The sequence below is a fragment of the Panulirus ornatus genome, chromosome 19 (genome assembly GCF_036320965.1).
Source record: "Panulirus ornatus isolate Po-2019 chromosome 19, ASM3632096v1, whole genome shotgun sequence".
Lineage (NCBI taxonomy): Eukaryota > Metazoa > Arthropoda > Malacostraca > Decapoda > Palinuridae > Panulirus > Panulirus ornatus.
The window spans coordinates 26,112,552-26,253,084 of NC_092242.1; the positions used below are offsets into that span (position 1 = coordinate 26,112,552).

At 41.6% G+C, this 140,533-nt stretch overlaps 1 protein-coding gene across 6 annotated transcripts; it reads right to left on the reverse strand.

Moving 5' to 3' along the window:
* Positions 1-4,861: 4,861 nt before the first annotated feature.
* Positions 4,862-109,412, reverse strand: LOC139755464 (uncharacterized). Of its 6 annotated transcripts, none has more exons than XM_071673793.1 (6): positions 109,204-109,405; positions 99,848-99,958; positions 97,429-99,333; positions 36,230-36,389; positions 35,493-35,755; positions 4,862-5,239 (listed from the first exon to the last, which is right to left on the reverse strand). In XM_071673793.1, exons 3-6 carry the CDS (start codon positions 99,322-99,324, stop codon positions 5,087-5,089), a joined length of 2,472 nt encoding a protein of 823 aa, XP_071529894.1. In that variant the 5' UTR covers positions 99,325-99,333; positions 99,848-99,958; positions 109,204-109,405; the 3' UTR covers positions 4,862-5,086. The 6 variants fall into 6 exon arrangements, with proteins under 6 accessions (XP_071529894.1, XP_071529895.1, XP_071529898.1 ...); XM_071673794.1 differs by having other exon boundaries at positions 109,132-109,405; XM_071673797.1 differs by lacking the exon at positions 99,848-99,958 and having other exon boundaries at positions 109,285-109,412.
* Between the last annotated feature and the right edge of the window lie 31,121 nt (positions 109,413-140,533).

The following is a 140,533-nucleotide window of genomic DNA, read 5'->3' on the forward strand; positions in this document are numbered from 1 at the left end:
ATGTAAAGGTTTTCAGAAAAGAGAGAATGTTGGGGAGAAGAGAGTGGTAAAGAATAAGTGAGCTTGGAAAGGAGACTTGTGTGAGGAAGTACCAGGAGAGATTGAGTGCACAATGGAAAAAGGTGAGAGCAAATGACGCAAGGGGAGTGGGTGAGGAATGGTATGTATTTAGGGAAGCAGTGATGGCTTGCACAAAATAAGCCAGTGGCATGAGAAAGGTTGGAGGTGGGCATATTAGAAAGGGTAGTGAGTGGTGGGTTGAAGAAGTAAGATTGTTAGTGAAAGAGAAGAGACAGGCATTTGGATGATTTTTTCAAGGAAATAGTGCAAATGACTGGGAGCTGTATAAAAGAAAGAGGGAAGAGGTCAAGAGAAAGGTGCAAGAGGTGAAAAAGAGGGCAAATGAGAGTTGGGGTGAGAGTATCAAATTTTAGGGAGAATAAAAAGATGTTTTTGAAGGAGGTAAATAAAGTGAGTAAAACAAGAAAATAATTGGAAACACTGGTGAAGGGGGCATATGGGAAGGTAATAACAAGTACTGGTGAAGTGAGAGGGAGGTGGAATGAGTATTTTGAAGGTTTGTTGAATGTGTTAGATGATAGAGTGGCTGATATAGGGTGTCTTGGTCAAGGTGGTGTGTGAAGTGAGAGGGTTAGGGAGAATGATTTGGTAAACAGATAAGAGGTAGTGAAAGCTTTGCAGAAGATGAAAGCCGGTCAGGTGGCGGGTTTTGATGGTACTGCTGTGGAATTTATTAAAAAAGGGGTGACTGTGTTATTCACTGGTTGGTGAGGATATTCAGTATATGTATGGTTCATAGTGAAGTGCCTGAGGATTGGCAGAATGCATACATAGTGCCATTGTACAATGGCAAAGGGGATAAAAGTCAGTGTTCATATTACAGAGGTATAAGTTTGTTGAGTATTCCTGGGAAATTATATGGGAGGGTTTTGATTGAGAGGGTGAAGGCATGTACAGAGCATCAGACTGGGGAGGAGCAGTGTGGTTTCAGAAGTGGTAGAGGATGTGTGGATCAGGTGTTTGCTTTGAAAAATAAAGGTTAGTAACACCCCCCTATATCAGTGCTCCAGAGGGATGAAGGTGATAAATAAAAAATTTTGGAACCTGAAAGTATTCAAATAACAGGAGAGAGATTGATGGAAGGAGGTGAAATGGTACGTCAATGGCTTCCTGCTTCATGTGTAAGGATCTGGACTGTGGGTACTACATTAAACAAGTGAGTTCAACTTTATATAAAAGCAAAGGAGACATTTCTGCAAAGGGTGTAAAAAAACTAAAAAAAAAGTAACTTAAAGAAGTATCTTATATCCCTGGGGATAGGGGAGAAAGAATACTTCCCACACATTCCTCATGTGTCGTAGAAGGCGACTAAAGGGGGCGGGAGCAGGGGGATAGAAACCTCCCCTCCTTGTATTCTAACTTTCTAAAAGGGGAAACAGACGAAGGAGTCACGCGAGGAGTGCTCATCCTCCTCAAAGGCTCAGATTGGGGTGTCTAAATGTGCGTGAATGTAACTAAAATGAGAAAAAAGGAGAGATAGGTAGTATGTTCGATGAAAGGAACCTGGATGTTTTGGCTCTGAGTAAAATGAAACTCAAGGGTAAAGGGGAAGAGTACTTTGGGAATGTTTTGGGAGTACAGTCAGGGGCTAGTGAGAGGACAAGAGCAAGGGAAAGAGTAGCACTACTCCTGAAACAGGAGTTGTTGTAGTATGTGACAGAGTGTAAGAAAGTAAACTCTAGATTGATATGGGTAAAACTGAAAGTGGATAGAGAGAGATGGGTGATTATTGGTGCCTAAGCACCTGGTCATGAGAAGAAAGATCACGAGAGGCAAGTGTTTTGGGAGCAGCTGAGTGAGTGTGTTAGTAGTTCTGATGCACAAGACGAGGTTATAGTGATGGGTGATTTGAATGCAGAGGTGAGTAATGTGACAGTTGAGGGAACAATTGGTGTACATGGGGTGTTCAGTGTTGTAAATGGAAATGGTGAAGAGCTTGCAGATTTGTGTGCTGAAAAAGGACTGGTGATTGGGAATACCTGGTTTAAGAATCATAAGTATATGTATGTAAGTAGAAGAGATGGCCAGAGAACATTATTGGATTACGTGTTAATTGATAGGCGCGTGAAAGAGAGACTTTTGGATGTTAATGTGCAGAGAGGTGCAACTGGAGGGATGTCTGATCATTATCTTGTGGAGGCGAAGGTGAAGATTTGTAGAGGTTTTCAGAAAAGAAGAGAGAAAGTTGGGGTGAAGAAGACTTGTGTGAGGAAGAGTGCAGAATGGAAAGAGGTGAGAGCGAAGGACGTAAGGGGAATGGGGGAAGAATGAGTTTAGGGAAGCAGTGATGGCTTGTGCAAAAGATGCTTGTGGCATTAGAAGCATGGGAGGAGGGCAGAGTAGAAAGGGTAGTGAGTGGTGGGATGAAGAAGTAAGATTATAAGTGAAAGAGAAGAGCGAGGCATTTGCAAGAGTTTTTCAGGGAAATAGTGCAAATGACTGGGAGATGTATAAAAAAGAGGCAGGAGGTCATGAGAAAGGTCCAAGAGGTGAAAAGGAGGGCAAATGAGAGTTGGGGCAAGAGAGTATCGTTAAATTTTAGAGAGAATAAAAAGATGTTTTGAAAGGAGGTAAATAAAATGCGTAAGACAAGAGAACAAATGGGAACATCGGTGAAGGGGCTAATGGGGAGGTAATAACAAGCAGTGGTGATGTGAGAAGGAGATGGAGTGAGTATTTTGAAGGTTTGTTGAATGTGTTATAATGTGTTAAATGACAGATTGGCAGATATAGGGTGTTTTGGTCAAGGTGGAGTGCGAAGTGAAAGGGTTAGGGAGAATGATTTGGTAAACAGAGAATAGGTAGTAAAAGCTTTGCGGAAGATGAAAGCCGGCAAGGCAGCTGGTTCAGATGGTACTGCAGTGGAATTTATTAAAAAAGGGGGTGACTGTGTTGCAGACTGGTTGGTAAGGATATTCAATGTATGTATGACTCATGGTGAGGTGCCTGAGGATTGGCGGAATGCATGCAGCATGCAGGCAAATGGGATAAAGGTGAGTGCTCAAATTACAGAGGTATAAGTTTGTTGAGTATTCCTGGGAAATTATATGGGAGGGTATTGATTGAGAGGGTGAAAGCATGTACAGAGCATCAGATTTGGGAAGAGCAGTGTGGTTTCAGAAGTGGTATAGGATGCGTGGATCAGGTGTCTGCTTTGAAGAATATATGAGAAATACTTAGAAAAGCAAATGGATTTGTATGTGTAGCATTTATGGATCTGGAGAAGACATATCATAGAGTTGATAGAGATGCTCTGTGGAAGGTATTAAGAATATATAGTGTGGGAGGCAAGTTGCTAGAAGCAGTGAAAAGTTTTTATCGAGGATGTAAGGCATGTGTATGAGTAGGAAGAGAGGAAAGTGATTGGTTCTCAGCGAATGTCAGTTTGCGGCAGGGGTGTGTGATGTCTCTATGGTTGTTTAATTTGTTTATGGATGGGATTGTTTGGGAGGTGAATGAAAGTGTTTTGGAGAGAGGGGCAAGTTTGCAGTCTGTTGTGGATGAGACAGCTTGGAAAGTGAGTCAGTTGTTGTTCGTTGATGATACAGCGCTGGTGGCTGATTCGGGTAAGAAACTGCATAAGATGGTGACTGAGTCTGGTAAAGTGTGTGAAAGAAGAAAGCTGAGAGTAAATGTGAATTACAGCAAGGTTATTAGGTACAGTGGGGTTGAGGGACAAATCAATTGGGAGGTAAGTTTGAATGGAGAAAAACTGGAGGAAGTTAAGTGTTTCAGATATCTGGGAGTGGATTTGGCAGCAGATGGAACCATGGAGGCGGAAGTGAGTCACAGGGTGGGGGAGGGGACGAAAGTTCTGAGAGCGTTGAAAAATGTGTAGAAGGTGAGAACATTATCTTGGAAAGCAAAAATGGGTATGTTTGAAGGAATAGTGGTTCCAACAATGTCATATTGTTGCGAGGTGTGGGCTATAGATAGAGTTGTGTGGAGGAGGGTGGATGTGTTGGAAATGAGATGTTTGAGGATAATATGTGGTGTGAGGTGGTTTGATCGAGTAAGTAATGAAAGGGCAAGAGAGATGTGTGGTAATAAAAAGAGTGTGGTTGAGAGAGCAGAAGAAGGTATTTTGAAATGGTTTGGTCACATGGAGAGAATGAGTGAGGAAAGATTGAGAAAGAGGATATATGTGCCATAGGTGGAGGGAACGAGGAGAAGTGGGAGACCAAATTGGAGGTGGAAGGATGGAGTGAAAAAGATTTTGAGTGATCGGGGCCTGAACATGCAGGCGGGTGAAACGCATGCAAGAAATAGAGAGAATTAGAACGATGTGGTAAACTGGGGTACATGTGCTGTCAATGGATTGAACCAGGGCATGTGAAACGTCTCAGGTAAACCATGGAAAGTTTTGTGGGGCCTGGATGTGGAAAGGGAGCTGTGGTTTCAGTGCATCATACATGACACCTACAGACTGAATGAGAACGAATGTGGCCTGTGTTGTCTTTTCCTAGTGCTATCTCGTGCGCATGCGGGGGAAGGGGGTTGTCATTTCATGTGTGGCAGGGTGGCGACGGGAATGAATAAAGGCAGCAAGTATGAATTATGTACATGTGTATATATGTATATGTCTTTGTATGTATATATATGTGTACGTTGAAATGTATAGGTCTGTATATGTGATGTCTGGACTTGTATGTACATACATGTGTACGTGGGTGGGTTTCCTTGCACTAGTTTGCTAACGCGGGAGACAGCGACAAAGTATAAATAATAAATATAAAATCTTAAGGAAAAAACTATGAATACCAAAATAAAATTCTGAAAGTCCAAGGATAACATTTTGTCTTTTGATATAACTATTTTCAGCATTTTGATATTCCAAGATAAATTTCACTATATTTCAGGTAAAAAACAATATGTTTATTAGCTAAAAAAAATATCTTAAAGCTAGTTTGTTAATGAAAATCTGTACAATACAGAGTGGAAGTATGATATCAATGGTAAAGGGGAAGATTAATATGATACTGGCATAATTTTGTTTTCTGTTGGATCAATGAATAAAAGCTCTACCGTCCCAACCATAAATTCGCTTGAACCTTGTATAAAACTGTTCTATGTCCCACTGCTCTGCTTCCACTGATGCTTGTGACATGGAGAGCTCTTGGTCAGGAAGTCCAGTATAAAATTTATGAAGCGCTTTAACCTGCAACATATTACAAAACAAATGTATCACTTACATAATAATACTCTCACTTCAGAGATATAGTAAATCTTATAGATAGATTCAATTTGGTTCATTAACCTTAAGAGGATGAGTTTTTTTCTTTTTCTTGTTGACTTTTGTAAAATACTAAATGGAAAGATTATCACTGAGGCTATATAAAAAACTTCTAAGAAAGACTACTACTTTTCACTAACAACAGGCAAATACTATACCACAGTACTCAATTTTTTTAAAAGAAGCCAGAACTGAATTTGCTCTATTGATTCTTACTGACCTGAAATGGAAAAACTTCTTTATCAAGTAAACTTCTAGTTAAGTATGGAAAGTATTGGTTTATGACACGTGTTTATCAGAAGGACTGCAGAAGACCAAAAAAGTACAACTGATAAATGTTCACTTACCTCAGATTCACAGTATGTATAGGGATACCATAAATCATTTCCTCATACAGATTACTTAAACCTAAAATCCATGCTTCAGCTCTTTAAAGTAGGAAAATTTTCTTACTTTCTTACTTCCCACGCATTCCTCACGCGTCATAGAAGGCGACTAAAGGGGACGGGAGCGGGGGCCAGAGACCCTCCCCTCCTTGTATTTTAACTTTCTAAAAGGGGAAACAGAAGAAGGAGTCATGCGGGGAGTGCTCATCCTCCTCGAAGGCTCAGATTGGGGTGTCTAAATGTGTGTGGATGTAACCAAGATGAGAAAAAAGGAGAGATTGGTAGTATGTTTGAGGAAAGGAACCTGGATGTTTTGGCTCTGAGTGAAACGAAGCTCAAGGGTAAAGGGGAAGAGTGGTTTGGGAATGTCTTGGGAGTAAAGTCAGGGGTTAGTGAGAGGTCAAGAGCAAGGGAAGGAGTAGCACTACTCCTGAAACAGGAGTGGTGGGAGTATGTGATAGAGTGTAAGAAAGTAAATTCTAGATTGATATGGGTAAAACTGAAAGTTGATGGAGAGAGATGGGTGATTATTGGTGCATATGCACCTGGGCATGAGAAGAACGATCATGAGAGGCAAGTGTTTTGGGAGCAGCTGAATGAGTGTGTTAGTGGTTTTGATGCACAAGACCAGGTTATAGTGATGGGTGATTTGAATGCAAAGGTGAGTAATGTGGCAGTTGAGGGAATAATTGGTATACATGGGGTGTTCAGTGTTGTAAATGGAAATGGTGAAGAGCTTTTAGATTTATGTGCTGAAAAAGGACTGGTGATTGGGAATACCTGGTTTAAAAAGCGACATATACATAAGTATACGTATGTAAGTAAGAGAGATGGCCAGAGAGCATTATTGGATTATGTGTTAATTGATAGGCGCGCGAAAGAGAGACTTTTGGATGTTAATGTGCTGAGAGGTGCAACTGGAGGGATGTCTGATCATTATCTTGTGGAGGCGAAGGTGAAGATTTGTAGGGGTTTTCAGAAAAGAAGAGAGAATGTTGGGGTGAAGAGAGTGGTGAGAGTAAGTGAGCTTGGGAAGGAGACTTGTGTGAGGAAGTACCAGGAGAGACTGAGTAGAGAATGGAAAAAGGTGAAAACAAAGGAGGTAAGGGGAGTGGAGGAGGAATGGGATGTATTTAGGGAAGCAGTGGAGGCTTGCGCAAAAGATGCTTGTGGCATGAGAAGCGTGGGAGGTGGGTTGATTAGAAAGGGTGGTGAGTGGTGGGATGAAGAAGTAAGATTATTAGTGTAAGAGAAGAGAGAGGCATTTGGACAATTTTTGCAGAGAAAAAATGCAAATGAGTGGGAGATGTATAAAAGAAAGAGGCAGGAGGTCAAGAGAAAGGTGCAAGAGGTGAAAAAGAGGGCAAATGAGAGTTGGGATGAGAAAGTATCATTAAATTTTAGGGAGAATAAAAAGATGTTTTGGAAGGAGGTAAATAAAGTGCGTAAAACAAGGGAGCAAATGGGGACTTCAGTGATGGGGGCTAATGGGGAGGTGATAACAAGAAGTGGTGATGTTAGAAGGAGATGGAGTGAGTATTTTGAAGGTTTGTTGAATGTGTTTGATGATAGAGTGGCAGATATAGGGTGTTTTGGTCGAAGTGGTGTGCAAAGTGAGAGGGTTAGGGAAAATGATTTGGTAAACAGAGAAGAGGTAGTAAAAGCTTTGCAGAAGATGAAAGCCGGCAAGGCAGCAGGTTTGGATGGTATTACAGTGGAATTTATTAAAAAAGGGGGTGACTGTATTGTTGAGTGGTTGGTAAGGTTATTTAATGTATGTATGATTCATGGTGAGGTGCCTGAGGATTGGTGGAATGCTTGCATAGTGCCATTGTACACAGGCAAAGGGGATAAGAGTGAGTGCTCAAATTACAGAGGTATAAGTTTGTTGAGTATTCCTGGTAAATTATATGGGAGGGTATTGATTGAGAGGGTGAAGGCATGTACAGAGCATCAGATTAGGGAAGAGCAGTGTGGTTTCAGAAGTGGTAGGGGATGTGTGGATCAGGTGTTTGCTTTGAAGAATGTATGTGAGAAATACTTAGAAAAGCAAATGGATTTGTATGTAGCATTCATGGATCTGGAGAAGGCATATGATAGAGTTGATAGAGATGCTCTGTGGAAGGTATTAAGAATATATGGTGTGGGAGGCAAGTTGTTAGAAGCAGTGAAAAGTTTTTATCGAGGATGTAAGGTATGTGTACGTGTAGGAAGAGAGGAAAGTGATTGGTTCTCAGTGAATGTAGATTTGCGGCAGGGGTGTGTGATGTCTCCATGGTTGTTTAATTTGTTTATGGATGGGATTGTTAAGGAGGTGAATGCAAGAGTTTTCTAAAGAGGGGCAAGTATGCAGTCTGGTGTGGATGAGAGAGCTTGGGAAGTGAGTCAGTTGTTGTTCGCTGATGATACAGCGCTTATGGCTGATTCATGTGAGAAACTGCAGAAGCTGGTGACTGAGTTTGGTACAGTGTGTCAAAGAAGAAAGTTGAGAGTAGATGTGAATAAGAGCAAGGTTATTAGGTAGAGTAGGGTTGAGGGTCAAGTCAATTGGGAGGTAAGTTTGAATGGAGAAAAACTGGAGGAAGTAAAGTGTTTTAGATATCTGGGAGTGGATCTGGCAGCGGATGGAACCATGGAAGCGAAAGTGAATCATAGGATGGGGGAGGGGGCGAAAATTCTGGGAGCCTTGAAGAATGTTTGGAAGTCGAGAACATTATCTCGGAAAGCAAAAATGGGTATGTTTGAAGGAATAGTGGTTCCAACAATGTTGTATGGCTGCGAGGCGTGGGCTATGGATAGAGTTGTGCGGAGGAGGGTGGATGTGCTGGAAGTGAGATGTTTGAGGACAATATGTGGTGTGAGGTGGTTTGATCGAGTAAGTAATGTAAGGGTAAGAGAGATGTGTGGAAACAAAAAAAAGAGTGTGGTTGAGAGAGCAGAAGAGGGTGTTTTGAAATGGTTTGGTCACATGGAGAGAATGAGTGAGGAAAGATTGACCAAGAGGATATATGTGTCAGAGGTGGAGGGAACGAGGAGAAGTGGGAGACCAAACTGGAGGTGGAAAGATGGAGTGTGAAAAAGATTTTGAGTGATCGGGGCCTGAACATGCAGGAGGGTGAAAGGCGTGCAAGGAATAGAGTGAATAGGAACGATGTGGTATACTGGGGTGGACGTGCTGTCAATGGATTGAACCAGGGTATGTGAAGTGTCTGGGGTAAACCATGGAAAGTTCTGTGGGGCCTGGATGTGGAAAGGGAGCTGTGGTTTCGGTGCATTATTACATGACAGCTAGAGACTGAGTGTGAACGAATGGGGCCTTTGTTGTCTTTTCCTAGCGCTACCTCGCACACATGAGGGGGGAGGGGGTTGTTATTCCATGCATGGCAATGTGGAGATGGAAATAAATAAAGGCAGACAGTATGAATTATGTACATATGTATATATGTATATGTCTGTGTGTGTATATATATGTGTACAATGAGATGTATAGGTATGTATATTTGCGTGTGTGGACGTGTATGTATATACATGAGTATGTGGGTGGGTTGGGCCATTCTTTTGTCGGTTTCCTTGCGCTACCTTGCTAACGCGGGAGACAGCGACAAAGCAAAATAAAGAAATAAATAAATAATAAATAATTTTTCATCAAATTCTTAAATTTTTGTGATTATCTTATGACTATCAATGTTAAACTAAAAGTTGTCAGTCCGTCAATCACCAAAGAATAGTGCATAACAGTTTTAATACTCCTCAAGGCACAGTTCTGGATATCACTGTAAACTTTTAATAAGTCCATGAGGTATCTTGAATTGGATAAATTTTTCAGCTCTAAATTTGTCTTTTCCAGGCATAGGCAGGGGACATGCTTCAACTGCTTGAATAAGTTTGTAATGAGGGTAACCTTTGGCATATGACAGAAAGTCATTTGCAAAAAGTAATTGACTGTACTCTGTGTCACATGATCAATGAAAGTCTTTCTCTACACTTCAATAAAATCATTTTGCAGACTTCCTTTAGAGCAGCTGATTCATCTGCAAAAATGGTCTTGTTTTACTTTCAGGGACCATGCCCTTAATTCTGTCACATTTGTCTCAAATTCTTTAAATAGTGGGACTGAAAGAAACATTGACCTAAGTGGTATCAACATTTCTAGACCTACATGGGAACAGAATACAGTAAAAGATTTACTTTACAGAGATTTGAGCTAAAATCCATACTCAGAATCAATTTATGTTTTAACATGTACTGCACGTACATACATCACTTCAGCTGGATGTGTATACAGTGCTGTAACTTTTAATAAAAGCACTTTTCGTTTCATTTGTAGAAGTGACTCTTCTGCATTCAAAACCTTATCACTGTTATATAACAGGCAGTTTTTGGATTCTAAGGGCAACATTCTCCAAAGTAGCTATTCTCTATGGAAAGTTCAAAGGAATGCTAACATTCCTAACAAAGTAATGATTAACACTCTAACACTGCTGTTCTCTGATGCTGCCTTTCCAGTGATCAAGTTGAGCTGGTGCACATTATAATGAGAAATGTATATTCATAATTTTCTTTAATTCATATCTGAATACCTTCTTTGATTCATCTGAGAAAAGTTGTACCAACATACATCTGTGCCATAAGCATGTATGGACAATTACATACTGTATCAATTCTTTCACTAAGGCAGCCCTCATATCCACTGTGCCTGACGTTCTCAAATATTCTAAAAAGCAAACTCCTAATGATTGTTATAAAGATTTAACTAGGACATAATGTTCTAAATATAATAACATACAACTCGCCCTAGTGGAAAATTGTGCAAATGTGCTATGAGCCCTTTAACTTACCCTACTCCGCTGCCAAACATATGCAGTATGTCAAGTACATATATGTGCAGTTATATAAAATACTGCATGAAATGCACACATGCATGATAAATACATTGTCCTTCACAGGAATTATTCAAACCCTCATCATTAGTGTGACAGACAGGAGCACTAACCACAGAGTACTGGATCCACAACCCCAATTCGTTACCTGTATTGTTATAGAGACTGTCTTCTTTAGACACACTAGGGTCTGGCCCCAAAACTCTAGTGAGGGGTGAGGAAGTGCTAAATGTCACCCTCGGACATTTGCAATGAGGGAACAGCCTCTACGCCATCAGGGTGGCCACAGAGCATGCCCAAAAGTTGGTCACCTCATGTGGTACACCCTCTAAATGCCAAGATTGCTGTGAGGGCTAACCAAGACAACACACCGGCACAGGCAATGGACACCGGACTGACGGGGCTCTTTGTGCGGAAACCATCTTCACGAGGAACGATACTGCAAAATACAGCAGATTTATAGAAAAAATAAGTTGCTGGCTGCTAGACAGGTCCTTAATGGTGACTGGAAGGTACCGCCAACTTTCGTTGGGCCAGAAACCCTCTTCCCCTTTTGGGGAGTCCTCTTCTCATGGCCCTCTGAGCCTAACAGATGGCCTATTACTGATACTGACCAAGTTAACGAACAACTAGCAGAGGTTATAACTGTAGGCGAGGTAGCAAACCATCTCAAAGCCACCACAATATTTGCCCCAAGTCCTGACAGAATGGAAATGAAACTCCAGAAGTCTATTCAGGCGTGAGTGCTGTGAAAGATGTTTAAACATTAGATCGCCACAACTATACTGCCTGAACCACTCAGGGCAAACAGAATGGTGCTGATACCCAAAGTTCCAAACCCAACCCACCCAAAGGACTACCGACTGATCACCATTTCATATGCTGTAGTCCAACTGCTACAGAAAATCATTAGCAGCCACATTTCCATCCTCATCCATATCAGTGGAGCTCAAAAGGCACTCGTCCCTGTGGATGTATGCCTCAAGAACCTCAAGATTCTAGACGTGATCATCAGCTGTGTGCAGGCACAGTCGCACCCTGTACACCTGGCATTCCTCAACATGGCAAAAGCACTTGATAGTGTTAATCATAGCACTATTAAGCGGTCCATGTCACGGGAGGGGATTCCAGCCCCAGTCAGAGTATACATTATGACGATGTATGACGGAGCCTTCACCTATATTGAAGGCAACAGTCAGTTGATATACAAGGAAGAGATGTAGCTTGGACGCCATTTGAGAGTAGTGTTTCTAACAGTGTGAGCACCAGGAACACACCTCAGTGTGCCTCATGCAATCTTTACTCTTTCTTTATTTTGAGAATTTTACATCTTGGCGCCTTATTTCTGCTAAATATCCTTCAAGACGGTTGTTTCTTACCTTTCTAAGTAGGGGAAAGCCCGAATTCTTGCAGGGAAATGTCAGAAAGAATGAATATGACTTGTGGGGTCAAGCAAAGTGTGACCCCCTTTCACCCTTTCTTTTTAACCATGAGACTGATGAGGGAATTGTGAGGGTTAGGAACTGGGTGAGGGGGTTGGATTTGGAGGCCAAAAGGTGTCAGTACCAGCGTTTGCTGATGACCTGGTTCTAGTGGCACAGATGGCAGTTGGTCTGCAGACAAGCATAAACATCATGGCAGAGACTCTCATGGGGGGTGTCCTTCAGGTGACTCTGGTAAGATGTCAGAACCTTAGCATGGAGATTGATGGCAAGCATAAGGCTCGGTATGTCAATAAGAACAAGACATTCCAAGTTTTGGACATTACTATCAGCTCCGTGGATGCTGAGGACAGTTATAAGTACCCAGGCATTCTTGTTGGTGTTGGAGATAGGCGATGATCCTACGGTTCCCTGCCAAAAGAGGTGCTATCTAACATCACCAAAGGCCCTCTAAAACCTCAGCAGAGGATTATAATCCTCAGTGACCATGTCATGCACCGCCTGGTGCTAGGTGAAGTCTATAAGATGTAGCTGACGCGCATGGACAGACAGGTGTGGATGGCGGTTTACCACAGGCTTTATCTGCCTTGGCAGCGGGTGATGGTGTGCTTGAGCTTCCTGACTTTATCTCGATCGTCCGGCTTAACAAACAAGCTAGATTAAAAAAAACTGCTTACTTTGTCTGACCCTGTAATGCAGACAATGGTAGGGGAACCTGTAATTAGAAAAATTATAGAGTTGGTTGGGCCCTGCATGCATTGCTGGTTGGCAGGTGAGCAATAAAAACGAATGCATACATGCATTGAGGTTGAATTTAGTCATCACCTCTGATGGAAAGGTTCTCGCTCCATCTACAGCCATACCTCAGATTAGCAGATGGGTTACCAGTGGGACTCGTCTTCTCACAGATGGTGACTATGTTAAGGTAATCCAGGTGAAGGTTGGGATGGATGTTACCTTCTGAAAGGGCTGTGAGAGGTTGAATCAACAACTCTGGCCTCTGTGACACATGTCACAAGCTCAGTATGCTTGGGCACATTGTGCAAATATGCCCACATACCAACAGGAGTAGGATCAAGCATCATGATAACAGCAATAACTTTGTGGCCAGCATACTGAGGCAAAAGGGATACGATGTGATTTTTTGAGCCTTGTATCCCCATTGCAGGGTCCTTTAGGAAACCAGATATTGTGGCTTCCAAAGGTTCAGCAACCATAATCATAGACACTCAGGTCTCCGGAGTTTGCTTTGAACTCTCAGCCGCAAATGAGTACAAGTGCAGCTATCATGGTACCCCGGAAGTCCTGCAAGGCATATGGAGTTTAACCGGGAAAGACTCTGTGTGGGTCATGTCAGTTACTGTGAACTGATGTCATGCATGGAGTCAGGAGAGTGCGAGTGCTTTCAGGGGGTTAGGGCTTTCATACTGGGACCTCAAAGTGTGCTATGTGAAGGCCCTAACCTGGACCCATTCCTTTTACAGGATGTGGTCTAAGAGCCTGTCCATAACATCTGGTGTTGGCCCTTGGGCTGGCATGGGTGGTGCCGCTTTGTGCGTTGGTGGAGGACAGGATCTGGTCAAGCCCCCAAGATTATCATGGCGGGTACCAGTTCCCAAGGCAGTTTGGCGAGGCAGGAAAGGTAGGCATCTAAGTTGGGTGAATCTGCTAATTCTGTCCATCAAACACTGGATGATGTTTGATGATGGGTGGAGGGTGTCCTACTGAGGCTTAGGGGTGAGGGTGTATTGAACCACTTTTCTGAGCTACCAATGTTCTCTCCTTACTTCTGGCTTTGGTATCTGCAGTCTGATCTGTTACCTTCCTCTTTCTGACTTACACATCTCTGATTGATAACTTCTTTCACTATCTACATGTAGTTAGTATCCCTTCTCTCTCTCAGTAGATAGTTCTTTGCTGCTGTAGACTAACAATTGGCCATCGGGGTGGGCTGAGTGGTTAGTACTCCGGTCTGTCACATAAGTGATGGGAGTTTGAATCCTCCCTGTGAAGGGAAGTAATTACAAGGGTGGTATTTCTGGAAGTGCTTGTGACAGACAAATATGATTACAATGGATCTTTGATGCTAGTCATCTATTATTTTGTAAGAGCTCAACAATCTAAGAAACTAATAAATAATGTGAGGGTGCAGATACTGTACACACCTCCTTGCACAAACTGACAGTAAACAACGTATAAAAAAATCTAGGCTCTAACATCTGGTAACAGTGCATGGGGTGCCACCGAAAATAACCATACATAGGTAATCAGGTGCTGAATCAACCTCAGGCAATGCTCACTTTCTGTGATCACCTAGCTATGCTGTACATAGTGTTTCTGGGACAGAGGTGCATTGTATGTTTTGGACCCCTAAATATTTCCAGCATAGGTAAAATTTCCTAAACTTTTTGGCATTTTTTCCTGATGCATGGGTGCTGGGGAATCATGCTAGTCTCAAACTGGAGCTTACAAGCTCTTTAGCTTCTGTTTTTTGTACTTTCAGAAGGCAAATTTTTTACAAATCTTACAGGTGATAAGATTTTCAATGCCTTCATTTTCAAAAGTTTTAGGCTAAAAAAAAAAAGATCAATAACAATTATGGCATACCACATGTGAACATTTCATCCATATACACGTTTTCTTTTATTCCTTTTTGGTCTTTTTAATATAAAAGTTTATGTAATGTGTGATGATTTCTGAGGACTATCCCCATCAATAGTTGACTGTATATTTCCCCTTTAGGCAGGGGTGGCCCTTTAAAAATTGTCGAAATACTTCCCAGCCAAAGTGAACAAAAAATAAAACAAAGTGATGTATTTGACCTGGTTGCACTGAATGGATTAAAATAAGCTCATTAATAAAAAGTTCTTCTAAAGCTTCTGCAGTTTAATTAGCTGGATTAGAAAACTTTGCAGAATTTTTCAACAGGCTTTTCTGGCAGTTGATGACCAAGAAAAATGACTATATTTGTTTTATCATAAACACTGGTAGTTTCATCACATTACTATCTATCTATATCTTAGATACCCATTCCCTTCAGATACTCCCTCAAGGGGGTAGCAACAGCAAAAGTCTCCAAGACTGGGGAATTCATGAAAGTTTTATTAGGGAAGAGGGAAAGGATGTGTAATTGTGCTTTCACCAAGAGTATGGAAGGGTGTTACAGAGCATGGATGGAATAGTTCAAGAATAGTGAGGGTGATGGGAATGATTGGTATAGTAAGATATGCATGGGTTTGTGTACATGTGCCTGTCAATATGAAGACTGTATGAGGTATGGATGAAATGGATGAAATTTGAGTGATTTGATGTGTTGGAGAAGGAGAAAAAGGTGGTTGTAGAGGGTGATATGAATGCTAAAGTGTGATGTGATGAAATTTGCAAGATAGTTAATGGATAGTGCCTGGAGTAAATGAGAATGGAAGTTATCTTGTGGATGTCTGTGGTGAGAGGAGTTTATTCCCTGCAAACATCTTTTTTCAGCACAAGATGACCCATAGATATATGCTGATAAGAAATGATGGAAAAGATGGACAAAAGTATCTAACTGACTATGTGGGAGTGGATGAAAGGTTGAGAAATGTTGTCTTGGATGCCAGAGCTGTGAGAGGATTCTCTGGGAATTCTGGCCATTTTGCAGTTCTTCTGGAGATGAGGATCAGGAAGAAGTGGGGTATGGCATATCGAATAATGGAGAGGTAAAAGTGTTGGCAAGTGAGAAGATGAATTAGAAAGAATGCAAAGAGCCAGCACTTCAGTGGATGTCAAGTTGCACTCCTCTGACTTAGGCAGCTGTCTTTTCTTTCTGACTCGCTAACATGTGGACTACTAGCATTCTGTCCACAATTGGACACTTAACTCACACAGCTCATTCTTCATACTTCTAGTTTTTCTTGTGGTAAACACTATGGCTAGTCCTGCCTTTTGGCAAAATGGTAGGAGAAGTAGATAGAAATAGTAGGTAGGGAGATTTAGGCTGGAGCATTAGGTAGAAGTAGTTGGTAGGAGCATTAGACAGTAGTAGTCAGTAGGAACATTAGGTAGGAGCCACAGCAAACACTATGCTAGAGTTGCCCTCTGTCAGTGGCCTGTTAAGGGTGAGGCACTAAAGACTAACAGGAAGCACTGGAGTTCTCTTATTATGGTGACTCTATTGCCATGGCCACCCCTTTGAGGGGGTTCCAATTGGAACAGGTATCAGAGATATAGAGAGATAGATAGATTGATAGAAGGGTGACAGAAAGTCGAGATGAAAGTAAAATAAATGAAGGAATACTGTCATGCATGAATGAGGTGTTTAAAATATTTAGAGAAAGCCTATTTAAGGATGCACAATCAGGAGATGGATACATGGTTGCGAGATATAAGAATTAAAGTGAAAATGCATGGAGGACCAATGAGATTAGAAATGCTGTGGAAGGGAAGATAAAGGCATATGGTAGATTGCTTGGAAGGAATGTACCAGTAAAAGTTCAGCAAAGGCTGAAGGAAGAACATAAGATGTGTAAGTGGAATGTTAAGAACCTGATAGAGGAAAGCAAAGAAAGAGTAGATGAAGATTTATTAAGAAAGTTGAGAAAAGTCAAAGGAAAATAAGAAATTGTACTGGAAGGGAGTGAAAGAGGAAAGAGGTGGATGAAAGAATGGAAGTGTAGATATGAGAAGTCTGGAAGGAGAGTTGCTCAATCAAAAGGAGGAAGCAAAAGAAAATGGAGAGAGTATTTTGAAGAACTGATAAATGTAGGAAAAGGTGAGGAAGCATTGTTATATGCATGGATATGGATGATGAAGGCAAAGGATACAAATGCAGGGGCCTATAGCAAGAAAGAAGGAAAAAGGGCAATAATAAGGATGAAGCTAGGAAAGTGGATGGTAATACAGCTGAAATATTGAAGTATGGAGGAAAAAGAGTGATACAGTGGATTCATTTGAAATGTAATTTAGCACAGAAGTGCAGGGTTGTGCCTGAGAACTGGGTGAAAACTACAATTGTTCCTTTGCTCAAAGGAAAAGGTGCTAAGGAAGTGTGTAGCAATCATAGAGGAATACGTCTATATTAAGTATAAGAGGAGAACTGTATGCAAGAGGGTTGATTAACAAAATGATGGATATGACTGATTGCAAAATAAACGAGAAGCAAGGGGATTTAGGAATGGTAGGGAATGTATGGATCAGATTATTGTGGTGAGAATGACTGCAGAAAAGTATCTAGTGCACATTAGCAAAGAAGCTGTATGCAGCTCCATTTCCTTCTCACTTCACCACTACTTGTTATTTACCTCCCCATTAGCCCCCTTTACCGATGTTCCTATTTGTTCTTGTCTTACACACTTTATTTACCTTCTTCCAAAACATTTTTTCCTTCTCTCTAAAATTTAATGATTCTCACCCCAACTCTCATTTGCTCTCTTTTTCACCTCTTGCACCTTTCTCTAGCCTTCCTGCCTCTTTCTTTTATACATCTCAGTCATTTGCACTACTTCCCTCCAAAAATTGTCCAAATGCCTCTCTCTCTTCTCTTTCACTAACAATGTTACTTTCTTCATCCCACCACTCATTACCCTTTCTAATCTGCTCACCACCCACCTTTCTCATGCCCCAAGCATTTTTTGCGCAAGCCATCAATACTTCCCTAAATACATTCCATTCCTCCCCTACTCACCTTACATCATTAGCTCTCACCTTTTCCCATTCTCCACTCAATCTCACCTGGTTCTTCCTCACACAAGTCTCCTTTCCAAGCTCACTTACTCTCATCACTCTCTTCACCCCAACATTCTCTCTTCTGATTAGTTCCCAGTGAATGTCAGTTTGCGGCAGAGGTGCGTGATGTCTCCATGGTTGCTTAATTTGTTTATGGATGGGGTTGTTAGGGAGGTAAATGCAAGAGTTTTGGAGTGAGGGACAAGTATGCAGTCTGTGGTGGATGAGAGGGCTTGGGAAGTGAGTCAGTTATTGTTTGCTGATGATACAGCGCTGGTGGCTGATTCGGGTGAGAGACTGCAGAAGTTGGTGATTGAGTTTGGTAGAGTTTATAAAAGAAGAAAGCTAAGAGTAAATGTGAATAAGAGCAAGGTTATTAGGTTCAGTAGGGTTGAGGGATGAGTCAATTGGGAGGTAAGTTTGAATGGAGAGAAACTGGAGGAAGTGAAGTGGAACCATGGAAGTGGAAATGAGTCACAGGGTGGGGGAGGGGGCGAAGGTTCTGGGAGCGTTGAAGAATGTGTGGAAGTGAGAACGTTATCTTGGAGATCAAAAATGGGTATGCTTAAAAGAATAGTGGTTCCAACAATGTTATATGTTTGCAAGGTATGGCCTATCGATAGGATTGTGCAGAGGAGGGTGGATGTGTCGGAAATGAAATGTTTGAGGACAACATGTGGTGTGAGTGGTTTGACTGAGTAAGAAATGAAAGGGTAAGAGAGATGTGGTAATAAAATGAGTGTGGTTGAAATGTGTTGAAATGGCTTTCTCACAAGGAGAGAATGAATGAGGAAAGATTGACAAAAAGGGTATATGTGTCAGAGGTAGAGGGAAATGAAAAGTGGGAGACCGAATTGGAGGTGGAAGGGTGGAGTAAAAAAAATTTTGAGCGATCAAACCACCTCACACCACATATTGTCCTAAAACATTACATTTCTAACACATCCACCCTTCTCTGCACAACCCTATCTATAGCCCATGCCTTGCAACCATACAACATTGTTGGAAACACTATTTCTTCAAACATACTCATTTTTGCTCTCCGAGATAATGTTCTCGCCTTCCACACATTCTTCAACACTCCCAGAACCTTCATCCCCTCCCCCACCCTGTGACTCACTTCTGCTTCCATGGTTCCATCTGCTATCAAATCCACTCCCAGATATCTAAAACACTTCACTTCCTCTAGTTTTTCTCCATTCAAACTTACCTCCCAATTTACTTGTCCCTCAACCATTCTGAACCTAATAACCTTGCTCTTATTCACATTTACTCTCAGCTTTCTTCTTTCACACACTTTACCAAACTCAGTCACAAACCTCTGCAGTTTCTCATCTGAATCAGCCACTAGTGTTGTATCATCAGCGAACAACAACTGACTCACTTCCCGAGCCCTCTCATCCACAACAGACTGCATACTTGCCCCTCTCTCCAAAACTCTTTCATTCACCTCCCTAACAACCCTATCCATAAACAAATTAAACAACCATGTAGACATCACGCACCCCTGCCACAAACAGACATTCACTGGGAACCAATCACTTTCCTCTCTTCCTACTCATATACATGCCTTACATCCTTGATAAAAACTTTTCACTGCTTCTAGCAATTTAACTACCTCACCATATACTCTTAATACCTTCCACAAAGCATCTCTATCACTCTATCATATGCCTTCTCCAGATCCATAAATGCTACATACAAACCCATTTGTTTTTCTAAGTATTTCTCACATACATTCTTCAAAGCAAACACCTGATCCACACATCCTCAACCACTTCTGAAACCACACTACTCTTCCCCAATCTGATGCTCTGTACATGCCTTCACCCTCTCAATCAATACCTTCCCATATAATTTCCCAGGAATACTGAACAAACTTATACCTCTGTAATATGAGCACTCACTCTTATCCCCTTTGCCTTTGTACAATGGCACTATGCATGCACTCCACCAATCCTCAAGTGCTTCACCATGAACCATACATACATTGATTATCCTTACCAACCAGTCAACAACAAGGTCACCCCCTTTTTTAATAAATTCCACTGCAATACCATCCAAACCTGCTGCCTTGCCAGCTTTCAACTTCCACAAAGCTTTCACTACCTCTTCTCTGCTTACCAAACCATTCTGCCTGACCCTCTCACTTCGCATACCACCTCCACCAAAACACACTATATCTGCCACTCTATCATCAAACACATTTAAGAAGCCTTCAAAATATTCATTCCATCTTCTCACTTCACCACTGCTTGTTATTACCTTCCCATTAGCCCCCTTCACCGATGTTCCCATTTGTTCTCTTGTCTTACACAATATACTTACCCTCTTCCAAAACATCTTTTAATTCTCCCTAAAATTTAATGACACTCTCTCATCCCAACTCCCATTTGCCCTCTTTTTCACCTCTTGCACCTTTCTCTTGACCTTCTGCCTCTTTCTCTTATACATCTCCAGTCATTTGCATTACTTCCCTGCAAAAATTGTCCAAATACCTGTCTCTTCTCTTTCATTAACAATCTTACTTCTTCATCCCACCACTCACTACCCTTTCTAATCTGCCAACCTCCCACCTTTCTCATGTGACATACATCTTTTGTGCAAGCCATCACTGCTTCTCTAAATACATCCAATTCCCTCCACTACCCGTACATCATTTGCTCTCACCTTTTTCCATTCTGCACTCAATCTCTCCTGGCACTTCCTTACACAAGTCTCCTATACAAACTCACTTACTCTCATCACTCTCTTAACCCAACATTTTCTCTTCATTTTGAAAACTTTTACAAATCTTCACCTTTGCCTCCACAAGATAATGATCAGACATCCCTCCAGTTGCCCCTCTCAGTACATTAACATCCAAAAGTCTCTCCTTCACGCGCCTATCAATTTTAACATAGTCCATTAACGTTCTCTGGCCATCTCTCCTACTTACATACATATACTTATGTATATCTCTCTTTCTAAACCAGGTATTCCCAATCACCAGTCCTTTTTCAGCACACAAATCTACAAGCCCTTCACTACTTCCATTTACAACACTGAACACCCCATGTACACCAAATACAGCCTCAACTCCCACATTACTCACTTTTGCATTCAAATCACCCATCACTATAACCCGGTCTCATGCATCAAAGCTGCTAACACACTCACTCAGCTGCTCCCAAAACACTTGCCTCTCATGATCTTTCTTCTCATGACCTGTGCATAGGCACCAAATAATCACCCATCTCTATCCATCCACTTTCAGTTTTACCCATATCAATCTAGAGTTTACTTTCTTACATCACATACTTCCACAACTCCTGTTTCAGGAGTAGTGCTACTCCTTCCTTTGCTCTTGTCCTCTCACCAACCCCTGATTTTACTCCCAAGGTACTCTCAAACCACTCTTCCCCTTATCCTTGAGCTTCATTTCACTGAGAGCCAAAACATCCAGGTTCCTTTCCTCAAACATACTACCTATCTCTCCTTTTTTCTTATCTTGGTTATATCCACATACATTTAGACAATCTGAGCCTTCGAGGAGGATGAGCACTCCACACATGACACCTTTTTCTGTTTCCCCTTTTAGAAAGTTAAAATACAAGAGAGGGGAGGGTTTCTAGCCCGCTGCTCCCGTCCCATTTAGTCGCCTTCTACGACACGCAGGGAATTCATGGGAAGTATTCTTTCTCCCCTGTCCCTAGAGATTATTTATTATACTTAATTGTTGTTTCCCGAGCAAGCAAAGTCGTGCAAGGAAACAAACGAAGAATGTTCAAACCCCTCATATACACATATGTATATACATAAAAACCTATATACAAACATACATTTCAATGTATACATACATATACATACACAGACATATACATATATATACATGTACATATTCATACTTGCAGTCTTCATCCAATTCCCCTTGCCATCCCGCCACACAGAAAACAGCATCCCTCCCCTTCCAGCAAGGCAGTGCTAGGGAAAGGCAAAAAGGTCACATTCGTGCACACTCAGTGTCTAGCTGTCATGTGTAATGCATTGAAACCACACCTCCCTTTCCACATCCAGGCCCCACAGACCTATCCATGGTTTACCCCAGATGCTTAACATGCCCTGGTTCAATCCACTGACAGCATGTAGATCCTGGTATACCACACCATTCCAATTCACTCTATTCCTTGCACACCTTTCATCCTCCTGTATGTTCAAGCTCTGATTGCTCAAAATCTTTTCCCCTCTATCCTTTCACCTCCAAATTGGTCTCCCACTTCTCCTTCCTTCCACCTCTGACACATATATATCCGCTTTGTCATTCTTTCCTCATTCATTCTCTCCATGTGTCCAAACCATTTCAATACACCTTCTTTAGCTCTCTCAACCGTACTCTTCTTATTACCTCACATCTCTATAACCCTTTCATTACTTACTCGATCATACCACCTCACATCACATATTGTCCTCAAACATATCATTTCCAACACATCCACACTCCTCTACACAACCCTATCTATAGGCTACGCCTCGGACCCATATAACACTGTTGGAACCACTATTCCTACAAACATACCCATTTATGCATTCCGAGATAATGTTCTCACCTTCCACACATTCTTTAACGCTCCCAGAACCTTTGCCCCCTCCCCCACCCTGTGACTCACTTCTGCTTCCATGGTTCCATCTGCTGCTAAGTCCATTCCCAGATATCCAAAAACACTTCACTTCCTCCAGTTTTTCTCCATTCAAATTTACCTCCCAGTTGACTTGTCCCTCAACCCTACTGAACCTAATAACCTTGCTCTTATTCACATTTACTCTCAACTTTCTCTTTTCACACATTTGGCAAACTCAGTCACCAACCTCTGCAGTTTTTCACCTGAATTAGCCACCAGCGCTATATCATCAGCAAACACCAACTGATTCACTTCCCAAGCCCTCTCATCCACAAAAGACTGCATACTTGCCCCTCTCTCCAAAACTCATTCATTGACTTCTTTAGCCACCCCACCCATAAACAAATTAAACAACTGTGGAGACATAATGCACCCCTGCTGCAAACCGACATTCACTGGGAACCAATCACTTTCCTCTCTTCCTACAGGTACACCTGCCTTACATCCTTGGGTAAAAACTTTTCACTGCTCCAAGCAACTTTCCTCCCACACCATATAATCTTAAAACTTTCCACAAAGCATCTCTATGAACCCTATTATATGCCTTCTCGAGATCCATAAATGCTACATACAAATCCATGTGCTTTTCTAAGTATTTCTCACATACATTCTTCAAAGCAAACACCTGATCCACAAATCCTCTACCACTTCTGAAAGCACACTGCTCTTCCCCAGTCTGATGCTCTCTACATGCCTTTACCCTGTCAGTCAATACCCTCCCATATATTTTCCCAGGAATACTCAACAGCCTAATGCCTCTATAATTTGAACACTCACCTCTATCCCCTTTGCCTTTGTACAGTGGCACTATGCATGCATTCCACCAATCCTAAAGCACTTCACCATGAATCATAGATACAATGAATATCCTTACCAAGTAATCAAAAACACGGTCACCCCCTTTTTTAATACATTCTACTGCAATACCATCCAAACCCGCCGCCTTGCTGGCTTTCACCTTCCACAAAGCTTCACTACCTCTTCTCTGTTTATCCAACCATTCTTCCTGACCCTCTCACTTTGCACACCACCCTGACCAGAAGACCCTATATCTGCCACTCTAAACAAATTCAACAAACCTACAAAAAACTCACTCCACCTCCTCCTCACTTCATCACAACTTGTTATTACCTCCCCATTTGCCCCCTTCACTGATGATCCCTTTTGTTCTCTTGTCTTACACACATTATCTACCTCCTTCCAAAACATCTTTTTATTCTCCTTAAAATTTAATGATACTCTCTCACCCAAACTCTCATTTGCCCTCTTTTTCACCTCTCACACCTTTCCCTTAACCTCCTGCCACTTTCTTTTATACATTTCCTAGTCATTTACACTACTTCCCTGCAAAATTCGTCCAAATTCCTCTCTCTTCTCTTTCACTAGCAACCTTACTTCTTCATCCCACCACTCACTACCCTTTCTAATCTGCCCCCCTCCCACCTTTCTCATGACACGTGCATCTTTTGCGCAAGCTATCACTGCTTTCCTAAATACATCCCAGTCCTACCCCAATCCCCTCACGTCATTTACTTTCACCTCTTGCTATTCTACACTGAATCTCTCCTGGTACTTCCTCAGACAAGTCTCCTTTCCAAGCTCACTTACTCTCATCACTCTCTTCACCCCAACATTCTCTCTTCTTTTCTGAAAACCTCTACAAATCTTCACCTTCTCCTCCACAAGATAATGGTCAGACATCCCTCCAGCTGCCCCTCTCAGAGAATTTACATCCAAAAGTCTCTCTTTTCCATGCCTATCAATTAACACGTAATCCAATAAAGCCCTTTGACCATCTCTCCTACTCACATATGAATACTTTTTAAACCAGGTATTCCCAATCACCAATCTTTTTCCAGCACACAAGTCCACAAGCTCTTCACCATTTCCATTTACAACACTGAACACCCCATGTACACCAATTATAACCTCAATTGCCACATTACTCACCTTTGCGTTAAAATTAACCCATCACTATAACCCAGTCTCGTGCATCAAAGCTACTAACACACTCTCAGCTGCTTCCAAAACACTTGCCTCTCATGTTCTTTCTCCTCATGACCAGGTGCATAAGCACCAATAATCAGCCATCTCTCTCCACCCACTTTCTATCTTATCCACATCAATCTAGAATTTGCTTTCTTACACTCCATCACATACTCCCACAACTCCTGCTTCAGAAGTGCTACTCCTTCCTTTCCTCTTGTTGTCTCACCAAACCGACTTTACTCCCAAGACATTCCCAAACCACTCTTCCCCTTTATCCTTGAGCTTTGTTTCACTCAGTACCAAAACATTCAGGTTCCTTTCCTCAAACATACTACCTATATCTCCTTTTTTCTCATCTTGGTTACATCCACACACATTCAAACACCCCACTCTGATCCTTCGATGAGGATGAGCACTTCCCGCTTGACTCCTTCTTCTATTTCCCCTTTTAGAAATGTAAATACAATATATACCCTCCCCTCCTTGTATTTCAACTTTCTGAAAGGGGAAACAGAAGAAGGAGTCATACATGGAGTGCTCATCCTCCTCAAAGGCTCAGATTGACATGTCTATATGTGTGTAGATGTAACCAAGATGAGAGAAAAGGAGAGATAAGTAGTATGTTTGAGGAAAGGAACCTGGATGTTTTGGCTCTGAGAGAAACAAAGCTCATGGGTAAAGGGGAAGAGTGGTTTGGGAATGTCTTGGGAGTAAAATCAGGGGTTGGTGAGAGGACAAGAGCAGAGGAAGGAGTAGCACTACTCCTGAAGCAGGAGTTGTGGTAGTATGTGACAGAGTGTAAGAAAGTTAACTCTAGACTGTTATGGGGATGGAGAGAGATGGGTGATTATTGGTGCCTATGCACCTGGTCAATAGAAGAAAGATCATGAGAGGCAAGTGTTTTGGGAGCAGCTGAGTGAGTGTGTTAACAGCTTTAATGCACGAGACTGGGTTATAGTGATGGGTGATTTGAGTGCAAAGGTGAGTAATGTGGGAGTTGAGGCTATAATTGGTGTACATGGGAAGTTCATTGTTGTAAATGGAAATGGTGAAGAGCTTGTAGTTTTGTGTGCTGAAAAAGGACTGGTGATTAGGAATCTTTTTCTTTCTTTTAAACTATTCGCCATTTCCCGCGTTAGTGAGGTAGCGTTAGGAACAGAGGACTGGGCCTTTTTTGGAATATCCTCACCTGGCCCCCTCTGTCCTTCTTTTGGAAAAAAAAAAAAAAAAAAAAAAAAAAAAAAAGAGAGGGGAGGATTTCCAGCCCCCCGCTCCCTCCCCTTTTAGTCGCCTTCTACGACACGCAGGGAATACGTGGGAAGTATTCTTAATCCCCTATCCCTAGGTGATTAGGAATACCTGGTTTATAAAGAGAGGTATACTACATAAGTATATGTATGTAAGTAGAAGAGATGGCCAGAGAGAATTACTGGATTACGTGTTAATTGAAAGGCGCATGAAAGAGAGACTTTTGGATGTTAATGTGCAGAGAGGGGCAACTGGAGGGATGTCTGATCATTATCTTCTGGAGGCAAAGGTGAAGATTTGTAGAGGTTTTCAAAAAAGAAGAAAGTTGGGTGAAGAGAGTGGTGAAAGTAAGTTAGCTTGGAAAGGAGACTTGTGTGAGGAAGTACCAGGAGAGACTGAGTGCAGAATGGAAAAAGGTGAGAGCAAATGATGTAAGGGTAGTGGGGGAAGAATGGAATGTGTTTAGGGAAGCAGTGATGGCTTGCACAAAAGATGCATGTGTCATGAGAAGTGTGGGAGGTGGGCAGATTAGAAAGGGTAGTGAGTGGTGGGATGAAGAAGTAAGATTGTTTGTGAAAGAGAAGAGAGAGGCGTTTCAACGATTTTTGCAGGGAAGCAGTGTGAATGACTGGGAGATGTATAAAAGAATGAGGCAGGAGGTCAAGAGAAAGCTGCAAGAGGTGAAAGAGTGGAAATGAGAGTTGGGGTGAGAGAGTATCATTAAATTTCAAGGAGGATAAAAAGATGTTTTGAAAGGAGGTAAATAAAGTGCATAAAACAAGACAACAAATGGAAACATCAGTGAAGGGGGCTAATGGGGACATAATAAGAGGTAATGGTGAAGTGAGAAGGAGATGGAATGAGTATTTTGAAGCTTTGTTGAATGTGTTTCATGATAGAGTGGCAGATATAGGGTGTTTTGGTGAAGGTGGTGTGCAAAGTGAGAGGGTCAGGGACAGTGGTTTGGTGAACAGAGAAGAGGCAGTGAAAGCAATGCGGAAGATGAAAGTTGGCAAGGCGGCAGGTTAGATGGTATTGCAGTGGAATTATCAAAAAAGGAGGTGACTGTGTTGTTGACTAGTTGTTAAGGATATTCAATATACGTGTGGTTCATGGCGAAGTGCCTCAGGATTGGCGGAATGCATTTATGATGCCATTGTACAAAGGCAAAGGGGATAAAGGTGAGTGTTCAAATTACAGAGGTATAAGTTTGTTGAGTATTCCTCGGAAATTATATGAGAGGGTAAAGGCATGTACAGAGCATCAGACTGGGGAAGAGCAGTGTGGTTTCAGAAGTGGTAGAGGATGTGTGGATCAGGTGCTTACTTTGAAGAATGTATGTATTTGAATAATGTATGGATTTGTATGTAGCATTTATGGATCTGGAGAGGGCATATGATAGAGTTGATAGAAATGCTTTGTGGAAGGTATTAAAAGTATATGGCGTGGGAGGTAAGTTGCTAGAAGCAGTGAAAGGTTTTTTCAAGGTTGTAAGGCATGTGTACAAGTAGGAAGAGAAGAAAGTGACTGGTTCCCAGCGAATGTCAGTTTTTGGAATGGGGTGCGTGATGTCTCCATGGTTGTTTAATTTGTTTATGGATGGGTTGTTAGGGAGGTGAATGCAAGAGTTTTGGAAAGAGGGGCAAGTATGAAGTCTGTTGGGGATGAGAGAGCTTGGGAAGTGAGTCAGTTGTTGTTCGCTGATGATACAGCGCTGGTGGCTGATTCATGTGAGAAACTGCAGAAGCTGGTGACTGAGTTTGGTAAAGTGTGTGAAAGAAGAAAGTTAAGAGTAAATGTGAATAAGAGCAAAGGTTATTAGGTACAGTAGGTTTGAGGGTCAAGTCAATTGTGAGGTAAGTTTGAATGGAGAAAAACTGGAGGAAGTAAAGTGTTTTAGATATCTGGGAGTGGATCTGGCAGCGGATGGAACCATGGAAGCGGAAGTGGATCATAGGGTGGGGGAGGGGGCGAAAATCCTGGGACCCTTGAAGAATGTGTGGAAGTCGAGAACATTATCTTGGAAAGCAAAAATGGGTATGTTTGAAGGAATAGTGGTTCCAACAATGTTGTATGGTTGCGAGGCGTGGGCTATGGATAGAGTTGTGTGCAGGAGGATGGATGTGCTGGAAATGAGATGTTTGAGGACAATGTGTGGTGTGAGGTGGTTTGATTGAGTAAGTAACGTAAGGGTAAGAGAGATGTGTGGAAATAAAAAGAGCGTGGTTGAGAGAGCAGATGAGGGTGTTTTGAAATGGTTTGGGCACATGGAGAGAATGAGTGAGGAAAGATTGACCAAGAGGATATATGTGTCGGAGGCGGAGGGAAAGAGGAGAAGAGGGAGACCAAATTGGAGGTGGAAAGATGGAGTGAAAAACATTTTGTGTGATCGGGGCTTGAACATGCAGGAGGGTGAAAGGAGGGCACGGAATAGAGTGAATTGGATCGATGTGGTATACCGCAGTTGACGTGCTGTCAATGGATTGAATCAGGGCATGTGAAGCGTCTGGGGTAAACCATGGAAAGCTGTGTAGGTATGTATATTTGCGTGTGTGGACGTATGTATATACATGTGTATGGGGGGGTTGGGCCATTTCTTTCGTCTGTTTCCTTGCGCTACCTCGCAAACGCGGGAGACAGCGACAAAGTATAATATAATATAATATAATATATAATATATAATATATATATATATATATATATATATATATATATATATATATATATATATAGTGCATAGTGCCATTGTACAAAGGCAAAGGGGATAAGAGTGAGTGCTCAAATTACAGAGGTATAAGTTTGTTGAGTATTCCTGGCAAATACTCAGCAAGTCGACCCCGGTATACCACATCATTCCAATTCACTCTATTCCTTACACGCCTTTCACCCTCCTGCATGTTCAGGCTCTGGTCACTCAAAATCTTTTTCACTCCATCTTTCCACCTCCAATTTGGTCTCCTACTTCTCCTCGTTCCCTCCACCTCTGACACATATATCCTCTTGGTCAATCTTCCTCACTCATTCTCTCCATGTGACCAAAACATTTCAAAACACCCTCTTCTGCTCTTTCAACCACACTCTTTTTATTTCCACACATCTCTCTTACCCTTTCATTACTTACTCAATCAAACCACCTCACACCACATACTGTCCTCAAACATCTCATTTCCACCACATCCACCCTCCTGCGCACTACTCTATCCATAGCCCATGCCTTGCAACCATACAACATTGTTGGAACCACTATTCCTTCAAACATACCCATTTTTGCTTTCCAAGATAATGTTCTCGACTTCTAAACATTCTTCAAGGCTCCCAGAATTTTTGCCCCCTACCCCACCCTATGATTCACTTCTACTTCCATGGTTCCATCCACTGCCAGATCCACTCCCAGATATCTAAAGCACTTTACTTCCTCCAGTTTTTCTCCATTCAAACTTACCTCCCAATTGACTTGACCCTTAACCCTACTGTTCCTAATAACCTTGCTCTTATTAACATTTACTCTTAACTTTCTTCTTTCACACACTTTACCGAACTCAGTCACCAGCTTCTGCAGTTTCTCACAGGAATCAGCCACCAGCGCTATATCATCAGCGAACAACAACTGACTCACTTCCCAAGCTCTCTCATCCACAACAGACTGCATACTTGCCCCTCTTTCCAAAACTCTTGCATTTACCTCCCTAACAACCCCATCCATAAACAAATTAAACAACCATGGAGACATCACACACCCCTGCCGCAAACCAACATTCAATGAGAACCAATCACTTTCCTCTCTTCCTACACGTACACATGCCTTACATCCTCGATAAAAACTTTTCACTGCTTCTAACAACTTGCCTCCCACACCATATATTCTTAATACCTTCCACAGAGCATCTTTATCAACTCTATCATATGCCTTCTCCAGATCCATAAATGCTACATACAAATCCATTTGCTTTTCTAAGTATTTCTCACATACATTCTTGAAAGCAAACACCTGATCCACACATCCTCTACCACTTCTGAAACCACACTGCCCTTCCCCAATCTGGCACTCTGTACATGCCTTCACCCTCTCAATCAATACCCTCCCATATAATTTACCAGGAATACTCAACAAACTTATACCTCTGTAATTTGAGCACTCACTCTTATCCCCTTTGCCTTTGTACAACGGCACTATGCAAGCATTCCTCCAGTCCTCAGGCACCTCACCATGAGTCATACATACATTAAATAACCTTACCAACCAGTCAACAATACAGTCACCCCCTTTTTTAACAAATTCTACTGCAATACCATCCAAACCTGCTGCCTTGCTGGCTTTCATCTTCTGCAAATCTTTTACTACCTCTTCTCTGTTTACCAAATCATTTTCCCTAACCCTCTCACTTTGCACACCACCTCGACCAAAACACCCTATATCTGCCACTCTATCATCAAACACATTCAACAAACCTTCAAAATACTCACTCCATCTCCTTTTCACATCACCACTACTTGTTATCACCTCCCCATTAGCCCCCTTCACTGAAGTTCCCATTTGGTCCCTTGTCTTATGCACTTTATTTACCTCCTTCCAAAACATCTTTTTATTCTCCCTAAAATTTAATGATACTCTCTCATCCAAACTCTCATTTGCCCTCTTTTTCACCTCTTGCACCATTCTCTTGACCTCTTGCCTCTTTCTTTTATACATCTCCCACTCATTTGCATTTTTTCCCTGCAAAAATCGTCCAAATACCTCTCTCTTCTCTTTCACTAATAATCTTACTTCTTCATCCCACCACTCACTACTCTTTCTAATCAACCCACCTCCCACACTTCTCATGCCACAAGCATCTTTTGTGCAAGCCATCACTGCTTCCCTAAATACATCCCATTCCTCCCCCACTCCCCTTACCTCCTTTGTTCTCACCTTTTTCCATTCTGTACTCAGTCTCTCCTGGTACTCCCTCACACAAGTCTCCTTCCCAAGCTCACTCACTCTCACCACTCTCTTCACCCCAACATTCTCTCTTCTTTTCTGATAACCCAAACAAATCTTCATCTTTGCCTCCACAAGATAATGATCAGACATCCTCCAGTTGCACCTCTCAGCACATTAACATCCAAAAGTCCCTCTTTCGCGCGCCTATCAATTAACACGTGATCCAATAACGCTCTCTGGCCATCTCTCCCACTTACATACATATACTTATGTATATCTTGCTTTTTAAACCAGGTATTCCCAATCACCAGTCCTTTTTCAGCACATAAATCTATAAGCTCTTCACCATTTCCATTTACAACACTGAACACCCCATGTATACCAATTATTCCCTCAACGGCCACATTACTCACCTTTGCATTCAAATCACCCATCACTATAACCCAGTCTTGTGCATCAAAACCACTAACACACTCATTCAGCTGCTCCCAAAACACTTGCCTCTCATGATCTTTCTCCTCATGCCCAGGTGCATATGCACCAATAATCACCCATCTCTCTCCATCAACTTTCAGTTTTACCCATATCAATCTAGAATTTACTTTCTTACACTCTATCACATACTCCCACCACTCCTGTTTCAGGAGTAGTGCTCCTCCTTCCCTTGCTCTTATCCTACCACTAACCCCTGACTTTACTCCCAAGGCATTCCCAAACCACTCTTTCCCTTTACCCTTGAGCTTCATTTCACTCAGATCCAAAACATCCAGGTTCCTTTCCTCAAACATACTACCTATCTCTCCTTTTTTCTCATCTTGATTACATCCACACACAGTTAGACACCCCAATCTGAGCCTTCGAGGAGGATGAGCACTCCCCGCGTGACTCCTTCTTCTCTTTCCCCTTTTAGAAAGTTAAAATACAAGGAGGGGAGAGTTTCTGGCCCCCCGCTCCCGTCCCCTTTAGTTGCCTTCTATGACATGTAAGGAATGCGTGGGAAGAGTATATGTGAATACGAGCAAGGTTATTACGTACAGTAGGGTTGAGGGTCAAGTCAATTGGGAGGTAAGTTTGAATGCAGAAAAACTGGAGAAAGTAAAGTGTTTTAGATATCTGGGAGTGGATCTGGCAGCAGATGGAACCATGGAAGCGGAAGTGAATCATAGGGTAGGGGAGGGGGCGAAAATCCTGGGAGCCTTAAAGAATGTGTGGAAGTCGAGAACATTATCTCCGAAAGCAAAAATGGCTATGCTTGAAGGAATAGTGGTTCCAACAATGTTGTATGGTTGTGAGGCGTGGGCTATGGATAGAGCTGTGTGCAGGAGGATGGATGTGCTGGAAATGAGATGTTTGAGGACAATATGTGGTGTGAGGTGGTTTCATCGAGTAAGTAATGTAAGGGTAAGAAAGATGTGTGGAAATAAAAAGAGCATGGTTGAGAGAGCAGAAGAGGGTGTTTTGATATGGTTTGGGCACATGGAGAGAATGAGTGAGGAAAGATTGACCAAAAGGATATATGTGTCAGAGGTGGAGGGAACAAGGAGAAGTGGGAGACCACATTGGAGGTGGAAAGATGGAGTGAAAAAGATTTTGAGTGATCGGGGCCTCAACATTCAGGAGGGTGAAAGGCGGACAAGGAATAGAGTGAATTGGATCGATGTGGTATGCCGGGGTCGACGTGCTGTCAATGGATTGAATCAGGGCATGTGAAGCGTCTGGGGTAAACCATGGAAAGTTGTGTGGGGCCTGGATGTGGAAAGGGAGCTGTGGTTTCGGGCATTATTGCATGACAGCTATAGACTGAGTGTGAACAAATGGAGCCTTTGTTGTCTTTTCCTAGCGCTACCTCGCACACATGAGGGGAGGAGGGGGATGTTATTTTATGTGTGGCGAGGTGGCGATGGAAATAAATAAAGGCAGACTGTGTGAATTGTGTGCATGTGTATATATGTATGTGTCTGTGTGTATATATGTGTACACTGAGATGTATGGGTATGTATATTTGCGTGTGTGGACGTATGTATATACATGTGTATGGGGGTGGGTTGGGCCATTTCTTTCGTCTGTTTCCTTGCGCTACCTCGCAAACGCGGGAGACAGCGAGAAAGCAAAAAAAAAAAAAAAAAAAAAAAGAATGGCCCAAACCCACCCACATACACATGTATATACATAAACGTCCACACACACACATATACATACCTATACATCTCAATATATACATATATATATATATACACACAAAGACATATACATATATACACATGTACGTAATTTATACTGTCTGCCCTTATTCATACACATGAAACGGCACCACCTTCCCCCCGCATGTACGTAAGGTAGCGCCAAGAAAAGACAAGAAAGGTCGCATTCGTTCACACTCAGTCTCTAGCTGTCATATATAATGCACAGAAACCACAGCTCCCTTTCCACATCCAGGCCCCACACAACTTTCCATGGTTTACCCCAGACACTTCACATGCCCTGGTTCAATCCATTTACAGCACGTCGACCCCAGTATACCACATCGATCCAATTCACTCTATTCCTTGCATGCCTTTCACCCTCCTGCATGTTCAGGCCCCAATCACTCAAAATCTTTTTCACTCCAACTTTCCACCTCCAATTTGGTCTCCCACTTCTCGTTCCCTCCACCTCTGACACATATATCCTCTTTGTCGATCTTTCCTCATTCATTCACTTTATGTGACCAAACTATTTCAAAACACCCTCTTCTGCTTTCTCAACCACACTCTTTTTATTACTACACATCTCTCTTACCCTTTCAGTACTTAGATCAAACCACCTCACACCACATATTGTCCCTAAACATCTCATTTCCAGCACAGTCACCCTCCTCTGCACAACTCTATCTATAGCCCACACCTCGCAACCATATAACATTGTTGGAACCACTATTCCTTCAAACATACCCATTCTTGCTTTCCAAGATAATGTTCTCTACTTCCACACATTCTTCAACGCGCCCAGAACTTTGCCCCCCTCCCCCATCCTATGATTCACTTCCGCTTCCATGGTTCCACCTGCTGCCAAATCCACTCCCAGATATCTAAAGCACTTTACTTCCTCCAGTTTTTCTCCATTCAGACTTACCTTCCAATTGACTTGTCCCTCAACCCTACTGTACCTAATAACCTTGCTCTTATTCACATTTACTCTAAGCTTTCTTCTTTCACACACTTTACCAAAATCAGTCACCAGCTTCTGCAGTTTCTCACCCGAATCAGCCACCAGTGCTGTATCATCAGCGAATAATAACTGACTCACTTCCTAAGCTCTCTCATCCACAACAGACTGCATACTTGCCCCTCTTTCCAAAACTCTTGCATTTACCTCCCTAACAAACCCATCCATAAACAAATTAAACAACCATGAAGACATCACGCACCCCTACCGCAAACCAACATTCACTGAGAACCAATCACTTTCCTCTCTTTCTACTCATATACATGCCTTACATCCTCGATAAAAACTTTTCACTGCTTCTAACAACTTGCCTCCCACACCATATATTCTTAATACCTTCCATAGAGCATCTCTATCAACTCTACCATATGCCTTTTCCAGATCCATAAATGCTACATACAAATCCATTTGCTTTTCTAAGTATTTCTCACATACATTCTTCAAAGCAAACACCTGATCCACACATCCTCTACCACTTCTGAAACCACACTGCTCTTCCCCAATCTGATGCTCTGTACATGCCTTCACCTTCTTAATCAATACCCTCCCATATAAATTACCAGGAATACTGAACAAACTTATACCTCTGTAATTTGAGCACACTTTTATCCCCTTTGCCTTTGTACAATGGCAATATGCAAGCATTCCTCCAGTCCTCAGGCACCTCACCATGAGTCATACATACATTACGTAACCTTACCAACCAGTCAACAATACAGTCACCCCCTTTTTTCATAAATTCCACTGCAATACCATCCCAACCCACTGCCTGCTAGCTTTCATCTTCTGCAAAGCTTTTACTACATGTTCTTTGTTTATGAAATCATTCTCCCTAACCCTCTCACTTTGCACACCACCTCGACCAAAACACCCCATATGTGCCACTCTATCATCAAACACATTCAACAAACCTTCAAAATACTCACTCCATCTCCTTCTCACATCACCACTACTTGTTATCACCTCCCCATTAGCCCCCTTCACTGATGTTCCCATTTGTTCCCTTGTCTTATGCACCTTATTTACCTCCTTCAAAAACATCTTTTTATTCTCCCAAAATTTAATGATACTCTCTCATCCCAACTCTCATTTGCCCTCTTTTTCATATCTTGCACCTTTCTCTTGACCTCCTGCCTCTTTCTTTTATACATCTCCTACTCATTTGCATTATTTCCCTGCAAAAATCGTCCAAATGCCTCTCTCTTGTCTTTCACTAAAAATCTTACTTCTTCATCCCACCACTCACTACCCTTTCTAATCTGCCTACCTCCCACGCTTCTCATGCCTCAAGCATCTTTTGCGCAAGCCATCACTGCTTCACTAAATACATCCCAATCCTCTCCTTTGTTCTCACCTTTTTCCATTCTGTTCTCAGTCTCTCCTGGTACTTCCTCACACAAGTCTCCTTCCCAAGCTCACTTACTCTCACTACTCTCTTCACCCCATCATTCTTCTTTTCTGAAAACCTCTATAAATCTTCAGTAAAAAAATTCCACAGTCAACAGTAAAAAATATAAGAAAACACTGTGACAGTATATTCATGGGTAGTGTATCACAGAAGATTGTGCTGAAGAATTGACCAGCCATCTTGTTAACTGGATCAGAGTCATTACAGGTACCTGTCTAATAATGGAAGAAAACATGCATGACACAGCTTCAAGAGATATACAGACAAACCTCTGAGCAAGCCATATACCATTAATAAAAGATTAATATAGATCACTAATATGAGGGAGAGTGAGCACACCTCTGCGCGAGCCATAACTAGTTGATGCATTTTTTCATTGTATGTCCGTTCCATCTTCAATGCCTGCTGATGTCTGAGCTTATAATGATTTAGTTCTTCCACATAGTTCATTGTTACAACATTCATACTTTCCTCAAATCGGCGGATGCTGAAACTGACATCCAAATTTCCACGTGCTCGCTTCAGGGGAGGTTGCCCCACAAGGTTATCTTCCAAAGTACGTTTTCGTTTTTGAGGAACAGTTCTTTTTCTGCTGGACACACCTGTGTGCATGATAAGGAAGAATATAAAACAAGGAAAAGAATGTATTCTAATGTAAATATAGTGCTAATAATGAGACAAATGACAACAATTTGCCAGATCCAATAGAGGAAAATTATATAAAAGAGTTGATGCAAAAAAGGGTATTTAGATATGAAGGAACATAGATGCTTGGAGGAGATACTGCCCTTGCATCCAAACTGCAAAAGGTACAACAATATGTATGGAAAAAAATGACACAATATTCATATTAATGACCTTTCTTATAACAACTGCTTCTCCTTCCTTACTGAAATAGCACCAAGAACAGACAAAAAATAGAGAATGTGTGGAAGGAACAATATCTCAGAGAGCAAAAATGGGTTTGTACAATAAATAAATAAATATAAAATAATAATAATCAGGTACTTTATTCATATATACCATTCCCACATACAAAACAATATGATCTCAACTATAAGTACATAACTCCCTACCTTTTGAAGCATTTCTCCTGGTTCTCCACCTTCGCAAACAACCAAAGTATGTCATATCTACATTAGGGTCTGGCACAACAATAGTTTTCCAAAGTTTGCGAGATAACTGATATCGTTCTTCATCTGTTTCAAGTTTAGCTAAATAGCTCCATTTAGGATCCTGCAACAAAACTGAAGTAATATAATATATGGGTTGAAGAAAAATACGAGATAAAAATTTAAGTCAAGCCATCAAGAGGAAGTATGTATTTGAATTACTGAAAAGGCAATTGTACTGCACTTTTTCATATACTCAGTATTGATATACAACCCTAGATTTTCATTATTAGTGCATCTTGTACCTCAATGTGCACTAAAATAAAACAGTGACCTATACGGAACTCAATACTTTTCAAATAAGTGTCTGCTTAAAACTGTAATCCTATTTACTCTCCAAGAATTAGACACATCTCTGAAATAATGTTGAACATTCTTTCTCTTCCAGTCACTTTTAACTTTTAAAAAATTCAAACATACAAATCAAACTGTACCTGTCACCTAACTGGGCATTTGTTGAAATTGCAACTCCCTACTAAGTTCAATTACCTAAACACCTCCAAAAAACATTAACAACAAGAGTAAATCTTTAAGACTGAAGTTCTCAAAGTTCATTCTCACTCATTAACTCTGCCTTCAACTTTACATAACTTTATTTCTGCTGACATTTTTCTCAACAGAAGTAAATTCTATGTTCATATATCTGTATTCAGTATCTATAAAGAATAACACTCCCTCAATAATACTCCATCACCAGTCATGCTTTAGCAATCACTCTTTTCTTAAACCTGAAATTCCTAACTTCTCTGTGCTTCCTGTCTAATGCAAAAGCATTTAAACCAAATACTTGATAGAGATGCTCTGTGGAAGGTACTAAGAATATATGGTGTGGGAGGCAAGTTGTTAGAAGCAGTGAAAAGTTTTTATCGAGGATGTAAGGCATGTGTACGTGTAGGAAGAGAGGAAAGTCATTGGTTCTCAGTGAATGTAGGTTTGCGGCAGGGGTGTGTGATGTCTCCATGGTTGTTTAATTTGTTTATGGATAGGGTTGTTAGGGAGGTGAATGCAAGAGTTTTGGAAAGAGGGGCAAGTATGAAGTCTGTTGGGGTTGAGAGAGCTTGGGAAGTGAGTCAGTTGTTGTTCGCTGATGATGCAGCGCTGGTGCCTGATTCATGTGAGAAACTGCAGAAGCTGGTGACTGGGTTTGGTAAAGTGAGTGAAAGAAGAAAGTTAAGAGTAAATGTGAATAAGAGCAAGGTTATTAGGTACAGTAGGGTTGAGGGTCAAGTCAACTGGGAGGTAAGTTTGAATGGAGAAAAACTGGAGGAAGTAAAGTGTTTTAGATATCTGGGGGTGGATCTGGCAGCAGATGGAACCATGGAAGCGGAAGTGAATCATAGGGTGGGGGAGGGGGCGAAAATCCTGGGAGCCTTGAAGAATGTGTGGAAGTCGAGAACATTATCTCGGAAAGCAAAAATGGCTATGTTTGAAGGAATAGTGGTTCCAACAATGTTGTATGGTTGCGAGGCGTAGGCTATGGATAGAGTTGTGTGCAGGAGGGTGGATGTGCTGGAAATGAGATGTTTGAGGACAATTTGTGGTGTGAGGCGGTTTGATCGAGTAAGTAATGTAAGGGTAAGAGAGATGCGTGGAAATAAAAAGAGCATGGTTGAGAGAGCAGAAGAGGGTGTTTTGAAATGGTTTGGGCACATGGAAAGAATGAGTGAGGAAAGATGACCAAGAGGATATATGTGTCGGAGGTGGAGGGAACGAGGAGAAGTGGGAGACCAAATTGGAGGTGGAAAGATGGAGTGAAAAAGATTTTGAGTGATCGGGGCCTGAACATACAGGAGGGTGAAAGGCGGGCAAGGAATAGAGTGAATTGGATCAATGTAGTATACCGGGGTCGACGTGCTGTCAATGGATTGAATCAGGGCATGTGAAGCGTCTGGGGTAAACCATGGAAAGTTGTGTGGGGCCTGGATGTGGAAAGGGAGCTGTGGTTTAGGGCATTATTGCACGAAAGATATAGACTGAGTGTGAACGAATGGGGCCTTTGTTGTCTTTTCCTAGCACTACCTCGCACATATGAGGGGGGAGGGGGATGTTATTCCATGTGTGGCGAGGTGGCGATGGGAATGAATAAAGGCAGACAGTGTGAATTGTGTGCATGTGTATATATGTATGTGTCTGTGTGTGTATATATATGTGTACATTGAGATGTATGGGTATGTATATTTGCGTGTGTGGACGAGTATGTATATACATGTGTATGGGGGTGGGTTCGGCCATTTCTTTCATCTGTTTCCTTGTGCTACCTCGCAAATGCGGGAAACAGCGACAAAGGAAAATAAATAAATAAATAATATATATATATATATATATATATATATATATATATATATATATATATATATATATATATATTTTTTTTTTTATACTTTGTCGCTGTCTCCCGCGTTTGCGAGGTAGCGCAAGGAAACAGACGAAAGAAATGGCCCAACCCCCCCCCATACACATGTATATACATACGTCCACACACGCAAATATACATACCTACACAGCTTTCCATGGTTTACCCCAGACGCTTCACATGCCTTGATTCAATCCACTGACAGCACGTCAACCCCGGTATACCACATCGCTCCAATTCACTCTATTCCTTGCCCTCCTTTCACCCTCCTGCATGTTCAGGCCCCGATCACACAAAATCTTTTTCACTCCATCTTTCCACCTCCAATTTGGTCTCCCTCTTCTCCTCGTTCCCTCCACCTCCGACACATATATCCTCTTGGTCAATCTTTCCTCACTCATTCTCTCCATGTGCCCAAACCACTTCAAAACACCCTCTTCTGCTCTCTCAACCACGCTCTTTTTATTTCCACACATCTCTCTTACCCTTACGTTACTCACTCGATCAAACCACCTCACACCACACATTGTCCTCAAACATCTCATTTCCAGCACATCCATCCTCCTGCGCACAACTCTATCCATAGTCCACGCCTCGCAACCATACAACATTGTTGGAACCACTATTCCTTCAAACATACCCATTTTTGCTTTCCGAGATAATGTTCTCGACTTCCACACATTCTTCAAGGCCCCCAGAATTTTCGCCCCCTCCCCCACCCTATGATCCACTTCCGCTTCCATGGTTCCATCCGCTGACAGATCCACTCCCAGATATCTAAAACACTTCACTTCCTCCAGTTTTTCTCCATTCAAACTCACCTCCCAATTGACTTGACCCTCAACCCTACTGTACCTAATAACCTTGCTCTTATTCACATTTACTCTTAACTTTCTTCTTCCACACACTTTACCAAACTCCGTCACCAGCTTCTGCAGTTTCTCACATGAATCCGCCACCAGCGCTGTATCATCAGCGAACAACAACTGACTCACTTCCCAAGCTCTCTCATCCCCAACAGACTTCATACTTGCCCCTCTTTCCAATATATATATATATATATATTTTTTTTTTTCATACTATTCGCTATTTCCCGCGATAGCGAGGTAGCGTTAAGAACAGAGGACTGGGCCTTTGAGGGAATATCCTCACCTGGACCTCTTCTCTGTTCCTTCTTTTGGAAAAAAAAAAAAAAAAAGAATAAAAAAAAAAAAACAAGAGGGGAAGATTTCCAGCCCCCCGCTCCCTTCCCTTTTAGTCGCCTTCTATGACATGCAGGGAATACGTGGGAAGTATTCTTTCTCCCCTATCCCCAGGGAATATATATATATATATATATATATGGTTGTTTAATTTGTTTATGGATGGGGTTGTTAGGGAGGTAAATGCAAGAGTTTTGGAAAGAGGGGCAAGTATGAAGTCTGTTGGGGATGAGAGAGCTTGGGAAGTGAGTCAGTTGTTGTTCGCTGATGATACAGCGCTGGTGGCTGATTCATGTGAGAAACTGCAGAAGCTGGTGACTGAGTTTGGTAAAGTGTGTGGAAGAAGAAAGTTAAGAGTAAATGTGAATAAGAGCAAGGTTATTAGGTACAGTAGGGTTGAGGGTCAAGTCAATTGGGAGGTGAGTTTGAATGGAGAAAAACTGGAGGAAGTGAAGTGTTTTAGATATCTGGGAGTGGATCTGTCAGCGGATGGAACCATGGAAGCGGAAGTGGATCATAGGGTGGGGGAGGGGGCGAAAATTTTGGGAGCCTTGAAAAATGTGTGGAAGTCGAGAACATTATCCCGGAAAGCAAAAATGGGTATGTTTGAAGGAATAGTGGTTCCAACAATGTTGTATGGTTGCGAGGCGTGGGCTATGGATAGAGTTGTGCGCAGGAGGATGGATGTGCTGGAAATGAGATGTTTGAGGACAATGTGTGGTGTGAGGTGGTTTGATCGAGTAAGTAACGTAAGGGTAAGAGAGATGTGTGGAAATAAAAAGAGCGTGGTTGAGAGAGCAGAAGAGGGTGTTTTGAAATGGTTTGGGCACATGGAGAGAATGAGTGAGGAAAGATTGACCAAGAGGATATATGTGTCGGAGGTGGAGGGAACGAGGAGAAGAGGGAGACCAAATTGGAGGTGGAAAGATGGAGTGAAAAGGATTTTGTGTGATCGGGGCCTGAACATGCAGGAGGGTGAAAGGAGGGCAAGAAATAGAGTGAATTGGAGCGATGTGGTATACAGGGGTTGACGTGCTGTCAGTGGATTGAATCAAGGCATGTGAAGCGTCCGGGGTAAACCATGGAAAGCTGTGTAGGTATGTATATTTGCGTGTGTGGACGTGTGTATGTACATGTGTATGGGGGGGGTTGGGCCATTTCTTTCGTCTGTTTCCTTGCGCTACCTCGCAAACGCGGGAGACAGCGACAAAGTATAAAAAAAAAAAAAAAAAAAATATATATATATATATATATATATATATATATATATATATATATATATATATATATATATATATATCTTTTTTTCTTTCTTTTAAACTATTTGCCATTTCCCGCGTTAGCGAGGTAGCGTTAAGAACAGAGGACTGGGCCTTTTTTGGAATATCCTCACCTGGCCTCCTTCTTTTGGAAAAAAAAAAAAAAAAAAAAAAAAAAAAAACGAGAGGGGAGAATTTCCAGCCCCCCGCTCCCTCCCCTTTTAGTCGCCTTCTACGACACGCAGGGAATACGTGGGAAGTATTCTTAATCCCCTATCCCCAGGGATAATATATATATATATATATATATATACATGAGGTTTGTTGAATGTGTTTGATGATAGAGTGGCAGATATAGGGTGTTTTGGTCGATGTGGTGTGCAAAGTGAGAGGGTTAGGGAAAATGATTTGGTAAACAGAGAAGAGGTAGTGAAAGCTTTGCGGAAGATGAAAGCCGGCAAGGCAGCAGGTTTGGATGGTATTGCAGTGGAATTTATTAAAAAAGGGGTGACTGTATTGTTGACTGGTTGGTAAGGTTATTTAATGTATGTATGACTCATGGTGAGGTGCCTGAGGATTGGCGGAATGCGTGCATAGTGCCATTGTACAAAGGCAAAGGGGATAAGAGTGAGTGCTCAAATTACAGAGGTATAAGTTTGTTGAGTATTCCTGGTAAATTATATGGGAGGGTATTGATTGAGAGGGTGAAGGCATGTACAGAGCATCAGACTGGGGAAGAGCAGTGTGGTTTCAGAAGTGGTAGAGGATGTGTGGATCAGGTGTTTGCTTTGAAGAATGTATGTGAGAAATACTTAGAAAAGCAAATGGATTTGTATGTAGCATTTATGGATCTGGAGAAGGCATATGATAGAGTTGATAGAGATGCTCTGTGGTAGGTATTAAGAATATATGGTGTGGGAGGAAAGTTGTTAGAAGCAGTGAAAAGTTTTTATCGAGGACGTAAGGCATGTGTACGTGTAGGAAGAGAGGAAAGTGATTGGTTCTCAGTGAATGCAGGTTTGCGGCAGGGGTGTGTGATGTCTCCATGGTTGTTTAATTTGTTTATGGATGGGGTTGTTAGGGAGGTAAATGCAAGAGTTTTGGAAAGAGGGGCAAGTATGAAGTCTGTTGGGGATGAGAGAGCTTGGGAAGTGAGTCAGTTGTTGTTCGCTGATGATACAGCGCTGGTGGCTGATTCATGTGAGAAACTGCAGAAGCTGGTGACTGAGTTTGGTAAAGTGTGTGGAAGAAGAAAGTTAAGAGTAAATGTGAATAAGAGCAAGGTTATTAGGTACAGTAGGGTTGAGGGTCAAGTCAATTGGGAGGTGAGTTTGAATGGAGAAAAACTGGAGGAAGTGAAGTGTTTTAGATATCTGGGAGTGGATCTGGCAGCGGATGGAACCATGGAAGCGGAAGTGGATCATAGGGTGGGGGAGGGGGCGAAAATTCTGGGGGCCTTGAAGAATGTGTGGAAGTCGAGGACAATATCTCGGAAAGCAAAAATGGGTATGTTTGAAGGAATAGTGGTTCCAACAATGTTGTATGGTTGCGAGGCGTGGGCTATGGATAGAGTTGTGCGCAGGAGGATGGATGTGCTGGAAATGAGATGTTTGAGGACAATGTGTGGTGTGAGGTGGTTTGATCGAGTGAGTAACGTAAGGGTAAGAGAGATGTGTGGAAATAAAAAGAGCGTGGTTGAGAGAGCAGAAGAGGGTGTTTTGAAGTGGTTTGGGCACTTGGAGAGAATGAGTGAGGAAAGATTGACCAAGAGGATATATGTGTCGGAGGTGGAGGGAACGAGGAGAAGATGGAGACCAAATTGGAGGTGGAAAGATGGAGTGAAAAAGATTTTGTGTGATCGGGGCCTGAACATGCAGGAGGGTGAAAGGAGGGCAAGGAATAGAGTGAATTGGAGCGATGTGGTATACCGGGGTTGACGTGCTGTCAGTGGATTGAATCAAGGCATGTGAAGCGTCTGGGGTAAACCATGGAAAGCTGTGTAGGTATGTATATTTGTGTGTGTGGACGTATGTATATACATGTGTATGGGGGGGGTTGGGCCATTTCTTTCGTCTGTTTCCTTGCGCTACCTCGCAAACGCGGGAGACAGCGACAAAGTATAAAAAAAAAAAAAAAAAAATATATATATTAAATTTTAGGAAGAATAAAAAGATGTTCTGGAAGGAGGTAAATAAAGTGCGTAAGACAAGGGAGCAAATGGGAACTTCAGTGAAGGGCGCAAATGGGGAGGTGATAACAAGTAGTGGTGATGTGAGAAGGAGAGGGAGTGAGTATTTTGAAGGTTTGTTGAATGTGCTTGATGATAGAGTGGCAGATATAGGGTGTTTTGGTCGAGGTGGTGTGCAAAGTGAGAGGGTTAGGGAAAATGATTTGGTAAACAGAGAAGAGGTAGTAAAAGCTTTGCGGAAGATGAAAGCCGGCAAGGCAGCAGGTTTGGATGGTATTGCAGTGGAATTTATTAAAAAAGGGGGTGACTGTATTGTTGACTGGTTGGTAAGGTTATTTAATGTATGTATGACTCATGGTGAGGTGCCTGAGGATTGGCGGAATGCGTGCATAGTGCCATTGTACAAAGGCAAAGGGGATAAGAGTGAGTGCTCAAATTACAGAGGTATAAGTTTGTTGAGTATTCCTGGTAAATTATATGAGAGGGTATTGATTGAGAGGGTGAAGGCATGTACAGAGCATCAGATTGGGGAAGAGCAGTGTGGTTTCAGAAGTGGTAGAGGATGTGTGGATCAGGTGTTTGCTTTGAAGAACGTATGTGAGAAATACTTAGAAAAGCAAATGGATTTGTATGTTACATTTATGGATCTGGAGAAGGCATATGATAGAGTTGATAGAGATGCTCTGTGGAAGGTATTAAGAATATATGGTGTGAGAGGCAAGTTGTTAGAAGCAGTGAAAAGTTTTTATCGAGGATGTAAGGCATGTGTACGTGTAGGAAGAGAGGAAAGTGATTGGTTCTCAGTGAATGTAGGTTTGTGGCAGGGGTGTGTGATGTCTCCATGGTTGTTTAATTTGTTTATGGATGGGGTTGTTAGGGAGGTGAATGCAAGAGTTTTGGAAAGAGGGGCAAGTATGAAGTCTGATGGGGATGAGAGAGCTTGGGAAGTGAGTCAGTTGTTTTTCGCTGATGATACAGCGCTGGTGGCTGATTCATGTAAGAAACTGCAGAAGCTGGTGACTGAGTTTGGTAAAGTGTGTGAAAGAAGAAAGTTAAGAGTAAATGTGAATAAGAGCAAGGTTATTAGGTACAGTAGGGTTGAGGGTCAAGTCAATTGGGAGGTGAGTTTGAATGGAGAAAAACTGGAGGAAGTGAAGTGTTTTAGATATCTGGGAGTGGATCTGGTAGCGGATGGAACCATGGAAGCGGAAGTGGATCATAGGGTGGGGGAGGGGGCGAAAATTCTGGGAGCCTTGAAGAATGTGTGGAAGTCGAGAACATTATCTCGGAAAGCAAAAATGGGTATGTTTGAAGGAATAGTGGTTCCAACAATGTTGTATGGTTGCGAGGCGTGGACTATGGATAGAGTTGTGCGCAGGAGGATGGATGTGCTGGAAATGAGATGTTTGAGGACAATGTGTGGTGTGAGGTGGTTTGATCGAGTGAGTAACGTAAGGGTAAGAGAGATGTGTGGAAATAAAAAGAGCGTGGTTGAGAGAGCAGAAGAGGGTGTTTTGAAGTGGTTTGGGCACATGGAGAGAATGAGTGAGGAAAGATTGACCAAGAGGATATATGTGTAGGAGGTGGAGCGAACGAGGAGAAGAGGGAGACCAAATTGGAGGTGGAAAGATGGAGTGAAAAAGATTTTGTGTGATCGGGGCCTGAACATGCAGGAGGGTGAAAGGAGGGCAAGGAATAGAGTGAATTGGAGCGATGTGGTATACCGGGGTTGACGTGCTGTCAGTGGATTGAATCAAGGCATGTGAAGCGTCTGGGGTAAACCATGGAAAGCTGTGTAGGTATGTATATTTGCGTGTGTGGACGTATGTATATACATGTGTATAAAGCCAAGTTCACAGATGCAGCATTAGCAAAGTTAAGAAGATAAAGCCAGTAAAAAGAAGATAAAGTCTGATGTGTCTTCTCTTGATGCACCACAGTGTGTGCATTCAGAGGAAAAATATATTGAGAATATTGGTGAAGGAAGTGCAGGAATATTACTGCAAGCCTTTCAGATAGAGGAAAGGACAAAAGCACAGACTGAATCTACTGAAATGATAATTCAATTTGTTCAGGCAGAGAAATGGATAAACAAACAAACAAACACTGACAAAAGCAGAAGGGAAGGAAGATTAAAAAGAGCAAATTCAGAGTGTGAAGGGTGAGGGAGAGGAACAGAGAACCAGGGTGACACACAAAAAGGTACAATGGAAATTTAGCAAAGCAGTTGAAAGAACAATATGCAATCTTAGAGCTGATGCAATCAAGGAACACAGTTGATGAAAGATGTGGAAATGTAAAGAACAGAACCAGTGTTTGCTAACCAAAAGAGAGATTATAGATAAAGTTAGAGCTCTATACAGAGTTTGACATTATTACACTGAGGGATCTAGCTGAAAAGTGGGTGGCACCAAAATTAAAAAAGATTAGTAAAGCATGGTCCTGATAGATGTAAATCACCGGTTAATTTTGACTAAGAAGAAATTCATGCAACAGATAAGGAAGAAAAGAGAAAAAAAGCAAGAAATGTGTATCAAAAAAGTGACGGGTCCTTGCAACTGCCAGAGGCCATTTCTGTGATAAAGGCAAGAGGAAAAACTGGAAGTTAAGACATAAGGGATGACCATTTATGGTTACATTTGACTTGAAGTCACTAACCCAGAAAGTACTTGAAAAAGCTAAGAATCTTACAGGCATTGTGGAATTCAGTACGATTTTCATCAAGGGCAATAAATCTAAGGACAGGAGGGAGAAAAGCAGATAGTAGTCAGAAGACAAACAACTATTGATGCTATGCACTGCAAAAGGATGGAACAGTCCTAGAAGAACTACAGAGATCAGGAGTGTTAAGAGCTGGTTATGTCCGACCGAAATTAATGTTTTCAAAATTAATGGCTTAAAAGTCAGAGGTATAAAAGAAATGAAATTCAATTATTGTATAAGGGAAAGTGCCCTTGATATCAATAATTCCTGGAAACTAAGCTTACCAAAGAGACAAGCTTTCACCTGTTCTGCCAAAAGGGGTACATGATAGCAAGAAAATTAGAAGTAAAGGAGGGGGATTGGATTAGCCTTCTTAATAAAAGACAGTCTGAAGTTTCAAGATACAGCAGAAGCTGGCCTATTCAGAGAGGGAAGAGGAGCATTTTTTTTCTTTTAAGGCATCAGTCACGTACAGGGTCAACATCAAGGCTGGGCCTTAATTGAAATATAGAGAGATCTATGAAAGGGAAAAAGAAAAGAAAAGGGAAAGTATTTATGAATTTTGGAGGAAGTGAAAAACCTGTCTTCTAAAATGTGCCGGGTCATAATTTTTGGAAAAGTGTGGTGCTATTATAATATCATCCTCCAAAGAATTGCAATTAACTAGAACAAATATACAACAATAACAATGAAGGAACAATTAGGTTGGTACATAAAGCAGTATGATACTCACTTTCTAGAGAGGGTAAAGTACTGATAATTGGGGATTCAAATTACAAAGAGATAGCCAGGAGGCAACTGGATTCTCATGGTGATAAGGAGTCATGGAGACACAAAGTTTTTGAATGTATACATGAAAAATTCTGATATCAGCATGTCACAGAGCACATTAGGATGAGAAAGACTCACATACAATCATTTATCTATCTTCCTATGGTGTGGGAGGTAAGTTGCTAGAAGCAGTGAAAAGTTTTTACCAAGGATGTAAGGCATGTGTATGATTAGGAAGAGAGGAGAGTGATTGGTTCCCAGTGAATGTTGGTTTGCAGCAGGGGTGTGTGATATCCCCATGGTTGTTTCATCTGTTTATGGATGGGGTGATTAGGGAGGCAAATGCAAGAGTTTTGGAGAGAGGGGCAAGTATGAAGTCTTTTGTGGATGAGAGGGCTTGGGAAGCGAGTCAGTTGTTCACCGGTGACATAGCTCTAGTGGCTGATTCATGTGAGAAACTGCAGAGGTTGGTGACTGAGTTTGGAAAAGTGTGTGATAGGAGAAAGTTGAGAGTGAATGTGAATAAGTGCAAGGTTATTAAGATTCAGTAGGGTTGTGGGGATAAGTGAATTGGGGTGTAAGTTTGAATGAATAAAAATTGGAGGAAGTGAAGTTTTAGATATTTGGGAGTGGACTTAGCAGCTGATGGAACTATGGAAGCGGAAGTGAGTCACAGGGTGGGGGAAGGGGCGAAGGTTCTGGGAGTGATGAAGAATGTGTGGGAGAGAACATTATCTCAGAGAGCAAAAATGGGTATGTTTGAAGGAATTGTAGTCCCAACAATGTCTTAGGGCTGCGGAGAGGAGGGTAGATGTGTTGGAAAGGAAATGTTTGAGGACAATATGTGGTGCGAGGTGATTTGATCGAGTAAGTAATGAAAGGGTAAGAGAGATGTGTGGAAATAAAAAGAGTGTGGTGAGAGAGCAGAAGAGGGCACGCTGGAATGGTCTGGACATGGGGAGAGAATGAGTGAGGAAAGATTGACAAAGAGGATATATGTGAAGGGAAGAAGGGGAAGTGGGAGACCAAATTGGAGGTGGAAGGATGGAGTGAAAAGGATTTTGAGCGATCAGGGCCTGAACATACAGGAGGGTGAGAGATGCGCAAGGAACAGAATGAACTGGAACGATGTGGTATACCAGGGTCAACATCCTATCAATGGACTGAGCCAGGTCATGTGGAGCATCTGGGGTAAACCATGGAAAGGTCTGTGGGGCCTTAATGTGCATAGGGAGCTATGCTTTCAGTTCATAACACATGACAACTAGAGACTGAGTGTAAATGAACGTCACCTTTTTTGTCTGTTTTCCTGGTGCTACCTTGCTGAAGAGGGGGGTAGCAACGCTATTTCCTGTGTGGCGAGGTGGCGACAGGTATGGATGAAGGCAAGCAAGTATGAATATGTACATGTGTATGTCTGTGTATGTATGTACATATTCATGTGTACACCACATCGTTCCAATTCAATCTATTCCTTGCACGCCTTTCACCCTCCCGTATGTTCACGCCCCAATCGCTCAAAATCTTTTCCACCTCTAATCTGGTCTCCCACTTCTCTTTGTTCCCTCCACCTCTGACACATATATCTTCTCTGTCAATCTTTCCTCACTCATTCTCTCCATGTGACCAAACCACCTTACACCACATATTGTCTTCAAACATTTCATTTCCAACACATCCACCCTCCTCCGCACAACCATATCTATAGCCCATGCCTCGCAACCATATAACATTGTAGGAACCACTATTCCCTCAAACATAACCATTTTTGCTCTCCGAGATAACGTTCTCGCCTTCCACACATTCTTCAACGCTCCCAGTAACCTTCGACCCCTCCCCCACCCTGTGACTCACTTCCGCTTCCATGGTTCCATCCACTGCTAAATCCACTCCCACATATCTAAAACTCTTCACTTCCTCCAGTTTTTCTCCATTCAAACTTACCTCCCAATTTACTTGTCCCTCAACCCTACTGAAATCAGGTGTGCCTTTACCTTTAATCAACTCCTACAAATTACTGGAAATATCACCCAAGAGGTACAATACCCAATTCAACATTATCCTTTTTCTATCACTACCTAATAGCCTTGCTCTTATTCACATTTAATCTCAGCTTTCTTCTTTCACACACTTTACCAAACTCAGTCACTAACTTCTGCAGTTTCTCACCCGAATCAGTCACCAGTGCTGTATCATCAGAGAACAACAACTGACTCACTTCCCAAGCCCTCTCATCCACAACAGATTGCATACTTGCCCCTCTCTCCAAAACTACCTAACAACCCCATCCATAAACAAATTAAACAACCATGGAGACATAATGCACCCCTGCTTCAAACCAACATTCACTGGGAACCAATCACTTTCCTCTCTTCCTACTCATACACATGCCTTACATCCTTAGTAAAAACTTTTCACTGCTTCTAGCAACTTACCTCCCAAACCATATACTCTTAATACCTACCACAGAGCATCTCTATCAACTCTATCATATGCCTTCTCTAGATCCATAAATAATACATATAAATCCATCTGTTTTCCAAGTATTTCTCACATACATTCTTCAAAGCAAACACCTATTCCACACATCCTCTACCACTTCTGAAACCACACTGCTCTTCTCCAATCTGATGCTCTGTACATGCCTTCACCCTCTTAATCAATACCCTCTCATGTAATTTCCCAGGAATACTCAACAAACTTATACCTCTGTAATTCAAACACTCACCTTTGTCCCCTCTGCCTTTGTACAATGGCAGTATGCATACATTCTGCCAATCCTCAGGTACTTCACCGTGAACCATACATACAATGAATATTCTCACCAACCAGTCAACAACACAGCCACCCCCTTTTTTGATAAATTCCGCCGCATTATCATCCAAACCCGCCACCTTGCCGGGTTTCATCTGCAATACCATCCAAACCTGCTGCTTTGCCGGCTTTCATCTTCCGCAAAGCTTTTACTACCTCTTCTCTGTTTACCAAACCATTCTCCCTGACCCTCTCACTTTGCACACCACCTCAACCAACACACCCTATATCTGCCACTCTATCAGCAAACACATTCAACAAACCTTCAAAATACTTGCTCCATCTCCTTCTCACTTCACCACTACTTGTCATTACCTCCCCATTAGTCCCCTTCACTGATGTTCCCATTTGTCCTCTTGTCTTACACATGTTATTTACCTCCTTCAAAAACATCTTTTTATTCTCCGTAAAATTTAATGATACTCTCTCACCCAAACTTTCTTTTGCCCTCTGTTTCACCTCTTGCACCTTTCTCTTGAACTCCTGCCTCTTTCTTTTATGTCTCCCAGTCACTTGCACTACTTCCCTGCAAAAATTGCCCAAATGCCTCTCTCTTCTTTTTCACTAGCAATCTTATAAATGTATATATATATGTTTAGAAAGGGTAGTGAGTGGTGGGACGAGGAAGTAAGATTACTAGTGAAAGAGAAGAGGGAGGCATTTGGACAACTTTTGCAGGGAAATAGTGCAAATGGCTGGGAGATGTATAAAAGAAAGAGGCAGGAGGTCAAGAGAAAGGTGCAAGAGGTGAAAAAGTGGGCAAATGAGAGTTGGGGTGAGAGAGGATCATTAAATCTTAGGGAGAATAAAAAGATGTTTTGGAAGGAGGTAGGTAAGGTGTGTAAGACAAGAGTACAAATGGGAACATCGGTGAAAGGGGCTAATGGGGAAGTAATAACAAGTAGTGGTGATGTGAGAATATGGAGTGAGTATTTTGAAGGTTTGTTGAATGTGTTTGATGATAGAGTGGCAGATATAGGGTGTTTTGGTTGAGGTGGTGTGCGAAAAGAGAGGGTCAGGGAGAATGATTTGGTAAACAGAGAAGAGGTAGTAATAGCTTTGCAGAAGATGAAAGCCAGCAAGGCAGTGGGTTTGGATGATACTGCAGTGGAATTTATTAAAAAAGGGGGTGACTGTGTTGTTGACTGGTTGGTGAGGATATTCAATTTATGTAAGGCTCAAGGTAAAGTGCCTGAGGATTGGCAGAATGCATGCATAGAGCCATTTTACAAAGGCAAAGGGGATAAAGGTGTGTTCAAATTCCAAGGTATAAGTTTGTTAAGTATTCCTGGGAAATTATATGGGAAGGTATTGATTGAGAGGGTGAAGGCATGTACAGAGCATCAGATTGGGGAAGAGCAGTGTGGTTTCAGAAGTGGTGGAGGATGTGTGGATCAGGTGTTTGCTTTGAAGAATGTATGTGAGAAATACTTAGAAAAACAAATGGATTTGTATGTAGCATTTATAGATCTGGAGAAGGCAGATGACAGACTTGAAAGAGATGCTCTGTGGAAGGTATCAAGAGTATATGGTAAGGGAGATAAGTTGCTAGAAGCAGTGAAAAGTTTTTATCAAGATGTAAGCCATGTGTACAAGTAGAAAGAGAGAAAAGTGATTGGTTCTCAATGAAGGTTGGTTTGTGGCAGGGGTGCATGATGTCTCCATGATTGTTTAATTTGTTTATGGATGGGGTTGTTAGGGAGGTGAATGCAAGAGTTTTGGAGAGAGGGGCAAGTATGCATTCTGTTGTGGAGCAGAGGGCTTGGGAAGTGAGTCAGTTGTTTGCCGATGATACAGAGCTGGTGGCTGATTCGGGTAAGAAACTGCATAAGCTGGTGACAGTTTGGCAAAGTGTGTGAAAGAAGAGAGCTTAGAGTAGATGTGAATAAGAGGAAGGTTATTAGGGTCAGTAGGGTTGAGGGACAAGTCAACTGGGAAGTACGTTTAAATGGAGAAAAACTGGAGGAAGTGAAGTGTTTTAGATATCTGGGAGTGGATTTGGCAGCAGATGGAACCATGGAAGTGGAAATGAGTCAGAGGGTGGGGGAGGGGGCGAAAGTTCTGGGAGTGTTGAAGAATGTGTGGAAGGTGAGAACATTATCTCAGAAAGCAAAAATGGGTGTGTTTGAAGGAATAGTGGTTCCAACAATGTTATATGGTTGTGAGGCATGGGATATAGATACGGTTGTGTGGAGGAGGGTAGATGTGTTGGAAATGAGTTGCTTAAGGACAATATGTGGTGTGAGGTGGTTTGATCGAGTAAGTAATGAAAGGGTAAGAGAGATGTGTGGTAATAAAAAGAGTGTGGTTGAGAAAGTAAAAGAGGGTGTACTGAAAATATTTGGTCACATGGAGAGTATGAGTGAGGAAAGATTGATGAAGAGGATATGCGTGCCAGAGGTGGAGGGAACGAGGAGAAGTGGGAAACCAAATTATAGGTGGAAGGATGGAGTGAAAAAAATTTTGAGTGATCGGGGCCTGAATATGCAGGAGGGTGAAAGGCATGCAAAGACTAGAGTGAAGTGGAACAATGTGGTATACTGGAGTCAACGTGCTGTCACTGGATTGAACCATGGTATGTGAAGCATCTGGGGCCTAAATGTGGATAGGGAGCTGTGGTTTTGGTGCATTATACATGACAGCTAGAAACTGACTGTGAATGAATGTGGCCTTTGTTGTCTTTTCCTAGCGCTACCTTGAGCACATTCGGGGGAGGGGGTTGTCATTTCATGTGTGGTGGGGTGGCGACGGGAATGAACAAGGGCAGACAGTATGAATTACGTATATGTGTATATATGTATATGTCTGTGTGTGTATATATATGTATATGTTGAGATGTATAGGTATGTATATATGCGTGTGTGGATGTGTATGCATATACATGTGTATGTGGGTGGGTTCGGCCATTCTTTCGTCTGTTTCCTTGCGCTACCTCACTAACGCGGGAGACAGCGACAAAGTATAATAAATATAAAATATATATATATCAAATAGCCGTGGTGATATCACATAGCTGTGCCTCACACCCACATGTATATAGAAACTTTTTCTCCACTCTTCATCCACCCTTACCCATGCATTTGCTTTCACACCATCCAACAGTTGTCCCCCTATCCCACATATCCTTAATACATCCTGTAAAGCATTCCACTCAACTCCGTTATACACCTTCTCAGATCCACAAAAGCTGTGTACAACTACTTGCCTTTCGCTAAATACTTTTCCATGGTCATCTTAACTGCAAAAACCTTCCCTGAAACCCCCCTGCACATTGCTTATTCAGCATTTAGTCACTATCATCACTCTATACACTTTTCCTGATAAGCTTAACAAACTTATTCCTCTATAATTGCTATGTACATCCTTAGCACCTTTTTCTTTGAATATTCCCCTACAATTGCTACAAATATTCTTAACAACTGTTCTTCTGAATAAAAGAATAATAACAGCTTTCATTCAATCCTCAGGCACAACCTTCTGTTACCAAGTTAAATTACTTATCAGATGCATCCACTCTATCACACTATGTCCATACTAAAGCATTTCAGCCATAATCCCATCCACTCCAGGTGCTTTTCCTACCTTCAGCCTTATTATTGCCCTTCTCCCCTCCCTTTTTGCTATAGGCCCTTGTATTTCTATCCTCTTTATTCCATCCTGGATCCATACCCATGCATGTAAGAACTGCTACCTCCCCTTCTCCCACATTCATCAGTTTTTCAAAATACTCTTTCCATCTTCCTTTCACTTCCTCCTTTTGATTCAGCACCTCCCTTTCCTTACTTCTCACATTACCATCTTCCTTTAAATTCCTTCTTTTGATTCAGCACCTCCCTTTCCTTACTTTTCACATTAACATATCCACTCTTACATCCACCTCTTTCTTTTTTAACTCCTTTTAGTATAATTTCTTATTATTCTGAAACTTCTCACTCAACTTTCTTCAAAAAATTTCGTCTTTATTTTTCTTCTTTTCCAAAGCATTTCTAATCTCTTTCATCCACCATGCATTGCCCTTTTTATTCCTATATCTCATGATCTTGTATCCAACTACTAATGATAAAACCTTAAATATTTCTCTAAATATTTCAAATACCTCATTCACACTTGACTGCATCCCTACATTCATTGCACTTCCATATAAGATTTCAGTTACCTTCTTTTCATACTCCTCCCTGCATTTTGTCTGATCTATCTACTTGCTTGCCACACTTTTATCTTTCCCTTCTCCTCACACCTCCCTGATCCTCATCCCACAAGAACTGCAAAATGGTCAGAGTCTCTAAAGAATCCTCTCAACTCTACTATATAGCATGGTCTTTCTCAACCTTTCATCCACTGCAACATAGTCAATCAAAGCCTTTAGCTCTTTTCTACCATTATTCCTCTTCCAAGTATTGCCGCAGATCATCTTTTGCTGAAAAAAAGGTGTTTGTAAGTAATTAACACATCTCAGCACAAACATCCACAAGATAACTTCGTACTCATTTACCCCAAGCACTCCCCATTTACCAAATACCTCACCAATTTCATCACATCCCATTTTTGCATTCACCCATTACAATCATGTTTCTCTCATTCTCAAAACTGTTTATATATAGAGTCATTCAAATTTCTCCAGAAACGCTTCATTTCAACCTTTCCTCATACAGGCATATATACAAACATCCATGCATACTTCACAATTTCAATCTTTCCTTTCACTCACACTATTCTTAATCCATTTCATCCATGCTATGTAACACCCTCCAACACTCTTCGTGATAGAAAAATTGCACATTCTTCTTTCCCTCTTCCTCAATAGTTTTCATTCATTCCCTTCCATTTCACTCCTCCTTCCATGCTCTCCCATAATATGTATTCATCATTTCCATTTTCAATTCACACACCCTGCCAAAGGATATGGGTTGCCCCAATCACCAGCACAACCAAGCAACAACTTCTAAACCTTTCCACAAGCTCCCTCTTTTCACTCTCACCAGTCATCCCACTTACATTCGGTGCCATCACCCTAAATTGCTTGTCTCCTGTACCCCTTGGCATTACTAGAAGACTTCAGTGCTGCTTCTTAGCATTTTGTGCCCTTGACAGGCCATTGAAAGAGTGCACAGTGACAGAGTGCAATCCCACCACAGTGTTTTGAGGCAATGAGGCTCCAAAACTGCCCCCAAAATAAAAAGTCTCAGCACACCTCATGCGTGCATCTGTATAGGAATGCCCTGATGGAGTTGGGCAAAGCCTCCCCTTCAGTTCCACAACATATACTCTTAAGACTTTCCACAGAGCATCTCTATCAACCCTATCATGCCTTCTCCAGATCGATAAATGCTACATACAAGTCCATCTGTTTTTCTAAGTATTTCTCACACACATTCTTCAAAGCAAACACCTGATCCACACATCCTCTGCCACTTCTGAAAACACACTGCTCCTCCCCAATCTGATGCTCTGCACATGCCTTCACTCTTAATCAATACCCTCCCATACAATTTCCCAGGAATATTAAAAAACTTATGCCTCTGTAGTTTGAACACTCACCTTTATCCCCTTTGCACTATGCATGCATTCTGCTAATCCTCAGGCACTTCACCATGATCCATACATACAATGAATATCCTTATCAACTAATCAACAACACAGTCACCTCCCTTCTTAATAAATCCAACTGCAATACCATCCAAACCTTGCTGGATTTCATCTTCCGCAAAGCTTTTCACTACCTCCTCTCTCTTAAGCAAACCATTCTCTCTGACCCTCTCACTTTGCACACCACCCAAGCCAAACACCCTACATCTTCCACTCTATCATCAAACACATTCAACGAACCTTCAAAATACTCACTCCTTCTCACTTCATCGCTACCAGTTATCACTTCTCTCCTTGCCCCCTTCACCGATGTTCCCATTTGTTCTCTTATCTTATGCACGTTATTTGCCTCCTTCCAAAACATCTTATTCTCCCTAAAGTTTAATGATACTCTCTCATCCCACTCTTATTTGCCCTCTTTTTCAACCACTGCACCTTCTTCTAGACCTCTTATTGCTTTCTTTTATATATCTTCCTTGCAAGTATTGTCCAAATGCCTCTCTTTTCTCTTTCACTAACAACTTTACTTCTTCATCCCACCACTCACTACCCTTTCTAATCTGCCCACCTCACACCTTTCTCAAGCCACATGCTTCCCTAAATACATCTCATTCCACATCCACTCCCCTCATGTAATTTGCTCTGACCTTCTGCCATTCTACATTCAATCTCTCCAGGTACTTCCTCACACAAGTCTACTTTTCAAGCTCACTTGCTTACACCACTCTCTTCTCCTGAACATTTTCTCTTCCTTATTGAAAACCTCTACAAATCTTCACTTTTGCCTCCGAAATTTTGTGATCAGACACCCCACCAGCAGCACCTCTCAGTACATTAACATCCAAAAGTCTCTTTTAAAGGCCTATCAATTTTGACCATATACACATACATACACATACAAAGAAATATACATATATACACATATGCATATTCATACTTGCATGCCTTCATCCATTCCTGGCACTACTTCGCTCCACAGGAAACAGCATCACTACCCCCCTGCTTCAGCAAGGAAAACACATCAAAAAAAGGCCATATTTGTTCACACTCAGTCTCTAGCTGTCATATGTAATGCACCGAAACCACAGCTCCCTATCCACATCCAGGCCCCGCAGACCTTTCCATGGCTTACCCAAGACATTTCACATGCCCTGGTTCAATCCACTGACAGCACATCAACCCCAGTATACCACACTGTTACAATTTACTCTATTCTTTGCACGCCTTTCACCCTCCTGTATGTTCAGGCCCCGATCGCTCAAAATCTTTTTCACTCCGTCCTTTCACCTCCACTTTGGTCTCCCTCTTCTTGTTCCCTCTACCTCTGACACATATATCCTCTTTGTCAATCTTTCCTCACTCATTCTGTCCATATGACCAAACCATTTCAACACACTCTATTCTGTTCTCTCAACCACACTCTTTTTATTACTTTGCATGTCTCTTATCCCGTCATTACCTACTTGATCAAACCACCTCACACCACATACTGTCCTCAAACATTTCATTTCCAACACAGCCACCCTCCTCTGCACAACCCTAACTATAGCCCATGCCTTGCAACCATATAACATTGTTGGAACCACAATTCATTCAAACATACCCATTTTTGCTCTCCGAGATAACGTTCTTGCCTTCCACACATTCTTCAATGCTCCCACTACCTTCGCCCCCTCCCCCACCCTGTGACTCACTTCTGCTTCCATGGCTCCATCCGCTGTTAAGTCCACTCCCAGATATCTAAAACACTTCACTTCCTCCAGTTTTTCTCTATTCAAACTATGAATAAAAGCAAGGTTATTAGGTTCAGTAGGATTGAGGGAGAAGTAAATTGGGAGGTAAGTTTGAATGGAGGAAGTGAAGGGTTATATACATACCTATACATTTCAACGTATACATACAAAGACATATACATATAAACACATGTACATATTCATACTTGCTGCCCCCATCCATTCCCATTGCCACCCCGCCACACATGAAATAGCACCCTCCTACCCCCACGTGCACATGAAGTAGTGCTAGGAAAAGACAACAAAGGCCACATTGGTTTACACTCAGTCTCTTGCTATCATATGTAATGCACCAAAACCACAGCTCCCTTTCCACATCCAGGCCCCACAAAAGTTTCCATGGTTTACCCCAGACACTTCACATGCCCTGGTTCAATCCATTGACAGCTCTTCAATCCCGGTATACAATATTGTTTCAATTCACTCTACTCCTTGCACGCCTTTCACCCTCCTGTATGTTCAGGCCCTGATCGCTTAAAATCTCATTTCCAACACATCCACCCTCCTTCACACAACTCTATCTACAGCCCATGCCTCACAACCATATAACATTGTTAGAACCACTACTCCTTCAAACATACCCATTTTTGCTCTCCGAGATAACATTCTCGGCTTTTACACATTCTTCAACACACCTGGTACCATCGCCCCCTCCTCCACCCTGAGACTCACTTCTGCTTCCATGGTCCCATCCGCTGATGAATCCAGTCCCAGATATCTAAAACACTTCACTTCCTCTAGTTTTTCTCCATTCAAACTTACCTCCCAATCAACTTGTCCCTCAACCCTACTGAACCTAATAACCTTGCTCTTATTCACATTTACTCTCAGCTTTCTTCTTTCACACACTTTACCAAACTCAGCCACTAACTTCTCCAGTTTCTCAAATGAATCAGCCACCAGTTCTGTATCATCAGCAAACAACAACTGACTCACTTCCCAAGCCCTCTCATCCACAACAGACTGCATACTTTCCCCTCTTTCAAAAACTCTTGCATTCACCTCCTTAGCAACCCCATCCATAAACAAATTAAACAACCATGGTGACATCACACACCCCTGAGGCAAACCAACATTCACTGGGAACCAATCACTTTCCTCTCTTCCTACTCATACACATGCCTTACATACTTGATAAAACTTTTCACTCCTTCAATCAACTTACCTCCCACACCATATATTTCACTCCTTCAATCAACTTACCTCATACACCATATACTCTTAATACTTTCCACAGAGCATCTCTATCAACTCTATTATATGCCTTCTACAGATTCATAAATGCTACATACAAATTCATCTGTTTTGCTAAGTATTTCTCGCATACATTCATCAAAGCAAACACCTGATCCACACATCCTCTACTACTTCTGAAACCACACTGCTCTTCCCCAATCTGATGCTCTGTACATGCCTTTACCCTTTAAGTCAATACCCTCTCATATAATTTCCCAGGAATACTTAACAAACTTATACCTCTGTATTATTATACTTTGTCGCTGTCTCCCTCGCAAACGTGGGAGACAGCGACAAAGTATAATAAATAAAAATAAATAAATATAAATACCTCTGTAATTTGAACACTCACCTATATCCCCTTTCCCATTGTACAATGGCATTATGCATGCATTCTGCCAATCCTCAGGCACTTCACCATGAACCATACATACATTGCATATTCTTACCAGCCAGTCCACAACACAGTAACCCCCTTTTTTAATAAATTCCACAGCAATACCATCCAAACCCGCCAACTTGCCCCCTTTCATCTTTGGCAAAGCTTTCACTACCTCTTCTCTATTTCCAAACCATTCTCCCTTACCCTCTCACTTCGCACACCACCTCGACAAAAACACCCTATATCTGCCACTCTATCATCAAACACGTTCAACAAACCTTCAAAATACCCACTCCATCTCCTTCTCACTTCACCACTACTTATTACTGCCTCCCCATTAGCCCCCTTCACTAATGTTCCCATATATATATATATATATATATATATATATATATATATTTTTCTTTCTTTTTCTTTCAAATTGTTTGCCATTTCCCGCATTAGCGAGGTAGCGTTAAGAACAGAGGACTGGGCCTTTGAGGGAATACCCTCACCTGGCCCAATTCTCTGTTCCTTCTTTTGGAAAATTAAAAAAAAAAACGAGAGGGGAGGATTTCCAGCCCCCCGCTCCCTCCCCTTTTAGTCGCCTTTTACGACACGCAGGGAATACGTGGGAAGTATTCTTTGTCCCCTATCCCCAGGGAATATATATATATATATATATATATATATATATATATATATATATATATATATATATATATATATATATATATATTTTTTTTTTTTTTTTTTTTTTTATACCTCGTCGCTGTCTCCCGCGTTTGCGAGGTAGCGCAAGGAAACAGACGAAAGAAATGGCCCAACCCACCCCCATACACATGTATATACATACGTCCACACACGCAAAATATACATACCTACACAGCTTTCCATGGTTTACCCCAGACGCTTCACATGCCCCGATTTAATCCACTGACAGCACGTCAACCCCGGTATACCACATCACTCCAATTCACTCTATTCCTTGCCCTCCTTTCACCCTCCTGCATGTTCAGGCCCCGATCACACAAAATCTTTTTCACTCCACCTTTCCATCTCCAATTTGGTCTCCCTCTTCTCCTCGTTCCCTCCACCTCCGACACATATATCCTCTTGGTCAATCTTTCCTCACTCATTCTCTCCATGTGCCCAAACCATTTCAAAACACCCTCTTCTGCTCTCTCAACCACGCTCTTTTTATTTCCACACATCTCTCTTACCCTTACGTTACTTAATCGATCAAACCACCTCACACCACACATTGTCCTCAAACATCTCATTTCCAGCACATCCATCCTCCTGCGCACAACTCTATCCATAGCCCACGCCTCGCAACCATACAACATTGTTGGAACCACTATTCCTTCAAACATACTCATTTTTGCTTTCCGAGATAATGTTCTCGACTTCCACACATTCTTCAAGGCTCCCAGAATTTTCGCCCCCTCCCCCACCCTATGATCCACTTCCGCTTCCATGGTTCCATCCGCTGCCAGATCCACTCCCAAATATCTAAAACACTTCACTTCCTCCAGTTTTTCTCCATTCAAACTCACCTCCCAATTGACTTGACCCTAAACCCTAGTGTACCTAATAACCTTGCTCTTATTCACATTTACTCTTAACTTTCTACTTTCACACACTTTACCAAACTCAGTCACCAGCTTCTGCAGTTTCTCACATGAATCAGCCACCAGCGCTGTATCATCAGCGAACAACAACTGACTCACTTCCCAAGCTCTCTCATCCCCAACAGACTTCATACTTGCCCCTCTTTCCAAAACTCTTGCATTCACCTCCCTAACAACCCCATCCATAAACAAATTAAACAACCATGGAGACATCACACACCCCTGCCGCAAACCTACATTCACTGAGAACCAATCACTTTCCTCTCTTCCTACACGTACACATGCCTTACATCCTCGATAAAAACTTTTCACTGCTTCTAACAACTTGCCTCCTACACCATATATTCTTAATACCTTCCACAGAGCATCTCTATCAACTCTATCATATGCCTTCTCCAGATCCATAAATGCTACATACAAATCCATTTGCTTTTCTAAGTATTTCTCACATACATTCTTCAAAGCAAACACCTGATCCACACATCCTCTACCACTTCTGAAACCACACTGCTCTTCCCCAATCTGATGCTCTGTACATGCTTTCACCCTCTCAATCAATACCCTCCCATATAATTTACCAGGAATACTCAACAAACTTATACCTCTGTAATTTGAGCACTCACTCTTATCCCCTTTGCCTTTGTACAATGGCACTATGCACGCATTCCGCCAATCCTCAGGCACCTCACCGTGAGTCATACATACATTAAATAACCTTACCAACCAGTCAACAATACAGTCACCCCCTTTTTTAATAAATTCCACTGCAATACCATCCAAACCTGCTGCCTTGCCGGCTTTCATCTTCCGCAAAGCTTTTACTACCTCTTCTCTGTTTACCAAATCATTTTCCCTAACCCTCTCACTTTGGACACCACCTCGACCAAAACACCCTATATCTGCCACTCTATCATCAAACACATTCAACAAACCTTCAAAAGAGCAAGGGAAGGAGTAGCAGTACTCCTGAAACAGGAGTTGTGGCAGTACGTGATAGAATGTAAGAAAGTAAATTCTCGATTAATATGGGTAAAACTAAAAGTTGATGGAGAGAGATGGGTGATTATTGGTGCATATGCACCTGGGCATGAGAAGAAAGATCATGAGAGGCAAGTGTTTTGGGAGCAGCTGAATGAGTGTGTTAGTGGTTTTGATGCACGAGACCGGGTTATAGTGATGGGTGATTTGAATGCAAAGGTGAATAATGTGGCAGTTGAGGGAATAATTGGTATACATGGGGTGTTCAGTGTTGTAAATGGAAATAGTGAAGAGCTTGTAGATTTATGTGCTGAAAAAGGACTGATGATTGGGAATACCTGGTTTAAAAAGCGAGATATACATAAGTATACTTATGTAAGTAGGAGAGATGGCCAGAGAGCGTTATTGGATTACGTGTTAATTGACAGGCGCGCGAAAGAGAGACTTTTGGATGTTAATGTGCTGAGAGGTGCAACTGGAGGGATGTCTGATCATTATCTTGTGGAGGCTAAGGTGAAGATTTGTATGGGTTTTCAGAAAAAAAGAGTGAATGTTGGGGTGAAGAGGGTGGTGAGAGTAAGTGAGCTTGGGAAGGAGACTTGTGTGAGGAAGTACCAGGAGAGACTGAGTACAGAATGGAAAAAGGTGAGAACAATGGAAGTAAGGGGAGTGTGGGAGGAATGGGATGTATTTAGGGAATCAGTGATGGATTGCGCAAAAGATGCTTGTGGCATGAGAAGAGTGGGAGGTGGGTTGATTAGAAAGGGTAGTGAGTGGTGGGATGAAGAAGTAAGATTATTAGTGAAAGAGAAGAGAGAGGCATTTGGACGATTTTTGCAGGGAAAAAATGCAGTTGAGTGGGAGACGTATAAAAGAAAGAGACAGGAGGTCAAGAAAAAGGTGCAAGAGGTGAAAAAAAGGGCAAATGAGAGTTGGGGTGAGAGAGTATCATTAAATTTTAGGGAGAATAAAAAGATGTTCTGGAAGGAGGTAAATAAAGTGCATAAGACAAGGGAGCAAATGGGAACTTCAGTGAAGGGCGCAAATGGGGAGGTGATAACAAGTAGTGGTGATGTGAGAAGGAGATATATATATATATATATATATATATATATATATATATATATATATATATATATATATATATATATATATATATATAATTTTCTATTTTGCTTTGTCGCTGTCTCCCGCGCCTGCGAGGTAGCGCAAGGAAGCAGACGAAAGAAATGGCTCAACCCACCCCCACACACATGCACATACACACACGTCCACACACGCAAACATACACACCCAAACATCCCAACGTACACACACATATACACACACAGACTCACACATATACACACCTGCACACAATTCACACTGTCTGCCCCTACTCACCCCCATCGCCTCCCCGCCACACACAGAATAACATCCCCCTCCTCCCTCATGTGCGCGAGGCAGCACCAGGAAAAGACAACAAAGGCCCTATCCGCTCACACTCAGTCTCCAGCTGTCATGCAATAATGCCCGAAACTACAGCTCCCTTTCCACATCCAGGCCCCACACAACTTTCCATGGTTTACCCCATACGCTTCATATGCCCTGATTCAATCCATTGACAGCACGTCGACCCGGTATACCACATCAATCCAATTCACTCTATTCCTTGCCCGCCTTTCACCCTCCTGCATGTTCAGGCCCCGATCACTCAAAATCCATGTGCCCAAACCATTTCAAAACACCCTCTTCTGCTCTCTCAATCATGCTCTTTTTATTTCCACACATCTCTCTTACTCTTACATTACTTACTAGATCAAACCACCTCACACCACATATTGTCCTCAAACATCTCATTTCCAGCACATCCACCCTCCTGTGCACAACTCTATCCGTAGCCCACACCTCGCAACCATACAACATCGTTGGAACCACTATTCCTTCAAACATACCCATTTTTGCTTTCCGAGATAATGTTCTCGACTTCCACACATTCTTCAAGGCTCCCAGGATTTTCGCCCCCTCCCCCAACCTATGATCCACTTCCGCTTCCATGGTTCCATCAGCTGCCAGATCCACTCCCAGATATCTAAAACACTTTACTTCCTCCAGTTTTTCTTCATTCAAACTTACCACCCAATTGACTTGACCCCCAACCCTATTATACCTAATAACTTTGCTCTAATTCACATTTACTCTTAACTTTCTTCTTTCACACACTTTACCAAACTCAGTCACCAGCTTCTGTAGTTTCTCACATGAATCAGCCACCAGCACTGTATCATCAGCGAACAACAACTGACTCACTTCCCAAGCTCTCTCATCCCCAACAGACTTCATACTTGCCCCTCTTTCCAAAACTCTTGCATTCACCTCCCTAACAACCCCATCCATAAACAAATTAAACAACCATGGAGACATCACACACCCCTGCCGCAAACCTACATTCACTGAGAACCAATCACTTTCCTCTCTTCCTACACGTACACATGCCTTACATCCTCGATAAAAACTTTTCACTGCTTCTAACAACTTGCCTCCCACACCATATATTCTTAATACCTTCCACAGAGCATCTCTATCAACTCTATCATATGCCTTCTCCAGGTCCATAAATGCTACATACAAATCCATTTGCTTTTCTAAGTATTTCTCACATACATTCTTCAAAGCAAACACCTGATCCACACATCCTCTACCACTTCTGAAACCACACTGCTCTTCCCCAATCTGATGCTCTGTACATGCTTTCACCCTCTCAATCAATACCCTCCCATATAATTTACCAGGAATACTCAACAAACTTATACCTCTGTAATTTGAGCACTCACTCTTATCCCCTTTGCCTTTGTACAATGGCACTATGCACGCATTCCGCCAATCCTCAGGCACCTCACCGTGAGTCATACATACATTAAATAACCTTACCAACCAGTCAACAATACAGTCACCCCCTTTTTTAATAAATTCCACTGCAATACCATCCAAACCTGCTGCCTTGCCGGCTTTCATCTTCCGCAAAGCTTTTACTACCTCTTCTCTGTTTACCAAATCATTTTCCCTAACCCTCTCACTTTGGACACCACCTCGACCAAAACACCCTATATCTGCCACTCTATCATCAAACACATTCAACAAACCTTCAAAAGAGCAAGGGAAGGAGTAGCAGTACTCCTGAAACAGGAGTTGTGGCAGTACGTGATAGAATGTAAGAAAGTAAATTCTCGATTAATATGGGTAAAACTGAAAGTTGATGGAGAGAGATGGGTGATTATTGGTGCATATGCACCTGGGCATGAGAAGAAAGATCATGAGAGGCAAGTGTTTTGGGAGCAGCTGAATGAGTGTGTTAGTGGTTTTGATGCACGAGACCGGGTTATAGTGATGGGTGATTTGAATGCAAAGGTGAATAATGTGGCAGTTGAGGGAATAATTGGTATACATGGGGTGTTCAGTGTTGTAAATGGAAATAGTGAAGAGCTTGTAGATTTATGTGCTGAAAAAGGACTGATGATTGGGAATACCTGGTTTAAAAAGCGAGATATACATAAGTATACTTATGTAAGTAGGAGAGATGGCCAGAGAGCGTTATTGGATTACGTGTTAATTGAAAGGCGCGCGAAAGAGAGACTTTTGGATGTTAATGTGCTGAGAGGTGCAACTGGAGGGATGTCTGATCATTATCTTGTGGAGGCTAAGGTGAAGATTTGTATGGGTTTTCAGAAAAAAAGAGTGAATGTTGGGGTGAAGAGGGTGGTGAGAGTAAGTGAGCTTGGGAAGGAGACTTGTGTGAGGAAGTACCAGGAGAGACTGAGTACAGAATGGAAAAAGGTGAGAACAATGGAAGTAAGGGGAGTGTGGGAGGAATGGGATGTATTTAGGGAATCAGTGATGGATTGCGCAAAAGATGCTTGTGGCATGAGAAGAGTGGGAGGTGGGTTGATTAGAAAGGGTAGTGAGTGGTGGGATGAAGAAGTAAGATTATTAGTGAAAGAGAAGAGAGAGGCATTTGGACGATTTTTGCAGGGAAAAAATGCAGTTAAGTGGGAGACGTATAAAAGAAAGAGACAGGAGGTCAAGAAAAAGGTGCAGGAGGTGAAAAAAAGGGCAAATGAGAGTTGGGGTGAGAGAGTATCATTAAATTTTAGGGAGAATAAAAAGATGTTCTGGAAGGAGGTAAATAAAGTGCATAAGACAAGGGAGCAAATGGGAACTTCAGTGAAGGGCGCAAATGGGGAGGTGATAACAAGTAGTGGTGATGTGAGAAGGAGATATATATATATATATATATATACATATATATATATATATATATATATATATATATATATATATATATATATATATATAATTTTTTATTTTGCTTTGTCGCTGTCTCCCGCGCCTGCGAGGTAGCGCAAGGAAGCAGACGAAAGAAATGGCTCAACCCACCCCCACACACATGCACATACACACACGTCCACACACGCAAACATACACACCCAAACATCCCAACGTACACACACATATACACACACAGACTCACACATATACACACCTGCACACAATTCACACTGTCTGCCCCTACTCACCCCCATCGCCTCCCCGCCACACACAGAATAACATCCCCCTCCTCCCTCATGTGCGCGAGGCAGCACCAGGAAAAGACAACAAAGGCCCTATCCGCTCACACTCAGTCTCCAGCTGTCGTGCAATAATGCCCGAAACTACAGCTCCCTTTCCACATCCAGGCCCCACACAACTTTCCATGGTTTACCCCATACGCTTCATATGCCCTGATTCAATCCATTGACAGCACGTCGACCCGGTATACCACATCGATCCAATTCACTCTATTCCTTGCCCGCCTTTCACCCTCCTGCATGTTCAGGCCCCGATCACTCAAAATCCATGTGCCCAAACCATTTCAAAACACCCTCTTCTGCTCTCTCAATCATGCTCTTTTTATTTCCACACATCTCTCTTACTCTTACATTACTTACTAGATCAAACCACCTCACACCACATATTGTCCTCAAACATCTCATTTCCAGCACATCCACCCTCCTGCGCACAACTCTATCCGTAGCCCACACCTCGCAACCATACAACATCGTTGGAACCACTATTCCTTCAAACATACCCATTTTTGCTTTCCGAGATAATGTTCTCGACTTCCACACATTCTTCAAGGCTCCCAGGATTTTCGCCCCCTCCCCCAACCTATGATCCACTTCCGCTTCCATGGTTCCATCAGCTGCCAGATCCACTCCCAGATATCTAAAACACTTTACTTCCTCCAGTTTTTCTTCATTCAAACTTACCACCCAATTGACTTGACCCCCAACCCTATTATACCTAATAACTTTGCTCTAATTCACATTTACTCTTAACTTTCTTCTTTCACACACTTTACCAAACTCAGTCACCAGCTTCTGTAGTTTCTCACATGAATCAGCCACCAGCGCTGTATCATCAGCGAACAACAACTGACTCACTTCCCAAGCTCTCTCATCCCCAACAGACTTCATACTTGCCCCTCTTTCCAAAACTCTTGCATTCACCTCCCTAACAACCCCATCCATAAACAAATTAAACAACCATGGAGACATCACACACCCCTGCCGCAAACCTACATTCACTGAGAACCAATCACTTTCCTCTCTTCCTACACGTACACATGCCTTACATCCTCGATAAAAACTTTTCACTGCTTCTAACAACTTGCCTCCCACACCATATATTCTTAATACCTTCCACAGAGCATCTCTATCAACTCTATCATATGCCTTCTCCAGATCCATAAATGCTACATACAAATCCATTTGCTTTTCTAAGTATTTCTCACATACATTCTTCAAAGCAAACACCTGATCCACACATCCTCTACCACTTCTGAAACCACACTGCTCTTCCCCAATCTGATGCTCTGTACATGCTTTCACCCTCTCAATCAATACCCTCCCATATAATTTACCAGGAATACTCAACAAACTTATACGTCTGTAATTTGAGCACTCACTCTTATCCCCTTTCCCTTTGTACAATGGTACTATGCACGCATTCCGCCAATCCTCAGGCACCTCACCGTGAGTCATACATACATTAAATAACCTTACCAACCAGTCAACAATACAGTCACCCCCTTTTTTAATAAATTCCACTGCAATACCATCCAAACCTGCTGCCTTGCCGGCTTTCATCTTCCGCAAAGCTTTTACTACCTCTTCTCTGTTTACCAAATCATTTTCCCTAACCCTCTCACTTTGGACACCACCTCGACCAAAACACCCTATATCTGCCACTCTATCATCAAACACATTCAACAAACCTTCAAAAGAGCAAGGGAAGGAGTAGCAGTACTCCTGAAACAGGAGTTGTGGCAGTACGTGATAGAATGTAAGAAAGTAAATTCTCGATTAATATGGGTAAAACTGAACGTTGATGGAGAGAGATGGGTGATTATTGGTGCATATGCACCTGGGCATGAGAAGAAAGATCATGAGAGGCAAGTGTTTTGGGAGCAGCTGAATGAGTGTGTTAGTGGTTTTGATGCACGAGACCGGGTTATAGTGATGGGTGATTTGAATGCAAAGGTGAATAATGTGGCAGTTGAGGGAATAATTGGTATACATGGGGTGTTCAGTGTTGTAAATGGAAATAGTGAAGAGCTTGTAGATTTATGTGCTGAAAAAGGACTGATGATTGGGAATACCTGGTTTAAAAAGCGAGATATACATAAGTATACTTATGTAAGTAGGAGAGATGGCCAGAGAGCGTTATTGGATTACGTGTTAATTGACAGGCGCGCGAAAGAGAGACTTTTGGATGTTAATGTGCTGAGAGGTGCAACTGGAGGGATGTCTGATCATTATCTTGTGGAGGCTAAGGTGAAGATTTGTATGGGTTTTCAGAAAAAAAGAGTGAATGTTGGGGTGAAGAGGGTGGTGAGAGTAAGTGAGCTTGGGAAGGAGACTTGTGTGAGGAAGTACCAGGAGAGACTGAGTACAGAATGGAAAAAGGTGAGAACAATGGAAGTAAGGGGAGTGTGGGAGGAATGGGATGTATTTAGGGAATCAGTGATGGATTGCGCAAAAGATGCTTGTGGCATGAGAAGAGTGGGAGGTGGGTTGATTAGAAAGGGTAGTGAGTGGTGGGATGAAGAAGTAAGATTATTAGTGAAAGAGAAGAGAGAGGCATTTGGACGATTTTTGCAGGGAAAAAATGCAGTTGAGTGGGAGACGTATAAAAGAAAGAGACAGGAGGTCAAGAAAAAGGTGCAAGAGGTGAAAAAAAGGGCAAATGAGAGTTGGGGTGAGAGAGTATCATTAAATTTTAGGGAGAATAAAAAGATGTTCTGGAAGGAGGTAAATAAAGTGCATAAGACAAGGGAGCAAATGGGAACTTCAGTGAAGGGCGCAAATGGGGAGGTGATAACAAGTAGTGGTGATGTGAGAAGGAGATATATATATATATATATATATATACATATATATATATATATATATATATATATATATATATATATATATATATATATATATAATTTTTTATTTTGCTTTGTCGCTGTCTCCCGCGCCTGCGAGGTAGCGCAAGGAAGCAGACGAAAGAAATGGCTCAACCCACCCCCACACACATGCACATACACACACGTCCACACACGCAAACATACACACCCAAACATCCCAACGTACACACACATATACACACACAGACTCACACATATACACACCTGCACACAATTCACACTGTCTGCCCCTACTCACCCCCATCGCCTCCCCGCCACACACAGAATAACATCCCCCTCCTCCATCATGTGCGCGAGGCAGCACCAGGAAAAGACAACAAAGGCCCTATCCGCTCACACTCAGTCTCCAGCTGTCGTGCAATAATGCCCGAAACTACAGCTCCCTTTCCACATCCAGGCCCCACACAACTTTCCATGGTTTACCCCATACGCTTCATATGCCCTGATTCAATCCATTGACAGCACGTCGACCCGGTATACCACATCGATCCAATTCACTCTATTCCTTGCCCGCCTTTCACCCTCCTGCATGTTCAGGCCCCGATCACTCAAAATCCATGTGCCCAAACCATTTCAAAACACCCTCTTCTGCTCTCTCAATCATGCTCTTTTTATTTCCACACATCTCTCTTACTCTTACATTACTTACTAGATCAAACCACCTCACACCACATATTGTCCTCAAACATCTCATTTCCAGCACATCCACCCTCCTGCGCACAACTCTATCCATAGCCCACACCTCGCAACCATACAACATCGTTGGAACCACTATTCCTTCAAACATACCCATTTTTGCTTTCCGAGATAATGTTCTCGACTTCCACACATTCTTCAAGGCTCCCAGGATTTTCGCCCCCTCCCCCAACCTATGATCCACTTCCGCTTCCATGGTTCCATCAGCTGCCAGATCCACTCCCAGATATCTAAAACACTTTACTTCCTCCAGTTTTTCTTCATTCAAACTTACCACCCAATTGACTTGACCCCCAACCCTATTATACCTAATAACTTTGCTCTAATTCACATTTACTCTTAACTTTCTTCTTTCACACACTTTACCAAACTCAGTCACCAGCTTCTGCAGTTTCTCACATGAATCAGCCACCAGCGCTGTATCATCAGCGAACAACAACTGACTCACTTCCCAAGCTCTCTCATCCCCAACAGACTGCATACTTGCCCCTCTTTCCAAAACTCTTGCATTCACCTCCCTAACAACCCCATCCATAAACAAATTAAACAACCACGGAGACATCACACACCCCTGCCGCAAACCTACATTCACTGAGAACCAATCACTTTCCTCTCTTCCTACACGTACACATGCCTTACATCCTCGATAAAAACTTTTCACTGCTTCTAACAACTTGCCTCCCACACCATATATTCTTAGTACCTTCCACAGAGCATCTCTATCAACTCTATCATATGCCTTCTCCAGATCCATAAATGCTACATACAAATCCATTTGATTTTCGAAGTATTTCTCACATACATTCTTCAAAGCAAACATCTGATCCACACATCCTCTACCACTTCTGAAAACACACTGCTCTTCCCCAATCTGATGCTCTGTACATGCCTTCACCCTCTCAATCAATACCCTCCCATATAATTTACCAGGAATACTCAACAAACTTATACCTCTGTAATTTGAGCACTCACTCTTATCCCCTTTGCCTTTGCACAATGGCACTATGCAAGCATTCCGCCAATCCTCAGGCACCTCACCATGAATCATACATGCATTAAATAACCTTACCAAACAGTCAACAATACAGTCACCCCCTTTTTTTTTTTAATAAATTCCACTGCAATTCCATCCAAATATGCTGCCTTGCCGGCTTTCATCTTCCGCAAAGCTTTTACTACCTCTTCTCTGTTTACCAAATCATTTTCCCTAACCCTCTCACAATGCACACCACCTCGACCAAAACACCCTATAACTGCCACTCTATCATCAAACACATTCAACAAACCTTCAAAATACTCACTCCATCTTCTTCTCACATCACCACTATTTGTTATCACCTCCCCATTAGCCCCCTTCACTGCAGTTCCCATTTGCTCCCTTGTCTTATGCACTTTACCTCCTTCCACAACATCTTCTTATTTTATATTCATTATACTTTGTCGCTGTCTCCCGCGTTTGCGAGGTAGCGCAAGGAAACAGATCAAAGAAATGGCCCAACCCCCCCATGCACATGTATATACATACGTCCACACACGCAAATATACATACCTACACAGCTTTCCATGGTTTACCCCAGACGCTTCACATGCCTTGATTCAATCCACTGACAGCACGTCAACCCCAGTATACCACATCGCTCTAATTCACTCTATTCCTTGCCCTCCTTTCACCCTCCTGCATGTTCAGGCCCTGATCACACAAAATCTTTTTCACTCCATCTTTCCACCTCCAATTTGGTCTCCCTCTTCTCCTCGTTCCCTCCACCTCCGACACATATATCCTCTTGGTCAATCTTTCCTCACTCATTCTCTCCATGTGCCCAAACCACTTCAAAACACCCTCTTCTGCTCTCTCAACCACGCTCTTTTTATTTCCACACATCTCTCTTACCCTTACGTTACTCACTCGATCACACCACCTCACACCACACATTGTCCTCAAACATCTCATTTCCAGCACATCCATCCTCCTGCGCACAACTCTATCCATAGTCCACGCCTCGCAACCATACAACATTGTTGGAACCACTATTCCTTCAAACATACCCAATTTTGCTTTCCGAGATAATGTTCTCGACTTCCACACATTCTTCAAGGCCCCCAGAATTTTCGCCCCCTCCCCCACCCTATGATCCACTTCCGCTTCCATGGTTCCATCCGCTGCCAGATCCACTCCCAGATATCTAAAACACTTCACTTCCTCCAGTTTTTCTCCATTCAAACTCACCTCCCAATTGACTTGACCCTCAACCCTACTGTACCTAATAACCTTGCTCTTATTCACATTTACTCTTAACTTTCTTCTTCCACACACTTTATTCTCCCTAAAATTTAATGATACTCTCTCACCCTAACTCTCATTTGCCCTCTTTTTCACCTCTTGCACCTTTCTCTTTACCTCCTACCTCTTTCTCTTATACATGTCCCACTCATTTGCATTTTTTCCCTGCAAAAATCGTCCAAATGCCTCTCTCTTCTCTTTCACTAATAATCTTACTTCTTCATCCCACCACTCACTACCCTTTCTAATCAACCCACCTCCCACGCTTCTCATGCCACAAGCATCTTTTGTGCAAGCCATCACTGCTTCCCTAAATACATCCCATTCCTCCCCCACTCCCCTTACCTCCTTTGTTCTCACCTTTTTCCATTCTGCACTCAGTCTCTCCTGGTACTTCCTCACACAAGTCTCACTTCACCTTTGCCCCCACAAGATAATGATCAGACACCCCTCCAGTTGCACCTCTAACCACTAACACACTCATTCAGCTGCTCCCAAAACAATTGCCTCTCATGATCTTTCTTCTCATGCCCAGGTGCATACGCACCAATAATCACCCATCTCTCCCCATCAACTTTCAGTTCTACCCATATCAATCTAGAATTTACTTTCTTACACTCTATTACATACTCCCACAACTCCTGTTTCAGGAGTAGTGCTACTCCTTCCCTTGCTCTTGTCCTCTCACTAACCCCAGACTTTACTCCCAAGACATTCCCAAACCACTCTTCCCCTTTATCCTTGAGCTTTGTTTCACTCAGAGTCAAAACATCTAGGTTCCTTTCCTCAAACATACTACCTATCTCTCCTTTTTTTCTCATCTTGGTTACATCCACACACATTTAGACACCCCAATCAGAGCCATTGGGGAGGATGAGCACTCCCCGCGTGACTCCTTCTTCTGTTTCCCCTTTTAGAAAGTTAAAATACAAGGAGGGGAGGGTTTCTGGGCCCCCACTCCCATCCCCTTTAGTTGCCTTCTACGACATGTGAGGAATGCGTGGGAAGTATTCTTTCTCCCCTATCCCCAGGGATATATTTATATATATATATATATATATATGTATATATATATATATATATATATATATATACATATATATATATATATATATATAAATATATATATGTGTGGAAGAAGAAAGTTAAGAGTAAATGTGAATAAGAGCAAGGTTATTAGGTACAGTAGGGTTGAGGGTCAAGTCAATTGGAAGGTGAGTTTGAATGGAGAAAAACTGGAGGAAGTGAAGTGTTTTAGATATCTGGGAGTGGATCTGGCAGCGGATGGAACCATGGAAGCGGAAGTGGATCATAGGGTGAGGGAGGGGGCGAAAATTCTGGGAGCCTTGAAGAATGTGTGGAAGTCGAGAACATTATCTCGGAAAGCAAAAATGGGTATGTTTGAAGGAATAGTGGTTCCAACATCTCGGAAAGCAAAAATGGGTATGTTTGAAGGAATAGTGGTTCCAACAATGTTGTATGGTTGCGAGGCGTGGGCTATGGATAGAGTTGTGCGCAGGAGGATGGATGTGCTGGAAATGAGATGTTTGAGGACAATGTGTGGTGTGAGGTGGTTTGATCGAGTGAGTAAAGTAAGGGTAAGAGAGATGTGTGGAAATAAAAAGAGCGTGGTTGAGAGAGCAGAAGAGGGTGTTTTGAAGTGGTTTGGGCACATGGAGAGAATGAGTGAGGAAAGATTGACCAAGAGGATATATGTGTCGGAGATGGAGGGAACGAGGAGAAGAGGGAGACCAAATTGGAGGTGGAAAGATGGAGTGAAAAAGATTTTGTGTGATCGGGGCCTGAACAAGCAGGAGGGTGAAAGGAGGGCAAGGAATAGAGTGAATTGGAGCGATGTGGTATACCGGGGTTGACATGCTGTCAGTGGATTGAATCAAGGCATGTGAAGCGTCTGGGGTAAACCATGGAAAGCTGTGTGGGTATGTATATTTGCGTGTGTGGACGTATGTACATACATGTGTATGGGGGGGGGGGGGGGTTGGGCCATTTCTTTCGTCTGTTTCCTTGCGCTACCTCGCAAACGCGGGAGACAGCGACAAAGTATAATAAAAAAAAAAAATAATATATATATATATATATATACTATCATCATTATACTTAGTTGCTGTCTCCCGCATTAGTGAGGTAGCACAAGGAAACAGACGAAAGAATGGCCCAACCCACCCACATACACATGCATATACATAAATGCCCACACACGTGCATATACATACCTATACATTTCAACGTATGGATACATATACATACACAGACATATATATGTATACACATGCACATATTCATACTTGCTGCCTTCATCCATTCCTGTTGCCACCCCGCCACATGAAACAGCACCCCCCTCTCCCCATGCGTGCGCTAGGTAGCACTAGGAAAAGACAACAAAGGCCATAGTCGTTCACACTCAGTCTCTAGCTGTCAAGAGTAAAGCACCAAAATCACAGCTTCCTTTCCACATCCAAGCAGCACAAAACTTTCCAAGGTCTACCCCAGATGGTTCACATGCCCTGGTTCAATCCACTGATAGCACGTCGACGCTGGTATACCACATCATTCCAATTCACTCTATTCCTTGCATGTCTTTCACTCTCCTGTATATTCAGGCCCTGATCACTCAAAATCTTTTTCACTCCATCCTTCTGCCTCCAATTTGGTCTCCCACTTCTTGTTCCCTCCACCTTTGACACATATATTCTCTTTGTCAATCTTTCCTCACTCATTCTCTCCATGAGACCAAACCATTTTAATACACCCTCTTCTGCTCTCACAACCACACTCTTTTTATTACAATACATCTCTCTTACCCTTTCATTGCTCACTTGATCAAACCAACTCACACCACATACTGTCCTAACATTTCATTTCCAACACATCCACCCTCATCCGCACAACCCTATCTATAGCCCACGCTTCGCAACCATTTAACATACACACACACACACACACATATATATACATATATATATACATACATACATATACATTTATGGATCTGGAGAAGGCATATGATAGAGTTGATAGAGATGCTCTGTGAAAGGTATTAAGAATATATGGTGTGGGAGGCAAGTTGTTAGAAGCAGTGAAAAGTTTCTATCGAGGATGTACGGCATGTGTACGTGTAGGAAGAGAGGAAAGTGATTGGTTCTCAGTGAATGTAGGTTTGCGGCAGGGGTGTGTGATGTCTCCATGGTTGTTTAATTTGTTTATGGATGGGGTTGTTAGGGAGGTAAATGCAAGAGTTTTGGAAAGAGGGGCAAGTATGAAGTCTGTTGGGGATGAGAGAGCTTGGGAAGTGAGTCAGATGTTGTTCGCTGATGATACAGCGCTGGTGGCTGATTCATGTGAGAAACTGCAGAAGCTGGTGACTGAGTTTGGTAAAGTGTGTGAAAGAAGAAAGTTAAGAGTAAATGTGAATAAGAGCAAGGTTATTAGGTACAGTAGGGTTGAGGGTCAAATCAATTGGGAGGTGAGTTTGAATGGAGAAAAACTGGAGGATGTGAAGTGTTTTAGATATCTGGGAGTGGATCTGGCAGCGCATGGAAACATGGAAGCGGAAGTGGATCATAGGGTGGGGGAGGGGGCGAAAATTCTGGGAGCCTTGAAGAATGTGTGGAAGTCGAGAACATTATCTCGGAAAGCAAAAATGGGTATGTTTGAAGGAATAGTGGTTCCAACAATGTTGTATGGTTGCGAGGCGTGGACTATGGATAGAGTTGTGCGCAGGAGGATGGATGTGCTGGAAATGAGATGTTTGAGGACAATGTGTGGTGTGAGGTGGTTTGATCGAGTAAGTAACGTAAGGGTAAGAGAGATGTGTGGAAATAAAAAGAGCGTGGTTGAGAGAGCAGAAGAGGGTGTTTTGAAATGATTTGTTCACATGGAGAGAATGAGTGAGGAAAGATTGACCAAGAGGATATATGTGTCGGAGGCGGAGGGAATGAGGAGAAGAGGGAGACCAAATTGGAGGTGGAAAGATGGAGTGAAAAAGATTTTGTGTGATCGGGGCCTGAACATGCAGGAGGGTGAAAGGAGGGCAAAGAATAGAGTGAATTGGAGCGATGTGGTATACCGGGGTTGACATGCTGTCAGTGGATTGAATCAAGGCATGTGTATGGGGGTGGGTTGGGCCATTTCTTTCGTCTGTTTCTTTGCGCTACCTCGCAAACGCGGGAGACCGGAAAAAAAAAAAAAAAAAAAAAAAAAAAAAAAAAAAAAAATATATATATATATATATATATATATATATATATATATATATATATATATATCCCTGGGGATAGGGGAGAAAGAATACTTCCCACGTATTCCCTGCGTGTCGTAGAAGGCGACTAAAAGGGGAGGGAGCGGGGGGCTGGAAATCCTCCCCTCTCAATTTTTTTTAATTTTCCAAAAGAAGGAACAGAGAAGGGGGCCAGGTGAGGATATTCCCTCAGTGGCCCAGTTCTCTGTTCTTAACGCTACCTCACTAACGCGGGAAATGGCGAATAGTTTCAAAAAAAAAAAAAAAAAAAAAAAAAAAGATTGTTTTGATCAATCAGGTCCTGAGCATTGAGGAGGGTGAAAGGCATGCAGGGGATAGAGTGAATTGGAATGATGTGGTATGCTGGGGTCTACATGCTGTCAGTGGACTGAATCAGGACATATGATGCATCAGAGTTAAACCTTGGAAAGGTCTGTGGGTCCTGATTGTGGATAGGGAGCTATAATTTCAGGGCATTAGACATGACAGCTAGAGAATGGATATGAGTGGATGTGACCTTTCTTCATGTGCCCCTAGCACTAACTTAGCTAACATGGGAAATGGTGATAAAGTATGAAAAATATTTATGAACTAAGAAAATAGACTTGATTTCCTAGTATGTAAGCCTGAAAAATCTACTAAACCATGCAGGTTGGATGATGTATCCTTCCACCTCTTTTCTGAGGAATTCGCATCACATATAGAAGTTTGGGATTTATTATTTCTTTAGAAAGACATACAGTTTAGCTTTTCAGTTATTCCCTGTAAAGATTCCATTTCATCCATCATTTAAATGTGCTGTATGTTGTAAATAATTCATACTTGTGTCATTCAAAGTTATCAACACTTCTGTATTTATAAAAAATACAGTTTTCATGACCCCCTAAAAGTTTACAAAGAAAGTGTTATTTTGAAAATATAGGGTTTTGAAAATCAACACTTTTTTAAGGCTCCAGTCATGGACAAAAGTCCACATTAAGGCCAGACCTTAATTTGAATGTAGAGAGAAATATGAAATAGAAAAAGAAAAGACAAGGAAAAGTATTCATGAATTTTGAAGCAAGTGAAAAACCTGAATCTTGAGAGTGGCCACTTTCATTCACTAGTTTTGATATGTGAATTAACAATATTTTCATCGTAGCTATTGGAAAAGCTTTATACAAATAAATTTGGCTGAAAGGTATGAATTGTCGACATATGTGTATTTGTAGAAGTGTACTTTGGCCCATGACCCCAACTGCCTTTGTATCGTTTGTGCACTTGTGGAGTTTTGATGATTGTGAATGGCTCTATACCAATGCTGTTGATTTTGATTAATAGATTGATGAGTGGGCTGAAGTCTCATTGTTTGATTTTTTTTCTATTAATGATTGTCTTTCTTTAGTCATGTGGCTTACCTTGTAAATATAGCAGAAATCTCAAGAGTGCAATGTTAAGTTTAGAAAATTAGTTTTAAGGTATGATATTGCTTTACTTGTGAAAGTGTATGTTCCACTGCTTTTTTGTTGAATGTAACATAGATATGTATAACTGATGAGCCAAGTGATTTTTCTTTTTCTTTCTGATGGGATCTTTATGACATGGTGGTGTAACCTAAGTGCCTGGTTTAGTGGATTTAAGTCATCTAGGCTTTTGCCTTATTAGTAACTGAAAGCTGGTTGATTGGTGAGGTGATAACTTTAAAGGTCATTTGATTTCTCATTTCATGATACTTGTCATGACATATATATATATATTTTTTTTTTTTTTTTTTTTTTTATACTTTGTCGCTGTCTCCCGCGTTTGCGAGGTAGCGCAGGGAAACAGACGAAAGAAATGGCCCAACCCCCCCCCCCCATACACATGTACATACACACGTCCACACAAGCAAATATACATACCTACACAGCTTTCCATGGTTTACCCCAGACGCTTCACATGCCCTGATTCAATCCACCGACAGCATGTCAACCCCTGTATACAACATCGCTCCAATTCACTCTATTCCTTGCCCTCCTTTCACCCTCCTGCATGTTCAGGCCCCGATCACACAAAATCTTTTTCACTCCATCTTTCCACCTCCAATTTGGTCTCCCCCTTCTCCTCGTTCCCTCCACCTCCGACACATATATCCTCTTGGTCAATCTTTCCTCACTCATTCTCTCCATGTGCCCAAACCACTTCAAAACACCCTCTTCTGCTCTCCCAATCACGCTCTTTTTATTTCCACACATCTCTCTTACCCTTACGTTACTTACTCGATCAAACCATCTCACACAACACATTGTCCTCAAACATCTCATTTCCAGCACATCCATCCTCCTGCGCACATCTCTATCCATAGCCCACGCCTCGCAACCATACAACATTGTTGGAACCACTATTCCTTCAAACATACACATTTTTGCTTTCCGGGATAATGTTCTCGACTTCCACACATTTTTCAAGGCTCCCAAAATTTTCGCCCCCTCCCCCACCCTATGATCCACTTCCGCTTCCATGGTTCCATCCGCTGACAGATCCACTCCCAGATATCTAAAACACTTCACTTCCTCCAGTTTTTCTCCATTCAAACTCACCTCCCAATTGACTTGACCCTCACCCCTACTGTACCTAATAACCTTGCTCTTATTCACATTTACTCTTAACTTTCTTCTTCCACACACTTTACCAAACCCAGTCACCAGCTTCTGCAGTTTCTCACATGAATCAGCCACCAGCGCTGTATCATCAGCGAACAACAACTGACTCACTTCCCAAGCTCTCTCATCCCCAACAGACTTCATACTTGCCCCTCTTTCCAGGACTCTTGCATTTACCTCCCTAACAACCCCATCCATAAACAAATTAAACAACCATGGAGACATCACACACCCCTGCCGCAAACCTACATTCACTGAGAACCAATCACTTTCCTCTCTTCCTACACGTACACATGCCTTACATCCTCGATAAAAACTTTTCACTGCTTCTAACAACTTGCCTCCCACACCATATATTCTTAATACCTTCCACAGAGCATCTCTATCAACTCTATCATATGCCTTCTCCAGATCCATAAATGCTACATACAAATCCATTTGCTTTTCTAAGTATTTCTCACATACATTCTTCAAAGCAAACACCTGATCCACACATCCTCTACCACTTCTGAAACCGCACTGCTCTTCCCCAATCTGATGCTCTGTACATGCCTTCACCCTCTCAATCAATACCCTCCCATATAATTTACCAGGAATACTCAACAAACTTATACCTCTGTAATTTGAGCACTCACTCTTATCCCCTTTGCCTTTGTACAATGGCACTATGCACGCATTCCGCCAATCCTCAGGCACCTCACCATGAGTCATACATACATTAAATAACCTTACCAACCAGTCAACAATACAGTCACCCCCTTTTTTAATAAATTCCACTGCAATACCATATATATATATATGGATTGAATCAGGGCATGTGAAGCGTCCGGGGTAAACCATGGAAAGCTGTGTAGGTATGTATATTTGCGTGTGTGGAAGTGTGTATGTACATGTGTATGGGGGGGGTTGGGCCATTTCTTTCGTCTGTTTCCTTGCGCTACCTCGCAAACGCGGGAGACAGCGACAAAGTATAAAAAAAAAAAAAATGTGTGGAAGTCGAGAACATTATCTCGGAAAGCAAAAATGGGTATGTTTGAAGGAATAGTGGTTCCAACAATGTTGTATGGTTGCGAGGCGTGGGCTATGGATAGAGATGTGCGCAGGAGGATGGATGTGCTGGAAATGAGATGTTTGAGGACAGTGTGTGGTGTGAGGTGGTTTGATCGAGTAAGTAACGTAAGGGTAAGAGAGATGTGTGGAAATAAAAAGAGCGTGGTTGAGAGAGCAGAAGAGGGTGTTTTGAAATGGTTTGGGCACATGGAGAGAATGAGTGAGGAAAGATTGACCAAGAGGATATATGTGTCGGAGGTGGAGGGAACGAGGAGAAGAGGGAGACCAAATTGGAGGTGGAAAGATGGAGTGAAAAAGATTTTGTGTGATCGGGGCCTGAACATGCAGGAGGGTGAAAGGAGGGCAAGGAATAGAGTGAATTGGAGCCATGTGGTATACAGGGGTTGACGTGCTGTCAGTGGATTGAATCAAGGCATGTGAAGCGTCTGGGGTAAACCATGGAAAGCTGTGTAGGTATGTATATTTGCGTGTGTGGACGTGTGTATGTACATGTGTATGGGGGGGGGGGGGTTGGGCCATTTCTTTCGTCTGTTTCCTTGCGCTACCTCGCAAACGCGGGAGACAGCGACAAAGTATAAAAAAAAAAAAAAAAAAAAAAATATATATATATATATATATATATATATATATATATATATATATATTTATTATAAAAGGGGTGACTGTATTGTTGACTGGTTGGTAAGGTTATTTAATGTATGTATGATTCATGGTGAGGTGCCTGAGGATTGGCGGAAAGCTTGCATAGTGCCATTGTACAAAGGCAAAGGGGATAAGAGTGAGTGCTCAAATTACAGAGGTATAAGTTTGTTGAGTATTCCTGGGAAATTATATGGGAGGGTATTGATTGAGAGGGTGAAGGCATGTACAGAGCATCAGATTGTGGAAGAGCAGTGTGGTTTCAGAAGTGGTAGAGGATGTGTGGATCAGGTGTTTGCTTTGAAGAATGTATGTGAGAAATACTTAGAAAGCAAATGGATTTGTATGTAGTATTCATGGATCTGGAGAAGGCATATGATAGAGTTGATAGAGATGCTCTGTGGAAGGTACTAAGAATATATGGTGTGGGAGGCAAGTTGTTGGAAGCAGTGAAAAGTTTTTATCGAGGATGTAAGGCATGTATACTTGTAGGAAGAGAGGAAACTGATTGGTTCTCAGTGAATGTAGGTTTGCGGCGGGGGTGAGTGATGTCTCTATGGTTGTTTAATTTGTTTATGGATGGGGTTGTTAGGGAGGTGAATGCAAGAGTTTAGGAAAGAGAGGCAAGTATGCAGTCTGTTGGGGATGAGAGAGCTTAGGAAGTGAGTCAGTTGTTGTTCGCTGATGATACAGCGCTGGTGGCTGATTCATGTGAGAAACTGCAGAAGCTGGTGACTGAGTTTGATAAAGTGTGTGAAAGAAGAAAGTTAAGAGTAAATGTGAATAAGAGCAAGGTTATTAGGTACAGTAGGGTTGAGGGTCAAGTCAATTGGGAGGTAAGTTTGAATGGAGAAAAACTGGAGGAAGTAAAGTGTTTTAGATATCTGGGAGTGGATCTGGTAGCGGATGGAACCATGGAAGCGGAAGTAAATCATAGGGTGGGGGAGGGGGTGAAAATCCTGGGAGCCTTGAAGAATGTGTGGAAGTCGAGAACATTATCTCGGAAAGCAAAAATGGGTATGTTTGAAGGAATAGTGGTTCCAACAATGTTGTATGGTTGCGAGGCGTGGGCTATGGATAGAGTTGTGCGTAGGAGGGTGGATGTGCTGGAAATGAGATGTTTGAGGACAATATGTGGTGTGAGGTGGTTTGATCGAGTAAGTAATGTAAGGGTAAGAGAGATGTGTGGAAATAAAATGAGTGTGGTTGAGAGAGCAGAAGAGGGTGTTTTGAAATGGTTTGGTCACATGGAGAGAATGAGTGAGGAAAGATTGACCAAGAGGATATATGTGTCGGAGGTGGAGGGAACAAGGAGAAGTGGGAGACCAAATTGGAGGTGGAAAGATGGAGTGAAAAAGATTTTGAGTGATGGAGGCCTGAACATGCAAGAGGGTGAAAGGCGTGCAAGGAATAGAGTGAATTGGAACGATGTGGTATACCGGGGTTGACGTGCTGTCAGTGGATTGAATCAGGGCATGTGAAGCGTCTGGTGTAAACCATGGAAAGTTGTGTGGGGCCTGGATGTGGAAAGGGAGCTGTGGTTTCGGTCATTATTGCATGACAGCTAGAGACTGAGTGTGAACGAATGTGGCCTTTGTTGTCTTTTCCTAGTGCTACCTCGCACACATGAAGGGGGGAGGGGGATGGTATTCCATGTGTGGCGAGGTGGGGATGGGAATGAATAAAGGCAGACAGTGTGAATTGTGTGCATGGGTATATATGTGTGTGTCTGTGTGTGTATATATATGTGTACATTGAGATGTATAGGTATGTATATTTGCATGTGTGGACGTGTATGTATATACATTGTGTATGGGGGTGGGTTGGGCCATTTCTTTCGTCTGTTTCCTTTCGCTACCTCGCAAACGCGGGAGACAGCGACAAAGCAAAATAAAATAAAATATAATATATATATATATATATATATATATATATATATATATATATATATATATATATATATATATATCCCTGGGGATAGGGGAGAAAGAATACTTCCCACATATTCCCTGCGTGTCGTAGAAGGCGTCTAAAAGGGAAGGGAGCAGGGGGCTGGAAATCCTTCCCTCTCGTTTTTTTTTTTTTTAATTTTCCAAAAGAAGGAACAGAGAAGGGGGTTAGGTGAGGATATTCCCTCTAAGGCTCAGTCCTCTGTTCTTGGCGCTACCTCGCTAATGCGGGAAATGGCGAATAGTATGAAAGAAAATATATATATATACATACATATATATGTATATACATATATATATTATACATGACAGCTAGAGACTGAGTGTGGACAAATGTGGCTTTTGTTGTCTTTTCCTAGCGCTACCTCGCGCATGTGCAGGGGGAAGGGGGTGTCATTTCATGTGTGGTGGGGTGGCGACAGGAATGAATAAAGGCAGTAAGTATGACTTATGTGCATGTGTATATATGTATATGTCTGTGTATGTATATATATGTATACGTTGAAATGTATAAGTATGTATATGTGCGTGTGTGGACGTGTATTTATATACATGTGTATGTGGGTGGGTTGGGCCATTCTTTTGTCTGTTTCCTTGCGCTACCTCGCTAACACGGGAGACAGCGACAGAGTATAATAAATAAATAATATAAAATAAATATATATATATATATATATATATATATATAGGATAGGGGAGAAAGAATACTTCCCACGTATTCCCTGCGTGTCGTAGAAGGCGACTAAAAGGGAAGGAAGCGGGGGGCTGGAAATCCTCCCCTCTCCTTTTTTTTTTTTTTTTTCCAAAAGAAGGAACAGAGAAGAGGGCCAGGTGAGGATATTCCCTCAAAGGCCCAGTCCTCTGTTCTTAACGCTACCTCGCTATCGCGGGAAATAGCGAATAGTATGAAAAAAAAAATATATATATATATATATATATATATATCTTTTTTTCTTTTAAACTATTTGCCATTTCCCGCGTTAGCGAGGTAGAGTTAAGAACAGAGGACTGGGCCTTTTTTGGAATATCCTCACCTGGCCCCCTCTGTTCCTTCTTTTGGAAAATGAAAAAAAAAGAGAGGGAAGGATTTCCAGCCCCCCGCTCCCTCCCCTTTTAGTCGCCTTCTACGACACGCAGGGAATATGTGGGAAGCATTCTCAATTCCCTATCCCCAGGGATAATATATATATATATATATATATATATTATTTTTTTTTTTTTTTTGCTTTGTCGCTGTCTCCCGCGTTTGCGAGGTAGCGCAAGGAAACAGACGAAAGAAATGGCCCAACCCACCCCCATACACATGTATATACATACGTCCACACAGTCCACACACACAAAATATACATACCTACACAGCTTTCCATGGTTTACCCCAGACGCTTCACATGCCCCGATTCAATCCACTGACAGCACGTCAACCCGGTATACCACATCGCTCCAATTCACTCTATTCCTTGCCCTCCTTTCACCCTCCTGCATGTTCAGGCCCCGATCACACAAAATCTTTTTCACTCCATCTTTCCACCTCAAATTTGGTCTCCCTCTTTTTCCTCGTTCCCTCCACCTCCGACACATATATCCTCTTAGTCAATCTTTCCTCACTCATTCTCTCCATGTGCCCAAACCATTTCAAAACACCCTCTTCTGCTCTCTCAACCACGCTCTTTTTATTTCCACACATCTCTCTTACCCTTACGTTACTTACTCGATCAAACCACCTCACACCACACATTGTCCTCAAACATCTCATTTCCAGCACATCCATCCTCCTGCGCACAACTCAATCCGTAGCCCACGCCTCGCAACCATACAACATTGTTGGAACCACTATTCCTTCAAACATACCCATTTTTGCTTTCCGAGATAATGTTCTCGACTTCCACACATTCTTCAAGGCTCCCAGGATTTTCGCCCCCTCCCCCATCCTATGATCCACTTTTGCTTCCATGGTTCCATCCGCTGCCAGATACACTCCCAGATATCTAAAACACTTTACTTCCTCAAGTTTTTCTCCAGTCAAACTTACCTCCCAATTGACTTGACCCTCAACCCTACTGTACCTAATAACCTTGCTCTTATTCACATTTACTCTTAACTTTCTTCTTTCACACACTTTATCAAACTCAGTCACCAGCTTCTGCAGTTTCTCACATGAATCAGCCACCAGCGCTGTATCATCAGCGAACAACAACTGACTCACTTCCCAAGCTCTCTCATCCCCAACAGACTTCATACTTGCCCCTCTATCCAAAACTCTTGCATTCACCTCCCTAACAACCCCATCCATAAACAAATTACACAACCATGGAGACATCACACACCCCTGCCGCAAACCTACATTCACTGAGAACCAATCACTTTCCTCTCTTCCTACACGTACACATGGCTTACATCCTCGATAAAAACTTTTCACTGCTTCTAACAACTTGCCTCCCACACCATATATTCTTAATACCTTCCACAGAGCATCTCTATCAACTCTATCATATGCCTTCTCCAGATCCATAAATGCTACATACAAATCCATCTTCTTTTCTAAGTATTTCTCACATACATTCTTCAAAGCAAACACCTGATCTACACATCCTCTACCACTTCTGAAACCACACTGCTCTTCCCCAATCTGATGCTCTGTACATGCCTTCACCCTCTCAATCAATACCCTCCCATATAATTTACCAAGAATACTCAACAAACTTATACCTCTGTAATTTGAGCACTCGCTCTTATCCCCTTTGCCTTTGTACAATGGCACTATGCACGCATTCCGCCAATCCTCAGGCACCTCGCCATGAGTCATACATACATTGAATAACCTTACCAACCAGTCAATAATACAGTCACCCCCTGTTTTAATAAATTCCACTGCAATACCATCCAAACCTGCTGCCTTGCCGGCTTTCATCTTCCGCAAAGCTTTTACTACCTCTTCTCTGTTTACCAAATCATTTTCCCTAACCCTCTCACTTTGCACACCACCTCAACCAAAGCACCCTATATCTGCCACTCTATCATCAAACACATTCAACAAACCTTCAAAATACTCACTCCATCTCCTTCTCACATCACCACTACTTGTTATCACCTCCCCATTTGCGGCCTTCACTGAAGTTCCCATTTGCTCCCTTGTCTAACGCACTTTATTTACCTCCTTCCAGAACATCTTTTTATTCTCCCTACAATTTAATGATACTCTCTCACCCCAACTCTCATTTGCCCTCTTTTTCACCTCTTGCACCTTTCTCTTGACCTCCTGTCTCTTTCTTTTACACATCTCCCACTCAATTACATTTTTTCCCTGCAAAAATCGTCCAAATGCCTCTCTCTTCTCTTTCACTAATAATCTTACTTCTTCATCCCACCACTCACTACCCTTTCTAATCAACCCACCTCCCACTCTTCTCATGCCACAAGCATCTTTTGCGCAATCCATCACTTATTCCCTAAATACATCCAATTCCTCCCCCACTCCCCTTACTTCCATTGTTTTCACCTTTTTCCATTCTGTACTCAGTCTCCCCTGGTACTTCCTCACACAAGTCTCCTTCCCAAGCTCACTTACTCTCACCATCCTCTTCACCCCAACATTCACTCTTCTTTTCTGAAAACCCATACAAATCTTCACCTTAGCCTCCACAAGATAATGATCAGACATCCCTCCAGTTGCACCTCTCACCACATTAACATCCAAAATCTCTCCTTCGCGCGCCTGTCAATTAACACGTAATCCAATAACGCTCTCTGGCCATCTCTCCGACTTACATACGTATACTTATGTATATCTCGCTTTTTAAACCAGGTATTCCCAATCACCAGTCCTTTTTCAGCACATAAATCTACAAACTCTTCACCATTTCCATTTACAACACTGGACACCCCATGTATACCAATTATTCCCTCAACTGCCACATTACTCACCTTTGCATTCAAATCACCCATCACTATAATCTGGTCTCGTGCATCAAAACCACTAACACACTCATTCAGCTGCTCCCAAAACACTTGCCTCTCATGATCTTTCTTCTCATGCCCAGGTGCATATGCACCAATAATCACCCATCTCTCTCCATCAACTTTCAGTTTTACCCATATCAATCGAGAATTTACTTTCTTACATTCTATCACATACTCCCACAACTCATGTTTCAGGAGTACTGCTACTCCTTCCCTTGCTCTTGTCCTCTCACTAACCCCTGACTTTACTCCTAAGACATTCCCAAACCACTCTTCCCCTTTACCCTTGAGCTTCGTTTCACTCAGAGCCAAAACATCCAGGTTCCTTTCCTCAAACAAACTACCAATCTCTCCTTTTTTCACATCTTGGTTACATCCACACACATTTAGACACCCCAGTCTGAGCCTTCGAGGAGGATGAGCTCTCCCCGCGTGACTCCTCCTTCTGTTTCCCATTTTAGGAAGTTAAAAAAGATACAAGGACAGGAGGATTTCTGGCACCCCACTCCCATCCCCTCTAGTCGCCTTCTACGACACGCGAGGAATGCGTGGGAAGTATATATATATATATATATATATATATATATATATATATATATATATATATATATATATATATATATATATATATATATATGTATTTTTTTTTTTTTCAAACTATTCGCCATTTCCCGCATCAGCAAGGTAGCGTTAAGAACAGAGCACTGGGCCTCTGAGGGAACATCCTCACCTGGCCCCCTTCTCTGTTCCTTCTTTTGGAAAATTAAAAATAAAAAAGAGGGGGAGGATTTCCAGCCCACCGCTCCCTCTCCTTTTAGTCGCCTTCTACGACACACAGGGAATACGAGGGAAGTATTCTTTCTCCCCTATCCCTGGGGATAGGGGAGAAAGAATACTTCCCATGCATTCACTGCATGTCGTAGAAGGTGACTAAAGGGGACAGGAGTGGGGGCTAGAAAGCCTCCCCTCCTTGCATTTTAACTTTCTAAAAGGAGAAACAGAAGAAGTCACAAGGGGAGTGCTCATCCTCCTCGAAGGCTCAGATTGGGATGTCTAAATGTGTGTGGATGTAACTAAAATGAGAAAAAAAGGAGAGATAGGTAGTATGTTTGAGGGAAGGAACCTGGATGTTCTGGTTCTGAGTGAAACGAAGCTCAAGAGTAATGGGGAAGAATGGTTTGGGAATGTTTTGGGAGTAAATTTAGGGGTTGGTGAGAGGACAAGAGCAAAGGAAGGAGTAGCACTACTCCTGAAACAGGAGTTATCGGAGTATGTGATAGAGTATAAGAAAGTAAATTCTAGACTGATACAGGTAAAACTGAAAGTGGATGGAGAGAGATGGGTGATTATTGGTTCTTATGCACCTGGTCATGAGAAGAAAGATCATGAGAGGCAAGTGTTTTGGGAGCAGCCGAGTGAATGTGTTAGTGGTTTTGATGCACGAGACCGGGGTATAGATGGGTGATTTGAATGTAAAGGTGAGTAATGTGGCAGTTGAGGGAATAATTGGTGACATGTGATGCTCAGTATTGTAAATGGAAATTAGTGAAGAGCTTGTAGATTTGTGTGCTGAAAAAGGACTGGTGACTGGGAATACCTAGTTTAAAAAGAGAGATATACATAAGTATACGTATGTAAGTAGGAGACATGGTCAGAGAACATTATTGATAGGCACATGAAAGAGAGATTTTTCAATGTTAATGTGCTGAGAGGTGTAACTGGAGGGATGTCTGATCATTATCTTGTGGAGGTGAAGGTGAAGATTTGTAGAGGTTTTCAGAAAAGAAGAATGTTGGGGTGAAGAGAGTGGTGAGAGTAAGTGAGCTTGGGAAGGAGATCTGTGTGAGGAAGTACCAGGAGAAACTGAGTCTAGAATAGAAAAAGGTGACAGCAAAGGACGTAAGGGGAGTGGGGGAGGAATGGGATGTATTTAGGGAAGCAGTGATGGCTTGCACAAAAGATGCTTGTGGCATGAGAAAGGTGGGAGGTGGGCATATTACAAAGGGTAGTAAGTGGTGGGATGAAGAAGTAAGATTATTAGTGAAAGAGAAGAGAGAGGCATTTGGATGAGTTTTGCAGGGAAATAGTGCAAATGACTGGGAGATGTATAAAAGAAAAAGGCAGGAGGTCAAGAGACAGGTGCAAAAGGTGAAAAAGAGGACAAATGAGAGTTGGGGTGAGAGAGTATCATTAAATTTCAGGGAGAATAAAAAGATGTTTTTGAAAGAGGTAAATAAAGTGCGTAAGACAAGAGAACAAATGGGAACATCAGTGAAGGGGGCTAATGGGGAGGCAATAACGAGTAGTTGTGATGTGAACTGGAGATGGAGTGAGTATTTTGAAGGTTTGTAGAATGTTTTAGAAGACAGAGTGGCAGATATAGGGTGTTTTAGTTGAGGTGGTGTGTGAAGTGAGAGGGTCAGGGAAAATGGTTTGGTAAACAGAGAAGAGGTAGTGAAAGCTTTGCAGAAGATGAAAGCTGGTGGGTTTGGATGGTACTACAGTGGAATCTATTAAAAAAAAAGGTGACTGAGTTGTTGACTGGTTGGTGAGGATATTCAATGTATGTGTGGCTCATGGTGAAGTGCCTGAGGATTGGCGGAATGCATGCATAGTGCCATTCTACAAAGGCAAAGGGGATAAAGGTGAGTGTTCAAATTATAGAGGTATAAGTTTGTTGAGTATTCCTGTGAAATTATATGGGAGGGTGTTGATGGAAAGGGTGAAGGCATGTACAGAGCATCAGATTGGGGAAGAGTGGTGTGGTTTCAGAAGTGGTAGATCAGGTGTTTGCTTTGAAGAATGTATGTTAGAAATACTTAGAAAAACAAACAGATTTGGATGTAGCATTTATGGACCTGGAGAAGGCATATGATAGAGTTGATAGAGATGCTATGTGGAAGGCATTAACAGTATATGGTGAGGGAGGCAAGTTGCTAGAAGCAGTGAAAAGTTTTTATCGAGGATGTAAGGCATGTGTACGAGTGGGAAGAGAGGAAAGTGATTGGTTCCCAGTGAATGTCCGTTTGCGGCTAGGGTGTGTGATGTCTCCATGGTTATCTAATCTGTTCATGGATGGGGTTCTTAGGGAGGTGAATGCAAGAGTTTTGGAGAGAGGGGCAAGTATGCAGTCTGTTGTGGATGAGAGGGCTTGGGAAGTGAGCCAGTTGTTGTTCGCTGATTAAGAGCAAGGTTATTAGGTACAGTAGGGTAGAGGGACAAGTCAATTGGGAGGTAAGTTTGAATGGAGAAAAACTGGAGGAAGTGAAGTGTTTTTAAATATCTGGGAGTGGATCTGGCAGCGGATGCAACCATGGAAGAGGAAGTGAGTTACAATACAGAGTTGGGGAGGGGGCAAAGGTTCTGGGAGTGTTTAAGAATGTGTGGAAGGCGAGAACATTATCTGAGAAAGCAAAAATGGGTATGTTTGACGGAATAGTGGCTCAAACAATGTTAGATGGCTGCGAGGCATGGGCTATAGATAGGGCTGTGCGGAGGGTGGATGTGTTGGAAATGAGATGTTTGAGGACAATATGTGGTGTAAGGTGGTTTGATCGAGTAAGTAATGAAAGGGTAAGAGAGTTGTGCGGTAGTAAAAAGAGTGTTGGTGAGAGAGCAGAAGAGAGTGTATTGAAATGGTTTGGTCACATGGAGAGAATGACTGAGGAAAGATTGACAAAGAGGATATGTGAGTTAGAGGTAGAGGGAACGAGGAGAAGTGGGAGACCAAATTGGAGGTGGAAGGACGGAGTGAAAAAGATTCTGAGCGATCGGGGCCTGAACATACAGTAGGGTGAAAGGTGTGCAAGCAATAGAGTGAAATGGAACGATGTGGTATACCAGGGTTGATGTGCTGTCAATGGATTGAACCATGGCATGTGAAGCGTCTGGGGTAAACCATGGAAAGTTTTGTGGGGCCTGGATGTGGAAAGGGAGCTGTGGTCCCGGTGCATTACACATGACAGCTAGAGTCTGAGTGTGGATGAATGTGGCCTTTGTTGTCCTTTCCTAGCGCTATCTCGCACGCACGCGGGATGAGGGGGGGGTGTTATTTCATGTGTGGCGGGGTGACAGCGGGAATGGATGAAGGCAGTATGTATGAATATGTGCATGTGTATATATGTATACGTATGTATATGCTGAAATGTATAGGTATGTATATGTGAATGTGTGGGCATTTATGTAAATACATGTGTATGTGGGTGGGTTGGGCCATTTTTTAGTCTGTTTCTTTTGCGCTACCTCATTAACGGGGGAGACAGTGACAAAGTATAATAAAATAAAGTAAATATTACAACTTTGTACATTTGTACAAATTGTACATTTCCTTTTCCATAGCCAGAGGTTGAACCATTATGTGACGTTCATTTTTTCATTCATTTCAAGCTAAAAGTTTGTTTTCTAAATTGTTTCTTACACTTTTCATATGTATATATATGTATGTGTGTGTGTGTGTGTGTGTGTGTGTGTATATATGTATATTATCCCTGGGGATAGGGGTGAAAGAATACTTCCCACGTATTCCTCGCGTGTCGTAGAAAGCGACTAGAGGGGACGGGAGCGGGGGGCCGGAAATCCTCCCCTCCTTGTATTAACTTTCTAAAATGGGAAACAGAAGGAGTCACGCGGGGAGTGCTCATCCTCCTCGAAGGCTCAGAGTGGGGTGCCTAAATGTGTGTGGATGTAACCAAGATGTGAAAAAAGGAGAGATAGGTAGTATGTTTGAGGAAAGGAACCTGGATGTTTTGGCTGTGAGTGAAACGAAGCTCAAGGGTAAAGGGGAAGAGTGGTTTGGAAATGTCTGGGGAGTGAAGTCAGGGGTTAGTGAGAGGACAAGAGCAAGGGAAGGAGTAGCAATACTCCTGAAACAGGAGTTGTGGGAGTATGTGATAGAATGTAAGAAAGTAAATTCTCGATTAATATGGGTAAAATTGAAAGTTGATGGAGAGAGGTGGGTGATTATTGGTGCATATGCACCTGGGCATGAGAAGAAAGATCATGAGAGGCAAGTGTTTTGGGAGCAGCTAAATGAGTGTGTTAGCGGTTTTGATGCACGAGACCAGGTTATAGTGATGGGTGATTTGAATGCAAAGGTGAGTAATGTGGCAGTTGAGGGAATAATTGGTATGCATGGGGTGTTCAGTGTTGTAAATGGAAATGGTGAAGAGCTTGTAGATTTATGTGCTGAAAAAGGACTGATGATTCGGAATACCTGGTTTAAAAAGCGAGATATACATAAGTATACTTATGTAAGTAGGAGAGATGGCCAGAGAGCGTTATTGGATTACATGTTAATTGACAGGCGTGCGAAAGAGAGACTTTTGGATGTCAATGTGCTGAGAGGTGCAACTGGAGGGATGTCTGATCATTATCTTGTGGAGGCTAAGGTGAAGATTAGTATGGGTTTTCAGAAAAGAAGAGTGAATGTTGGGGTGAAGAAGGTTGTGAGAGTAAGTGAGCTTGGGAAGGAGACCTGTGTGAAGAAGTATCAGGAGAGACTGTGTACAGAATGGAAAAAGGTGAGAACAATGGAAGTAAGGGGAGTGGGGGAGGAATGGGATGTATTTAGGGAATCAGTGATGGATTGTGCAAAAGATGCTTGTGGCATGAGAAGAGTGGGAGGTGGGCTGTTTAGAAAGGGTAGTGAGTGGTGGGATGAAGAAGTAAGAGTATTAGTGAAAGAGAAGAGAGAGGCATTTGGACGATTTTTGCAGGGAAAAAATGCAATTGAGTGGGAGAAGTATAAAAGAAAGAGACAGGAGGTCAAGAGAAAGGTGCAAGAGGTGAAAAAAAGGGCAAATGAGAGTTGGGGTGAGAGACTATCAGTAAATTTTAGGGAGAATAAAAAGATGTTCTGGAAGGAGGTAAATAGGGTGCGTAAGACAAGGGAGCAAATGGGAACTTCAGTGAAGGGTGTAAATGGGGAGGTGATAACAAGTAGTGGTGATGTGAGAAGGAGATGGAGTGAGTATTTTGAAGGTTTGTTGAATGTGTCTGATGACAGAGTGGCAGATATAGGGTGTTTGGGTCGAGGTGGTGTGCAAAGTGAGAGGGTTAGGGAAAATGATTTGGTAAACAGAGAAGAGGTAGTAAAAGCTTTGCGGAAGATGAAAGCCGGCAAGGCAGCAGGTTTGGATGGTATTGCAGTGGAATTTATTAAAAAAGGGGGTGACCGTATTGTTGACTGGTTGGTAAGGTTATTTAATGTATGTATGACTCATGGTGAGGTGCCTGAGGATTGGCGGAATGCGTGCATAGTGCCATTGTACAAAGGCAAAGGGGATAAGAGTGAGTGCTCAAATTACAGAGGTATAAGTTTGTTGAGTATTCCTGGTAAATCATATGGGAGGGTATTGATTGAGAGGGTGAAAACATGTACAGAGCATCAGATTGGGGAAGAGCAGTGTGGTTTCAGAAGTGGTAGAGGATGTGTGGATCAGGTGTTTGCTTTGAAGAATGTATGTGAGAAATACTTAGAAAAGCAAATGGATTTGTATGTAGCATTTATGGATCTGGAGAAGGCATATGATAGAGTTGATAGAGATGCTCTGTGGAAGGTATTAAGAATATATGGTGTGGGAGGCAAGTTGTTAGAAGCAGTGAAAAGTTTTTATCGAGGATGTAAGGCATGTGTACGTGTAGGAAGAGAGGAAAGTGATTGGTTCTCAGTGAATGTAGGTTTGCGGCAGGGGTGTGTGATGTCTCCATGGTTGTTTAATTTGTTTATGGATGGGGTTGTTAGGGAGGTAAATGCAAGAGTTTTGGAAAGAGGGGCAATTATGAAGTCTGTTGGGGATGAGAGAGCTTGGGAAGTGAGTCAGTTGTTGTTCGCTGATGATACAGCGCTGGTGGCGGATTCATGTGAGAAACTGCAGAAGCTGGTGACGGAGTTTGGTAAAGTGTGTGGAAGAAGAAAGTTAAGAGTAAATGTGAATAAGAGCAAGGTTATTAGGTACAGTAGGGTTGAGGGTCAAGTCAATTGGGAGGTGAGTTTGAATGGAGAAAAACTGGAGGAAGTGAAGTGTTTTAGATATCTGGGAGTGGATCTGTCAGCGGATGGAACCATGGAAGCGGAAGTGGATCATAGGGTGGGGGAGGGGGCGAAAATTTTGGGAGCCTTGAAAAATGTGTGGAAGTCGAGAACATTATCCCGGAAAGCAAAAATGGGTATGTTTGAAGGAATAGTGGTTCCAACAATGTTGTATGGTTGCGAGGCGTGGGCTTTGGATAGAGTTGTGCGCAGGAGGATGGATGTGCTGGAAATGAGATGTTTGAGGACAATGTGTGGTGTGAGGTGGTTCGATCGAGTAAGTAACGTAAGGGTAAGAGAGATGTGTGGAAATAAAAAGAGCGTGGTTGAGAGAGCAGAAGAGGGTGTTTTGAAATGGTTTGGGCACATGGAGAGAATGAGTGAGGAAAGATTGACCAAGAGGATATATGTGTCGGAGGTGGAGGGAACGAGGAGAAGAGGGAGACCAAATTGGAGGTGGAAAGATGGAGTGAAAAGGATTTTGTGTGATCGGGGCCTGAACATGCAGGAGGGTGAAAGGAGGGCAAGGAATAGAGTGAATTGGAGCGATGTGGTATACAGGGGTTGACGTGCTGTCAGTGGATTGAATCAAGGCATGTGAAGCGTCCGGGGTAAACCATGGAAAGCTGTGTAGGTATGTATATTTGCGTGTGTGGACGTGTGTATGTACATGTGTATGGGGGGGGTTGGGCCATTTCTTTCGTCTGTTTCCTTGCGCTACCTCGCAAACGCGGGAGACAGCGACAAAGTATAAAAAAAAAAAAAAAAAAAAAAAAAATTACAACTTTGTAGATATATGTACATTTGTATATAAACATTTATCATTAGAAATGAGAATACTAAAAGCTGCACATTAAAATGTGTACATATTGAGGTGTAAGGAAGTCGCATCATAAAGCCAGCTATGTCGCTACCTAAATATCGATTCATTTGAGAAGTTCCCCATTTATATAAGTAACTTTTTACTAGATTGTTATGTACACACATAACTTTCTTCTTATATACTTGTCACTTCCTGTGAAGCAAGGTAGCACCCAGAACAGATAAAGAAATGGCCTTATCAAGACATCCACACACTATCTGTCATGTATAATACACTGAAACCTAAGCCCCCATTTACAGCCAAGCCCCACAGGCCTTACTGTGGTTTTTCCTGTACTTCAAATTGCCTCAATTTACTCATCTCATGCATGCCTCACACCCTCTAGCATGTTCAGGCCCCAACTCCTCAAAACATCTTTCACTCCTTTCCTCCAACTCCTATTCAGTCTACCCCTACTTCCTATTCCTTCTAATGTCAGCTTCTCATCCTCTCCATATGTCCAAATCATTTCAACTTACCCACTTCTAATGAACACACCTCTCCCTTACTCAATCAGTTCTTCTCATAGCACATGTTGCCCTCAAACATCTCATTTCCAATACATCCACCCTCTTTTGTACTTTATGATTTAAGACTCACAATTCACATGCATACAACACCATTAGAACTACTATACCATTAAACATCTTTGCCCATCACAACCAGTGACCTCTCTTTTCAAACACTTCTCTGTGCATCTAAGACATTATCCCCCTTACTCATCCTGTGGATACTTTCAGCTTCCTTTGTTCAAAAGACTTCAATGTCCACTTTACTTTCTCCAAGTTCTTGCCATTCAATCTTACACTCCATCCAACTTATCTCACCTCCAATACTAAACTATATGTACTTACTTCTATTCATGTTAACTCTCAACTTTGTTCTTTCACAAATTCTCCCAAAATCATATGCCAGTTTCTGCATTTTTTCACTCATGTCTGCCATGCCATGTCACCATCAAATGTCAAATTGTCCATCACCAAGGCCCCTGTCCCCTACTCCCAGCAGAATTCAAACCCATTTCTCTCAATAATCCTCATTTTTACCTCACTCACCACACCATCCATAAAGAGATTAATCATCTATGTTGACATCACACCCCTGAAACAGATTCATCCTCTACTGGAACCACTCACCCTACTCTCTTCCTTCTCATGCATACTGCCTTATTTTCTTAACAGAAACTCCTCTGCTTCTAGTAGCTTTCCTTCCACACTACAAAGTATCTCAATCAACCCAACAGTGCCCCCCACCCCAAAATAACCCTGCCTGGCTCCCCATACATATTCAAAAGTGATGTCACACTTACACTTCAGTACAGTACTTTGTCATCCCTCCTTTGGCCCTGATTACCATCTGCACACATCTGGGCATGGAACTGGCAAGGTTCCTGAAGCATTCTAGGTCCATGTTCTGGGTCCATTGGGCCTTGATCTGAATAAGGTGAGACACTGATGAGGTGTTGCAAGAAGCAGCTGCCTGATTGTGTATTCTGAGTGCCCAAGGCACTAGAAATTTCACATGTACCCACATTTTCTTGCCTCCAGGCAAGAATTCAGGCTTTCTTCTCCTTAGAAAGGTAAGAGCCAACCATCTTGAAGCACAGGTGGAAGAAATACAGGACCCAGAAGTGATATTTCCAAAATGAAGTGGCAGCCAGGAAGATTAAAGAAAGAACACCCTTCCTTCAACACAGCCTGAGTCACAATGAGGTGGGTTGCTGATGCTCACACTATCAAAAACACTAGTCTTGGCAACTTAATGAACAATAATTTAACCCTGTTAGCATTACATGCTTGTATCCACCATAAACCTTAGCTGTGTATCACCTTTGAAAATATAAGGGGGGGACAGATAAAGCTTTTTACACACACTATATCATATGCTTTCTCTAGATCCATAAATGCCACACAAATCCTTTTCTTTTGCTAAGTACTTTCCATAAGGATTCTTCAAAGCAATCACCTAACGTGCTCATTATTTATTACTGATGAAGCCTCACTGTTACTCCCTAATCTGATGCTCTGTGCATGTCACCATCCTCTTAATCACCACTCTCCCATACAATGATCCTCTCAATCACCACTCTCCCACACAACTTATCTGGTATACTCAATAAACTTGTCCCCCTCCAGCCCCAGCCCTTATAAATTGGAAGAATATAGGTGTTCTGGCAGTCCACAGTCACTTCACCTTGAGCCATGCATCAGGAAAATCCTAATGAACCAATCAATTACAATGTAATCCCCTTTCTAGAGAAATTCAATTTCAATCCCATCCACTCTAGCTGCTTTGCCACAATTCATCTTAAGAAAAGACTTAACCATCTCTCCTCTTCCACATCCTAAATGCCCTTCCTATGCCAACCTATCACCTAACATATTCAACAGTCCTTCAAAAAACAAACTCCATCTCGTCATCTCTTCTTTGCATGTTAACAACTTCCTATCTGCTCCATTCAATAATGCTCCCGCTTACTCTCTTGTCTGAGAGAGCTTAATACGGTGTGCTGAAGTGGTCTTGACAAACAAAGAGGATGACTGAAGGAAGGATGAATGAATGAGTATACATGTCAGAAGTATGAGGGAACAAGAAAAAGGAGGAAACAACAAAGGTGGAAAGATGATGTAAAAGACACTTAGAGATATTGAGGCCTAAACATGCATGAGGGTATGAGGCATGGACAAGAAAGAGTGAACTAGAGCAATGTGGTATACAGGGGCCATTGTGCCATCAATGAGCTGAACAAGGGCATGTGATGCAGTCAGGATAAACCATGGAAGGTCATGGATCCTAATTGTGGATAGAGATCTATGGATTCGGTGCATTATGAATGACAGCGTGTGAGTTGGTTTGATCAAATAAAGCTGTTATTCATCTGTTTCTGGTTATACCTCACTGTTATTCATCTGTTTCTAGTTATACCTAACTAAGGCAGAAAACAACAAACAAGACTGAAATAGAAATTCACACTTTTTCCATTCACATTTGACATTTCCTGTGCTATCAAAGAAGCATCAAGAATAGATGAATGAGCCTTTGAGGAAAAATCCTTCCTTGGCCCTCTTTTCTGTTCCTGCTACTGAAAAGTAAAACAGGAGGGGAGGGCTTCCATCCCCTTGCTCCATCCCTTTTAGTCACCTTCTGTGACACGCAGGGAATATGTAAAAAAGTTCATCCACATTCTGAGATCTTAACAGGACCAAACTGAAAGAGGAAATTTGTTAACTGTGAGAAAATGACTGGGCACCTGAGCCAGAAGGGTAAAGAAATCTGCAGTCATTAGGAAACTACCTCAAACATCAAAGAATAAAAGAAGGTCCTTAAATGTATTAAATAGAAAATAAACCACAAGTACTGGTGAATACTAACCTCATTATCTTTGTTCTCCTGTGGATCACTGCTAACAAATGGTAACATGTATGCCTTCACTGGCTCCTGTAAACCTTTGCCTTCAGACTTGCTTGAGCAAACAATAATATCTTTCTCAATGACTAAAGGAGGTTCTATATTTTTCAATTCTTTCTTTTTCTTTCCTTGTGATACCAATGGGCATTTGTTTGTATCATCTAGTTCCAATACAGTTTTAGTTTCAAAATTTTTTTTATTAAAAAACTGACTGAGACATTCTGAAACACTTGGATATCTGGACACTTTACCTTTTATATTTGTCAGTTCTTTACTTTCATTGTTACTGGGTCCACTAACTTGTAACTTGTGTGATTCTCCTTCAATTCCTGATCGTATCTCACGAATATCACCTGATTTTTTCAGTATTTCAAGTGAATCAGTGCCACCTGAGAATTTGTCTATTGTAATCAAATTAGAGGCCACCTCATTTTTAACGTCAAGAGAGCCAACTCCCTCATTCATGGACATATTGCAGAAGGATGCACTCAAGTCTCCTTCACCTGTAGCCTCATCTGCCCCATCTTTAACATATGCATTATCTTTCTCATTAAATTTGCTTGAAATGGCAGAACCCTTTTCAGGTGTCATATACTGAATACAAATTGTAGGCGAGGCTTTTCTGGCAAATATATTCATATTACAATGGTTTGTTGTATAAATATTTTTTTCTAGAATATTTCCAATACCCAGGTTTGATGTAGGGGACTGTTCACGTAACATAACTGAAGAATGATCCCTTGCCACTAGACTCAAAAGATTACTTCCAGTTTTGCTATCTACTCCATCTGTAGGGCACTCTTCAGGTAACATGCTTGAAGAATGATCCTTCATCACTGGACTCAAAAGATTACTTCCCATTTTGTTATCTACTGCTCTATCTGAAATAATCTGTTTTTTCTGACATGTCATAGATAAAGGAACTACTTCTATGGAGCTATTATGTTTCTCGGAATCCTTTTGGCATAATTCCACTACCACAGATCTTTTCTTGGCAGTGTCATTTCTGTCTGGACTACTTTGGCATAGCTGGTGTGAAACAGAAAGATTGATATTTGGATCATTATTTCTCAGTTCCTTTTTATATATTTGGTTTTGAGTTTGATGCTTTTCAGAGAACTGTTTATCATTACTAATTTTTCCTTTATTCCTAACATATTCATTTGAACTGCCCTTGAGAGGTGTAGATGACTGCCTAGTAACTTCCTGCAAAAAAGAGGAAGGTGATGGACATAACATTACTTCATCTACACCACAATATGGTGTTGAGGCCTCATTCATACTAAACTCTGTCTCAATTTTAATCCTAGGCAGAGATATCTCTTGGGCTACTGATGCTCTGAGATTTGATAAATTATTCCAGAGTGCCTCTCTTGGTTCGAGATCACTTTCACTGTGCCCTACTGGGAATAATATCTTTTTGGAAGTATTAGCTGAATTTTTAACAGCAGCCTCTGTCTGACACAACTTATCAGTAGCATTAATATTGTCAGATAATGATAAAAGAACCCTTTCACTTAACTGTGATGATATAAAACTGCTTAGGTGTTCAGTCTTTAAGAAGGCATTCTCTTTCTTCATATCAATTCCAAAGAAAGAGCCAATCTTGTCATGATTTCCCTTACTTGTGCATTTTGGAGTGGAGAAATACATCTTGGAGTCTCTTAGAAGGTTAGGCTGACACTGTGCTTCATCTTTCTGAGAAATGCATGAAGAACACCCCTCAGTTGGCCTTTGTTCATCCATACCATCATGCAAAGGGCAGTTTCGGGATTTGACCACAGGGTCTGGCCACAGATTTGTCAGTGTAACCTGATCTTTACACAAGTCCAACACTGATAATTCCTCTCTTCCTGCCATAATCACAACCTGTAGGCACATACATGTAGGAATATGAATAGTATTAAACCAAAGAAAACACCTGTAATTAATCCTTTACATACATTTGTATGTTGGTATCATATATGCAAGAAAGTACAAGGCATTTGAAATTGTTCAACCTCATACATTCTCTACCTAATAACTTCTTGCTCATTCTACTTTGACTTGAGAAAATCCTCTGACTCTTATTCTCTATATACTAATCCATGCCCAAATGAAGTCTCATTAAAATTACACAAAAAATACTTTATCTTAGTACATATGATGAGCACGTTATCGACCTACCATAACTAAACTTACCCTTCTCTTTACTTATTAGGCAGTTTTAACTCCATAACCTTCAATTGTAGTAATGAGGTACCCAGTATGATTCCCTAACATTATTTCTAAATAACCTTCCAGTGTAATAATGAGGTACCCAATATGATTAACTAACATCATGTGGATCTAAGCCATGCAACTTAATAAAAATGACCATAATGTGATAAGAATGAAAAGTCACCTTTGGCAAGGCTGATCATTTGGAGTACAGCCTCATCAAGAACTACTCACTTCAAAGGAATCTAAATTTCCCTACAACTGGAGGAAGCACAGCCTTTGGATGCAGGAGCCTCTGGAAAGATGTAATGGGCAACTCCATGAGTCTTTTTCTTTGAAGAGGTCTTAGGATGTTTATAAGTAAATATATAAGAATACCTCCTGTCTTTTGCATCCTGTTCTTGTTCCAAATAATTTACCTGGGAGTTCTAACTCTTTAAAAGTTTTTTCTTTCTAATTGTCCATAATTCTGCTATCAAAATATATCTGGAAGTCTCTAGATTGGCAAAATTAATCAGTTCATAATATCTTTAACTTTAGAACCTAAGTCACCCTCACTTCAAAAGGGTTGCCATAAAAATGCTTAGATCTACAGCAATTGAAAATTCTATTAAGAATACCAACAAATAGATGGAGTATCAATCTGTGTCCAGTTCATTTCAAAGAAGAGGTGACTTTCTGCAACTCTCTTAATCTTATTTTTAAGCAAAAGTAATACTTGGTCATAAATTACTCCACTGTCTCACTTTTAATCTGATGTGATGATCTGATATCATGCACCTACATGGAGGTAAGTTTCTGAAAAAAAAAAAGGCTGGAAAACAAATAATAAATTCACATTTAGAAAAAATGTTGAAGAAATGAAAAAATTGTCATATTGTAAAACTCGACATGAAGTATATGAAGAATGAATTTAACAATAAATGATGGAACTTTGGAATTTATGTAAAGAATTCTATTTCCTAAAAACAAGACTGAAAGTCAGTGCTCAAAGTGGAAACACTATTTCACCTAGAGATTAACAGGTGTGTTTACAGCACATTAACCCAGGATAAGTGTATCCTTGAGGAACCTTGTCTTGCATGGAACAACTTCCCCTACCAGACAGATCAAACCAATTCCATAAAGATTTTACTTTAAGCCATTAGTAAAGTACAATGGGCTGGTAGCAGAACCTACAGGGCATCACACATCTTACCCTAAGCATAGGTTGGCAGATCCCCCAATGCTCAGCACCACTGTTTTCTGAGGACTTAATGAAATCAAATTTCATGTAATTAGTGAAGTTTGTTAAAATACCTGCCACTGATGTTATCACCCATCTTTTCCCAGTTCAATATTCTGAATTCCTCTCACACTACCATACATAATTTTGGAAAAACGATATCCCTGTCTTAATCCCTCTTTCCATTCTTTTCTTATCAATGTCTGAATGTTGATGCTGCATTTTCAGATACATGTCATGTTACTTACACATATGCATTATGTATGCCTTGTCTTTTTCAGTTATTCAAAATAAAGTTATCATGATGGAATCAAAACACTTTTCCATAATCTATGAAAGTCATGCTACAAAGTTTCTCAGATTCATTCCATTAATTGCTGGAATGTCCGGAGATAGTGTTAGTGCTATAGCCAATTCTTTTACACTTCACACTTTAAATACTGCTAGTTCAGATGACTGATTGGAATCCAGTTTGCTGATACTACCCTCATATTCTTTGCATGCCATACAAGGGAACTGATAGGGGAAGAGTAGGGGGGCTGGAAACCTTTCCCTTCCCTAATTTCAGTTTCTAAGAGATTAAAAAGAAGAAGCCATGCAAAAGTGCTCATACTCCTTGAAAACTCAGCCTGGAATGTCAATATGCATGTAACAAGGATGAGATAAGAGAGATAGGCAGTATGTCTGGGGAAAAGAACCTGAATCTTCGGGCTCCGAGTGATATAAAACTCAAGTGAAAGGGGTAACAAAGTATTGGGAACATACATGGAAAAAAGCCTGGAATCAAGGTGAGGGCAAAGGATTGTGTGGCAATCCTGCTAAAGCAAAAGATCAAGAGATGTGGGAATGTGTGAAAGAATGTAAGGAAGTAACCCCCAGATTGATATGGGTGAAAATTAAAGTAAATTACAAGGGCTTGGTGATTGTTAATGCTTATGGTATCAAAAGGAGTAAGGAAGGCAAGTGTTTTCCAAGGAGGTGAGTGGTTATGTAGCAATTTTGATGCAAAGGATGGAAAAACAGAGTTGAGTGATGTCAGAGCAAGAGTAGGTGAGGTGGCAGTTGAAGATATCACCGGGGAAAATGGTCAGCAGCTTGCGTAGTTGTGAGCTGGAAAAGAAATGGTGATTGGGAATACCATGTCTGAAAACAGAGAAATACAAAAGTAAACATGGATGAGTGGGGATTATGGTATGTGAGCATTACTGGATTATGTCCTCATTGATAAGCATGCTAAAGAGAGACTTTTGGATGTAATGTGATGAGAGGATCATCTAATGGGATGTGTGATCATTTCCTGATCAAGGTAAGGGTGAAAGTATGCAGAGGCTTTAGAACAGGAAATGATATGGGAGTTTACAACACTGAACAAAGGTGGGTTGTAAGGGGATTTTGTGTCATAATTCCCATCACACTGAAAGGAGACATACTTCGAGAATTACATGAAACACACCTAGGTATGATATGAAGAGACTGGCAAGGTGCTATGTATGGTGGCCCAATCTGGAAAAGCAAATACAAGTTGTTTCTTCATGTTAACTATGTCAGTCCATATGGGCAGATCTACCTAAAGCACAAGTTCATCTGTGGACTTTTCCATCACAACCTTGGTCAAAACTTCATGCTAATTATGAAGATTGCCTCCATTAAGATATACTCTGTCCTTGTAGATGCTTATGGTTAGTACCCTAAAGTAGTTAAAGTGAAGAATACTACAGCTGATGTGACTGTAAAGGTTCTCCATGAGGTATTCAGAAGACATGGATTACCTGAGATTATAGTCACAGATAATTGCACAATTCACTTCAAAGGAGTTTAATGATTTCTGTTTAACAAATGGTATTCTGCACTGTACATCTTTAACAGATAAAACTTCTATAATGGTCAAGCAGAGAGACTAGTTCAAATTCTTAAGTCAGCTTTATGTCAAGCTGAAGCACTAAAGCAAGACGCTGAGACTGTCCTACAAAGATACCTCTTCCTATTGTATCATGCCACATTCTACAACAGGAATCACCACATCTGTGCCACTGATGGGAAGGAAACTGCACAGTTGTATGGAGTTAATATTTACATCCTTTACAAAGAAAGTGAAAGAAGAACAACAGTTCATGGCGAACTGAGGTGTTTCATGTTGTGTGTTGAAAGTGTGTGATTCAGCGCCAGGAAAACAAGACAAAAAAGACCACATTCGTTCACAGTTTCTAGCTGTCATGTGCAATGCACCAAAACCACAACTCCCTATCCACATCCAGGCCCCAAAGACCTTTTCATGGTTTACCCCAAACATTTCACATGCTCTGGATCAGTCAATTGACAGCACATCGACCCCAGTATACCAGATTGTTCCAATTAACTCTATTCTTTGCATGCCTTTCACCCTCCTGCTGATCAGATCCCGATTACCAAAAATCTTTTCAACTCCATCCTTCCACCTCCAATTTGGTCTCCTGCTTCTCCTTGTTCCCTCCAACTCTGACACATATATCCTCTTTGTCAATCTTTCCTCACTCACTCTTTCCATATGACCAAACCATTTCATCACACCCTCTTCTGCTCTCTCAACCACACTCTTTTTATTACCATACATCTCTCTTACCCTTTCATCACTCACTAGATCAAACCACCTCACATTACATGTCCTCAAACATTACATTCCCAACACATCCATCCTCCTCCATACAACCCCATCTATAGCCCATGCCTTGCAACCATATAATGCTGTTGGAACCACTATTCTTTCAAACATACCCATTTTTGCACTCTGAGATAATGTTCTCTCTTTCCACATATTCTTCACTGCTCCCAGAACCTTCACCCCCTAGACCATGCTATGACTCACTTCCATTTCCATGGTTCCATTCGCTGCTTAATCCACTCCCATATATCTAAATCACTTAACTTCTTCCAACCTTTCTCCATTCAAACTTACAGCCCAAATGTGTCCCTCAACCCTGCTGAACCTAATAACCTAGCTCTTATTCACATTTACACTCAACTTTCTCCTTCCACACATTTTTCCAAACTGTCATCAACTTCTGCAGTTTCTCACTCAAATCAGCCACCAGTTCTGTATTTTCAGCGAACAACATCTGACTTACTTCTCAGGCCCTTTCATCCCCAACAGAATGCATACTTGCCCCTCTTTCCAAAACTCTGGCATTTACCTCCCTAACCACCCTATCCATAAACAAATTAAACAACTATGGGGACATCACACACCCCTACCACAGACCAACCTTCACTGGGAACCAATCACTCTCCTCTCTTCCTACGCGTACACATGCGTTACACCTTGATAAAAACTTCTCACTGCTTCCAGCATCTTACCTTCCACACCGCATACTGTTAAGACCTTCCACAAAGCAGCTCTATCAACCCTGTCATATGCCTTCTATAGATCCATAAATGCAACATATAAGTCCATCTGTTTCTCTATGTATTTCTCACATACATTCTTCTGAGCAAAAGCCTAATCCACACATACTTTACCACTTCTGAATCCAGACTGCTTCCCCCAAATCTGATGCTCAGTACAAGCCTTCATCTTCTTAATCAACACCCTTCCATACAATTCTCCAGGAATACTCAACTAACTTATGCCTCTGCAGTTTGAACACTCACCTTTATCCCTTTTGCCTTTGTATAATTGCACTACACATGCATTCTGCCAATCCTCAGGCACTTCACCATGATCAATATAAACAGTGAATATCCTTACCAACCAATCAACAACACAGTCACCCCTTTCTTAATAAATTCTACTGTAATACCATCCAAACCCACTGCTTTGCTGGATTTCATCGTTTGCAAGGCTTTCACCATCTCTTTTCTCTTCATCAATCCACTCTCCCTGACACTCTCACTTCTCATACCACCCTGACCAAAATGCCCTGCATCTGCCATTCTATCATGAAATACTTTCTACAACCCTTCAGAATACTCACGCCATCTCCTCCTCACTTCATCACTACCTGTTATCACGTCCCCCTTGCCCCTTTCACTGATGTTTCCGTTTGTTCTCCTGTCTTATGCATGTTATTTACCTCCCTCCAAAACATCTTTTATTCTCCCTAAACTTTAATGATACTCTCTCACCCCAACTCTCATATGCCCTCTTTTTCAACCCTCGCACCTTCCTCTTGACCTGCTGCTTTCTGTTATACATCTGGTCATTTGCACTCCTTCTTTGCAAGTACCGTCCAAACACCTCTCTTTTCTCTTTCACTGACAACATTACTTCTGCGTCCATCACTCAATACCCTTTCAAATCTGCCCACCTCTTACCTTTCTTGTGCCACATGCATCTCTTGCACGTGCCATCAGTGCTTCCCTAAATAAATAACATTCCTCAACCACTCACCTCATGTCATTTGCTCTCACCTTTTGCCATCCTACACTCAATCTCTCCTGGTACTTCCTCACACAAGTCTCCTTTCCAAGCTCACTTACTCTCTTCTCCCCAACATTCTCTCTTCCTTTGTTGAAAACCTCCACAAATCTTCACCTTTGCCTCCACAAGATAGTGATCTGACATCCCTCCAGCTGCCCCTCTCAGCACATTAACATCCAAAAGTCTCTCTTTTACATGGTTATCAATTAACACATAATCTAATAATGCCCTTTGATCATCTGTCCTACTCACATACATGTACATGTAAATATCTCTCTTTTAATCTAAAAAGGGTATAGCGTTATATATTACAAATAACAGTAAAAGGAATAATCAATTATCTTTACTTAGGAACTAGTAGATGGTGCCTTAATCTCTCCAATCCTTCAGAAGCTGATATAGCGCAAAGTGTGCAAAAATGGTTTGGACATATGGAGAGAATAAGTGAGGATAGGTTAACAAAAGAGGATATATGTGCCAGAAGTGAAGGGAAGAAGGTGAAGGAGTAGACCAATTTGGAGATGGAAGGACAGAGAGAAAAAGATTTTGAGTGATCAGGGTATGTATGTGCAGGGGGGTGAAAGGGATGCATGGGACTGAGTGCATTAGAACAATGTGGTTTACAAGGATCAACATGCTGTCAATGAACAGAACCAGGGCATGTGCAGTGGCACTATCTTGCTAACCTGGAAAACAGCAATCACATATGGAAAGTTCTGTGAGGCCTAGATGTGGAAAGGGAGCTGTGGTTTCGGGCATTATTACATGACAGCTAGAGACTGAGTGTGAACGAATGGGGCCTTTGTTGTCTTTTCCTAGCGCTACCTCGCACACATGAGGGGGGAGGGGGATGTTATTCCATGTGTGGCGAGGTGGCGATGGGAATAAATAAAGGCAGACAGTATGAATTATGTACATGTGTATATATGTATATGTCTGTGTGTGTATACATATGTGTACACTGAGATGTATAGGTATGTATTTTTGAGTGTGTGGACGTGTATGTATATACATGTGTATGGGGGTGGGTTGGGCCATTTCTTTCGTCTGTTTCCTTGCGCTACCTCGCACACGTGGGAGACAGCGACAAGCAAAATAAATAAATAAATAATCATTCTTCTTTATTTGGCTGCATCCAATCACATCCATATTCTTGTCATGTGTAAAGTAACAAAACCACAGCTCCCTATCCACAATAAGGCCCCACAGACCTTTCCATGGTTTACACCAACATTTCCAAAGCCCTGATTCAGTTCAATGACAGCATGTCAACTCCTGTATACTACATCGTTATAATTCACTCTATCTTTACACACTTTTCACCCTCCAGCATGTTCAAACCCCAGTCACTCAAAATTATTTTCATTCCATCCTTCCATTTCCAATTTGGTTTCCTCGTTCTTCTTGTTCCCTTGACTTCTAACACATTCATCCTTTTTTGTTAACCTTTCCTCATTCATTCTCTCCATAAGTCAAAACCATTTCAGCACTCTCAGCCACACTCTTTTTATTACCCTTTCATTACTTACTCGATCAAACCACCTCATGCCACATATTGTCCTCAAACATTTCATTTCCAACACAGCCACCCTTCTCTGGACAGCCTTATTTACAGACCATGCCTTGCATCCATATACAGGTTGTACCTCTCTAATCTGGTGCTCTGTAGTCCGGCAACTCCCAGGGTCTGGTACGTTTTGAATCTATCATTAGTTACTAGTTTGTGGATCAGCCACCATGGTGGCACTGTTAGCAGCGCTAAGGAGCCAAAATCTGCTAACACTGCAGCCGAGCTAATTAACAGTCCAGTTAATTTCTTATACTGAGCAGTATTTTAGCCCTTCAGGATATCATTCAAGGAACCAAGAGGTGCAGATGGTGTTAGTGCTAATAAGCATGAGCATAAATCATTATCTATGCTTGAAAAGGGTAGTTACTAAAAAATTAGATAACGGAACTTCTGTATAGACTTTGTAAGAGAACTATGAGATCAGATCGTCAACCGTGTATTACTTAGGGGTCATTTCCTGTTTTCTAGATTAAAGAGGTACAAACTGTAATATTATTGGGACCACTTTACCTTCAAACTTACCCACCTTCACCCTTCCAGACAATGATCTCTCCTTCCATACATTCTTCAGTGCTCCCAGAAACCTCGCCCCCCCTAATTACTATTATGTTACCATCTTTATTATCATTACTATCATATTATCATCTTTATCATCATAATCATTATTAACACTATTATCATTATCATTAAATAACCCTATGGACACCTTAAAAATGGGGTCTTAAAAATTGTAGGTTGCACTTTAATCAATAGGTGAGAAAGTATGGACTCCTTTTGAGCAATAATTTCTTTGATGAGATTGTCCTCTTATGATAAAATGTCACCAAAGATGTCTTCTCATTGATGACATTACAATAAGCAAGCTGAGTTCAGTAATGCCAGTATTGTCCATGAATACCAACTATGATATCCAAAAAGATCAACCTTGATCTTACCAAGTACAACAGAGTTAACAAAGCTTTTACAAAATACCATCTTGAAGTCTGGGGAAAGCACTTTGCTAAAACAGCATGATAATTTACCAGTTTAATTTAATTTGGTCATTAAGTAATTTTGCTTTTCAATGGAAACATTAAACTTAAACAATAGAATATAAGTGGCAAAGTGTGATTTGGCGCATTGGCGCAGCAGACTTTATTCTACAATACTGAATAAGGTGGTGGTATAAAAGGTTATGAATATCACAAAGTGTGGGGTTAACTAACAAAAACATTGGTAAAATGCTTGTAAAATATCAACAGAACATATGAATACCTCACACAAGCCTCCCTGCAGCCAAAATTAACTTAACTTTCTATGATTTTAATAAAAATATGAGACATCCCTGACTGAGATTCTTGCAAACCTCAGAAGACTAGCATCACACAGACGACAGCCCAGAGGCGGTTCATACCACAATCCAACCTCTTCACAAGCAGTCATTCAACATGGTCCTCAACAGCAAACAAGAGTTGGTATATTTTTCTAAATAACATCTCAGCTGCTAAGGTGGGTTACTAAGGTTTTCATGGGTTCTATTAACATGAATTCTTTACACATTTAACTACCTTTATATCATTTAAACCTAAACTCTTCTTGACAAAGTATCCATATACTTCACCAATATCACTTTAAACTCACAGAATACAACATAATGCCATAAATCTAGCACTACATCTTTTTATTCTATTCTCTCAATACTACAATACCCTACAGAAAAAAATCACTGCTGTAATTTACCTCAGTACCAATCCATGTAACACTTAACTTAGGGCTTCACCTCCCAACCTCTGAATCTTGACTACCAAAAGTAAGTTATACTTTTTTCATACTGGTTGTAGTCACTATGTATACAATGATTCACAAACCAAGTAAGGGTCTACAGTCTACACAAGCACCAGCTGGACGTCCATCAACAGCCACATGCTGGATGATAATTATACTTATAGATGGTGCAATAATATTTGGAAATTATATCAGGATCTCCCTCATGGTCTAGTTTACTGATTATAATGAGAATGGCACATGTCGAATTCTACCACAACAATACTTTTACCCCAAAATATCGCTCAATTTCAAAGACTTGCCCACTTTAGGATGCCTTATAAATGAGACAGCTGAGATACTGTAGGTAAAATCTCACATTTCATATCAACTCATCAGTGTTAAGGAACAGTAAGTACTATCTTCATCAAAATCTACCTAATAGAACATATTTGCCCTCTCTTTGATGAAATACTACACCTATAACCACAGAGAGCTCTGGACAACAATGTGTGAATGGAACAGTTTAAGCCCTACTCTGTCAGTGGTTAGGTTGGTACAATAATCCTGAGGCACTAAGCTGCTTCATCTAACATCACTCCAACCAACCCGTCTTTGGATGGATCAGTTCTTGCTCTGAATCTAATACATTCCAATGCGACAAATGAATTTCAGCTAGACGATAAATACCGGGTTTTGCCAATACAAATTCAAAAACCCTTAAGTGATCCACAGATGTCAATATATGTCGAATTGGCAAGTTAACCACCACGTAAGCAACACAGTTCTGGACTCCAAGTACTCCTAAACAATGGACTGCACCGTCAATTTCGTACATATTCTTAATATGAATCTAAAATAATACTTTGTAAGTATAAAGTATTTTTTACCGTGAAAATGACGGGTACTAAATGACTGACGAACTTACTAGCACACTAAGTCGAAGTAATTACACAGTCAACCAATTGAACCAATCAACCTCAATGTTCTACGTTTATTAAAGATTTTATAGGAGTGGCATAAAGATGTCGGATTGCGATAAGACAATAACATTATTTTTTTTTTCTTTTTTTTTTTTTTTTTACTTTGTCGCTGTCTCCCGCGTTTGCGAGGTAGCGCAAGGAAACAGACGAAAGAAATGGCCCACCCCCCCCCCCCATACACATGTACATACACACGTATATTTGCGTGTGTGGACGTGTGTATGTACATGTGTATGGGGGGGGGGGGTTGGGCCATTTCTTTCGTCTGTTTCCTTGCGCTACCTCGCAAACGCGGGAGACAGCGACAAAGTATAAAAAAAAAAAAAGAAAAATAATGTTATTGTCTTATCGCAATCCGACATCTTTATGCCACTCCTATAAAATCTATATCTTTTTTCAAAAATAACGTAAAACTTTAATGGTCAATTATATTGCAATGAAAAAAGTACACCCGTGAATATGCAATCAAATGTACAGTAACACAACTCCTCCCAGATATTGTTTTTGAATTAACTTTAGGACGTTTGTGACTTTTAGATGATTCAGATATATCTATCATGGGAAAACAAATCAATAAACAACCAAAAGTTTGTCAAATAGAATCCTCTGTATTCCATAGTTTGCCTGGCCACATCCAAACACATTCCTATATACTCATTTCCTACTGAAATCATGGACTTTATATGACTAACTGAACTTATTGATGTTAATGGTAATTTTTATCGTAATTGAAAATTATCTGTCATAAGAAATCGGGCACAATACAAATATATATCAATGGTTTTTTTTTTTTTTTTTTTTTTTTGCTTTGTCGCTGTCTCCCGCGTTTGCGAGGTAGCGCAAGGAAACAGACGAAAGAAATGGCCCAACCCACCCCCATACACATGTATATACATACGTCCACACACGCAAATATACATACCTACACAGCTTTCCATGGTTTACCCCAGACGCTTCACATGCCTTGATTCAATCCACTGACAGCACGTCAACCCCGGTATACCACATCGCTCCAATTCACTCTATTCCTTGCCCTTCTTTCACCCTCCTGCATGTTCAGGCCCCGATCACACAAAATCTTTTTCACTCCATCTTTCCACCTCCAATTTGGTCTCCCTCTTCTCCTCGTTCCCTCCACCTCCGACACATATATCCTCTTGGTCAATCTTTCCTCACTCATCCTCTCCATGTGCCCAAACCATTTCAAAACACCCTCTTCTGCTCTCTCAACCACGCTCTTTTTATTTCTACACATCTCTCTTACCCTTACGTTACTTACTCGATCAAACCACCTCACACCACACATTGTCCTCAAACATCTCATTTCCAGCACATCCATCCTCCTGCGCACAACTCTATCCATAGCCCACGCCTCGCAACCATACAACATTGTTGGAAGCACAATTCCTTCAAACATACCCATTTTTGCTTTCCGAGATAATGTTCTCGACTTCCACACATTCTTCAAGGCTCCCAGAATTTTCGCCCCCTCCCCCACCCTATGATCCACTTCCGCTTCCATGGTTCCATCCGCTGCCAGATCCACTCCCAGATATCTAAAACACTTCACTTCCTCCAGTTTTTCTCCATTCAAACTCACCTCCCAATTGACTTGACCCTCAACCCTACTGTACCTAATAACCTTGCTCTTATTCACATTTACTCTTAACTTTCTTCTTTCACACACTTTACCAAACTCAGTCACCAGCTTCTGCAGTTTCTCACATGAATCAGCCACCAGCGCTGTATCATCAGCGAACAACAACTGACTCACTTCCCAAGCTCTCTCATCCCCAACAGACTTCATACTTGCCCCTCTTTCCAAAACTCTTGCATTTACCTCCCTAACAACCCCATCCATAAACAAATTAAACAACCATGGAGACATCACACACCCCTGCCGCAAACCTACATTCACTGAGAACCAATCACTTTCCTCTCTTCCTACACGTACACATGCCTTACATCCTCGATAAAAACTTTTCACTGCTTCTAACAACTTGCCTCCCACACCATATATTCTTAATACCTTCCACAGAGCATCTCTATCAACTCTATCATATGCCTTCTCCAGATCCATAAATGCTACATACAAATCCATTTGCTTTTCTAAGTATTTCTCACATACATTCTTCAAAGCAAACACCTGATCCACACATCCTCTACCACTTCTGAAACCACACTGCTCTTCCCCAATCTGATGCTCTGTACATGCCTTCACCCTCTCAATCAATACCCTCCCATATAATTTACCAGAAATACTCAACAAACTTATACCTCTGTAATTTGAGCACTCACTCTTATCTCCTTTGCCTTTGTACAATGGCACTATGCACGCATTACGCCAATCCTCAGGCACCTCGCCATGAGTCATACATACATTAAATAACCTTACCAACCAGTCAACAATACAGTCACCCCCTTTTTTAATAAATTCCACTGCAATACCATCCAAACCTGCTGCCTTGCCGGCTTTCATCTTCCGCAAAGCTTTTACTACCTCTTCTCTGTTTACCAAATCATTTTCCCTAACCCTCTCACTTTGCACACCACCTCGACCAAAACACCCTATATCTGCCACTCTATCATCAAACACATTCAACAAACCTTCAAAATACTCACTCCATCTCCTTCTCACATTACCACTACTTGTTATCACCTCCCCATTTGAGCCCTTCACTGAAGTTCCCATTGGCTCCCTTGTCTTACGCACTTTATTTACCTCCTTCCAGAACATCTTTTTATTCTCCCTAAAATTTAATGATACTCTCTCACCCCAACTCTCATTTGCCCTTTTTTTCACCTCTTGCACCTTTCTCTTGACCTCCTGTCTCTTTCTTTTATACATCTCCCACTCAATTGCATTTTTTCCCTGCAAAAATCGTCCAAATGCCTCTCTCTTTTCTTTCACTAACACTCTTACTTCTTCATCCCACCACTCACTACCCTTTCTAATCAACCCACCTCCCACTCTTCTCATGCCACAAGCATCTTTTGCGCAATCCGTCACTGATTCCCTAAATACATCCCATTCCTCCCCCACTCCCCTTACTTCCATTGTTCTCACCTTTTTCCATTCTGTACTCAGTCTCTCCTGGTACTTCCTCACACAAGTCTCCTTCCCAAGCTCACTTACTCTCACCACCCTCTTCACCCCAACATTCACTCTTCTTTTCTGAAAACCCATACAAATCTTCACCTTAGCCTCCACAAGATAATGATCAGACATCCCTCCAGTTGCACCTCTCAGCACATTAACATCCAAAAGTCTCTCTTTCGCGCGCCTGTCAATTAACACGTAATCTAATAACGCTCTCTGGCCATCTCTCCTACTTACATAAGTATACTATGTATATCTCGCTTTTTAAACCAGGTATTCCCAATCATCAGTCCTTTTTCAGCACATAAATCTACAAACTCTTCACCATTTCCATTTACAACACTGAACACCCCATGTATACCAATTATTCCCTCAACTGCCACATTACTCACCTTTGCATTCAAATCACCCATCACTATAACCCGGTCTCGTGCATCAAAACCACTAACACACTCATTCAGCTGCTCCCAAAACACTTGCCTCTCAATGGTACAACGCTAATTCACGTGTCAGCTTTCTAACATCTTTAGAATAACATGGGAACGATATTAGGGCACATTACCCTATTGTGCAATCTAATTCCTGTCGGTTTCCTACCAAATTGATACTCAGAGGCAGCCTAGAATCTACTTATTGCCACAGTGAAATGGCAGAGAAACACGGGTAAACACAATATATTCTGCCGTTTGCATTTACGAATGACTACTATAAACATTTTTAGAATACAAGGAGGACAATCAGACGCGGAAAGGCGTGATGCAATATGGAAAAGTAAAATCCAAAAGACTGTTACTGGGTAGTGTGGTGGATGTTCAGCGTGTGCTCACCACTAATTCGATGGTGCAAACTCTTTTTGTCGTCTTTGCCATGTGTAGTATAGCTACAATACTCTACCTTGGGCCCACAGTCTTCTGTGGAGGGTGGCACCATATGCACACTGCAAGCTTGCAGAAGTCTCAAGTAAAACTACAAGATGTGAAAACCATAAAATCCCACAATGGGGAGTTCTCATACCCATTCACCTTGCCATTATGGGTATCACTTTGAAAGCTCATCCTACTGCATATGGCTTTGGCCTCCCAACCAGAGAAAAATTCATGCAGACTCGGAAAATACATAAGAATCAAGGATATCCACAGAACGTCCACATAAAAGTGATATTCTCGATTGGCAGACGATCGCCCCCAACCCTCCTTTTTTTTTTCTTTGGTATGAGTTCTGTGGCCTCCTCAAGTGGAAACGCATAAATCTTTTTCAATTGTAGATTGCCTTTTCATTTCGGTTAATAATCAATACGAAAATGGGTAAAATTGGAGTATTGCCATTCTTGATCACTGGCCAAAAACAAGTCGTAATGGCGGGTATGAATTAAATATAATCATCGCATAGATTTGATTAAATGGACAATAGATGATCTCAAATGCAAATATGTTTTGCGACTGAAGAAACATACTGATGTTGACATTGACAGTGTAGCAGATTTAAGAAAAAGTAAATGTTTAGATGTGTTAAGCTGTTTAGGGTTGTAAAAACTAGCAATGCTAACTTGCACCTTCAGTTACAGAGTGCATAAAGAAGTAGGATAGTTACTCTGAATCACGTTAATTTTTCCCTGATTATTAGTAGGTTTACTTTATAAACATAAGTTTTGAAAGGAGCAAATACGTAGATTAATATATTCAGAAACGTTATTCTGCCTGGATGCACATTCGACTTCGGAGAAAATCCAGTTTCCTGGTTTGCTTTCTCAAAATCCCACGCTTTGTGTTGAGTGGAGCAACAGAAGCGCTTAACGTAAACTTCTGGGTTGAAGTCTTTACGGCTGTAAAAGGAGAATGAGCCCAGGGGTAAAGGCTTGATGACCCACTAGGGATTTCAGATCAGCATTCAGAAGAGCGTTTGAAAAAAGATAACCGAGAGTTGATGTCACAGCAGGAGAAAGGACATCTTTACTGGCAGGACTGGCCTTGGAAAGGATGGCACCTCAGGACGAGTAGTTGGAACAGAAGGTCCTGGTGGTGCCTGGAAGGAGTAGGCGGAAGTGGTTGAGGACACTGCTAGACGATGGACGACAGAAGGTGGGCATGCACTGAGAACTGGGACATCCTGAAGCGGTTTCGAGGTCGGCAGGACAGACCATACTTGTTGGGGGTACCTGAGGATGAAAAGAACGAGTAGGAGGAAAAGGATACATATGGTTTATCATAAAACTGTCACTGATTTGATTATTGCCTAAGGGTCGGCGACTTTACGGGGCACTCCTACCCATCGTGTGGGCGGTGGCACAAAAGAGGATACAGACTACTCAAAAGCTCTAGGGACTTAGCCTTAGTGAGTATGTGACATTTCAAGTTACATAAAAAGTGAACTGTTTTATAAGGATTGGGCAACAGTATATGAATTATTCAATGCGTTACGTACAGTGAACAGTTTAAGGAGGCTGATCAACGATGACTGGGATACAGAACAGTATACAGTACATGACCTATTTACATTAGGCTTAGTCAGGAAGGATACTTAAGTAGCTGAGGTAGAACATTGAAAGAAATATTTACATGTATCATAATTTTCGGTAGGAAGTATCTGTGAATTTAAAGAATCCACAACAGTCAGATGTATAAAAGTCCAGAGTGGAAGAGTAATTCTGCTGAAAAAAGTTCACATTTCATCTGGTCGGTATCAACATGAGGTGCATATTACTAAGAATATTCATAGCCCAGCCCGAGTCACGTAACAAGATACCTCACGAACCTTCACTTCACCGTGAAGAGGTATATGCACAATCACCATTGCAGAGTAAATAAGAAACGGTGAGTACTTTCATTTCTTATATCCTCAGACAGAGTTTCTCTCTCTCTCTCTCTCTCTCTCTCTCTCTCTCTCTCTCTCTCTACATTTTCATACATATTCGCCATTTCCCGTGATAGCGTTAAGAACAGAGGACTGAGCCGTAGAGGGAATATCCTCACTTGGCCCCCTTCTCTGTCCCTGCTTTTGGAAAATTAAAAAACGGGAGGGGAGGATTTCCAGCCCCCGCTCCCTCCCCTTTTAGTCACCTTCTACGACACGCAGGGAATACGTGGGAAGTATTCTTTCTACCCTATCCCCAGGGATGATATATATATATATATATATATATATATATATATATATATATATATATATATATATATATATATATATATATATATATATATCCCCTTCTTTTATTTCAATTTCAAAAAGTGGAAACTGAGTCAAGCGGGGGTGTTCATCCTCCTCGAAAGCTCAGATTCGGGTGTCTGAAAGTGTGTGGATGTAACCAAGATGAGAAAAAAGGAGAGATAGGTAGTATGTTTGAGGAAAGAAACCTGGATGTTCTGGCTCTGAGTGAAGCGTAGTTCAAGGATAAAGGGGAAGAATGTTTTAGAAAGGTCTTGGGAGTAAAGTCAGGGGTTGGTGAGAGGACACGAGCTAAGGAGGGAGCAGCACTACTCCTGAAGCAGGAGTTGTGGGAGTGTGTGATAGAGTGTAAAAAAGTAAATTCTAGACTGATGTGGGTAAAACTGAAAGTGGATGGAAAGAGATGGTGATTATTGGTACTTAAGCGCTTGGTCATGAGAAGAAAGATCATGAGAGGCAAACGTTTTGGGAGCAGCTGAGTGAGTACGTCAGCAGCTTTGGTGCACGGAACCGGGTATTAGTGATGGTGAGTATTTTGGCTCTGAGTGAAGCGTAGTTCAAGGATAAAGGGGAAGAATGTTTTAGAAAGATCTTGGGAGTAAAGTCAGGGGTTGGTGAGAGGACACGAGCTAAGGAGGGAGCAGCACTACTCCTGAAGCAGGAGTTGTGGGAGTGTGTGATAGTGTAAAAAAGTAAATTCTAGACTGATGTGGGTAAAACTGAAAGTGGATGGAAAGAGATGGTGATTATTGGTACTTAAGCGCTTGGTCATGAGAAGAAAGATCATGAGAGGCAAACGTTTTGGGAGCAGCTGAGTGAGTACGTCAGCAGCTTTGGTGCACGGAACCGGGTATTAGTGATGGGCGATGTAAATGCAAAGATGAGTTATTTGGCAGTTGAGGGTATAATTAGTGTACATCGGGTATTCATTGTTGTGAATGGAAATGGTGAAAAGCTTGTAGATCTATGTGCTGAAAAAGACTGGTGATTGGGAATACCTGGTTTAAAGAGAGATATACATAAGTATACTTATGTGAGTAGGAGAGATGATATGTCAATTGATAGGCGTGTAAAAAGAGAGAATTTTGGATGTTAATGTGCTGAGAGGGGCAGCCGGTGGGATGTCTGATCACTATCTTGTGGAGGCGAAGGTGAAGATTTGTAGAGGTTTTCAAAAAAGAGGAGAAAATGTTGGGGAGAAGAGAGTACTGAGAATAAGTGAGTTTGGAAAGGAGACTTGTGTGGGGAAGTTCCAAGAGAGATTTGAGTGTAGAAAGGCAAAAGGTGAGTACAAATGACGTGATAGGAGTAGGTGAGGAATGGGATGTATTTAGGGAATCAGTGATAGCATGTGCAAAAGTTGCACGTGTCATGAGAAAGGCTGGGAGGTGGGCAGATTAAAAAGGGTAGTCAGTAGTGGGTGTGAAGAAGTAACGTCGTTTGTGAAAGAGAAAATAGGCGTTTGGACGATATCTAGAAGGAAGGAGTGCGAATGATTGGGGGATGTTTAAAAGAAAGCGGCGGAGGTCAAGAGAGAAGTGCAATGATTGAAAAAGAGAGCAAATGAGAGTTAGGGTAATAGGGTATCAGTAAACTTTAGGGATGATAAAAAGACGTGTTGGAAGGAGGTAAATAACGTGCGTAAGACAGGAGAACAAATGGAAACATCGGTGAGGAGGGCAAGGGAGAGGTGATGACTGATACTGATGAAGTTTGAAGGAGATGGAGTGAGTATTTTAAAGGTTTGTTGAATGTGTTTGATGACAGAGTGGCAGATGTAGGGTGTTTTGGTCGGGGTGGTGTGCGAAGCCAGAGTGTCAGGGAGAATGGTTTGGTTAAGAGAAAAGTGGTAATGAAAGCTCTGCAGATGAAATCCGGCAAGAAGGCGGGTTTGGATAATATTGCAGTTGAATTCATTAAGAAAGGGGGTGACTTGTTGATTGGTTGGTAAGGATATTCAATGTAAGTATGGCTCATTTTGAAGTGCCTGAGGATTGGTGGAATGCATGCATAGTGCTATTATACAAAGATAACGGGAATAGAGGTGAGTATTCAAACAATAGAGGCATAAGTTTGAGTATTCCTGGGAAATTATATGGAGGGTATTGATTGAGAGGGTGAAGGAATGGACAGAGCATCAGACTGGGGAGGAGCAGTGTGGTTTCAGAAGCGGTAGAGGATGTGTGGATCGGGTGTTTGCTTTAAAGAATGTGTATGAGAAATACTTAGAAAAACAGATGGATTTGAATGTAGGATTTATAGATCTGGAGAAGGTATATGATAGAGTTAATAGAGATGCTTTGTGGAAGGTCTTAAGGGTATATTGTGTGGGAGGTAAGGTGCAAGAAGCAGTGACAAGTTTTTACCAAGGACGTAGGGCATATGTACGAGGAGGAAGAGAAGAGAGTGATTGGTTCCCAGTGAAAGTCGGTTTGCGGCACGGGTGTGTGATTTTCCCATGGTTGTTTAATTTGTTTATGGATGGGGTGATTAGGGAGGTGAATGCAAGAGTTTTGGAGAGAGAAGCGGGTATGCAGTTTGCTGAGGATGAAAGGGCTAGGGAAGTGAGTAAGTTATTGTTCGCTGATGATACAGCAGTGATGGCTGATTCGAGTGAGAAACTGCAGAAGTTGGTGACTGAGTTTGGAAAAGGTGTGAAAAGAGAAATTTGAAAGTAAATGTGAATAAGAGCAAGGTTATTAGGTTCAGTAGGGTTGAGGGACAAGTTAATTGGGATGCAAGTTTGAATGGAGAAAAAATGGAGGAAGTGAAGTGTTTCATATGTCTAGGAGTGGTTTGTAGATGTGACCTGTAAAGGAACCTCAATTCTTCTGGTAGAGTATTTGTGTTATATGTAGCATCAGACATTTTCTTTAAGAGTGAAATAATCAAATACAATCGCTGGACATCAGCACTTGATCAGCTCTGTGAAACTGTTTGCAAGTTTGCTTTTAAGACAAAAGGTACATATACAGGAGGAAGGTTTCTTCTTCGTGCGTTTGATATCAGATCAGAGGGATATGACTGTTTGTAAATGGTCTCTGCTGCGGGAAGATCACTCCAATGAACAGTTATATCCACGAGGATGTGTAATTACTGGATGACATCCTGAAAGACTGGTGTTTATCTTCAGACTCTGTTGACAGTGTTCTTGTGTCGTCGCGACGTGACAGAGCACAGAACAGCTGGAGTTGAGCTAAAGTAATTCAAACGTAACTGAAGAATACTTAGAATTAAGCCTAAGGTCAATATCTGAAACGAACTTAGAGTTGCGGTTATCAGCGCGTAAAAGAATTAATATGAACTTCCAGTAACACTATGAATTAAGTTAGCGTAAGTGGGGAACTGCTTCACACAAGTGCATCAGCGATGGTTCATTGCTCGAACTGTTGAACATTAGTCTTTTACAATATCACAAGTCTTCGGTTCGTTGGTCGTTTAGGCTCTAGGCCTATCAACTGTCAGGGTCAAGCTACATCCACCAATCGGAAATTCGTTAACATCTTCTTCAGGTGTTCAGGTGCTTGTGGCAGACATCTAGAATTGATGTCTAAGTGACCTCATGTTTAAATATCTTTCTAGGTAACTAAAGGACCTACGAATTTGTTAATACAATACAAGGGCTTGAAACATATTCCTGACTTCCAAAATATCTATAACTTGAACATTTTCTAGAACACCAGAATGAACGAACTAATCAGAGCTTTCATTTTGATTATCACCATAACATTTCATGGGAAGGAGTAACTTAATTTAGAAATGTCTGGCTCAGTCCGTAGCACCTGTAAGTGTACGTATACTGGGATACAGTGGGTTGTGTATACGTTTATCACCTTACATCTTAACTTACTTGCTGGATATATACCGGTGTTCGCTACTGTAGAGTGAGGGAACATGTAGAACACTCAGGTTTCATTGTAGGTGTGTGAGGGTACAGTTGCTTGACGCTGAGTTCGGTGTCTCCGAGAAACCGAACTGGAGGGTGATGATCAGATACGTGACCACCGAACTGGTGACCTGCAGCGGGAAGTTACGTGTTAGTACTTCAGGTCCTCGTCAGTCGAGGCCTCGGCTGGTGAAGGGTGAGTGAGGTGGTAATAGTACCAGCTGAGAAGTTCATTGATGCAATGCACGATAAAACAAGGTAACTTACAAATACATATACCTGACATCTTGTTTGTGTAACTACCCATCTATAATCGTATGAAATGATTATAGTCTGTATAGATGAAATTAATATGCACAGAAGATAAATAATCTGATAATTTTATGTCTACCATAACATTTAAAATACATTTTAAAGATGCATTTTGATATCGATCACATGTGCTGATTAAATGCACATTATGAACAAGATGAAGACGAGTGTTATAATCAAGCCCTGTGATCTACATTTTTTATCTGATCATAAAATCCCTCCATCTAAAGGTTTAAAAGAGAAAGATATTCAAAACAGTTTTCTCCAAAATCTGTAAATACTAATTCAACGATCAAAAGATTAATCTACAGTTTTAATCAAATTTTAAATGAAAATTATGATAAAACAGTTGATAAGACGGATCACAGGATAGACGGTGAATAAGGTACACAACAATTACATTATGATATAAACTACTAAAGGAGGCTGAGGAAAACGGTAATATAACACAAATAATAGTTTTTAATAAACAACGGGACATATATAGCGAAAAGGCAGTTCAGTGATGTAAAGATAAGGTGTGTCTTCACATCACACCGTAAGAAATTAAACGAGATGAAACTTATGTACTGAAGAGAGAGTGCGAAATGATAATGATCAACCATGGGAAGAAAACGGTGATGAAGCCTAGTGCAGGTTAACCTACTGAGAGTATGACGTGACGGTCCAGGGTAAACAGTCGACATACCAGGAACCTGGGGCAGGCGCTCAGCAGCTGCTCCACCTCTCGCAGCCCCACCTGTTATCAGGAAGATAGGAAACCTTACTAACTTAACACACTCACTGGAATCGACTAAAGTTAAAAACTGATTAGGAAATGATTCCTCGCTCGGCACCTACTGCCTGACTGCCGATCCGTAATTTCCCCAGTAAGATAATAGTTGGCTGAGAACTCCAGCACCTTGATGATAATCCAGAGTACTATACTGTTCTCCCGCATCTGAATTTAGGACTTTAAGGAGACCCCATGAGCGTAGAGTAGTGGACAGACAGGAAGGTAACGAAAAAGGACGAACAGAAGAATTTTAAAGATTAGAAAATGAAATACAGAGACAAAATGCAGGTGGGCTGCCGTCTATCGGGGACGATCTTAGCCCATCACGAGTTATTTTACATTAGTTGCCGAGAGTTGGTTGGTTGGTTGGTTGGTTAGTTGGTTGGGCTTGAAGTCTATCAACAGCCTAGGTCATTAAGGCCGTCAGCAGCAGCTATAACTATCACCCGACTAATCATTTACATCTCCAAGTATACAGGATGATTCTAAGACCAAATATATCCTGTCTGTGTATGTGCATGTCGGGTTGCAGCTTGAGATTAATAGACCCTGTCTGTGTATATGTCGGGATGTAGCTTGAGATTAAGACAAAATTAAGACACTATAATGACCTAACCCTTTAGGTGAATTGAAAGTTACGGTTACGTAATATTAAAGGAAATAAAAACAGATACAATCCGTTTCACAAAGGGAATTAATCTTTACAAAGCACCGAACTGGACACTTAAACCCGATGGGAATAGCAATCGACAAACCTAGCGTCCTGCTCACACAGCCGACAGAAAGGAAAATGGAATCCTCTTTCATCCAGACCTTCCTTGAACGACATCATTATAAAAAGGTTAATGAAAGGGGAAAAAAAGAAGAGACGAAGAAAAGTATTTACTGATTTTGGAGGAAGTGAAAAACCTGTCTTTTAAAAAGTGCCAGGTCTTAGTTAATGGGAGAGACATGACAGGGTAGAGAGTTCCAAAGCTTCGAAGTGTAGCGAAAGAAAAGAAACATCTTTATCAAAAAGGCCCATGCTTGAGATACCAAAGGCCACAAAGTAATCACGTATCGCAGTAACTTGCTGAGTACTGCGTGGTCTAGCTAATGGTGGGGCCACACAAACAGCCAGCTTTCGGAAGCAAAAACCAAAAGTAATACCTAGAGAAGAGGGAAAGTGAACCAATATTGCGGCTTATGGCAAGTGAATCAAGTTTTGAAGTTAGACTGTGAGAGGTGATAAGTTGGACCGCTTTCAACTCAACTCTAAGTAACGATGCAGAGGTAAGACCAGCCCAGAAGTGACAGCAGTACTCTATACAAGGACGGATCAATCATTTGTATAAATGGAGCAACTGTTTTGAAAAAGAAACATTTCGCCATCTAAACAGGACTCCCAGTTTCTCAAAGGGAGAATTAGCTGTTTCTGTAATGTGAGCTTTCGATATAGCATACGTAGATGTGACAGTAAAACCAAGTATATTCATTTAGTCAAGAGGTGTAAGGACAGATTCGTCAAAGGAAAGAGGAAACTTGTGATAAATTTTCGATAAAGAGGTGGACAGAAACTGGGTCTTGGAGGTATTAAACTTAGAGTTTGTGTACCCCGCTGAAATATCTTGTCCGAATCTTTTTGTTTATTGAGAAAGTTGTGTCAGAACGAGATCCAGATCGAGAGACCGAAGGAGCAGAGTTGAAGGCTGTAAAGGAATGCAGTGTGGGGTCGTCAGTATATGAGTGTATTTGGTTATTTGTAGAAAGAAATCGTGGCTAAAAAGAGAAAAAGTGTAGGAGACAGGACAGAACTTTAAGGAACACCACATACCATGGAGAAACGGAAACAGGCTGATTTATCCTTAGGATTCATCAACAACCACGGAGATAGATCAGCCAGAAAAGTTAGATATGAGGGAGAAAAGTGAGGGAAGGAAGCCAAAAGAGGGGAGCTTAGAAATGAAATCCCGATGCCACAGCTTGTTAAAAGAAATGGATATGCCAATAACAACTGTATATTATTCCTCCAATATCTTTCAGGGATGATGACCTGACACTAGCAAGACAAGAAGGAATATCAGCAGTTGATGTCACCCTACGGAAGCCATATTGGTGATCAGAGAGAAGACTGAGACTCAAGATGTCTGAGAATATGATTAGATGAGAAGGGATTCAAAGCCTTTGGAAACATCAGATGTCAAAGCAACAACAACAGGACGATAGTCAGAGGGGATAGAACAGCCTCACAATCGTGTAGTAGGGCAGGATGAACTAAATAAAACATATTCGTACGTGACATGTAGCACAGAGTTACTCTTGATCAGAGACCCACAACCTTTATGGACGAGTCGGCCGCAATTGCCAATGGGGTAACCATGCAACGTATGTCAAAGAACTACTTTCGAGCAAGGATGAAAGCGTGAAATGAGAAATGCAGAAGTATATTGTACATCCAGATATACAAAACAAAAATTGAACTTCTACAAGACTAAGTTGTTTAAAGAAGGCAATATAAAACTTATCTTAATATAAAAATGTATGATGAATAAAGGCCAATAAAAAGCTGGACACCTATATTCTAATACAGTAGAGACATTTTTTCAAAATCATCCGTCCATTTGAGTCTCCCTCTTTCGCTTCTCTCTTATTTACTCATAATGCAATTAATCAGATCCAGTTGGATCACCTTTTCAAGGTTGCCGGCAGCACATCACATATTGTGTGTTGTAGCCAACCCCCCCCCCCCCCCTCCCCCACCTTCCGAGGCAGCACAGTAAATTCCTGGCCGCATGCGGCGAAGAAAAATGGAGGCTGCGGATCCCCGCTCTAATCGCATCTCAGTAGATGATGCAGCATCTGTATGATTACGCACTGAATCCCATGCATTGTACGAGTCATAATTAAACTAGATCCCAGGGATTGTATAATTTGTATGCTGAATCTCAGAGTTTGCGTGTTTGATTTCATAAAAAAAAGTTTGACTTTCACAAGCTTTATCCATGTCCGAGTTAGGATGAGTTAGTGAGCCGAGGTTATTATGCCAACAGTGCGATTGAGTTAGGTGCCCTTAAATATTTGAAGAAATGTAAAACTACCATAATAATAATGATATGTATTCTACCCATACTGGAAAAAAGCGTACTTCGTAGGAATTTAATTCTTTTTTATTTCTTATTATACTTTGTCGCTGTCTCCCGCGTTAGCGAGGTAGTGCAAGGAAACAGACGAAAGAATGGCCCAACCCACCCACATACACATGTATATACATACATGGCCACACACGCACATATACATACCTATACATCTCAACGTATACATATATATACACACACAGACATATACATATATATACATATGTACATAATTCATACTGTTTACCCTTATTAATTTCCGTCGCCACCCCGCCACATATGAAATGAAAACCCCCTTCTCTCGCATGTGCGCGAGGTATCGCTAGGAAAGACAACAAAGGCCACATTCGTTCACAGTCAGTTTCTAGCTGTCATGTATAATGCACCGAAACCACAGCTCCCATTCCACATCCAGACCCCACAGAACTTTCCATGGTTTACCCCAGACGCTTCATATGCCCTGGTTCAATCCATTGACAGCACGTCGATCCCGGTATACCACATCCTTAAGATTCACTCTATTCCTTGCACGCCTTTCACCCTCCTGCATGTTCAGGTCCCGATCACTCAAAATCTTTTTCACTCCATCTTTCCACCTCCAATTTGGTCTCCCACTTCTCCTCGTTCCCTCCACTTCTGACACATATATCCTTTTGGTCAATCTTTCCTCACTCATTCTCTCCATGTGACCAAACCATTTCAAAACACCCTCTTCTCCTCTCTCAATAACAGTCTTTTTTTTACCACACATCTCTCTTACCCTTTCATTACTTACTCGATCAAACCATCTCACAACACATATTGTCCTCAAACATCTCATTTCCAGCACATCCACCCTCCTCCGCACAACTCTATCAATGGCCCACGCCTCGCAACCATATAACATTGTTGGAACCACTATTCCTTCCAACATACCCATTTTTGCTTTCCAAGATAATGTTCTCGACTTCCACTCATTTTTCAACGCTCCCAGAACTTTCGCCAACACCCCCACCCTATGATTCACTTCCGCTTCCATGGTTCCATCCGCTGCCAAATCCACTCCCAGATATCTAAAACACTTCACTTCCTATAGTTTTTCTCCATTCAAACTTACCTCCCAGTTGACTTGTCCCTCAACCCTACTGTGCCCAATAACCTTGCTCTTATTCACATTTACTCTCAACTTTCTTCTTTCACACTCTTTACCAAACTCAGTCACCAGCTTCTGCAGTTTCTCACATGAATCAGCCACCAGCGCTGTATCATCAGCGAACAACAACTGACTCACTTTCCAAGCATACTTGCTGCATACTTGCCCCTCTTTCCAAAACTCTTGCATTCACCTCCCTAACAACCCCATCTATAAACAAATTAAACAACCATGGAGACATCACACACCCCTGCCGCAAACCAACATTCACTGAGAACCAATCACTTTCCTCTCTTCCTACACGTACACATGCCTTACATCCTCGATAAACACTTTTCGCTGCTTCTAACAACTTGCCTCCCACACCATATATTCTTAATACCTTCCACAGAGCATCTCTGTCAACTCTATCATATGCCTTCTCCAGATCCATACAAATCCATTTGCTTTTCTAAGTATTTCTCAAATGCATTTTTCAAAGCAAACACCTGACCCACACATCCTCTACCACTTCTGAAACCACACTGCTCTTCCCTAATCTGATGCTCTGTACATGCCTTCACCTTCTCAATCAATACCCTCCCATATAATTTACCAGGAATACTCAACAAACTTATACCTCTGTAATTTGAGCACTCACTTTTATCCCCTTTGCCTTTGTACAATGGCACTATGCAAGCATTCCGCCAGTCCTTAGGTACCTCACCATGAGTCATTCATACATTGAATATCCCTACCAACCAATCAATAATACAGTCACCCCCTTTTTAAATAAATTCCACTGCAATACCATCAAAACCCGCTGCCTTGCCGGCTTTCATCTTCCGCAAAGCTTTTACTACCTCTTCTCTGTTTACCAAATCATTTTCCCTAACCCTTTCACTTTGCCCACTACCTTGACCAAAACACCCTATATCTGCCACTCTATCATCATCTTCTCACATCACCACTACTTGTTATCACCTCCCCATTAGCCCCCTTCACTGATGTTCAGATTTGTTCCCTTGTCTTACACACTTTATTTACCTCCTTCCAAAACATCTTTTTATTCTCCTTAATTCTAATGATACTCTCTCCCCCCAACTCTCATTTGCCCTCTTTTTTGCCTCTTGCACCTTTCTCTTGACCTCCTGCCTCTTTCTTTTATACATCTCCCACTCATTTGCATTATTTCCCTGCAAAAATCGTCCAAATGCCTCTCTCTTCTCTTTCACTCGTAATTTTACTTCTTCATCCCACCACTCACTACCCTTTCTAATCTGCGCACCTCCCACGCTTCTCATGCCACAAGCATCTTTTGCGCAAGCCATCACTGCTTCCTTAAATACATCCCATTCCTTCCCCATTCTCCTTGCGTCCTTTGTTCTCACCTTTTTCCATTCTGTACTCAGTCTCTCCTGGTACTTCATTACACAAGTCTCCTTCCCAAGCTCACTTACTCTCACCACTCTCTTCACCCCAACATTCTCTCTACTTTTCTGACAACCTCTATAAATCTTCACCTTCGCCTCCACAAGATAATGATCAGACATCCCTCCAGTTGCACCTCTCAGCACATTAACATCCAAAAGTCTCTCTTTCGCGCGCCTATCAATTAAAACGTAATCCAATAACGCTCTCTGGCCATCTCTCCTACTTATATACGTATACTTATGTATATCTCGCTTTTTAAACCAGGTATTCCCAATCAACGGTCCTTTTTCAGCACATAAATCTACAAGCTCTTCAACATTTCCATTTACAACACTGAACACCCTATGTGCACCAAATATTCCCTTAACTGCCACATTACTCACTTTTGCATTCAAATCACCCATCACTATAACCCAGTCTCGTGCATCAAAACTACTAACACACTCACTAAGCTGCTCCCAAAACACTTGCTTCTCATGATCTTTCTTCTCATGCCTAGGTGCATATGTACCAATAATCACCCATTTCTCTCGATCCAATTTCAGTTTTACTCATATCAATCTAGTTTACTTTCTTACACTCTATCACATACTCCCACCACTCCTGTTTCGGGAGTAGTGTTACTCCTTCCCTTGCTCTCGTCCTCTCACTAATCCATGACTTTACTCCCAAGACATTCCCAAACCACTCTTCCCCTTTACCCTTGAGCTTCGTTTCACTCAGAGCCAAAACATCCAGGTTCCTTTCCTCAAACATACTACTTATCTCTCCTTTTTTCTCATCTTGGTTACATCCACACACATTTAGACACCTCAATCTGAGCCTTCGAGGAGGATGAGCAATCCCCGCGTGACTCCTTCTCTCTTTCCCCTTTTAGAAAGTTAAAATACAAGGAGGTGAGGGTTTCTAGCCCCCCCCCCCCACCGTCCCCTTTAGTCGTCTACGACACGTGAGGAATGCATGGGAAGTATTCTTTTTCCCCTATCCCCAGGTAATTTAAGTTGAAAACACATAAAAAAATGGCATCACCTAAGCTTCGCACCAACATTTTTCTGGGCTAAGTCCGCTTACATTGTTAGTTTAGCTACGCTTGTTCCCTTACCTAACCGAACCAAAACTAATGTAAAAACGTTGGTGGGGACGGGCAGTCTTCGGGTGATTCATCAAAAATCCCTTATGAGCCCTTAAGGTTACTCACAACTCAGGTTGCTCGAGTACACCACAGCTGTTGGCTCACCTCAACGCTGACGCTGGTAACGCAAGTGTTCAGCTGACGACGTAACCACCGCAGACTTCTCTCCCGCTGAGGATGTAAAGTGTGAGGTTCTTACAACGTCTAAAAATATTCTACGTATTATGAATTTATCTAGAATCAGTATTTCAGTTAGAGTGTATACAATGGCAAGTTGTAGTCTTCTGCTATGTATCTCAGACATCAGGGTTAACAATAACACCATTAGTAATATTGCCTCCTCTATATCAAGCACGAGAGAGAGAGAGAGAGAGAGAGAGAGAGAGAGAGAGAGAGAGAGAGAGAGAGAGAGAGAGAGAGAGAGAGAGAGAGAGAGAGAGAGAGAGAGAGAGAGAGAGAGCACACACCTTACGTCGGAGGGCATCGGGGATGAAGGCAATCTGGACGACGCTAAGGATCTTGAGGACTATAAAGGCCAGGTAGTAGTAGGATAACTTGGCGATGGTGAGGTAGAGCATGATGGTGGCGTTGGTACTGCTGCTGAGGAGGATCATGGCCGTTGGAGGGCCGGCATACTCCACCACCTCCAACACAATATCGTCCAGCGATATGATGTAACTCGAAGCTCGGCCGATATCAAGAGCTGCAGATGTTTCACCTCGTTTCTTGTACTGTATGAATGGAAGTACACTTACGTTTACTAAGCAATTGAAAATAATCCTTCATCATTTTGAGCTAAAAGAATGTATCTTTTTTCTTTTAATGACGGATTATTCTCGTTTCCCTTTTGCTAGAAAATATGCAATTGAAATATATTGCTACACTGCAAACTCATTTCCTTAGCAACTATGTTTTGAATATGTAATTAATATTTTTTGGTCTGTGAATTATATTCCTTTTCCCAAAACGGGCGTTCAATAATACAGTGTTCTCACTTGTTTTATGTAATGAATGAATCCACATGGTAAATTCCAACTCGGTAATGGTAACAATAAAATAAGATTTCAGGTATGATGTACTCATCAATTTAGAATTGCATGAATTTTTGACATTTATTTCTCTTTTTTGCTAAGTGGTTGAATTCTCACCTGTGTTTACGGACATGTTCCTGCATGAAAATTCTATGTAGATATATCATTCATAAATCTTTATACTACAGTCTCCATATACATTTATACTACAGTCTCCATATACATTTATACTACAGTCTCCATATACATTTATACTACAGTCTCCATATACATTTATACTACAGTCTCCATATACATTTATACTACAGTCTCCATATACATTTATACTACAGTCTCTATATACATTTATACTACAGTCTCCATATACATTTATACTACAGTCTCCATATACATTTATACTGCAGTCTCCATATACATTTATACTACAGTCTCCATATACATTTATACTACAGCCTCCATATACATTTATACTACAGTCTCCATATAAATTTATAGAAAATCTTTAACTGTCCAGGATTGGGTGTAAATGACATTGTTCGTTTGTTAATAAATTAGAATTACCTCTGATTGCAATAGCAATACGAAATTGGTAAATCATCATTCTTTAGTCACTAATAAGTTGGTAAATCATCATTCTCTAGTCACTAATAAGGTTGTAAATCATCATTCTTTAGTCACTAATAAGGTAAATGAATTTCCTACTGAAACTATGGTGACTGACCTCCACACAGTCGCTGCGTGGCAAATCACCAGGTCGTCTGGGTTTTGCCCACCTACACGGCGAGCCGCCTTTAACCTGCCAGGGGATTGCTGAGCCTAAGGCCAGAACGGAAGCCTCGCTCTGCAAGCCCAGGATCTTCAAGGTGAAGTAGAGGAGGAGGCCAAGAGTCAAGGCAGTCGTCTCGATCATAATATCACAGACAATGGTGGGCATTTGGTAGAGGACTGAGGTCTTGGTGATTGGGCTCGTGATGAAGGTCATACATGCACTGTAGGTAGCATATGACAAGGCCGAGGTGATTCCTACCACACACACAAGTTGCACGCCGTCTTCCTGGCCGACGATGCGTTGTCGTAAAGGGAGGGAAGTCTCGTCCATCCTGGACAGTATGTTGGCCAACTTGTTGCTACGAAACACCAGGTACGGGAAGAACATGGCCGAAATGAGGTACGTCGTGTAGTTAAGAATGTGGATACTGATGGTCGAAGTGACGCCCCTATGGTAGTCTGGGGAGTTGGCTACACATGACAGTGACAAAATCACTAATAACACAACCAACCCACACGACCACATAGTGACCCACACGGACCTCTTGACCTCAAGCTGACCTCCTGGAAGGTACTTCCACTTATATGGAAAAACACCAAGTAACCTCAATATTCCAAACAATACGAATATGAGACTGCACGATCGACATTTCATTGTCTGTAAACAATCTATTAACTAGTGACAGTGAAAGTTTCTTCCTGGAGCACCTTACTCTGACGACAGATTGTTCTGATGGTGAAGCGGGTGCAGCATGCGTCACCTCCTGTCTTCCGAGAGCCGTGTAGTCAAAAGCCTCACAGAGTCGTGGCCATAGTGCAGTCCGAACGAGGACTGTTTGCCCACCAGGCGTGACATGTTGATAGCATGACGCAGGACCAGGCGAGGCGGGAGAGGTGTAGAGCGACGGGCAGACACTGAGGGAACGAAGTCATGCTGGCACTCACGAACGAACAGTGAGAATGATCGATAAAGGAAGGTATGAGGAGAAGGAAGAAAAACATAAAAAAACGAGAAAAGTATAGAAAGTCAAGAAGGTAAATGAGTTAACATGGATTTATTAAGTTGGTTTAGCGTATGAACAGTAAGGTAGAGAGACAGTGGATAAACTGAGTTAAAGCAAACCTGGTAACTTTCTTACCGCCAGTTTGCTGACGGCCACATGTGTTGACCGGTCTTGGTAAACCACATATTGATCATATAGACGACTAGTCTCGTGAGTCAGGTGTTGCAACACGTAAGATGGAATGGCTATCAAAGTACTGACTATCAGCTGACACACCCGCTGCTGCGAGAAAAGAAAATGGGTGTTCGAGGCAAAACTATTTCCGTAATAAACCGACGCCTGCAGAAAATGGTTGATAATTTGGCTTTGACACCTACCGACATATCCAAAAACTTTCCACAACACAAGTCCTAATCACAATTTACAAAGTCCAGTATTTTCAAGTCATAGGACTGTACCGAGTCCATACTGCTCTGAATGCAGTCTAAATATGGAGTTCATGGATTTACTCAGTTTCTTATTCATTCTACACAAAAAAACCTTTATGCTCATCTATGCCCGGGGAAAGAGTTAATAAAGGCCTCCACGAGCCAATCTGAAGGCGCTATGAAAATTCAAACACTACAAATGAAATCGCTTTGAGTATGAACAGGTTTGTTATAGTTCTAAAAAAAAAAAATGTATATCATCCTGAAACCAACAGCGGAATGTTTGTGTGGCTATTTGGGCTATAGGATTATCGGCTGCCAAGTTCGTTTAGTTACAGCCACCAATCAAGGAATCTTGAGCACCTTCCTCAGGAGGTCACGATAATGCTGAGGCCATACGTTCAATAAATGCACTCGCTGCCTCTCTTGCTCAGCGTAATGATGTGTTCATAGAACCTGTAAAAGCTTTTGTTTAAGAACATGAATTAGCCCAACTAGATATATCAATTTCATATAGATTTTGACTTGTATAATGATCGTAAGTTCTTTACAAATGAAGATAAGGTATATTCTTGACGTTACATTGAACAAAACAGAAAGGATATTCATTTTTTCTTAAGTATAATTCTTAGAAGTCCCAACTCTTTGGCAGAAATAATGTGAATCTCAGATATTTTGAAATTCTTGAATGCTCTGTCAACTAGTGCAGGTATCATTAGATATCCATAGGATGTAGGAATTATAGTTAGAGGTAAGAACTGTGTACGTTGGTTTCCTAAACTGATACACAGAAAATATTCTTCTCCCTGTAGACACCAATACTTAAGAAAGGAAGCTTATTTTGAATCTAACATCAATGTGCGTGAATGTTAGGCTGTTTTGAATCATAGTATATCCACGAACAAGTGAACTTGACGCTTAGATTTGAAGAACAGTAATATGTCGTCAGCATTTCTCTATTAAATCGAAGGTCTGTAAGCAAGAAAAAATGCAGAAATCCAATTCATTGGAAGAGACACATTAAGATATTTGCAAAAGTAGTTCCAAGTGGATTGTTCATACCCCACACCTTCAATCTATTCATAAGTTTACCATTAAAGAAAACCTTTGTCCTCAGTAGGAGTCGACACTAACCTTGAACTCTGAAAAAAATTGTTTCTTGAGATCAAGTTAAAGAACTTCGATATACACAGGCATTACCAATAAAATGATTTCTTTTAGAGCCAATTTGATCATTTTTTCCCAAGATTTGCATCATACATTCGCAAGTCATACGAAAAAATATCTGTGGTTTATGCTCTTGAAAGAAAAAGCTAATACGACACTGTAAATGTCAGTATGAAGAGTATGTTGCCGAACGGAGCAAATGAAACTTTAAGAAGTTTATGAGTTGTGTTAGAGGTAAGAGTCATTACTTGGTTGTTCCATTAATGACCGAGAATAGTGACTTGATTTAAGACAACGAAGTCGTAGCAAAAATCTTAAGTGCCTTTTTTTTCACCTTTATGTTCAACTGAAGACAGAACTCGTCCCGAGTCAAGTTTCATTGATTAAAGAGGAGAATGTTCGGCAATAAATTGACGTAAGAATGAAAATATATAATACGGCAGGACCTGATAAGCTTTATCCGAGAACAATGAAAGAGGCGAAAAGTGAGATGGATAGTTATTCCCTTGACTGCTCTTTTCAAAAAGTCTCAGATGAATGGAAGTTTGCCAATGTAACAACCATATTCCAAAAAGGCAATAAGTAAGTGCCCGGAAATTATCGTCCAATTGGATTAACTTCTGTACTTGGAAAACTTACGGAGACCATTATTCGAGACAGCATTGTGAACCATTTAGATGACCACCATATATTAATAAACGATCTGCAGAATAGTTTTCGACGAAATCACTCATGTCTGACAAATCTGCTTGATTTTTCTAGTGAAATAACTAACATGTTTGATGAAAGTAAAGCAGTTCATATCATCAATCTAGATTTTAAAAAAACATTTAATAAGGTTCCACATCAAAGGAGACCAGCAAAAATCAAGTCTCATGGTAGTGATGGCGCTGTACTTCGGTGGATAGGAAACTGGTTGACTGGCCGTTAACGTGATGACTGGTCGAGCCTCAGGAGGGTTAGACGTGACAGGTGGTGTGCCACAAGGATCAGTCTTGTGACCGTCTCACTTTTTCATGTATATTAATGATACTGACAATGGGTTGCATTTTAAGATATCAACATTTACAGTTTTCGCCTTCCACACATTCTCCAACGCTCCCAAAACCTTCGCCCCCCTCCCCACACTGACTCACTTCCGCTTCCATGGTTCCATCCGCTGCTAAGTCCACTCCTAGTTATATGAGAAATACTTGGAAAAAAGATGGATTTGTATGTAGCATTTATGGATCTGGAGAAGGCATTAGATAGGGTTGAGAGAGATGCTTTGTAGAAGGCTTTAAAAGTATATGGTGTGGGAAGTAAGTTGCAAGAAGCAGTGAAATTTTCTTTACTAAGGATGTAAGGCATGTGTACGAGTAGGAAGAGAGGAAAGTGATTGGTTCCCGGTGAATGTCTGTTTGCGGCAGGGGTGTGTGATGTCTCCATGGTTGTTTGATTTGTTTATGGATGGGGTTGTTAGGGAGGTGAATGCAAGAGTTTTGGAGAGAGGGACAAGTATGCAGTCTGTGGATGAGAGGGCTTGGGAAGTGAGTCAGTTGTTGTTCGCTGATGATGCATCGCTGGTGGCTGATTCGGGTAAGAAACCGCAGAAGTTGGTGACTGAGTTTGGTAGAATGTGTGAAAGAAGAAAGTTAAGAGTAAATGTGAATAAAAACAAGGTTACTAGGTTCACTAGGGTTGAGGGACATGTTCATTGGGAGGGAAGTTTGAATAGAGAAAAACTGGAGGAAGTGAAGTGTTTCAGATACCTGGGATATATGTATATATATCCCGGGGGATAGGGGATATATGTATATATATCCCTGGGGATAGGGGAGAGAGAATACTTCCCACGCATTCCTCACGTGTCGTAGAAGACGACTAAAGGGGACGGGAGCGGGGGCTAGAAACCCTCCCCTCCTTGTATTTCAACGTTCTAAAAGGGGAAACAGAAGAAGGAGTCACGCGGGGAGTGCTCATCCTCCTCGAAGGCTCAGACTGGGGTGTGTAAATGTGTGTGGATGTAACCAAGATGAGAAAAAAGGAGAGATAGGTAGTATGTCTGAGGAAAGGAACCTGGATGTTTTGGCTCTGAGTGAAATGAAGCTCAAGGGTAAAGGGGAAGAGTGGTTTGGGAATGTCTTGGGAGTAAAGTCAGAGGTTAGTGAGAGGACAAGAGCAAGGGAAGGAGTAGCACTACTCCTGAAACAGGAGTTGTGGGAGTATGCGATAGAGTGTAAGAAAGTAAACTCTAGATTGATATGGATAAAACTGAAAGTGGATGGAGAGAGATGGGTGATTATTGGGGCATATGCAACTGAGCATGAGAAGAAAGATCATGAAAAGCAAGTGCTTTGGGAGCAGCTGAGTGAGTGTGTTAGTAATTTTGATGCACGAGACCGGGTTATAGTGATGGGTGATTTGAATGCAAAGGTGAGTAATGTGGCAGTTGAAGGAATAATTGGTGTACATGGGGGTGTTTAGTGTTGTAAATGGAAATGGTGAAAAGCTTTGGGAATACCTGGTTTAAATATATATATATATATATATATATATATATATATATATATATATATATATATATATATATATATATATATATATATATATATATATATATATATATATATATATATATATAATGAAGAAAATTGAGAAACATCATAAGCCAATATTCCTGTTTCATGATAAGAGAAGTGGACCAGGCAGTATGATACAGTGGTTAAATTGATGAAAACTACTATTGACGTTTGTGTAAATAAATTATACACTTTCCTTTTCCATAGCCAGAGGTTGAACCATTATGTGACATTCATTTTTTTCATTTCTTTTCAAGCTAGAAGTTTCAGTTTTCTAAATCATTTCTTACATTTTTCATATGTATATATATGTATATGTGTGTATGTGTGTATATGTGCGTATGTATGTGTATATATATATATATATATATATATATATATATATATATATATATATATATATATATATATATATGTATATATATATATATATATATATATATATATATATATATATATATATATATATATATATATATATATATATATATATATATATATATATATATATATATATATATATATGCATATATATGTACATTGTCCCTGGGGATAGGGATGAAAGAATACTTCTCACGCATTCCTCGCGTGTCGGAGAAGGCGACTAGAGGGGACGGGAGCGGGGGGCCAGAAATCCTCCCCTCCTTGTATTTCTTAACTTTCTAAAATGGGAAACAGAAGGAATCACGCGGGGAGTGCTCATCCTCCTCGAAGGCTCAGACTGGGGTGTCTAAATGTGTGTGGATGTAACCAAGATGTGAAAAAAGGAGAGATAGGTAGTATGTTTGAGGAAAGGAACCTGGATGTTTTGGCTCTGAGTGAAACGAAGCTCAAGGGTAAAGGGGAAGAGTGGTTTGGGAATGTCTTGGGAGTAAACTCAGGGGTTAGTGAGAGGACAAGAGCAAGGGAAAGAGAAGCAGTACTCCTGAAACAGGAGTTGTGGGAGTGTGATAGAATGTAAGAAAGTAAATTCTCGATTAATAGGGGTAAAACTGAAAGTTGATGGAGAGAGTTGGGTGATTATTGGTGCATATGCACCTGGGCATGAGAAGAAAGATCATGAGAGGCAAGTGTTTTGGGAGCAGCTGAATGAGTGTGTTAGTGGTTTTGATGCACGAGACCGGGTTATAGTGATGGGTGATTTGAATGCAAAGGTGAGTAATGTGGCAGTTGAGGGAATAATTGGTATACATGGGATGTTCAGTGTTGTAAATGGAAATGGTGAAGAGCTTGTAGATTTATGTGCTGAAAAAGGACTGGTGATTGGGAATACCTGGTTTAAAAAGCGAGATATACATAAGTATACGTATGTAAGTAGGAGAGATGGCCAGAGAGCGTTATTGGATTACGTGTTAATTGACAGGCGCGCGAAAGAGAGACTTTTGGATGTTAATGTGCTGAGAGGTGCAACTGGAGGGATGTCTGATCATTATCTTGTGGAGGCTAAGGTGAAGATTTGTATGGGTTTTCAGAAAAGAAGATTGAATGTTGGGGTGAAGAGGGTGGTGAGAGTAAGTGAGCTTGGGAAGGAGACTTGTGTGAGGAAGTATCAGGAGAGACTGAGTACAGAATGGAAAAAGGTGAGAACAATGGAAGTAAGGGGAGTGGGGGAGGAATGGGATGTATTTAGGGAATCAGTGATGGATTGCGCAAAAGATGCTTATGGCATGAGAAGAGTGGGAGGTGGGTTGATTAGAAAGGGTAGTGAGTGGTGGGATGAAGAAGTAAGATTATTAGTGAAAGAGAAGAGAGAGGCATTTGGACGATTTTTGCATGGAAAAAATGCAATTGAGTGGGAGATGTATAAAAGAAAGAGACAGGAGGTAAAGAGAAAGGTGCAAGAGGTGAAAAAGAGGGCAAATGAGAGTTGGGATGAGAGAGTATCATTAAATTTTAGGGAGAATAAAAAGATGTTGTGGAAGGAGGTAAATAAAGTGCGTAAGACAAGGGAGCAAATGGGAACTTCAGTGAAGGGCGCAAATGGGGAGGTGATAACAAGTAGTGGTGATGTGAGAAAGAGATGGAGTGAGTATTTTGAAGGTTTGTTGAATGTGTTTGATGATAGAGTGGCAGATATAAGGTGTTTTGGTCGAGGTGGTGTGCAAAGTGAGAGGGTTAGGGAAAATGATTTGGTAAACAGAGAAGAGGTAGTAAAAGCTTTGCGGAAGATGAAAGTCGGCAAGGCAGCAGGTTTGGATGGTATTGCAGTGGAATTTATTAAGAAAGGGGGTGACTGTATTATTGACTGGTTGGTAAGGTTATTTAATGTATGTATGACTCATGGTGAGGTGCCTGAGGATTGGCGGAATGCGTGCATAGTGCCATTGTACAAAGGCAAAGGGGATAAGAGTGAGTGCTCAAATTTCAGAGGTATAAGTGTGTTGAGTATTCCTGGTAAATCATATGGGAGGGTATTGATTGAGAGGGTGAAGGCATGTACAGAGCATCAGATTGGGGAAGAGCAGTGTGGTTTCAGAAGTGGTAGAGGATGTGTGGATCAGGTGTTTGCTTTGAAGAATGTATGTGAGAAATACTTAGAAAAGCAAATGGATTTGTATGTAGCATTCATGGATCTGGAGAAGGCATATGATAGAGTTGATAGAGATGCTCTGTGGAAGGTATTAAGAATATATGGTGTGGGAGGCAAGTTGTTAGAAGCAGTGAAAAGTTTTTATCGAGGATGTAAGGCATGTGTACGTGTAGGAAGAGAGAAAAGTGATTGGTTCTAAGTGAATGTAGGTTTGCGGCAGGGGTGTGTGATGTCGCCATGGTTGTTTAATTTGTTTATGGATGGGGTTGTTAGGGAGGTGAATGCAAGAGTTTTGGAAAGAGGGGCAAGTATGAAGTCTGTTGTGGATGAGAGAGCTTGGGAAGTGAGTCAGTTGTTGTTCGCTGATGATACAGCGCTGGTGGCTGATTCATGTGAGAAACTGTAGAAGCTGGTGACTGAGTTTGGTGTGAAAGAAGAAAGTTAAGAGTAAATGTGAATAAGAGCAAGGTTATTAGGTACAGTAGGGTTGAGGGTCAAGTCAATTGGGAGGTGAGTTTGAATGGAGAAAAACTGGAGGAAGTAAAGTGTTTTAGATATCTGGGAGTGGATCTGGCAGCGGATGGAACCATGGAAGCGGAAGTGAATCATAGGTTGGAGGAGGGGGCGAAAATCCTGGGAGCCTTCAAGAATGTGTGGAAGTCGAGAACATTATCTCGGAAAGCAAAAATGGGTATGTTTGAAGGAATAGTGGTTCCAACAATGTTGTATGGTTGCGAGGCGTTGGCTATGGATAGAGTTCTGCGCAGGAGGGTGGATGTGCTGGAAATGAGATGTTTGAGGACAATGTGTGGTGTGAGGTGGCTTGATCGAGGAAGTAATGTAAGGGTAAGAGAGATGTGTGGAAATAAAAAGAGCGTGGTTGAGAGAGCAGAAAAGGGTGTTTTGAAATGGTTTGGGCACATGGAGAGAATGAGTGAGGAAGATTGACCAAGAGGATATATGTGTCGGAGGTGGAGGGAACGAGGAGAAGTGGGAGAGCAAATTGGAGGTGGAAAGATGGAGTGAAAAAGATTTTGTGTGATCGGGGCCTGAACCTGCAGGAGGGTGAAAGGCGGGCAAGGAATAGAGTGAATTGGATCGACGTGGTATACCGGGGTTGACGTGCTGTCAGTGGATTGAATCAGGGCATGTGAAGCGTCTGGGGTAAACCATTGAAAGCTGTGTGGGGCCTGGATATGGAAAGGGAGCTGTGGTTTCGGGCATTATTGCGTGACAGCTGGAGACTGAGTGTGAACGAATGGGGCCTTTGTTGTCTTTTCCTAGTGCTACCTCGCGCACATGAGGGGGGAGGGGGATGGTATTCCATGTGTTGCGAGGTGGCGATGGGAATGAATAGGGGTAGACAGTGTGAATTGTGTGCATGGGTATATATGTATGTGTCTGTGTGTGTATATATATGTGTACATTGAGATGTATAGGTATGTATATTTGCGTGTGTGGGCGTGTGTGTGTGTGTACATTGTGTATGGGGGTGGGTTGGGCCATTTCTTTCGTCTGTTTCCTTGCGCTACCTCGCAAACGCGGGAGACAGCGACAAAGCAAAAAAAAAAAAAAGAAATGAAATATATATATATATATATATATATATATATATATATATATATATATATATATATATATATATATATATATATATTTAAATTTATACTTTATTTTGCTTTGTCGTTGTCTCCCGCGTTAGCGAGGTAGCGCAAGGAAACAGACGAAAGAATGGCCCAACCCACCCACATACACATGTATATACATACACGTCCACACACGCAAAATATACATACATATACATCTCAATGTATACATGTATATACACACACAGACATATACATATATACGCATGTACATAATTCATAGTGTCTGCCTTTATTTGTTCCCATCGCCACCTCGCCACATAAGGAATACCATCCCCCTCCCCCCTCATGTGTGCGAGGTATCGCTAGGAAAAAAACAAAGGCCACATTCGTTCACACTCAGTCTCTAGCTGTCATGTATAATGCACCGAAACCAAAACTACCTTTCCACATCCAGGCCCCACAAAACTTTCCATGGTTTACCCCAGACGCTTCACATGCCCTGGTTCAATATTGACAGCACGTCGACCCCGGTACACCACATCGTTCCAATTCACTCTATTCCTTGCATGCCTTTCACCCTCCTGTATGTTCAGGCCCCGATCACTCAAAATCTTTTTCACTCCATCTTTACACCTCCAGTTTGGTCTCCCACTTCTCCTCGTTCCCTCCACCTCCGACACATATATCCTCTTGGTCAATCTTTCCTCGCTCATTCTCTCCATGTGCCCAAACCATTTCAAAACACCCTTTTCTGCTCTCTCAACCACGCTCTTTTTATTTCCACACATCTCTCTTACCCTTACGTTACTTACTCGATCAAACCTCCTCACACCACACATTGTCCTCAAACATCTCATTTCCAGCACATCCACCCTCCTGCGCACAACTCTATCCATAGCCCACGCCTCGCAACCATACAACATTGTTGGAACCACTATTCCTTCAAACATACCCATTTTTGCTTTCCGAGATAATGTTCTCGACTTCCACACATTCTTCAAGGCTCCCAGGATTTTCGCCACCACCCCCACCCTATGATCCACTTCCGCTTCCATGGTTCCATCCGCTGCCAGATCCACTCCCAGATATCTAAAACACTTTACTTCCTCCAGATTTGCTCCATTCAAACTTACCTCCCAATTGACTTGACCCTCAACCCTACTGTACCTAATAACCTTGCTCTTATTCAAATTTGCTCTTAACTTTCTTCTTTCACACACTTTACCAAACTCAGCCACCAGCTTCTGCAGTTTCTCACATGAATCAGCCACCAGCGCTGTATCATCAGCGAACAACAACTGACTCACTTCCCAAGCTCTCTCATCCCCAACAGACTTCATACTTGCCTCTCTTTCCAAAACTCTTGCATTTACCTCCCTAACAACCCCATCCATAAACAAATTAAACAACCATGGAGACATCACACACCCCTGCCGCAAACCTACATTCACTGAGAACCAATCACTTTCCTCTCTTCCTACACGTACACATGCCTTACATCCTCGATAAAAACTTTTCACTGCTTCTAACAACTTGCCTCCCACACCATATATTCTTAATACCTTCCACAGAGCATCTCTATCAACTCTATCATATGCCTTCGCCAGATCCATAAATGCTACATACAAATCCATTTGCTTTTCTAAGTATTTCTCACATACATTCTTCAAAGCAAACACCTGATCCACACATCCTCTACCACTTCTGAAACCACACTGCTCTTCCCCAATCCGATGCTCCGTACATGCCTTCACCCTCTCAATCAATACCCTCCCATATAATTTACCAGGAATACTCAACAAACTTATACCTCTGTAATTTGAGCACTCACTCTTATCCCCTTTGCCTTTGTA

Coding starts and splice junctions, on each gene's coding strand:
- LOC139755464 (XM_071673797.1), bottom strand. CDS start 99,324: ATGGCAGGAAGAGAGGAATTATCAGTGTTGGACTTGTGTAAAGATCAG. Junction 36,390..97,428: donor AGGAGAACAAAGATAATGAG/GTTAGTATTCAC, acceptor GTTTTGTTGCAG/GATCCTAAATGGAGCTATTT. Junction 5,240..35,492: donor TAGTTATGGCTCGCGCAGAG/GTGTGCTCACTC, acceptor AATATGTTGCAG/GTTAAAGCGCTTCATAAATT.